Source organism: Onychomys torridus, chromosome 1 (assembly GCF_903995425.1).
Source record: "Onychomys torridus chromosome 1, mOncTor1.1, whole genome shotgun sequence".
Taxonomy (NCBI): domain Eukaryota; kingdom Metazoa; phylum Chordata; class Mammalia; order Rodentia; family Cricetidae; genus Onychomys; species Onychomys torridus.
The window spans coordinates 10236171-10358066 of record NC_050443.1 but is presented as its reverse complement, the minus strand read 5'-3'; the positions used below and the strand labels follow the sequence as shown (position 1 = coordinate 10358066).

Sequence of the window (121896 nt, the reverse complement as noted above, 5' to 3'; positions counted from 1 at the left end):
GTTACCCCAGCTGTGTCCTATGTGAGCAGAAGAATGTTGCCAGGCTGCGAACCCCAGGGGAAAGCCCTCCGTGTGGCCCCGCTCCTTGCTGCACTATTATTCTCTTGGATTCCGGGACACCCACCCTCAAGACCCCTTCCTACCTCCTTTGCAGGCTTCCCTGCTGTTGCCACCTTGTCCTTGAGGGTAAAGACAAGCACTGGGGCAGTGTCTGGCTACTTCCTGTCCTCATTCCTTCCTGTCACTGGTGACAGACTCTGTCATCACCATCTATCCATATTTACCCTTCTAAAGTTATCTAATCTTTCCATCTATTATCTCTCTGTTCTATTATCTGGTCTGTCTGTCCATCGACCATATCTTTTTCTTTTCTTTTTTTTTTTGTCTGTCCATTGATCATATCTTTTTTTCTTTTCTTTTCTTTCTTTCTTTTTCTTTTCTTTTCTTTTTTTTTTTTTTTTTTTTTGAGACAGGGTTTTTCTGTGTAGCCCTGGCTCTCCCAGAGCTCACTATGTAGACCAGGCTGGACTTGAACTCACAGAGATCGCCCATCTCTGCCTCCCAAGTGCTGGGATTAAAGGCGTGTGCCACCACTGCTTGGCTGATTCTATCTTTTGTGTATGTGTTCATGAATGTGTCTTTTCACATTCCTGTATGCTGGGGCCATGTTGGGTGTATTCCTCTATCATAACTCATCTTATATTTTCTTTGAGATTTATTTTTATTCTACATGTATGAGGTGTTCTGCCTTCATGTAAGTATGTGCAACACATGTGTTCAGTGCCCATGCAAGCCAGAAGAGGACAGCAGATCCCATGGAGCTGGAGTTACAGGTGGTTGTGGACTGCCATGTAGGAACTGAGAACTGAACCCAGGTCCTCTGCAAGAGTACCTTGTGCTCTTAAATGTTGAGCAATCTCCACCTGAATTTTTGAAACAAGGTCTCTCACTGACCCTGAGGCTTGCCAATTTGGCTAGACTGGCTGGCTACCAACCTTTGAGGATCCTGTCTCAGCCACTGCATCACTGGAACTTCGTGTGTGTATTGCCATGCCTAGCTTTTATGTGCATGTTGGGGATCCAACTCTGGTCTGTATAGTTGTATAGCCATCATTTTACCTACTGGATTGTCTTGTCTTTCCAGTCACAATTTAGTTGTCTTTGTATCATATATTGACCATCTAATCTGTCCACCCATCCACCCATCCTTCCAATCCTTTTAACCTTCCACCTACCCACCCACGTATCAATCTATCCATGCTAGTCTCTCTATCCATCTTGCCAATCGCTCTCTTCCACACACTCGCTTATTTATTCATCCATCTCTATCTATTATGTATTCTACCACCTATCAATTACATATCTCTTATCTAGCTATTTATTTTACTATCAATCATCTATAACCTATCCCATTGGTCATCTATCTATTCTCCTAGCTATCATCATCTATCATCAGTCTATCTCATCTTTCATATGTTAATATCTTTAAAGTATATTATCTATCTGTCTGTCCATCCATCCGTCCGTCTGTCTATCTTCTATGTAATCTATCCACTACAGCCATCTCATTTCTCTCTCTCTAGGCTGGATCTCACCCCAGAACTTAGATCCTCATTTTTACTCTGTGACCCTACCTGGAAGTCTACTGTGCACCCAAACCCTCCCCCTTCCCCATGTCTCCATAACCTCCATAGTCAGGTCTCTGCCCTGCCCTCCAGGTTCCTCTTATCTCACTAAGTGGAAGTTCCATCTTGACAGCTACTTTCCAGACTTAAACAAACAACCAACCAAAACCAACTTGAGACACATTTTTGACTCTTCTCATTCTTCCTCCCAACATTCAATCCATCAGCAAATCCTGTCACTGCTACCTACCTCCAGGATGCGGATCCTGACCACCTCTTGGCATCTCCACTGCAACCACCCCCGTAAAGGCCACCATCACTTCTCATTGGAATTCTCTCTCTCTCCTTCTGAGACAGGGTTTCTCTGTGTAGCCCTGGCGGTCCTAGAACTCGCTCTGTAGACCAGGCTGGCCTCGAACTCGCAGAGGTACACCTGCTTCTGCCTCCAGACAGAAGCTGAGATTACAGGTGTGTGCCCCACTACCGCCCGGCTTGGAAATATTTCTTAGTCCTTTGCTTAACATTGTTTTATTGAGGTGAAGTTTACGAACATAAAATTCACCATCTTGAAGCATTGGAACACATTTACAATGCTGTTCAGTCACCACTTTCATCGAGTTCTAAGGCATGCCTTCCTGCATGCAGTATCCGGCACCAAGAATCCAATTACTCTCCCTATGGACTTGCCTTCTCTGGATGTTTCACATGGCTTGTAGACCAAGTGACCTTTTGTGTGTCACATCACTCACATAGCATCATGTTTTCAAGGTTCATCCTCTTTTTTTTTTTTTTTTTCCCCCAAGACAGGGTTTCTCTGTGTAGCCTTGAACCTTTCCTGGATCTTGCTCTGTAGACCAGGCTGGCTTCAAACTCACAGAGATCAGCCTGGCTCTGCCTCCCAAGTGCTGGGATTAAAGGCATGCGCCACCGCCACCGCCCGGCTAGGTTCATCCATTTTAAGGCATGGATCAGTCCTCCATTTTTATGAACAACACATTTTGTTCACCTGTTCATCCTTTGATGGACATTCAGGCTCTTTACATATGTGGCTGCAATAAATAATGCTGCTGTGAACATTCATGTATCAATATTTGTCCAGGTGTTTTCAGTTTTCTTGGGTACAGTCCTGGGGGTAGAACTGTCAGGTTATATGATTCTTCTATTTGTAACATTTTTGTGTTTGTGTGTGTATGTGTGTGGTGTAAGCACACAAATGTGTTCACGTACAGAGATGTTGTGTGATAAAACTTTACCTGGAGAAACACAACAGACATGTATACTTACCCTAGATAGGGGACCCATGACAGACCAGAGTCCAACTTGGTGAACCACTGAGTTTTATTGGGGTTACTTACAGGAGCAGAAATGACTCAAAGGCAGTTGCATCATCAAAGCCCACTCCAGCATGGGGGACAGCTCACAGAGCTGGGAACCTGGAGCACACGGCACAGCCTGAAGGAAGCTTGACAGGCTGGAGGTTGTCCTTTCCAAGTGACTCTGGTCTACATTTCTTCCAGGCATCATGGCTGTTTTCTGCTTCTTCCAGGCCTCATAACTATGACATGGTGTATCATAACTACAGTTCGAGAGGATCTGATGCCTCTTATGATCTCCGCAGGCTCCAGGCACACGTATGGTGGTACAGCAGGCATAAAACTCAAAACACATAAAAAAACATCTAAAAATATTAAAAACTAAAAATAATGCTTACTTTGCTGTGTTGAGCTTTAATGAAGCCAGTGCCACGCCGGGCATGATGGTACACTCCTGTAATCCCAGTACTGGGGAGTGGAGGCAGGAGGACCAATCAGTTCAAGGATGCTGGAGACCAGCTTGGGCTACTTTCTGTCTCAAAAACACCAAACACACGCCCTAACAAAGTCAAGTCTAGCAAAGTGATCCGGATAGGCTTAGGCATACACTGAGTGCTGAAAAAAAAATCTAGATTTGTCCTTAGAGTTGAGGATATCCTTGGAGCTTCCGGACTTGGAGGCCATGACCTTCCTCTGCGCATGTACTACACTCTGTTCCGCCTCTCCCTTCCTTGTGGGCGCGGCCTGCCCAGCTTTGGGGAGAGGAAAATGGGGCATGGAGGGCGGAGTCAAGGTGCCACTTCCGGGATCCTCCCTCCGGTGCTCCAGGAACCACCTTTTTCGTATGATTGGCAGCATGTCTTACCAATAATCATCGGAAATGGGACAGACGCCGTAGCGGTCTTGCACTCTGTTAGGAACGCCCCTCCCAGATAGACTAATAGCAAGCTCGGGAAGGCGGGTTCTCCCGTGGGGGCGGGACAGAGTGACGGGCGTCACTTTTGACTTATGGGAACATGGCTGCCCGTAAGGTCAGGCCAATCAGAAGTGAGAAGGCCGGATCTGGGGCGGAGCTGAAACTTCGGCGGTTGAACCGCTCGCGAAGAGGGGAGTCCGTGGAGAAGGTGAGCGGCGGGTTCCCGGGCACCCGTGCGGGCGCCAGGCGCGGGCAGTGGGGACCCGCGGAGCGCCACCTTCACACGGGTGCACGCCAGGCCCCATGCAAGCTGGAGGTTTCACAGGGTCTTTATGCGCCATGTTGTCACTCGCGAGACACGCGGTTAGAACATAGAGGTCCCTTGTCGAATACTGCACCGGAGTTTGTGAGGTAGAGCATTATTATGCATTCATTACACCACGCGATGCCGTGGGTTCTGAACTTGATTCAGGTTGGAGGATGCGGGGGGCGGGGGGAGCCGTGAAGGCCGGGCAGGAGCTCTCCAGGGTTGAGGGGTGTGTCCTGTGTGCACGCTCTGAGCAAGTTATTTTACACGAAGTCACTTTTAACTCTCTCCGCTTTTTTGGGGGTGCTAGATATTAAACCCAGCTTTGTGCGTGCTAGTCAAGAGTTATCCCAATACTGCTGAGCTACCTCCGTGCCCAAGAATAAACTTTTTTGTTTTGTTTTTTGAGACAGGATCTCACTATGTAGCCCAATATAGAGCAGGCAGGCCTCGAACGCAGAGAAATTATTGTGTGTGTACTCACGTGTGTGTTGGGGGTGGGAGATTCATGTCACAGGGTGGGTGTGGAGGTCAGAGGACAACTTTGTGGAGTTGGTTCTGCCCTTCCACCCTAGACCCTGGGTTCTAGGGGTCAAACTCATGTCTCAGGGTTTGCACAGCAGGGAGCTTTACCCATTGAGTCATCTTGACAGCCCCTCTGAGCGAACTCAGACATCTTAAACAGTGGTGCACACTTGTAATCCCAGCACTAGAGAGGTGAGGCCAGCCTGGGCTACAGAGTGAGTTTGAGGCCCGCTTTGGCTGCATAGGAAGACCTTGTCTCAAAACCAAAGCAAAGCAAAACAAAACAAAATGCGAAGAGAGTGTGGGGGTCTGTTATCTGTTTGCCCACGTTGGAGTTCTGGTTCTGTCTCTTGTTCTTACTGCTGAAATCACCATGGCTTTGGGCGAGTTGTTTAATCCTTTTGTGCTCAAACTTCATGTTGTGTAGAATCACTTTTTCTTTTTTTTATAATTTATTTATTTATATTTTATGTGCATTGGTGTTTTGCTTGCATGTATATCTGTGTGAGACTGTCAGTTCTTGAAATTACAGACAGTTGTGAGCTGCCATGTGGGTTCTGGGTATTGAACCTGGGTCCTCTAGAAGAGCAGCCAGTGCTCTTAACCACTGAGCCATCTCTCCAGTCTGGAATCACTTTCTCTACCACTTACCTCACCCTGTTTACCCAGTAGTGACTCCCAGATCTTTCTTTCCAGTATCCGTCTCTGCCCTGAACACCACACTATATTCAGCTCTTCTTTGCTAGAAAGTCCAGCTGACATGCAGTTACCCCCAAACAATCCTTTGGAGTCCCCATTCAGTGTAGCTGATCCTTCCTTTTAGGAGTTAGTTGTCCATCATGCCTTCCTTTCCCCTCTCATTAAACACACACACACACACACACACACACACACACACACACACACACACACACATATGCACGCATGCGCGCGTGGTCTGGAAAGTAAATCTCATCCGGGACTGATGTTAGTGGTACACACCTATTATAATCCTAGCATAGCAGAGTCTAAGATAGGAAGATTGTGAGTTCAAAGCCAGCCTGGGCTACATGGTGAGACCCTATCTCATAAAAATGAGGGCAAGGATGGATGCTTGCCTAGTTTGTATGAGGCCCTGGGTTTGATCCCCAAATAGGCCAGGTGTGGTGATGAGCCCTTGTCATCCCAGAACTTGTCAGTTGGAGGCAGGAGCATCAGGAGCTCATGGAGAACCTGTGTTGTATGAGACCTCATTGCAAACAAGCAAAAAGTCCAATCATGTTCCTCTGTTACCCTCTCCTGCCTTGTACTCACTCCTCCACAGTCCTCACCTGCTCACAGGATCTCCAGGTCGTCCAGAGCTTCGTACCCCACCCCATCACAGCCCCACGCCTTTGGAAGTGCCTTGCTTGTGCTATGGGGGCCATGAAGTCTTGGTGTCCTTTGGACATAGCAAATACACGCTGTCTCCCCTTCCATCTGGATTGGTGCAGACAAATTGCTAAACGGTCTTACTAAATAAAAATCTCGGAGCCAGATATAGGGGTGAAAACCTGAGAGATCAGAGGAATAGGAAAAGCCACAAGCCAACCTCACTTCACCGACACCTCAGTCTCCAAAGAGGCCTACTTCCTATCTACCCACGCCTGTATGCCTTTCTGTTCTGCTATCTCATTTACTCTCTGTCCAGCTACATCACTTCCTCTCCCTGCCCAGCTCTGTCACTTTCTGTCTGTCTGTATAGACCTCCATGGTTAATTTAAGATGTGTGCCACCATGCCTGGCTCTGTTCCCGGTGTGGCTTTGAACTCACAGAGATCCAGACAGATCCCTGCCTCCTGAATGATAGGATTGTGCTACCATTGCCCAATTTCTGTGTTTAATATAGTGGCTGGCTTTTTCCTCTGATCCTCAGATAAACTTTATTGGGTTGCACAAATAAAATATCTCCACAGATTGGCTTCCCTCAGATGCTGAGTGACTTCCCCTCTCTTTCCATCAGGTCTCAGTTCAGATAGGAACTTCAGGAGCCCTTGCGGACTGCCAGTCTAGTCACCTTGTTTTACTTTGTCATAGCAACCAGATCCTCTGTTTACACCCTTTGGCTTCTCAGCTCTGCCCACTAGTGTTGGGCTTCACATGGCTCCATTGTGTGGAAATAGTTACCATGCTAGAATGAATTACCCTTTCTCTAGTCTCTTCATGGTGGACGGTGGGGTGGTGGTGGGAGGGGCTCCTTCCTGGCAGTGGAGTCAGGTGTATTAATAAACTGGACACATTGTATTGCCCCCAGGGGCCTTCAAACTGAGACTGGAGAGTGACAGGATTGACCTTGGATGCCTCTCCAGTACCAAGACATTGTTCCTTGATGTCCCCTGTTAGACTGGCAAGCACGTCTATGCCAGGCCAAGGGACTGAAGGGACGGTAAGAACAAGAATTAGAGAAGTTGTTTTTATTTATTTTTACTGTAGGGAATTGAACGTGGAGTCTTGTACAAGATGGGCAAGTGCTGTATGGCTGAGCCGTGGACCCAGCTTCTTGTGGAGTCTAGGCCAGCTAGCTGTCTTCCGCTGAGCCATCTTGCAGACTTTTGGGATGAAGGTTAGGTGGCCTTTGGGCTGACAGCTGAGTGGTGTAAGGGGAGTGCCAGGCCCTGCAGGGAGCACCTTAGGTGAATGGATTAACTCAGTCCTCAGGACAGTCCCACAAGGTCAGTGTGCTTGTCCACACACACACATTTGCAGTATCTGGGATTGAACCCAGGGCCTTACACATGCTAGGTTAGCCCCTTACCACTAAGCTATATCTCTAACCCTCTTTTTTGAGACTGCGTCTCACTAAATTTCCCCGAGTGGCCTTGACTTAACTGTTGTCTGGGCTGGTCCTAGACTTTTGACTCTCCATCCAGCCTGTTGCTAGCAGGCTTTTGACCCCAGGCCTGGCTTTATCTACACTTACTAAGGCAGAAGAATTTCAAGAGATGACAAGTGCCTTACCCATGGCACACTGGGGAGTGAGGAGCTTTGATCTGAAGCTGTGAGTTCCCAGCCTGCAGCACTGGATTGTAAGGTGTGAACCACAAGAGCGAGTCAAGAGTGAGTCAATGCCCACAGAACCTTGGGAGGGAAGAGGTGTGTTGGGATGCATAGCTAAATAGTGAGTGGGAGATGGCTGCTGTGCCTAGCTGTAGGCGCCTCAGTATCATGGCCTGTAAAATGGGGGGATGATTGTAATATCTACCAGAGAGCAGAATTAGGATGAGACATTGGTAGGTATGTTTTGGGGACACCCTGGGCTTTCTGGGGAACTGCATGGTACACTGTAGTGGTCTAGATTATGGGGTGTCCTATACTTGATTCTAGCAGAAGGCAGAGAAATCATCTTCAATGGCCTAAAGGGCTTTTGTTATTCTATACTCCCAGGACAGTGGGAAGCTTCAGTGTGTGTTGGGGAAGAACAGGGGTGAATGAGGAGGGAGCTCTGGCCAGCTTGTATTCATCCAGGGTTGGGGAGGCCAACTCAGAGTGGAGTGGAAGTCAGGCTGTGTTCAGTGTGTGTCATTCCTGTGAGAGCTCAGTAAGGCTAGAGATGGGTGAAGTGTGCGGTGGTTGGTGGGCCAGCAGCCTAGAGTGGGCTGGGACAGTGATGTGTCCATGGTGATGGGGGTTGTGGGGTGTGGTGGTCTGGATGGTTCTTTGGTAGTGATGTGTCCATGGTGATGGGGTGTGGTGGTCTGGATGGTTCTTTGGTAGTGATGTGTCTATGGTGATGGGGGGTGTGGGGTGTGGTGGTCTGGATGGTTCTTTGGTAGTGATGTGTTCATGGTGATGGGGTGTGGTGGTCTGGATGGTTCTTTGGTAGTGATTTGTTCATGGTGATGGGGGTGTGGGGTGTGGTGGTCTGGATGGTTCTTTGGTAGTGATGTGTTCATGGTGATGGGGGGTGTGGGGTGTGGTGGTCTGGATGGTTCTTTGGTAGTGATGTGTTCATGGTGATGGGGTGTGGTGGTCTGGATGGTTCTTTGGTAGTGATGTGTTCATGGTGATGGGGGTGTGGGGTGTAGTGGTCTGGATGGTTCTTTGGTAGTGATGTGTTCATGGTGATGGGGTGTGGTGGTCTGGATGGTTCTTTGGTAGTGATTTGTTCATGGTGATGAGGGGTGTGGTGGTCTGGATGGTTCTTTGGGGAGCCCAGTGTGGAGGGTTCTCTTTCCTACATTGGAGTGAAGACTGAAATTTTGGAGCACCATTTGGGAGGAGGAGCCAGGGGCAGTGACGTAGCCCTGGGAATGAAATTGGGATTCCCTTCGTGAAAGATGGTGAGAGAGGCCTGGGAGATTGTGAGGGCGACCTCAGTGCCCTGCGGCTGTGGAGGGAGTGGGTCACTGGGGTGGTCCAGGTGTGTGTGTAGGGTTGGGATGTAGAGTCAAGGGCTGGTGAAGGTGGAGCCTGGGTCCTGGGATGCTGGTCGGGGGTGAGGAGAAGAGGAGCCAGGAAAGACTTGGGACAGGCTTGAAGTCAGCGACCGGGATGAACTGTGGGTCCAAGGATGGAGTGAGCAGGTGGAGGGAGGGGGTCTGGAGGGAGCAAGAGAGACTCAGAGCCAGAAGAGAAGTGGGAAATGTGCCTGGAGGTGGGGCAGGGGTGTGGGTGGAATTCAGGTGAAATATGGGGGAGATGGAACACAGGCACCTTGAACATGTGAGCATTTGAAACAGAATAAAGGGGCATGACAATTCAGATAGTAAATGCAGGGGCGGGGGCCTAGGAGAACATGGAGGTGGGGCCGATGTAGGGAGAAGCAGTATCTGGTGCCCGCACCCTCAAGCTGGGCGAGTGGGATGAATAGGGACCTTTGCCGAGAGAGAGACTGGTTTCCGCCCTGTGACAGGCAGCAGGAGGGGCAAGGCAGTGCAGGTCTGCAAAGAGGAGGGAGGGGTCACGAGACAAGGAGAGGACTGAGTGCAGGGTTTATGGGGTTGGTGCCTGGCAATGGCTAAAGGGCAGTTTCTAAACCTCCAAGAGGCGTTAGGAGGGAGGTGTGCATTCTGGGACCGAGGTGGTGGGTGGGCGTGGGCACAGGATGCGGGGCGGGGATGTGGGCCCAGGAGGTACAGGGTGGAAGACTAGGCCGGATTGACAGTGGGGACGAGGGAGGCGGTATGTTGGGCACAGTTTCCCAGACGTTCCTCCACCTCCAGTGCCCTAGTAATGGTGCTGTGGTGGCCGCCCTATGCTGTAGTGGCCCTGACTGGTCTGCGGAGCCGAGGGGCGGGTCTGTGGGTGGGGCCTGGAACACTGGTCCTGGATTGCCAGTTAAGTTAGAAAGGGAGCACCAGAGATTGATAAATGCTCCAGGCTTCAGAACTCCTAGAAAGCAGAAGCATAATTAGTAGGGTCTTCCAGATTTTATGGAGCCCTCCAAAACCTGAATTCCAAGGCAGCATGGGCTGCGTGTGTGCTCCCAAAACCTCTGTCCCCAAACCAAACCACAACCAAAGTGCAAACCACCGCCACCACCACCGGCACCAGCAGAAACCCAAAGTGTGAGCTCTGTGGTGTTGCTGTGTTTTGTTTTGGGGACAGGGTTTCTGTTTTGGGGTCTGTTTATGCAGCCTAGGCTCAAACTGTTGGCTGTATTTCTTACCTCCTGCTGAGTGCCGGGATAACTGGTGTGCACCACCATGCCGAGCGAGTGAGCGAGTGGGGGCTAGTGCCGTTCATCTCAGGAGAGTGACCTCATCGTTCTGCGCCTCATTCCTGGTTTGAAAGATGAGTTTCAGACTGACACCTTCCTCACAGAGCTGTTACGAGGATTCAACTGGTAACAGCACAAAAAGCACAAAGAACCGTGCTGGGCATGGCAACCCCAGCACTTGGGAGGCTGAGCGGGGAGAATCCTAAGTTCTGTGCCAGACTGGGCTACAGAGTGAGACAGTCTCAAAAAGACCAAAGTTGAGGGGCTAGAGAGATGGCTCAGTGGTTAAGGGCACTGGCTGATTTTCCAAAGGACGTGGGTTCAGTTCTCAGCACCCACGTGGCAGCTCACAGCTGCCTACAACTCTGGTCCTTTGGCCTCTGAAGACACCAGGCATGCCTCTCTAGGTCTCTGTTTTGTCCCCCCTCTGCAGGGGCCCTGGCCATGGACCAGCCAGCTGGCCTGCAGGTGGACTACATCTTCCGGGGTGTGGAGCATGCTGTGCGGGTGGTGGTTTCTGGGCAGGTGCTGGAGCTGGAGGTGGAGGACCGGATGACAGCTGACCAGTGGCGTGGAGAGTTTGATGCCAGCTGTGAGTGTGCCTGCTGGGGTGGGCTCTCCTCCCCTCCCCCTGAGGTCAGCTTTTTTTTTCCCCCAAAGCTGAGGCTGAGCTCAGTTTTGTGCTCCCGCCTCTTCTGAAGCTCTCCAAGGTGGGGCAGGGGTGTGGGCCTCATTGATCTGCCAGAGGCAATGCGGGGTGGTGGGTAGAGCTGGAGAATTTGAGCGTACTGTCTCTGGGCTGGGTAAGTGGTCAGATCTCAACAGGACCTTTTCTCCCCACCCAGTCATTGAAGATTTGACTCACAAGACGGGGAACTTCAAACAGTTCAGCATTTTCTGTAATATGCTGGAGTCGGCCCTTACCCAGGTAGGCACCAACTTCGGGGACTGGGAGGTTTCTGCTGCCCAGCGTTTGGGGTGTGGGGCTGTGGATGGGCTATCTCATGTATGCAGGGTGCTCGGCCTTCAGAACTTCGTTTGCACATGCCAGTGGTCAGTTATGGTTCTGGTGACAGTTATTCTGAGAGAGAATTCAGATTGTAGGGCTGGGGGTGTGGTCCCATGATGGAGTGCTCCCTTAGCATGCTCAAAGCCCCCAGCTGGGTCACTAGCACCTCATGATCTTGGCAAGGTGGTGTATGCCTGGGATCTCGGGACTTCAGTGGTGGAGGCTGGAGGAGGAGAGGTTCAAGGTCATCCTTGGCTACTGTCTTAGTTAAGGTTTCTATTGCCTGACTACGTCAACTCTTACAAAGAAAACATTTAATTGAGGGGGCTTGCTTACAGTATAGAGATTCAGTCCATTATCATCATGCAGGGAGCATGGTGGCGGGCAGGCAGACGTGGTGCTGGAGCAGGAGCTGAGAGTGCTGCTTCTCACAGGCAGCAGGAAGTGGTCTGACACACTGGGCAGCATCCTGAGCATAGGAAACCCAAGGCCCACCCCACAGGGACACACCCACTCCACCAAAGCCACGCCCACTCCACCAAAGCCACGCCTCCTACTCGTGCCCCTCCCTGTGAGACTGTGGCAGTCACATTCAGACAAAACAAAACAAGTAGAGTTGAGGGTGCTGGAGAGATGGTTGGTGGTTAAGAACACTTGCTTCAGGAGGACCTGGGTTTGGTTCCCAGCACCCCTTCAGACAACTCACAACTGCCTGTCACTTCAGTGGTTCCCATGACCTCTTCTGGCCTCTGAGGGCACCTGCACTCACTAGACGCACCCCCACACAGACACGGAATTAAAAGTAAAATCAATCTTAAAACCAAACAAGAAAAGTAGATTTGGGTCACAGAGAAATGGAGAGAGGAAGACCCACTCCACTCTGTTCTTGTTGAGGATTGGTGAAGGCTGGGGAGCTGGCCTAGCAGGTAAGAAGGTGCTTGAGTGGCCAGCCTGGGACCTGGGTTCCTTCTCCAGGTCCAACCTGGTGGGAGGACAGAACAGAATACTGAAAGTTGTCCTCTGACCTCCACACGTAACACAAGAATGCAAGTGCACACACGTATGCATGGACGAGAAACACATACACACACACACACACACACACACACACACACACACACACGATGAAATAAAACACATGATACATTTTATATTAAAAGTACTGATGAGGTTGGGGATTTAGCTCAGTGGTAGAGCGCTTGCCTAGCAAGCACAAGGCCCTGGGTTCGATCCTCAGCTCAAAAAAAAAGTACTGAAGAAATTAGTCCAGCTTTTCTTTATTTCTCTCTCTTCACGTGAATACAGCTGTCTGTTTTTGCAGATGTATGCTTACATGTAGTTCATACATTTTCCTAAAGAATTCTTTCATGTAGCCCAGGCTGCCCTGGCTCCATTGAGCTCACTGTGTAGCCAGAGATGACCCTGAACTCCTCGTCCTCTTGCTTCTGTCTTGTAGTACTGGGACTATAGGCTGAGGCAGCATTTGGTGGCCTGGCTTATGTGGTGCTGGGGTGGGACCCAGGGCTCCGTGCTGGGCAAGCATGCTACCAACTGAGCCCCAGCACCAGGATTTCGTAAGAATTTAGCCACATGGGCTGGAGAGATGCTCAGTGCTTCAGAGAGCTTGCTGCTCATGTAAAGGACATAGGTTGGGTCCCAGCGCCCACACTGGGTGCCTTACAATAGTCTGTAACACGCAGTGGGCCGCCTGACGAGGGTTCTGGGATCAAACTCAGGTCCTCCAGAAGAATAGCGCACATTTAGCTGCTGAGCCGTCGTCCTCCAGCCCTCTGCAGAGCGTTTTCAGAGAGTGGCGTGCCCTTCTGTGCTAGCTCAGCCTGGACGGTGCAGGTGCCAGGTGAGGCGGCTCCTCTTTGTCTGCCATCCCAGCGCTGGGGGCAGAGGCAGGAGGCTCACAAGGTCGTCCTTGGCTACATAGTGAATTTGAAGCCAGCTTGGGTTACACATGACCCTATCCCCCCAAAAAACTAGAAAAAATACCCCTCCTCCAAACACACAAGAACCCACTGATGCACTTTCTTTGGACGGTCATCCGCACGGCTCCATGGTGTGTCTTGTTCTCTCCATGGACGGGTCATCTGCATGGCTCCATAATGCTGTGCTTTGCTCTCGGGGGAAGTGCCTGTACGTGAGTTACTCAGAAAACTCAAATGTTGGCCCATTTCATCTTCTGCTGCCACTGGCTGGACTCCTTCCTTCCTCACACTTCCCTCCACTTCCCCTTCTTCTTTTCTTTCTTTCCATCTTTCCGTCTTGTCTTTTCTTTCATCTCATGCAGTCCAGGCTGGCTTGGAACTTGCTGTGTGGCTGAGGATGACCTTGAACTCCTGATCCTTGTACCACCACTTCCCCCGTGCTGGGAAGATGTGTGCCACCATGCTAAGCCACTGGCTGAATTTCTCCTAAGGGGTCGTCTGTCACTCCCCAGTCCTTTGGCCTCATTAGTGTGACTGTCTGCCCAGTGTAAAGGGCATGGTGCTGTTGCTCTCGAGAAGATCATTGTGGCCTCATGGCCCTGCAGGTCTCTGCCTTCCCCAGAAGCCATCGGTGTTCGGTGCTTGAGCACTTAGGTTCTGTCCAGGGTATCCCTCTGATCGTGGGTCAGTGTTGTGACCACCAGCCTCCTTGTTGGGAAGCTCAGGGTCCTGAGACCTGGCATGGTGACTGAGAGGGTGGCTGTGAGCGTCCTTGGCACCTCCTACCCTCTTCTCCTACAGAGCAGTGAGTCTGTCACTCTGGACCTGCTCACCTACACAGACCTGGAGTCCCTGCGGAGCCGCAAGCTGGGGGGTCGCCCAGGTACCTTGGCCCCCAGGTCAGCACAGCTCAACTCCAAGCGTTACCTCATCCTCATCTATTCCGTGGAGTTTGACAGGTGGGCATAGGGCTGGCAGAGGGCCCAGGCTGGTGGGCAAGGGTGGGAGGAGCCCCCAGTGCCAGGTGGCTGAAATGTATTTACTTCACCTGCAGTCGGTGGACTTTGTAGAATTTTACTATTGTGGCAGAATGACGACCATAGGTAGTACCTATTTATTTGCTTTATGCAGTTGAACCCAGGGCTTTGCACATGGTAGGCAAGCACTGAGCCACATCTCAGGTGCTGTAAACATAATGCTCTACCACATAGCTGGACGTCCAAACTGCAGTTCAGCTTACTATTAGCGACATGAGATCTTTCTCTTTTGTTCTTTATGTATTTGCTTGTCTTTTTTTTTTTTTTGGAGACAGGATCTATGTAGTCCTGGCTGTCCTGGAACTCCACCTGTCTCTGCCTCCCGAGTGCTGAGATTAAAGGCGTGACTTTGTAGCCCAGGCTGGTCTCTGTGGGAGTCCTCCTGCCTCAGCCCCCCAAGTTCTGGGATTACCAGCCTGTACCAGTGCACTTGGCTAACAGATGCTCTTTCTTTTTGGGTACATGCGTTTTGTTTTTTTTTTTTAATTTTAAAATCTTTATATGTTTAATATGTTGTCTCCTGCCCCTTCTTTTTAAAATGCTATCCTTATCTCTTCATGGCCACAGAATAGCTGCTGGACCTCTCTAGGCATTGCATCTTCATCAAAGCAGGAAGAAAAGGAACAGGGCTCAACAGATTTCCCATATAATTGGCTTATAAGTGCTCATATTGCTGAGAACTGAACTCCAGTCCTCTGGAAGAGCAGCCAGTGTTCTTAACTACAGAGCCATCTCTCAAGCTCCTTCCCTTTAAAAAAAGTGTTTTTTTCAGTTTGTTTTATGTGTATGGGTGTTTTGCCTGCATGCATCCACCATCTGCTTGTAGTGCCTGCAGAGGCCAGAAGAGGGCTTCTGGGATCCTCTGATTCTGGAACTATAGTTGTGGGTGCTGGGAATTGAACCTGGGTCCTCTGCAAGAACAGCAAGTGGTTTAAATGTTAAACCATCTCCAGTCATTCTCTGTCCTTCTCTATTTTATTTTATTTGGTTTTTCAAGACAGTTTTTCTGTGTAGCCCTGTCTTGGAACTCACTCTATAAACCAGGCTGTCCTTGATTTCAGAGACCCACCTGCCTCTGCTTCCTGGGTGCTGGGATTAAAGGCATGTGCCACCACTGCCTGGCTCCTTTATTATTCTTTTTTTTTTTTTTAATTTTTAAAATTTTTTTTATTTTTTTGGTTTTTCGAGACAGGGTTTCTCTGTGTAGCTTTGCACCTTTTCTGGAGCTCACGTGGTAGCCCAGGTTGGCCTCGAACTCACGGAGATCCGCCTGGCTCTGCCTCCCGAGTGCTGGGATTAAATGCGTGTGCCACCACCGCCCGGCTCCCTTTATTATTCTTAAGAGAGAGTCTTGCTAAGCATGTAGCCCAGCCTGGCCTTGAACTCATAGCAGGCAGTCTTCCTGCCTCAGCCTCCTGAGAGCTGGGATTACAGGCTAGAGCCACCACACCTGGCTAGGAATGGCTCTTGAGTAGCTGGTCTGTCTGTCTGCCCGCCCTGGTGTCTGGGATAGCGAGTGGGAAGTTAACGATCCTGTGTGTGGTGAGGTAGCACCTGAAGGCATCCTGTAATGTCCCCAGCTCAGGGCTGACTCAGCTCAGGCCATTGCGTGAAGATGGCGCTTCCTACAGAGCTCATACGACAGTGCCTCTCCTGCAAGCATGATAGGATAGTCAGTTGACACTGCACAGGTAATGTCAGGCCTGGAGTCCTGAGAATCCTGGAGGCAGGTACTCAGAGGCACCTGGGCACAACTCACCAGCATGGCAGAACCTGGAACCAAGTGCTTTCCCAGCACTTGGGAGGCAGAGGCAGGTGCATCTCTGAGTTCTAGATCAGCCTGGCCTGTGTAGAGAGGTCCAGGACAGCCAGGGCCACACAGTGAGATCCTGTCTCAAAAACCAAACAAGCAAAACCCTCAAAACAAAAAGCCCTGAATACAAGCTTTTGGGGACTGCTTGTGCTTATGCTCTTTGGCTCGCAGACCTGTGCCCTCAGGTGGATCTTGGCCTCTGAGATGCCGCGGTTCTGATCCCCTCTCTCAGGATTCACTACCCGCTGCCCCTCCCGTACCAGGGCAAGCCGGACCCCGTGGTTCTGCAGGGCATCATCCGCTCACTGAAGGAGGAGCTGGGCCGCCTTCGAGGGCTGGATGGTGGCCAGGACACTCGTGATACCCGGGAGACAGAGATCTGGCACCTGAGGGAGCAGTGAGTCTGGGGACGTGTGTGGTGGGTGTGGGTGTGTGGGTGTGGTGGGTGTGGGTGCCCGTCATGCATTTCCTTGGGAACATTGCCTTCTTTTTCCTTCTGAGCCCTGCCTCTCAGCCTTTTGTTGGGTGCTGAGGATTCAGCAGAGATTGACAGCCCTGGCGCTGCCTTCCTGGGCCCCTGGGACAGTGAGGGGTCCCAGAAAGAGGTGCGGAAGCAGGAGCACTATTGGCCAAGGCGATGTGAGACAGGCTCGAAGGCTGGGCTGCATAGCCATCACCCCACCTCGTGGTGCTGCCTGGCTCTCTGCCTGGGGTGCCGAGCCCAGTGGGGATGGACGCTAATCAACAAGAGCATGTTATTGGATATGGGTGAGGTGAGGCAGGAGGGAGCTGGGACCAGGACCTGATAGGCCAGGTGAAGGAGTTAGGGAAGAGTGTTCTAGGTAGCGGGAACAGCATATGCAAAGTCCTCAGCTGTGGTTGAGAGCAGAAGGAGTGAAGGCTTCTGGCATACTCCTGACTCCTCTGTTCTGTCATCTGTTGGCAAGGTCTCTGCCTGTAGGTGGTCTTTGAGGAAGACCAGTGGCATTAAAAAAATGAATATTATTGTATATCATATGCATGGTGTGTGTGTGTGTGTGTGTGTGTATGCACATGTGTACACACCATGACATGTGATTAGAGGTCAGATGACAACTCTGTGGAGTTGGTTCTCTCCTTCTACATTTACATGGCTTCCAGGGATCAAACTCAGGCATGTATCAGTGAATGGCAAGCATCCTTACCCATCTTGCTGGCCCATTTCTTTTTTTTTTCACCTCGCTTTTGAGACAAGGACTCATCTATCTAAGACTAGCCTCAAACTTGCTATACAGTCAAGGAAGACCATGAACTTTCTGGTCCTCCTTCCTCCAGATCCTGGGTGTCCTTGGGCTTATAGGCACAGGCCACCAGACCTGGTTTATGTTGTGCTGGGATTGAATCATGTATACTAGCCAAGTAAGCCACATTCCAGTTCCATATTATTCTTTTTAAGATTTATTATGTATTTGTGTCTGTGTGAGGTATGTGCCCTGTGTACTCACGGAAGGCAGAAATTGTTATCCTCACAGCAGCCCTATGAGACAGACATTGCTATCACTAACACGTTCCAGAAGCCCAGAGGTGCTAGGGGACTTTCCCAGGGCACACAGCCAATCCTATGGCCAGGCTAGACCTTGGATGCAGTCAGCACTTCTGCATTGTTGGAGGTGCCAACCCAGACTGAGTACCAAATGCTGCCAGAGAGGAATGGCCTTCTCCCACTCAGGGAGTACACTGGGTAGCAGGGCCCTTGGGTACTGCTGAGCAGTGGTGGATGAAGGACACCGTGGGGGGCTGAGGAACTTACCCTCCATCCAAGCCATACGTGCGTGCATCTCCAAGATTGGCCACAAGGTGGCGACCTCTACCTATCCACAGAACTGGTAAGGGCGCCTTGAGCTAGTGGTTTGTCCTGCGTACTAACTGCCTCCCTCCGTCTCTTGGAGACAGGGCCTTGCTACATAGACCAGGCCTACTCCCTCCACTCTGGGTGCATGTTTCACCACCTCCCCACGAGGAAGCTGCCCCATAGGGTGGTGGTCCGCAGAAGGCGGGGGGTCACTCGTACAAGTGCTAGCTCTACAGAGGCTGGTGCTGCACAGGGTGTGACGGAGGGTAGGCATTACAGGCATGCTTTGCTCAATGCTTGTGTGTGTGTGTGTGTGTGTGTGTGTGTGTGTGAGAGAGAGAGAGAGAGAGAGAGAGAGAGAGAGAGAGCCTGTTTAAAAACAATTTTTATGTGTTTACCAGGTAGACCAGGCTATCGCTGAACTTTCATCCTCCTGCCTCTGCCTCCCACGAGCTGAGATTACAGGTGTGCACCACCAGGCTTTGCTCTTGTTTTGTTCCTCCTTCCCTTCTCCCTCTGTCCTGTCTGAGACAGGGTTTCTCTGTGTAGCCCAGGCTGGCCTCGAACTCAGATCCACCTGCTTCTGCCTCCCGAGTGCTGGGATCAAAGGTGTGCGCCACCATGCTTTGCCAGCTCTTGAGACTGTTGGGTAGACTGGCGTCTTCTGAGGGATGGTCTCCCCCATAGTTCTCTGCCTTTGTCGGCTGAGGTAAAGCAGCACATTGTCCCAGGAGAGGCGTGATCAGTGCCGAGTCTTTCTTTTACACACCTCTGCCTGGACGATGAGCTGGCTCTGGTTGTCATGGTCATCACGAACTCCTGAATTTTTGGTTGATTGAGCTTGTGTTGGTTTCCTTTGACTGCTGTGAGAAGATGACAGATTCGGTGGTCGCCGGGCAGTGGTGGCGCACGCCTTTAGTCCCCGCACTCAGGATGCAGAGGCAGGCGGATCTCTGAGTTTGAGGCCAGCCTGGGCTACAAGTCCAGTGCCAGGACAGCTTGAAAAAGCAAAAACCATTGGAGTTCATCAGTGAGATGGCTTCCATGGTAAAGGCGCTTGCCACCGAGCCTGCTGACTGAAGTTCAACCCCTGGGACCCACATGGTGGAAGGGGAGAGCCAGTTCCCACTAGTTGCCCTCTGACCTCCACATGAATGTTATGGCGTAAACACAAATAAATAAATGCAATAAGAATTAAAACAAAAGCAAAAGGAGAACCATTGGAAATGTACTCTGTCTCCCTCTGGAGGACGGTGTCTGAGACGGCGGTGTCCCTGGGCTATAGTGCAGGCATCAGTGGGGCCATCCTCCCACAGGCCCTTGGGAGAATCCTTTTCTCCCCCGTCCAGACCTGGGAGCTGCAGCTGTTGGTGCGCTGCGTCCTTGTCCTCTGGGCTCTGCCGACGCAGTTCCCTCCCCTCTTCCGTGTCTGTCATCTCAGACCTGTACAAGTCCTCTTTTGCTAAATAGTGCAGTGTTCACAGGTTCCAGGAGAAGGCCTTGGGTGTCTTTGGGGATGTGGTGGGGGGCAGTATTCAGCTCACAACAGATGTGATCTAATCCATTCATTGCAATAGGTTTTTGTTCACATGTTATGTGTGTTTTTGGCCAGGTAAATTGTTCATGTTGGGTTCTATATCCTTTTGGAAGGGCCTCAGTAATCTTTTCTGTTTTGTTTTTTAAGTGCCAGACATAGAACCCAGAACTTATACATGCTAGGCAAGTGTTCTATCACTGAGCTCTACCCTCACTGGGGGAGTCTAGGCAGGGATTCTACCACTGAGCCACACCCCAGCCCCTCACTGGGGGATTCTAGGCAGGTGTTCTGCCACTATTTTTCCAAGATGTTTCATTTCTTTTTTTGTTTTTGTTTTTTTGAGACAGGGTTTCTCTGTGTAGCTTTGGAGCCTTTCCTGGAACTCACTCTGTAGCCCAGGCCGGCCTCGAACTCACAGAGATCTGCCTGGCTCTGCCTCCCAAGTGCTGGGATTAAAGGCGTGCGCCACCACTGCCCGATGATGTTTCATTTCTTTATCAGGAGCTAATGTTAGCATGAGCTGCTTATTACAAGCTGTCATTGGGTTGATGTTGCACTTAGAGGATTTTTTTTTTTTTAGTAGAAAGAGCCAGAAGATAGGTACATTTTTAGGAAGAGACTATACTGTCTGTTCTTACTTTCTCCTTGATATTATACCCTGTTTTCCCTGATGTTGAAAAATCGTAGTTTCTAAGGTTAGTGATATATTTTTTAATCTCAAACAACACCAATGCATTCACTGAGACTGAGTAAAGGCTAGATTTCTTTGCAGCCTCTTTTGCACTGAAGCTGTGTATCCCACTTGTAAACTCTGTTTTTGTCTCATCATATAATTCTGCACTGTTATTCTACCTTTGATATACATTTATGTCTCCTGGAGCCTGCTGACTGTCCCCGTGGGCACCCCCCCCCCATAGTTCCTGAGGCAGGAGGATCACTTGAACTCAGAAATTCAAGATCCATATGGGTGGTATATCCAGAGCCTGTCTCCACATAAAGTTTTTTCATAGATCCAGAGTCAAAGCTCGAAAGGGTGCATCCGGAGTGGTCCAGTTTCTTCATCTGTTCCCTCTTCCCTTCCTCCACTCCTCCTAGGCAACCCCTCCTCCATTTGAAAGTTTTTCATGTATCCTATGTTTTTAAAAATATGAGCATACATAGAAAATTTACAGCCCCTCCCATTTCTTTTTACAAAAAAGGACTTGGCAAATATATTCTTCACTGTTTAAATTAGCAAAAATGAGGCCTCGTTCCTTTTCAAAGCAGCACTGCACTGTGTGAGCCAGGGAAACTGTTAGTTCTGTCCATGGGCACTTGGTTACCTTTTTCTTGCTATTTACAAACAGCAAGAAGGAAAAGCCTTGGTCTGTGGTGTTTTCTTAAGGGTCGCTGAGCAGGGTAGCAACCTAGTCAGTTGTTGTTGGCTGGTGAACAGTGTGTTTTGGCCGGGAAAGCCTCGGGGTGGGAGCTGGGACTGCAGAGCTAGGCTTGCAGCAGGCATCTCGAGCCTTGTCTCCAGACTGACCTCTTCATTAGGGCAGGTGTGCCTGTGTGTGAGGTGGGTGAAGGTGAAGCGGCCTCAGCATCCTTCCTGCCTCGGGGGAGTTGACAGGACCAGAGTCCTCCCCGGAGACTGCATCCCTCCTTCCTGGGGGGCCTCGGGGACTGCCTCCAGTGGAGCAGTGGGGAGGGGCTCACGGTGCCCGGGTCCTCTCCCCCCTCTCTCAGGGTGACCCGCCTGGCATCGGAGAAGCGCGAGCTGGAGGTGCAGCTGGGTCGCTCCCGAGAGGAGGCGCTGGCCGGGCGGGCGGCGCGCCAGGAGGCCGAGGCGCTGCGCGGGCTGGTGCGGGGACTGGAGCTGGAGCTGCGTCAGGAGCGCGGCCTCGGGGGCAGGGCTGCAGGCCGTCGCAGCCAGGACTGCCGCCGCCTGGCCAAGGAGGTGACGGGGCGGAGCGGGGCAGGGGGCGCCGCCGGGGACCTTGGACTGGTCTGGACTGCCGCGCTCTCGCTTCCCTTGGCAGCTCGAGGAGGTGAAGGCGTCGGAGCGCAGCCTGCGAGCGCGGCTGAAGACGCTCAACAACGAGCTGGCCATGTACCGAAGGGGGTGAGAGGCGGGGCTCGGGCGGGGCTTATGGGGAGGAGCTCAGAAATGGGGTGGAGTCAGGCAGGTGACTTGGGAGGTGGGCGGGGCCTGTGGAGAATTAGGCCGGGCCTGGAGGTAGGTGTGGGGTGGAGCCCGAGGGCCTATTGCTCCCAGCGGGAGGCATCAGGGAGGTTTCTGCCTTTGATTGGCCTGGAAGGGGCTTCCAGGGCGCTGTAGAAGGAAGACCTGGGAAAGAAGGATCTGGGGAAGGTATGAGAATGTAGGGAAGTGGCGGCAGGTCCTGGAAAAAGACTCGGAGGGGGTGGGGTATAGGAACGTCTGGTGAGCCCGGGTGGGAGTGTTTGGGGAGATAGGAGACAAAGTGGGCCTCAGGGTGCAGAGGAAGTGCGTGTGGCCCCAGAGTGGCGGTGGGTTAGCGGGTGGGAAGCTGACAGAGGACCCGGTGCTCCCAGGAGACGCACCCTGCCGGCGCCGGCCCCAGCCCGGGAGGATCGAGTTTCGTCGTCCCGGGAGCGCTCCACGTCTCGCGGCCGCGCGGCCACTCGCTCCTCGTCGCGGGAGAGTGGCCGTGGGGCCAGGGGTCGTGGCCGGCCGGCACGCCCCTCGCCCTCGCCCACAGGTCGGTGGCTGCCCCGCCCGGCTCGCGCGGGGAGGCGGAATGGGCTAGCGCCCATAGGCACGGGTATGCCAGCCAGCCTCCTCCCCACACTGTCTAGGTGGTCGTGCGCCCCGATTTGACCCCACAGCCTTTGTGAAAGCCAAGGAGAAGAAGCAGAGAGAGATCAGGATGAAGTAAGTCGGTGCCTGTTTCCTACCCTGCTCTGCTTGGTCCTTACCTCGTCTCCTCCTCCCACCTTTCACCAACCGGCAGCTAAGCCTGGTCTCCCCTGAACTCCCCTGTGCTCCCACTTGTGTCCCCGCTCCACCCCCGCCCCCTGTCCTCCAGTCCCGGTACTGTTCTAACCTCTAGGGTCTCTTAGCGCCGGTTTCCTTGGCTCCCCTCTCCTCTCTGGGCCCCGCCTCCCCTCCTTGTCCCTGCTCCTCCCTGCACACTCAGCCCGGCTCCCTCCTGACCTGTTCTGCTCTCCAGACCTCAGGTGCACTGCTTGCTTCTCCCACCCTGCTGTCAGTGTCCCCACGTGACCTTGGCGGCCCCCGGCCCTGGCTGTGGCTGGGTCCCTTCCCGGCTTTGGTTGGTGCACACCTCTGGTCTGGTTTTCTAGGCAGCAGCAGCAGCGGAACCGACTGGGCAGTGGAGGAAGCGGGGACGGGCCGTCCGTCTCATGGTCTCACCAGACTCGGCCCGCTACTGCGGTGACAGGCCGAGGGGACGCCGCCAGCCGCTCCCGGAACCGCAGCTCCTCGGGTAACGGGCTGGGGGAGGCGGTGTGGCTGCGGCCGCTAGGCGGGCCAGATGGCCCTCGGGCCTGACGCCCTCCGTCCCCCCCTAGTGGACAGTTTCCGCAGCCGCTGCTCGTCGCTCAGCTCCTGCAGCGAGTTGGAGGATTTCTCCGCGACGGTTTCCAGGAGGTAAAGCTTGTGCTCTGGGGAAGGACCCTCTGGAAAGGGCGCCTGGGGAGAGTCTTTTACACGGGAGGCTGGAGGTCTTAAACCACGAAGGTGGGTCAGGAGGGAGGTACCAAAGATGCTCTATCATTGCCCTCTTTTCTCAGTCGTCGCTGCCGTGGCCGTGGGAAACCACCCAGCCCCACGCCCTGGAGCGGGCCCAAGACGGTGAGGATCATTCCCAGGCTGGGAGAAGGGAAGGGTGTATTAAGCCATCATCTGTATGGCTCTGTTCTGGTGGCACCAGGCATAGAGCGAACTCTAGAATGACTCCAGAAGCAGGGTGTTTCGGGCCTTGGGACTGGTGGGCAAAATCTTAGTGGCCACAGTATGTTGTTTTAAGATTTGGACCTAGGAAGTGGCTCACTTGGTAGAATGCCCATGAGCACGAAGTCCTGGGTTCCATATAAACTGTGTGTGGTGGCTGGCACTGGCAGGCCTGTGAACCCAGCACTCAGGAGGAGTGCAGGAGGATTCCAAAGTATAAAGCCAGCCTCAGCTACTGAGTGAGTTTGAGGCCAGCCTGGGCTATATGAGATCTTGTGTCCAAATGAAAAAAGGAAAAAGATCCTTTCCTCAGATTGTGACAGCTTCTCCTGGTGTGTGACTGAGGGTGCCTGGTTAGCCTCTCTCTGCCTCAGGCTTGGCCAGTTCATCCCTTGGAGGCTCTTGGGTCCGAAAGAGGCTCTTGACACCTGTAGGTCCTCGGATTCCGAATCCTCATGGGACTTGGGGGGTAGGAATAGAGAGGTTGTCTGACCCCTTCCTGCCTCTCGTCACCAGAAGTCTACCACTCGGGAACGCAACAATCACCAGAGACACCTGGCTGGTTCCGGGGGCTGGGTCCCCGTCAAAGGTGAGCCCGGGGTCCCATATTTGAACCTCCTTTCCCCTCCCTCCATCATCCCAGAACCCTCTGGGGTGACACCAAGGGCAGTCCATTGGCTCCTTGCTGCTTTAGACCCCTCCTGGTCCGCCACCCCAACACATGACCTCTGCTTTCACAGAGTACAGCTCTGACTTCCAGGGAGCTGACATGGCTGAAATAGATGCCCGCCTGAAGGCTTTGCAAGAATACATGAACAGGCTGGACACTCGGTCATGACCCTGGAGAGGTGGTACCCTGATTTCCCATTCCACCATCAGTGGCTCTGGTATGGAGGCAGCGCCCCTCCCATGCCCCATACCTCTAGATGCTCCTGGAGTCTCAGGTGTGTGAGACCCTAACTCCCCCCTCTCTCCCAGTAATGCATTCTAGGAGAAGAGGGTATGTGTATTTTGTAAATAAATATGGTTGTTCTTGGCCTCTTAGCTTATGATTCAAGGGTAGACATGGAGTAGAAATGAGGATGGGCTGATAATGGGGACCTGAAAGTGTGTCTGGCCTGTCTTGACCTGGAGGCAGGTGTGTCTCCAGAGGAGTTCAAGCAAAGTTGATCTGTCTGGCTCTATGGCAGGGGAGTGGTGTCTTGCAGCATGGCCCACATTGTCTGGTCCTTTTGAGCTGCTGTGGGTGATATTTGGCATGCTTGGTATTGATTCCTCGGCTCTCACCTGCGATCTCTAGGTTCTAAGCTGTGGTGTCATTCTGAGCCAGGGTCCCTGGGGTCTTGGTTCAGCTTTGGGCCTTTGGGTTCTGCTTACCAGTGAGGGTGGATTGGCAGAGCAGGAGGAATGGCAGAGTCGTGTGGGAGAGGCACTGAAGGGGCAATGTGGCCGCAACTGAACAGGAGCATGCTGGGTGCTACATCTTTATTGGGGGGGGGGTCACTGGGAGGACGGATGGGGCGGGGAGGGAGCACGTGGCAGGAGGGATTTAGGGAGGTGCCACACGGTCATGCTCTCACTCTCGATAGTGTGCCCAGTGTTGGATGACTTCATAGAGCTGGTCACCTGGAGACAGTGTGTTCTGCACGTCCCGGTGTCCTTTGACTTCATAGTTGGATCTCAGGAAGCCCCGAGCCACACCACATTCCAGAAGATTCAAGGCAGCACGGATGGCCCGCTTTGGGGGTACCCGATCTGCAAGGGGAGGGGCAAGTTCCAGAAGGTTAGACTGGGCCTCATATGAAGAGCAGGGAGGTGAGGGCTTGGTTAACTGCCCTCGGCCTCAGTTTCCTCCTTCATGGAAAGAAAATCAGGCACCTACCTATAGGGCTGTGGGAAAGAAAATAGTTAACTTTCAATACACCAGGAAAGGGACCCTTAGCAAGCATTGCCTGTTAGCATTATTGCTTGGCCATGACCCTCCGCTGCTCCCAGGCCCCAGGGTCTGGCCCACACAAATAGCTGTCATCTATGAAACATGTTTTAGGTGCTTTAGGAATTAACTGGTTGATTGGAGACAGTCCCTTTCCCAGGCTGGCCTGGAACTCCCTGTGTAGCTGAGAAGGATCAGCTTGAACTGATTTTGGCATTGTTCCCTAGTGCTGGGATTAAGGTGTGCACCACCCCATGCGGTCTGTGTGGTGCTTGAGGTTTGATCCAGGGCCTTGTGCATGGTAGGCAGGCACTTTACCTATCGAGCTGCAGCTGCAGCCCTGTTTTTTATTTTTTTTTGAGACAGGATCTCACTATATGGTCCAGGCTGACGTCAAACTCACAACCCTTTTGTTTCCACCTGAGGAATGCTGGGATTGCACTTGCCCCTTCCCGCCCTTAATTTAGTACTGATCAACTACTCCCAGCATTGGGTCAAAATGGCCCCCTTATCCAAAGAGAAAGACGAGGTCATGAGCATATGGGCGGCGGAGCCTGTGATCCCTCCTCCCAACACCATCCCCAGCCCAGGACACCGGGTGCTTACTCATGTAGTTGCCCATGAAGGTGATGCCGATAGATATGGGGTTCCAGGTGGGCCCTGTGTGGTCACCCTTGATGTTCCAGCCTCGGCCTTCATACACGTGACCATCCTCTCCAATGAGAAAGCTGTGAAGGAGGGGTGGAGCTTAATAAGGGTAGGAGGAACTTCTTTTCAATATCCTTTATTATTTTCTACAGTATTAAGGCCACTGCACCCATTTATTGCACCCCTCTTCCTTGCCAAGCACAGCTATGCAAATCCTTTTCCCCTCATCTTTGTAGCAACTGGTAAGTTGCCGCCCCCATTTTATGTAGAATCAGGGAGGTAGAGTTAGCATCCACAGTAACACAGAAATCCCACTGTTACCTTCACTGTAAACCCAGTTGTGTGGATAAGGTGGGAATTCACTGTTTCCCCCAAGCCTGTGAACTACCCTCCTCCCCTCTCAAGCTTCAGGTTGGTACTGCTGCCTTTCCACAGCCTCAGCTGACAACCAGAGACCCAGAAAGCCACTTACTGGTACAAAGTCACAGGCTCAGAGGTCCTGCCTCTCAGAAGTCTGCCCCTGGCCAGTGAGATGGCTCATCCAGGACAGGCCCTTTGCCAAGCTTAGCCACTGAGTTCTGCAGGTTCCCCTCTGACCTCGACACCGACTCATACCATGTGCTCACCCCAGCCAAATAAAAAGTATAGAAGAGTTTCCAAAGAAGTTTGTTCTTGGTCCAGCCTGCCTTGGCTGTCGGGGTCCTCAGGCATCAGGATCGTGGACTCAAGGGTGCAGGCTGCATCTGCCTCTTTGGAGGTGTCCAATTTGTGAATTACACTCACTGACCAAGTCTCAGTGGAGACCCCACCCACTCCAGGGCACCTTGGAGTTAGGTCAGCAGCCTGGAGTTGGATGGTGGAGGACTCGGCCTCTGAGGAGCTGATGAAGCACAGGGTGCTGGAGTCCCAGCCCCTGCCTGCCATCTAGGAGGCCAGCTCACAGCCTGCCTTAGAGGAGATGGGATGAAGATGGGGATATTGGGACCCAGGGAGCCCCGACAAGGTGCCAGCCTTTATCAGAGATTCTCTTATAGAAGAGTAGGAGACACTTGAGTGTGTGTGAGGCAGAGCCTGTCTTCTGCACAGGGACAAATGCCCTGTCACTTTTGCGAGACTCAGATCCACCAGCAGCAGGGGTAGAAGTGAGCCATTGGCTGACTCCTGCATCCCCTCTGCATTGTGACGCCCTAACCATATCCGAAGCACCGGCCTTGGGTGGAGGCACTGATTGTACAGGGATGCCTGTAACCCTCAGCCACCATCGTGGCATGGGCTCTGTGGCTATGGTGCTTGCAGAAGGCCCGGGTTTGGTTCCCAGGACCCACATGGTGGCTTACAACCTGTACCCTAACTTCTAGGGGATCCAGTGCCCTTTCCTGACCTCTGAGGGCTCTTGCACACACGGTACACAGACTTATACTCAGGTAAGTCTTACACACATACCCACGGCCCTCAGAACAAAACAACCCAACCCTCCATTTACAGGCAAGGAAACTGATTTTGCGTCTCCCCAAGGCTGTGGCCCCGGTTCAGTCTTCCCTAGTTTCCACTTCAAACCTGGGAATGGGATTTCTGTGTTACCGTGGATGCTAACTCTACCTCTCTGATTCTACGTAAAATGGGGGCGGCAACTCACCAGTTGCTACAAAGATGAGGGAAAAAGGATTTGCATAGCTGTGCTTGGCAAGGAAGAGGGGTGCAATAAATGGGTGCAGCGGCCTTAATATTGTAGAAAATAACAAAGATGTTGGAGCCTTAGAATGGTTAAAATCTCTGGTGGAGAGGCCTGGGGACCCCCGCCAGGCCTCGGACCCTCTGCTGTTTGGCAGAGCAGTTGGGTGGGCTGGGAGCCAGCATTTCCAGTAAATTCTGCAGGTGATTTAACTCTTAGCTTACTTAGCCTTGGAGTCACAGGGTTCAGATGCTCCTTTTGGAAACAGGCCCAGGTATGGCAGCCTATAACACCATAAAGAAGCAGGTGCAGCATATGGGTGTGTCCCCCAGGGGCCCATCCAAGCAGACCCAAGCTCTCTCCTGATGAGCCCGAGGGAACCGGTCTTTTCGGGAATCTCCTAGTACTTGTCTCTGTGCCGCTCCCCCACCCCAGCTTCCCTCTGTCTCCTCTCCACATCAAAGCCACAGGAAGCCAGCCCTGCCTACCCTGCCCTCCCCGCTTCTGGAGATAGGATCTTATCCTGCAGCCCAGGCTGGCCTTGAACTCACAGAAATCCTCTTAGCCTCCCAACTGCTGGGACTACAGGCATCTCTAGCATGCCTAGCACAGCTAGCCTGTTTTTCTCTCTGTTAAAATGTGTGTGAGAGTGTGTGTGTGTGAGTGTGTGTGTGAGAGAGAGAGAGGGAGAGAGAGAGAGAGAGAGAGAGAGAGAGAGAGAGAGAGAGAGAGAGAGAGAGAGAGAGAGAGCGCGACATAGTCCATCAGTGGATCAGTGGTGGCCGAGTCAGTTCTCGCCTCCCCAGGTTAGAACTCAGGCTGTTGGGCTTGCTGGCAAGTGCCTTTACTTGCTGAGCCATCTAGAAGTCCTTTTTCTGTGGATTCTGTTTCCACCCTGAACTCATCTTTTTCTGTCATTATGCACACAGTGATACGTTCCTAGCAAAGTCCCCATCTGGGACTCTGGCACACGGAAGACATTTGCCCATAGATCTGGGGCCATGTGCTAGCTGGTTTGCCGGGTGTTTGGTGTTAGGAGCCACAACCCCTTCCTTTGGCCTTTGCACAAGTGGAAGCTGAGCCCAGGGCAACTGTTTCCCTGTGGAGCCCCTTGGGTCTCAGGCACCAACTATGCCCACTGATGCCATGGCTTGGTGCAAGGCTCAGTCAGCCTGGCGTTGTCCTGCAAGGTCTGGGCCGTTAGGAAAGGATTTCCTTATGAGAGTATGGGGGGCGGGGGGGGGGGGGCTTGGTGTGTGTGAAGCAAAGCCTGTCTCCTCCCACAGGGAGGACAGTCCTGGCACTCAAGGGAGACACCAGACCCAGCACCGGAAGGGTTGGAACAGTGAGGTTGGCTTCCTCCCGCCCACTCTGTACTCACTTGTAGGCCACGTCGCACCAGCCCAGTGTGCTCATGTGGTAATGCTGCACATTGCGTGCCTGCTGTTCACAGGAGGCGGGGCTGGTGCAGATGCTGCCTGCTGTGTGTGAGATCACCACGTAGCGAACTGGGTGCTTCAGGCTCTGGGAGCACTCGGATGGCCGGGCCTTCCACTCGCTGCGGGGCACGTTGGAAGTGCAGGAGGTTCCAAGGCCCACAAGAGCGAGGAGAGTCCAGGCAAACAGCGTGGAGGACATGGTGGACGTGGTGGACATGGCTTCCAGGGCTGTGTGCAGTCAGGCCCTGGGCGGGAGTTTTATACTCTGGGGCAGGGTGGTGAGGTGAAGGGCTTGCCTCATATCTGGGCGGGACTTACCATAGAGGACCCCAGATTTAGCTTCCTCCTTTGACAAGGGTAGCGCAGCGATGTGGCCTTTGCTCAGAGTGTGGAATAGGTGGTGGTGGTGGGCGTGGGGGACAGAAGCTTCCTTATCAGGAAGTCACAAAGGACCGGGGCATCTGTCTTTGGAGTTTTCCGGAATTTCCAAGGCTTGGCTCTCAGCCCAGCCTTGTGTAGCCCTCAGGAGGGCTTTGTGTAACTTTCCAGGAAGTTGCACAGGCAAGAGGCCCAGGGCTTTGGCAAGGACTTCCTTCCTGCAGGTGGGGCATAACAAAAGCACCTTTAAAAATGTACGTACACACGCATGTATACATTTACCTTTGACCGAGTCTCATGTAGCTTGAAGTCACCATTTAGCCAAAGATGACCTTGAACTGAAATTACAGGTGTTCATGGCCACCGCGCCTGGCTGCAGATCCCCTTGGGTCCGAGTCTGAAGATGCCCAGCCCTACAGGGTAAGAGGCTAAGTAGTGGGGGCCCCTTCACAGCTGAGGAGGATGGGCTGGGGATGGGAAGTTGCTTCCTGAGGCTTGGCGTCCAATCAGTCAGAGCCACGCTCCCTGCACCCGAACCCCAGCTGCTTCCTACCGTGTGAGCCCATACCAATGACTTAACCTCTCTGGGCCTGTTTGTCCAACTCCAATATGGAGGTCACAGCAAACTTCTGACCCCCAGAGTTGGTCAGGAATTGTGTGAATGGACCAGGTTTGGACCTTGGATGTCAGGCACATAGTGTCGAGAGTGTCCCTACCACTCACTCAGGTCAGCTCCTGTCTGTGGTGTGGTTACATGGGTGACCACAGCAGTTCTGTTCTGGAGAGAAGGGACTCTGAATACAGTCACAGTGGCTTCTTTCTGGTGTCACGGAGAGCTTTCCTGGGGCTTCTGTCCTGCCTGGGCTCCTGCTCCCATGCCTCTCCACAGCACACAGGGGAATCAGGGCAGACCGATGGCCTTCCTGTCCTCTTTGCTTCCACTTCAAATGATTTTGGGTAGTCATCCCATGGAGCCTCTCATTCTCCAGGGATCTTTCTTTTCTTCAATAAATCTATGTTTGCTTTGGAAATAGTAAATAAATAATAAATACTTCTTGTCATGCTGCAGATGGAACTCAGGGCCTGAACATGGAAGGTAAGCACTCCACCACTGAGCCACCCAGCCCCTCACTGGGGGATTCTAGGCAGGGGCTCTACCACTGAGCCACACTCTAGCCCCTCACTGGGGGATTCTAGGCAGGGACTCCACCACTGAGCCACACCCCAGCCCCTCACTGGGGGATTCTAGGCAGGGGCTCTACCACTGAGCCACACCCCAGCCCCTCACTGGGGGACTCTAGGCAGGGGCTCTACCACTGAGCCACACCCCAGCCCCTCACTGGGGGATTCTAGGCAGGGGCTCTACCACTGAGCCACACCCCAGCCCCTCACTGGGGGAGTCTAGACAGGGGCTCTACCACTGAGTCACACCCCAGCCCCTCACTAGGGGATTCTAGGCAGGGGCTCTACCACTGAGCCACACCCCCAGCCCCTCACTGGGGGATTCTAGGCAGGGGCTCCACCACTGAGCCACACCCCAGCCCCTCACTGGGGGATTCTAGGCAGGGGCTCTACCACTGAGCCACACCCCCAGCCCCTCACTGGGGGATTCTAGGCAGGGGCTCCACCACTGAGCCACACCCCAGCCCCTCACTGGGGGATTCTAGGCAGGGGCTCTACCACTGAGCCACACCCCAGCCCCTCACTGGGGGATTCTAGGCAGGGGCTCCACCACTGAGCCACACCCCAGCCCTCACTGGGGGACTCTAGGCAGGGGCTCTACTGTTGAGTCAGAACCCTAAGTTCTGCTTTGTAATCTTAAAGCTAAGGTTCCAAGCTCTTGATTTCTCAAAGGTTCTTCTCTTTGGCACGTCTACATGGTCCTTATGGGAACAGAGTAGGTCATGTATGTTCAGCATGTTCATGTGTAGCAAGAAGGTAAGGGTCTTGCGGGTGATGGGACACAGCTGGAAAAAGGGAAGCACATGCTGTCAGGAATGGTGAGGAATTTGGGTCTGCATAAGGGATGACTGTCAGAAAAGGCCTGATCAGATCTGAGATTTTGTCTGATAGGCCGGGTACGTGCTGGAGACTCCTGGAGAGAGAACACAGTCCAGGTGGAGGGAGGAAGTACAGGGTGGAGGGAAGAGCAGCAATAATGACAGAAGTGGTTCAGTGAGTGAGGTGATGTCAAGAGGGGCTGCCGGGATGCCTCAGTGGTTAAGAGCACACACTGCTCTGCAGAGGGCCCGGGTCTGCTCTCAGCACCCAAGTCGGGGGCTCACACTGCCCGTAACTCTAGCTCCAGGGGATCTGGTCTTAATCATTTGCACTCGTCTGTCTGTCTGTCTGTCTGTCTGTCTGTCTCTCTCACACACACACAGAGCTAACAGGAAAGAGCCACATGACTTGGTGGTGGACTGTACATCATTTCAACCCTCCAGTAACTGCTGAGTACCTCTTATGTGCTGAGCATCATCTGGGGTGCTGGGTATAAGTGGAGAGGCAACAAGAGTGATAGGCAGGTGGTACTTCCATCCTCTGGTGTGGCGGAGAAAATCTGCTTTTGTTGGACTGGCTGGTGGGCCATGCATGGGGGAGTGTCCAGGAGGCAGGAGGATGCACAGAGGCTGGACTCAGGTGAGCGGGGAAGGAAGAGAAGCGGAGGGAGCTGGTGTCCTGGGTCTCTGGGGACCTGCTTGGTGGAGCTGTGCGTTGGCACACGTGCTGAGCACTGGTGGGCTGTGCCTGGGCCTGGGGCTGGCAGAAAGGAGCCTAAATGGCACCTGAAAGGCCCTTGGGTTAGCCAGGACCCCCGCCATCTTTGAGGATCCCCTTGAGCCCAGAAGCAGAGAATCTGAACGGAGCCTCCTGTGACTTGAAGGCAGTGTGGTGCCGGGCCCACCGCAGGTGCTTCAAGGGAGCTTGCTCCTCGTGCTCGGGACCGAGGACTCGGTCCGAGGAGGTGGATAGTTGCTCTTTGTTTGAGGCAGAGTATTAATTACTGTGTAGCCCTGGATGGCCTGGACCTCACCGTGCTTAAACTATAGTGGCCTTGAACTCACAGAGATCCGCCTGCCTCTGCCTCCCAAGTGCTGGCATGAAGGGACTGTGCCTTGGTGTTCTGTTGCTTGTTTTTTGAGGCAGAATCTCAGGCAGCCCAACCTGACTGTACGTTTGCTGACTGGTTGAGGCTAACCCTGAACTCCTGATCTTTATGCCTTTGGGAGAGGAAGAGAGGGAGGGAGGGAGGGAGGGAGGGAGAGAGAGACAGAGAGACAGAGAGACAGAGACAGACAGAGACAGAGACAGAGACAGAGAGAGACAGAGAGAGAACAAAGCAGAAGGAGATCCAGGACAGTGTCCAGTGACAGAAGCTAAGGGAAGTAAACATTTCAAGAAGGAAGTAGTCATCTATGCCATAAAAGGTCCAGTCCCAAGGTCACCCTGATAACGAGTGAAGGGCAGAAAGTTAAAACCAGTTCAAACTATATTATAAATGATGCCTAGGCCAAGGGCCATATGCAACTGATAATGACTGATGAGGTCTAAATGTCAAACACAAAATAATGAGCCACCTCACACAGTTAACAGTAGACATTTGAAAAAATTTAATTAACTGTTGTGGGTTTTTTTTGGGGGTGGGGTGGGGGAGACAGAGTCTCATTATGTAGCCTTGACAAGCCTGGGTCTGGTTATGAAGATCAGGCTTGTTTCAAAGTAACTGATTAATCAATGAATTAAAACTTTTTTTTTGAAACAGGATGTCTCTATATAGCCATGGCTTTCCTGGATCTCCCTTCGTAGACAAGTTGACCTTGAACTCACAGAGATCTGCCTGCCTCTGCCTCCCAAGCGTTGGGATTAAAGGCCTGTGCACCATCACACCTGGCAATTAAACTTTTCTTTTGGTTATGTGTATGTGCCTGTTTGTGTGTATTTCTGTTTGTGGGTATGTGCGTGTGAGTGTGGATGTCGGCCAAGGTTAGAGCATTGGTCACCTGGAGCTGGAGTTACAGAAGGTTGTGAGCCACCAACTGTAGATGCTGGGACTCAAACTCAGGTCCTCTCCAAGAGAAGTCCAGACTCTTGAAATCTCTTCAGGACACAAGAATAGAAAAATTTTAATTTTTGTTTTGTTTTTATGGTTCTAGGTATTGAACCCAGAGTCTCAATTGTAATAGCCTTAACTCCAGCACTCGGGAGGCAGAGGCAGGCGGATCTCTGTGTTCAAGGCCAGCCTGGTCTCCAGAGCAAGTTCCAGGACAGTCAGGGCTACATAGAGAAACCCTGTCTCAGAAACAAAACAAAACACAAACAACCCAAACAACAACTAAACAAACAACTCACCCAAACAAACAAAGAAAAGCCAACTTAGCCCAAAGAAATGGTATATGTCTATCTATATAATCCTAGTACGTGGGAGGTGGAGATAGGATCATGGATTTAAGGACATCCACATTGACAGTTTTGAGGCCGGCCTGGACTACATGAGACCTCCCCTCTTCCTCTTTCTTAAAAAAAAAAAAAAGTACAAAAAGATACTGTTTACCTCTTTATATCCATACATTTAAGAATTGGTGACACCCTCATCTGGGGTGGGAGGAGGCTCTAACACATTCCCAGTGGAGAGAAAAACTGTCAGCAGCCTCTTGGGGAAAGCAGTGCAACGATACGTATCCAATACTCTCTTACCAAACAAGCCTCTATTCCTTAGTGTCTCTATAAATGCTCCAGTGGCGGGCATGGCAGTGTACACCTGTAACCCCAGGATGGTGAGGCTGAGTGTGGAGGACCTTGAGTTCAAAGATAACCTGGGAAAAACAGGAAGCTCTGCCTCAATAGGAAAGGAGAGAGGATTGGAGCTTGGTCCTCATGCTTACACAGCAGCATTCTTGCTAGCTCTGCTGTTTCTCCGGGCCTCATCTTTTCCTTTTTCTCTTCTTTCCTTCCCATATCCCTCTACATTTCTTCCTTTTGGACCCCCCAGTGAGGTCCTGGGGGTGTGGCTCAGTGGTGGAGCCCCTGCCTAGAATCCCCCAGTGAGGGGCTGGGGTGTGGCTCAGTGGTAGAGCCCCTGCCTAGAATTCCCCAGTGAGGGGCTGGGGTGTGGCTCAGTGGTGGAGCCCCTGCCTAGAATCCCCCAGTGAGGGGCTGGGGTGTGGCTCAGTGGTGGAGCCCCTGCCTAGAATCCCCCAGTGAGGGGCTGGGGTGTGGCTCAGTGGTGGAGCCCCTGCCTAGAATCCCCCAATGAGGGGCTGGGGTGTGGCTCAGTGGTGGAGCCCCTGCCTAGAATCCCTCAGTGAGGGGCTGGGGTGTGGCTCAGTGGGAGAGGCCCTGTTGATCATGTCCAAGGCTCTGGGTTTCATGCCTGCAGTACTAGCCTTTTGTAAATAGCACTAGAACATTTTCACATCAGATCTAGAACCACAGAAACCAGGCAATGTAGCACATGCTTGCAATCACAAACCCACAGAAGGCTCACAAGTTCAAAGTCGTCTCTGGCTGTGTAGGGAGTCTGAGGCTAGTCTGGGCTGTAAGAGACCCTGTCTCCAACAAAAACACAATGGATTTCTTCTGCTATAAACCCCAGCTCTCTCAGGAGTTGGCACAGGAGGAGGGGAGGGGAGAGCTCCTTTGGCATCAGGCACCTTTCCCAACACCTGGGAAACTGTCATGATAAGCAGTAGGTTTTCCTTCCTCTTTATTGAGAGAAGGAATTCTCTCCCTGCCCCACCCACACCATGCAGGTTCCCATGGTGTTTCTACCTGTCACCCTCAGTAACTCAGGCAACTTGACAACTTCTGTTTAAAAGGTGGTTTTTTGTTGTTTGTTTGTTTATTTATTTATTTATTTTTTTATGATGCCCTATTCCTGGTGGAGGTGAAGAATTCCTGGACACGCTAAAAATTCTGCCCGTTGGGAGATGGCTCAGTAGTTAAGAGCACTTGTTGCTCTTGCAGAGGACCCAGGTTTGGTTCCCAGCCACCCACATGGCAGCTCATAGCCATCTGCAACCCCAGTTCCAGGGGATCCAATGTCCTCAACTTCGTGGGCACCAGGCATACACCTATGTGGTGCATCTACACTCTTGCAGGCAAAACACTCATACACACTAAAACAAACAAACAAACAAACAAAAAACCCTAAGCATTTTCAGTCCAGGAATGTGGAGTCTTTGGATGAATCTGCCAGTGGTTCCTAATTCACAGCTCACAGGCTTCCTCCTGTTCAGATCCCCATTCCTCCTGTCCCACCACGGGCGCTCCGGGGGCTCCTGGGTACTCCGCTAGTCGCTCCCCTGCTCTCTTCAGACCCAGAGACCAGGGAGCTTTGGGGTTTCACCTGACCCTCTTGCTCATCCTTCAGGAAGGCGGCTTGTGCAGGTTCTGGAAAGAGGCTAACTGCTGCCTGAACAGGAACTTCTCCATGTTGGGTCTTAGGGTCCTGAGGCTGATCCAGAAGTTGGAGCAGACGTATTTCCTGGTTCTCAAGAGAATCCTTACTTTGTTAGGGAGATTCGGGTTTGAGCTGGAGGCAATGTTGATTTAAATAACATCCTGTATTATTTGCTGAGCACCTACCGTGTGTTCCACCCTCCTGTTAGAGGAACAAGGGCTCTGAACAAGAGATGTTCAGATGTTCACAGATCCTAGTGGGTGAGACAAGAAGTAAATTAAAAAACAGTAACTATTTCAAGAAGAAATATATTTCACACAATTACTCTGGTTGTCTGGAAGTTTCAGGGTTCGGGGGAGCACATTAGCTTTGACTTCTATTTGGGATTTCATGGGAGGTAGGGGTGTGGTGGGCGGGCGTTTGATGGGCTGGGTTCCCACAGTTCCCTCTTTTCTCCACCAGATGGCGGCTTTCCCTCATTCTCCGGGCTTTCTAGCCAGCTTTTGCAAAAGCCGCCGCTGAACCCGGAAGGGTTTCTGCTGTGATCCATCCCCAACCCCTCCTACACACAGAGCCGTTCGCTCCTGCTAACCACGGCGACGATCATAATAGGAACTACCAGCTGTATAAATTTCCTGGGTTTTATGCTGGTGTCCCAAAGTGACACATTTCAGTCTCTCCTGCTTGACTTAATCAGCTCAAGAATCCAGGAAGAGAGAGGTCCAGAGGAGGGCCCGCGGGGAGCGAAGGGCGGGGAGGAGAAGAGACCCCTAGGCACGGAACTTTAAAAAGGCTGGAGGAGTTGTTGGTGTGGAAAGAACTGGGGTGTGTATGGCGTGGGGCCTGCATTTCATTCCTGGGGCACAGAGTCATGTGAGTGATTTTGCAACTTTGAGCTACCGATGTTCTCGGAGGGAGCTCATAACCCTAGGAAGTTCTGGAAACCAGCTTGCATTCACAAGGAAAGCCAAAATTAGTGTGGCCAGCGCGCGAGAAGACAGAGAAGATGCAGAAAGTGGTCAAGTTTGTGACGGTCCTGCTGGACCCCTGGCGCTAGCCTCACCTCAGTGCCCCTCCCCTCCTTACCAAAGCGATCCAGGCCAGAGGAAGGCGCCTTTGCAGAGCTCTGCACGCCTGGGTGAAGGCCGACTGGGGGAACTTCGCTGCTCCTCCCGGGCATTGAGGGCCCTGGAAACATACAAGCAGAGGCAGGTAACTGTGATATGAGAACCAGATTATCAGTGTACGATTTCTGAGGCTGCTTAAAACGAGACGGAAGGCAGAAAGAGGCATCTGACCCTGCATAGACCGGACCCGGTTTGTTCATGGAAACCGGACACAGCCCCATCCAAGTGCGTGGGGGAGAGAACGCCTGCAGGAAAAAGATGTCTGTGACCCGGTAGAGGAGCGGAAATGACTGCAAGGAGTGTGCACGCGGCTCCTGGAGTTGCCTGTTTGCAACCGAAGCTTCAAGTGCAGTCTTTTTTTTTTTTTTCCCTCCTCCGAGACAGGGTTTCTCTGTAGCTTTGGGGGCTGTCCTGGAACTCGCTTTGTAGACCAGGCTGGCTTTGAACTCACAGAGATCCTCCTGCCTCTGCCTCCCTAGTGCTGGGATTACAGGCGTGCGCCACCACCGCCCGGCTGAAGTGTAGTCTTTAGTATTATTATTTTTTTTTGCAGGAAACCTATTAGGACATGGACCCTCAGCGTCAGAACTTCAAGTGGAAAAAAAAAAAAAAGAATAACAACATATTTGCTCAATCCTGACCCGCCATCCGGCCTAAAACTGAGGTCAGCCTGACCCTCAGGTGTGTTAGTATTTACAGGAACCACAACTCACCCGCCATCGTCCTGCACGGCCACACAGCTGTGCCCTAGTCTTATTGAAGTTCATATCCTGTCATGCTAGCTAACAGCCATCACAGCCACGTCAACGGGATGCACCAAACTTGTGGTTTTACCTCTATAACCCCTCTGCTCTCTGAGCTCTGGGTCTCTTTAGACACGTGATCACCGGGGTGGGGGTGAGGGTGGGGAGGGGGGCCCGTGTGTGTGGGCCTGGCCGGGCCTGGGTGGCTCAATAAAACCTTCAAATCCATGAAGAGTTCGTCCTGCTCTTGGTGAGAAAAATGACTACCACGGATGACATTAGGGAGGAGCCAGCCTCTGCTACGCAGTGTGTTTGAGACTAGCCTGGGCTGTGTGAGAGTTTGTCTCAAAAATAAGCAAATGAAATAAAGCGTTAAACACTTCTCAAAAATAAAAACATACTCTGTGTGTGTGTGTGTGTGTGTGTGTGTGTGTGTGTGTGTGCGCGCGCGCGCGCCAAAACAGCTTGACCACACAGCTGCCATGACAGGCTTAGAGGCCCAGACACAGCTTCTGTGAGAGGATTACTGGCAGACAACAGCCAGACCCAGGAGAAGCCATGAGCGGACCCCACCCACACAGGGCCTGCATCTAAGGGGAAATACCTGATATTCTAAATATTCCCAGCACCCCTAGACAAATGTCAGCCAATCAGGGTCCTGAACCCTGGAAATCCCCACACCCCAACCTCTGCTATGATAAAAACTGTACCCCGCCTGAGCTCAGGGCTCTCTATTCTCACTGCTGCATTGGACAGACAGAGAGACCAAGCCCGGGAGCTTGAAAATAAAGGCTCTTTGCTTTTACATATGGGATTCAGTCTCCGTGGCAGTCTTTTGGGGGTCCCAGTGATCTGGGCATAACAATACAATTATTACAGGTCAGTTAAAATATCAAAATGCATTGTAATAAATTTCCCAGTTCCTTAATAAGTGAGCTAGTCGGCAGGGAGAGCTCCTCCAGATCAGTTCTGACTTGAGTTCTCTATGTCCTGCAACCAGGGCCACGAGTTATCCTCAGCAATGGGGTCTTACCTTCTGGCTTTTTCCTCTTTCTCTCTAAGCAGAAGAAATTTTTTTTTTTTTTAATCAAAGGAAACGGTTGTTATAGAAAGATAGATAGGAGACCTCAAATACAGTAGATTTTTTTTTTTTTTTTTGAGGGGTTGGGGAGGGAGTGGAATCTCATTGTGTAGCTCTGGCTGGCCTGGGGCTCACAGAGATTCCCGTCTCTGCCTCCTGAGTGCTGGGATTAAAGGCTTGGACCAGCGTGCCAGGCTTGAGTTTCCATTTGGAATATAGTTACTTTTATTATAAGCAATGCTTTCTACATTTTGTGATAAGACAGAAGCCATCAAGCAAGGACAAGACATACAAATTGAAAATACAAAATTTAAAATACAAATTTAGAAAGGGAAAGGAAATAATTCTCAGAGGTCACATGAGTTTGTCCGAGGGTGAAGGATTTTTCTAGAATGGAAATAGATTGATGGGGCAATAATGGTAGCTTAAGCTGGAACTAAGTGGTTTTAATTAAAAGTTACTAAACATTCCCAGGGTCAAATTTCAATGCCCCAAGGTTAAACTGGTGATGGAGAGACATTTACAAACACCTGCCACACAGAACAGGATTTTGTCCTTTGTCTTTGTGTTGAGTGAGCCGTTAAAGAGTTGAAGTTTGGGGTCTGGCAAGGTGGCTCAGTGGTTAGGGGCATGTATTGCTCATGCCTAGGACCTGAGTTTGAAAGATTTCACTCACATCTGGTGTCTCATAACCACTCATAACTCAAGCTTCAGGGAGATATAGCACCCTCTGCTGGCCTCCATGGGGACTGCACTCATGTTCACATTCCTCTCCCCCACATAGACTATTAAAAGTAATAAAAATTTATCTTTAAAAACAAACAAACAAACTTGAACTTTGTGTTTTATCCAGATGTTAAGTTTCTATGTTTTCCTACAAGGTACCGCTCTGACTTGCTGAATAACCACAATGGGAAAAATTCTGTTAATGGGTATTACTCCTGTTGGGGGCATTTCTGTTAAAAATGACATAATAATTACAAAGCAATACTTTTTGTGTATGCGTGAGTGTGTGCTGTGTGTGTGTGTACATGCATGAGCTGGTGCTCATGAAAGTATGAGTACATGAGTATAGAGAACACAGAGGCCAACCTTGGGCCTCCAAGGCCTCAGTCCAAAGTGTATGGTGTCTTCAGCAATAATTCTTACAAAATTCTTGAACAGCTAATTTAAAAAAAGGAGGGGGGACAAAAAATAAAATTTCTATGAAGGGAAAAAGAAAAAAAGAATTAAGCAGGTGTTAATCCCACTGAATGAAAGTAAAGGCCATCACCTAATTCTTTGGCCAAATTAAGCGAGCTGTATTTTCTGTTAGACAAGGCTATCTCTCTAAAGTGGGGGTTTGAAAACAAACCAACAACAAACAGGAGAAGAGAGTTTAGTCCAAAAATACTAGGGGGGGGGGGTTCTAAGGTTGGGGGATTTCCAGAGGAATTTTGGTTACTTGGGAACTTGAACATTTTAAAATGATTTGGCATAAATCTTTTCAGGTTACATTCAAGCTGTGAGTCAAATTCCATGCGGGGGGGGGGGGTCATGTTAAATTCCAGAAACAGGTTAAAGTGCGGTCAACTTGAATTTTGCGGCATACAGAAAAATGGACTTGTTCTGGCCTTATAACAAAATGATTTCCATCCTTAAGCAGGAGTCAGGCTGGTCCACCATTCCCCCTTGTCTTATGTTCCCTTTCAAATCCTTGATAGTGAATAGTCATTTATATCTGTTTACAGGCTGACAATGCCGTGATCACAGGCATCTTAGCATTTTCTGTTTGGTGAGAGACAGAACTTCTATCATGGCTAGGGTCTTTCTAATTATGTCTGATTGGTTATCATAGAAAGAATAAATTTTTCTTTAAGCCATCCTCTTCATTCTGTATAGAGCAGGTCAAGTGCCTTATGATATTAGAGAACAATTTTAGTTAATGAGTCTACCAGTTGATAGATCTTGGTCTATTTGTTTTTTTTTTTTTTTTGTTTGTTTGTTTTTGTTTTTGTTTTTTTGGGTTGGTTTTTCAAGACTGGGTTTCTCTGTGTAGCCGTCTGTCCTGAAACTCACTCCCTCTGTAGACCAGGCTGGCCTTGAACTCACAGATCTGCCTGGCTCTGCCTCCCAAGTGCTGGGATTAAAGGTGTGCACCACCACTGCCAGGCAGTCTGTTTGGTTTTAACAGGTACCTTTTTTGACAATGAAGGAGCCTGGTATGCCAATAGGCATTATATCTATATGGTTATATATGTATTTGTGGCTATATAGATGTGTGGATATATATGTGTGTAACTATATATGTATGTGTGTGTGGCTATATATGTGCAGTATATGTTTATGGATACACACACACACACACACACACACACACACACACACACACACACGACACACACGGAGTTCCCTTTGGATTTAACATTCTAGCCTTCATTGAGGACAGCAGGTGATGTATTCTCCTCACTACTTCCTGCTAAAATTAGGATGCTGTTGTCAGGGCGCAGGAAGGCTGGAATGTCAGTCAAGAGTTGAGAGGGGATTGGGGCAATGGAGCATTCATTCATCAGCTGCATCTGGTTTGCTGACCCAGCTGGAGAGATAGGGACAGTCACACTGGCTGGAGTGGTTTAGATCAGTTTTCAAGTCCAGGGCTTCCGGTTTGGGGACTGGCGTGGTGTAGTTCACCTTTGGAGCAGTTTGTAGCCCACAGCTGATGCCGCCCGCCAGCCGAGTAGGACTTTGCCGAGACAAATACAGACTGGGACAGTAGTTAAAGAGTGCAAAGGATACTTTTATATTTGGAGCTTACTGGGCCATAGTCCTGGGGGGGAGGAGTCCCAAGACCAGGGGGGGGGAGAGAGAGAGAGAGAGAGAGAGAGAGAGAGAGAGAGAGAGAGAGAGACGCCACCCCCAGTACAGGCTGCTGATTGACAGGAGTACTTATCTGGGGTTCTTTTGATCTGTGAGAGGCAGAGCCAAGTCTTATGACTTCCTCCACTTCCTGAGCTTACAGGAATTATTTTTAGACAAGATAAAAGTTTGAGACCTTAGCATCACCACTGTTTGGGATCTGTACTGAAATCCTCATTACAGATGAAGCAGCTAATGGTGTCTGCCAAGCAGCTGGAGTAGACTCATGGTTTTGAGTCATAGCCAAAGCTGCAGCTTTGGGTTGAGAAGCATGAACACTCTTTTTTGTCCAGAGGGCTGGATATAGATGGGACAGAGATACTTTCAGCCTGATGAGAAGCCTCCTCAAGCCTATATTTAGAAGAAGACAACCAAAGGAAAATTAAAAATTTGAGCTTCTGACTCATAATGGTAGTCAGTGCTTTCCCAGCTTCTTAGAAATCCATTGCTCAACGTTAAAACTCTGAGCCCTTGAAATCTTTGTATAATAGCGGTGTAGAGTAATTTGTATGTATTTCTGTTTTTCTTTTTAGTGTTCTGGTGGAAGCTCCACCTCAACTTCCTTCCCCATCTCTCTCTCCCCAAACCTGCTCTCTCAAAGCCCACCAAAGCCAGCCCCTCCCTGGGGCTGTTCAAGACCATGCCTACAGGTTACTTAAGGCCTGGTGGCCATATTTGCCATGTGACTCTTCCCCAGCCTTTCCAAGGGTCACCCAGGATAGCTTTGCTCTGTTCATTAAATCCGGATTTATTAATTCAGTTTGATTTGGCTTATTACGTCAGTGGTGGTGGCAGATACCCAGCAACTGAGGATTCAAAACTTATCACTTAGCTCTTTATAATTTATTTATGTTTTCGTAGTCTCAGACCTTTATAATTTGCATTTATCTTAAAATGTTTTCTTAGTTTCTCAGAATGTACATAAGTTTAAAACCTTTTTTGATTCAGTCATTTATTATGAGTGGTTGATTACTGAGGGCTGCCATTACAAAGCAAGTTCCTTTAAGTAGTAAAAGTTGCACCTGAAGGCTGTTTACCGCTTATTATGAAGCCTGTTAGTAAGGATAAGCTGTCCGTGAGTTTACCTTTCTCATCAGGAGAATTAACAGCTCTAGACAGGCAAAGCCAGATTATCACATATGAAATGCATTAGCCAGGCAGCTGTTGTTAAACTGATATAGCTACAGTTAGCCATCAACACCATCAGAGATCTGAGGGTAAATTACAGCAGGAAGGGTAATCCAAGCGATCTTTACACTGACTAAAACAACAAAGACTTACAGTTACCTGGATGGTTGCCCTAGGCTCCGGTGGTAGCTTTTTGGGGACAGAGGTCAGTCTTCAGCTGTCACAAGGGACAGTATTGAGCATAGACCTTCAGCTGCCAGGTCCAGAAAATCTGATTTTCCTGTGGGGAAGGCAGCTGGGAAAACTGACCTTGCTTTGACGAGGCAGAATGTGACAGTCAGCTCCACAGTATCCATAGTTTGGTTAGAGCCTTGGCAGCAGGCGAGTCATGGGCAGCTCTTCCTGGTGGTTAAACATTACCACAAAGTGCCCCATTGTCTTCTGGGGAGTCCATGGGGCCATCTCTATCATAGGAAGTGTTTTCATTAAACATTTTAAATGCCATATCCAGCAGATCTTTGAACAGTGTTGAGGGCTGTCTATTAAGTATACCCAATTTTAAATAAACTTTTTGTTTTTAGTTATTTGTTTAAAGCTTAATCCTGAATACATACGTAGGAGGTTAAACGTAATTTGTTCCCAGAAATAAATTACCTTTGTAGCCAGCATGACTACAAGCATGGTTCTGAACACATTAGTCGTTTATAAGGTGACTATCAACCCTCATACCATAATTCATTTATTCTACTCATACAGTGTATCCTGACTTCAGCTTCCCTTCCCCCACCCCTCCCAGTTCCCCCTTAATTACTTTTTTAAACTGTCTAGAACAAGTTAGTAGCTTCTATAAGATTAAGATTCAAACTCAGCTTTAATTCGATTAGCATTATCAGTTTAACATCAGCCCTTAGAATCACGGACCTTGCAGTGGGGGTTTTAGACTAGGTGTGCTGTTGGCCTAGTAGAATTGAACAAGAAACGCAGTGGCCATTGATGCCCTGTCTACTCTCAGCGGTAAAAAGCAAGTCCTCAGCTATGGCAAAGTTTGCTATGAGTAACCAGCACCTGCGTATCATCCAGGTATCTGGGCTTTCATTCTGTCATGTAGTCCTTGTCTTAGGAGTTCTAGCATTGTGAAGAGACACCACAACCAGGGCAACTCTTACAAAGGAGCACATTTGAGGTGGCTGCTTACAGGTGGAGAGACGGCAGTGTGCAGGAAGACATGGTGTTGACTTCATCTTGAGGAGGAGAGCACAACAGCAAATGGACTGTGACTCTGGGCGGTATCTTGAGCATATATTAGACCTCCACAGTGACACACTTCCTCCAACAAGACCACACCTCCGAATGGTTTCACTCCCTTTGGGGGCTATTTTCTTTCAAACTACCACATTTTACTTCCTGGTCTCCAAGGCTTGTAGCCATATCAATGCGAAAATGCATTCAGTCTAACTTCAAAAGTCCCCATAGTCTATCACTGTTCCAAATTTGTTTCAAAGTCCAAAGTCTCTTCTGAGACTCATGCAATTTCTTAATGGTAATCCCCTGTAAAATTTCCAACATATAATGGAACAAAATATACATTCCTGTTTCTAAATGTAGGGGAGGGAGCATAGTGAGGAAATACTGGACCAAAAACCAGCTGGGCAAACTTCAGACTCTGCATCTCCAACATCTTGGGATCTCCAAAGCACTCCAGGCTTCAACTTCACAGCATCACACACAATGGCCTCTCTGGGTCTCCATTCAGGGACACCCCTGACACATGTCTGGCCTCAGCAGCTTTCCTTAGTCTTAAGGGTAAATTCCACAGCCCCTTTCTTCTGTCCTTAACTCCAGAATCACATGGCCGAAGCTGCCAAGTCCTGCTGCTCACTGGGGCTGGAACATGGCCCCCTTGTTCAATTACATCTTCACCAACTTTCTGTTTTCAACGGTTAAACCAGGCTGGCCTCAGAGATCCATGCACCTCTACCTTCCCAGTGCTGGGATTAAAATTGTGAGCCATCACACCTGGCTTTAAACTTTTCTAATTCCTATTCACAAGTTGGAAATTTAGCGGGGTAGGATCTTGCACCTTTATTCCATTTCTTTTTTAAAATTTTTAAACTTTACTTTTATTTTATAATCATTGGTGTTTTGCCTGCATGTATGTCTGTGTGAGGGCATCAGAAGCCCTAGAACTGGAGTTACAGACAGATGTGAGCTGCCATAGGTGCTGGGAATTGAACCTGGGTCCTCTGGAAAAGCAGTCAGTGCTCTAAACCACTGAGCAATCTCTCCAGTCCCTTATTATTCCATTTCTTCCTTCCTTCGTTCCTTTTCTTTCCTTTTTTTTTTTTTTTTAAAGATTTATTATACATACAGTGTTCTGTCTGCATGTGTCCTTGTAGGCCAGCAGAGGGCACCAGATCTCATTACAGGTGGCTGTGACCCACCATGTTGTTGCTGCGAATTGAACTCAGGACCTCTGGAAGAGCAGTCAGTGTTGGAAGAGCAGTCAGTGTTCTTTGACCATCTCTTCAGCCCTATTATTCTATTTCTTAATCTGTTTATCGCCTTGAACACAAGACATAGCTCCATTCCACTTTTTGGTGTTTCTTTTCTCCTTAAATTTTACATTTTTACCCTGCTCAGCTTGCTTCTTTTCATTATAAATCTTCATTAGAGTTAACACTAATAACCATACAATACTAGGCTGCTTTGAGATTTCCTCTGCCAATGGAATGAATTTAAAATTCTTCACTTTAGCCTCAGGCAGAATCTTTGGACAAGGGCAAAAGGCAGCCACATTCTTCACCAAAATATCACAAGAACTATCTCTGGATCACATACTAAAACTCTTCTCTGAAGCCTTTTGAGCCAGGCCCCCACAGTTCATCAAATCACACTCAGCACCACTGTCTTCCATGCCTTGTGCACATTACCAAAGTCAATGTTTTAAGGCAAGATAAACTTTAAGATTCTGTCTTTTCTCTAGAGTTCCTTGTGGGATAGCATTTTTGAAATCCTCATTTTCCTCTGAGTTTCTTTTGATTTTGTTCTTTTTAAAAATCCCCCTAGACAGGACTCCTCTGTGTAGATCTGTCTGTCTCTTCTGTGGATCAGGCTGGCCTTGAACTCAGAGATCCACCTGCCTCTGCCTCCTGAGTGCTGGGATTGAGGGTGTAAGCCCCTACTGCCTGGCTTTTTTCTTTTTCTTTTTCTTTTTTTTTTGGACTGTTTTTGTTCTCTCTCTCTCTTTTTTTTTTGTCACAAAATCTGGTGTCTCATATGTCATAGGACAGACAGGAAACTTTTAAATAAGCCTGCTTGGGTTTAAAGAAGCAGGATCAATAACCCAATTCCATAGCCAGCTTTTCGATAAAGCAGAACTGCTGTGGATATTTCTCTGTATAAATAAAATGCTGATTGGCCAGTAGCCAGGCAGGGAGTATAGGCGGGACAAGCAAAAAAGAGAATTCTGGGAACAGGAAGGCTGAGTCAGGAGACACCAGCCTGCCATCCAGAGAGCAGCATGTAAAGGCAACAGCTAAAGTCACGGAACATGTGGTGACATATAGATTAACAGAAATGGCTGAGTTTAAGTGTAAGAGCTAGTTAATGATAGGTCTGAGTTAATGGCCAAGCAGTTTAATTAATATAAGCTTCTGAGTGATTATTTTATAAGCAGTTGTGGGGTCCATGGGGCAGGGTAGGACTGGAGAAATCTCCAGCTACACAGAACAGAATAAAACAATATTTCAAAATTGTCTAGAAAACATCTGAATCCCTGAAAAACTGCATTCAGGGACCAGAGCAAGCTGAGAACAGAGAAAGCAGCTATGGCAAGTAACCGAAGTGGCCACTGCTCCATCTTCCCCTGCTGGGTCCCTCCCCACTCTGTAGGCCATGGTTTTCCTAGGACAAGGAGGCAGGAAGGAGGGCAGCAGACAATCCACTAGGATCCACCCTTGTGGAGTCTGTGGGGAGCCACTAGTGCTGGAGAAGATCCCAGATCCTGGCCTCCACTGCCTGCTCATCTGGCTTCCCACCTTGCCCTTCTGGTCCTTGCTGTCTGTTTGCCAGCCCTGGACGGGCATGTGGGCCCAAAGCAACACCCAGCAGCAGACTCAGGAAGGGAAAACAAAGTTTTCTCTGACTGGGCTTCAGTGGCTGCTGCTGTGGCAGGTGGAGGAGAGCATGGCAGGAACAGCAGAGTTAAAGAGAGCGAAAAACGAAACCATAGAACACACAATGTTCAAGGGACATTGTCAGTAAAAATCAAGACCATCAGACATAGTACAGAGAGTACTACTTTCATGTAGCTGAAAGAAATTGGTCAAAAACAAAACATGGCGCCTATCTTCATTCATGCATTTTACCAGGCTTGACCAATTTCCTTCTTGGTCTCCAGCATCCAAGAACTAGGTGGGCAGAGTGACTTTTACTCCACGAGCAGGAGACAAACAAATGGAACAAAGCACAGGGTACCAAGAATAAGGCACCAAAAGCCAGATGGTCAGATGCCATGCTGTTGCCCTGGACAGGAGTTTGTGTACCTCATCAGGTACCTCTCTGTCCCCTAGACAAGATCCCATCAGAAACAGCACCAGATGCCATAGAACAGAGGTTTTCAACCTGTGGGTCATGACCATTGGAAAGGATATATTTCTGATGGTCTTAGGAACCCCCAACCATAAATTTATTTTTGTAACTACTTCATAAGTGTACCTTTGCTACTCAGTGAGGTCTCAGCTCCTAAGATCACCGAAATATGTGTTTTCTGATGGTGGAGACCATTGGTTGAGAAATGCTGTCATAGAAGGAGAGGCCCTCTATGACTTACCAGTGGGGCACTCCTCAGACAGGTGCTTCCTGGTTCCTTTTTCCTACACTACAACAATTTGCCAAACTGAAAGCATGCATTGGATGGAGTCTTGGAACGTCTTCATGGTGTGCACCTTCCAAGGCAGGATTTGGGTCCTGGAGTCCTGGGAGTGAAGGTCTGGCTTCAGAATATGGGTTGGGAGTCTTGATCTCACGGGGGCCTCCAATTGTTAGTCCCTCTGAACAAGAGTAAAGACGATTAGCAAAATTCTTTGATCAAATTAAGCAAGCTTTGTTTTCTGTCAGACAGTGCTAAAGCAGGGGTTTGAAAAAATAGCATCAGACACAGGAGGAAGTGGGGTTTATGGTCCCCAGAACTATAAGAGTAAGGGTTTTTAAGGGTTGGGGGATTTCCAGATAAATTTTGGTTATTTAGGAACTTGGCTGAACATTTGAAAATTATTTGGCAGAGCACCTTATTCATTCAAGGTGTGAGTCAGACTCCATAGGGTGAGGGGCATGTCTAATTCAAGGACAGTTTAAAGCACCATCAAGTTTCATTTTGCAGCACACAGAAATGAACTTGTTCTGACCTTATAACAAAATGGCTTCCATCCTTAAGATGGAGTCAGGCTGATCCTTCATAGGTCCAACCAATTGTTACTGATATCAAAATGTTAAGCTGCAGCAAATTCAAACCCTATGGTCCGCTCAGGCATGTGTTTTTCTTATTGTAACGGTAACACTGTTGGCTCTCAGAGATACCCAGAGACTAGGTTAATCTCCTCATCCAAGTCATACACCAAGCCCACACCCCCAACACCCCTATACATTTTAAAATTATCTTGATTTCAAAATTTAAGTCAAAAGATGTTGCTTTGGGAAAGAGGTTATGCTTTTGTTTCCATAGGAAATGAGAGGCTGTGGATTTATTCTGGGTTATGAAGAATCAGGTTTGATCGAGGAAGGCCCCCTGAGAAAAATCTCTTATGGGAATGGATGGCCCAGATGATCCAACATTTCAGAGCACCTCTGTTGGAGTATTCTGTGAGGCTGGATCATCTCAGCCAGCAGCGTTGACGCTGTTCTGGATATAGAACTCAGAGGAAACTGCAACAGAGATGCATCACTTGGGGGGGGGGGGTTCTTTACAAATTGTTATTGGTAATGGTCAGGAAAAAAGCTGAACAAAGGAGATTAGGTTCAGGGATCTTGTTCTTAAAAGAAAAAGGAAGGATATAGAAATGATAGGTTAAAAGGGCAGATTATTAAATCTACTTTAATCCAAAACACAACTATTAACCTTACATATTTTACATTGGTATGAATTTTAGTTTATTGATATAAATTTAAAGTTAATTTTGTTATAGTATATTTATATTTCTATTCTTGTTCAAGCTATTGTACTTATCTTTTTTTTTTTTTTTTGAGCTGGGGATCGAACCCAGGGCCTTGCGCTTGCTAGGCGAGCACTCTACCACTGAGCTAAATCCCTAACCCCTTGTTCAAGATATTGTACTTATAAAGCTCATTTAAAAAGTAGTGTGTAATTAAGAAACATTTTAATAGTCATATTTTTTAAGGTCATACAGAGATATATTTCAGATAGATAGGCAATCTTCAAATGCTTCAAAGACCTACAGAATATGACATTTAAAGTGTTTTAAGAGGGCCTGGAGAGATGGCTCAGAGGTTAAGAGCACTGGCTGCTCTTCAAGAGGTCCTGAGTTCAATTCCCAGCAACCACATGGTGGCTCACAACCATCTATAATAAGACCTGGTGCCCTTTTCTGGAGTGCAGGGACACATGCAGGCAGAACACTATATACATAGTAAATAAATAAATCTTAAAAAAATGTTTTAAGAACTTAAACATTTCATGACAGTGACACATGTCTGCTCCTGGGAGCACCAATCTACTTCAGAAAAGATATTGGGCATCCAAAAAACTCCATATGGAGTTTGCTTTCTTTATGACCTATCTAGCCATGTGGGCAAAGAAACTGCCCTTGCCTCAACTGCTGACAATTACTGACCAGCAGGATGCAAGAAAGGTGACTACTGAACTTTGCCAAGACAAGGTAGGACAGTCCTTCAAAAATCCTGCTTCACAGGAAAGTCTGTCAGATATGCTAGGCCTGTGGGCCAAAGGTGGATGACCCAGCGTTACAGAGGAACTTGGGGTGACTGTCCAGGCAGCCTGATGTCCTTGTCATTAGGTAACATTTCACCCTTCTGGGGTCTTTGATGGAGTTGAAGAATAGATAGTAATAGTTTTAGTTTTCTTCAGTTATGATAAAAGATAAATTAGGTACAAAACTTTGTACTCACAAAGATAAGATAGATAATAGAGGATTTTCTCTAATTTTGCCAAATACAAATAGACTGGATATTGTAACTGTAATTCTTACTTGATAACTGTTTTTGTTGTGTATAATCTTACTATTTTAGTTAAAAAATCTTCCTTTTAATTAGACAAAAAGGGGGGAATGCTGTGGAATAATCCTCTTGTACACTGTAAAGATTTGTCACCCAAATTTGTTTAATAAAATGCTGATTGGCCAGTAGCCATGCATGAAGTATAGGCAGGGAGACCAAACTAAGGATGATGGGAAGCAGAAGGGTGGAGTCAGGAGTCACCAGCAGAGGAGCAGGAGATGGACATGCTGTACTGAGAAAAGGTACCAAGTTACTTGGCAAAGCAGAGATAAAAAATACGAGTTAATTTAAAGTGTAAGCGCTAGGTAGTAATAAGCATGAGCTATTGGCTGAGCATTTACAATTAATATAAGCCTCAGAGTGGTTATTTGGGAACAGGTGTCAGGACAGAAAAACTCCACCTCTGTTTACACACCACATACACAGACACAACACACAGAGACACACATACACACATACTGTGTACACATACACCACACACACACTACACACACATATACCACACACACCACACATACACTGCATATACATACACACACACACACACACACACGCCCCACATGCATATACACCATATACAGACACACATATGTGCACACACAGCATACAATACACACACACTACACACACATACACATACCACACAGACACACCACACACAAAAAAACCACATACACCACACACAATACTACACACACACACACACACACACACACACACACACACACACACACACACACAATATTAATGCCCAATGGACTGATGAGAACTCCCTGACAGTGGAGATTTAGAACATTGCTGATTTTATCCTGGGGCTAGCTTTAGACTCCCTAATGGCCATTCTTGTGGACCTCTGACTCTGACCTGCTGTCCTTTTGATAAGCAGTGAAACCTTTGAAATGTATCAAGGGATCAGCAGCTTCCACCAACCAGAGTGTCATGAGGTCCATGCCCCTCTTTGCTGGAACCCATCTACCTGATGTTTCCATTAATGAATTTGAAAAATATCTCGATTGAAGGGTCTGTTTGTTCTACTAGAATAGACATTTCATCAGATAGTAACTGCATTGGAACATGGCACTTAGGGAGACTTGTTCCCAGGCCTTAGTCAGGCATATTTGGCTGCAGAATAACCACATTCTGTTTCCTTTGTTGTGAGAGCTGGGTTCTTTGGTTTTGATTGGCATTGCCTTTCTTCTGCTTGGCCTGGCTCCTCAGCAGCCTCTGGGATGTACCTGATGCAGGAAAAGGCTTTCCCTGCTAATTCAGCAGCAAAGAGAGAAAAAGACAAAAACCAACCAACCAACCAACCAACCAACCAACCAACCAACCAACCAACCAGTTCTGTCTCTAGTCACAAGCAAGAGAAAAAAGCAGACCCCCTCCAACATGGGCCCCTTACCGGATAGTTTTCTGTTCTTTGTGTTCTGGCTTCAGTTGGCTCTGGCCAGCACCACCACCAACACAATGGAGAGTGCAGAAACAGCTGAGGCAGCTTGGACACTGGCAGCATCATGAATGTACTCAGTAGCACGCCCTGGACCTGCCATGAAGTGAGTGGTGATTGTGTACTATGGGTCCTTCCTGCCCCTGCCTCCTACCCCCTGAGTTGCCCCATTTTCTCACCAGGAGCAGCAGGGATCTTGATGTCATGTGTTTGGTGCCTCAGGTGGCAGGTAAACTGTGGTTCCTGTCCAGGAAGAACCCAAATGGACACCCAGGTCTGGTAGGTCCCGTCCCCACTGGGCAGGATGGTCCTAGGCCCAAAGGTATGCTGCTGTGCTGGCTTTCCATCCTGAAGCCAGGCCAGGGTGGCCACATGAGAACACAGATTAAAAGCCCAGCATGTCAGGGTGATCCTGCCCACTGGGTATGTCCTGTTGGTTACCTTCACCTCCGGGAGGCCTGGGAGAAGATGAGGAAGAGCTGGTGAGGTGAGGAGGGCAGAAAGTAGACAGCCACACTGTGCACTTTCGCCTACCCCCTCTACTGTGGGCCAAGCGCCCAGTGATAAGAAGACTGAGGAGGTCAGCAGGCAGCTCCAGTGATGCCCGGCAGCTCCCAGGCATCAGGCCCTTATCTGCCAGAAGGCTTTGTCAGAAGCCAGAAGATCAACCTTCCAGCACATGTGTAGATGATTTTGTAGGGAGAGTGGGCTTCTCTAGTCAACCAGTGGCTGGCGATCTGACTGACTTTCTACCACAAAGCAGCTATCACACACTCCAGAAGACAGGGAGGGACCACCAGACTGTGGCTCTAATTCTTTGGCTCATGAGGACTTTGACTGGTCACCAGGGTCTTTTCTCCCCACCCTACCTCCATTTGTAGGGCATTTTTCATATATATTTTTTTCGTTTTGTCATGAGACTTAGCCAAGGAGAAAGCTTCAACTATCACCTTTCAGGGGCCTTGCAGAGCTGTGCATACCTGTGATACCAGCATTCAAGAGGCAGATGCAGGGTCTTGAGTTCAAAGCCAGCCTTGGTTAGGTAGCGAAGCCTTATCTCAAGAAACAGAAAACTTAACCCTTTCAGACAAAAGCAGAACATCAGGCATAGGATCCCAGTCATGGACATGGATTGGGTAGCTTGCACTTGAATCTGTAGTCCAGCTCTGTGGCTGGATCCTTCTGTCCTGTCTTAACTTTGATCAGACAAGCATGACTCCATCTTACCACCTAAGCCCAGTTGTTCATACCTAGCTTTCTCTCCTTCTGGACCCAGAACATCCCAGAGAAAGAGGCTGATGGAGAGATGGTGATAGGAAATCACAACATGTCCACACGGTTGGGCTTGCCCGGCAGACCGCCCAATTATTTCCGGTTCAAAATAGCCATTTCCAGGTAAGAACATCTCGAGTGGCTAGGACTCTGTGGCTTTATATGGTTGCGTAGTGCGCGTGCACGGCCATGTAATCTATGCACATGCGTGGAGTAGCCACATGCTGTCCTGTACGCATGCGTGGCTCACTCTTTAAAAAGCCGGTGCCACTTTGCACAGGTCTCTCCTCTCTTCTTTCTCTCCTCTCTCTCTTGTCTCCTCACCCACGTATGTGCTTCACACAGGCCTGTCATGTCTTTTCTATCCTATATTAATAAACAGCTCTTCTGTAGATTTGTCATGTTCGAGACGTGTTCCTCGCAGGGTAAGAGCGCCGCTAAATAACTAACTTTGGTGCTGTGCAGGAACGGGCGCTTCCCGGCGCCCTGCGCCTGGAAACCCGGGAACCGGGGACAGAAACTCTGTGTCGCACAAACCGGGAACTCTGCTCTGTTCGCGACAGATCACTCTCCATTTGCCTGGTCGCACAAATCCGCATGCAACACCGCTGCTGATTGGTGAGTTTTCCCCTTTTCGGCTAGCGTAAACGGTTTCCTGAATCCGTGAGAACGACCGTTGAGCCTTGCTGGTTATTCTTGAAACCGGGGGAAACCCCTGGCCATGGTCTTCACTGGCTACGGTTGGCCCCTATCGCAGCCCCAAATTTCCAGCCACCTCCCACGTCTGCAGCTTGAGATATTTTTTGAGACAGAACCACTACCATCAGGTGCGTCCTGGGGCTGTGTGAAGCCAGCACATTCTTCGCGCCCGACGGGGTGGCTGGGGGCATTAAGGGCTCCTGGGGAGACCTTGTTTCACACAGGCCCCCCCCCCTGCTTATCAGCTGATGAGCTGATAAGGCGGCTTGTGCCTGAGATCTGTCCGGCCTCTGGGAGGTCTTGGATCCAGATCACATTTTTTTTTTCTTTTTATTTTCTGCCTCTCTGCTGCAAACATGGCAAATAAGGCTTCTAACCCGATCAGTACTTCCTCTCCCTTAGGCTGTCTTCTTGAAGCTTTACTTAAAGATTCCTAAGCTTATCCGTCTCTGTACTGAGAGATGGCCCAAATATGCTTTAGAAAATAACAAAAAATCCCAATCTTTTCCGGGAGTTACCTAATTCGGGCCAGCGAACAGGCAAATGGAAAGAATTGCTTTTTATCTTAGCTTTCTTTCTCTCTATGTTCAACTGTCTCTTCATTCTCTCCTGCTCATGTGCTCCTAGCTATGCCTAAACCAAAAGATTCTCTGTCCCTATCTCTCTCTCAATAAAGCTCTAGAAAGGTAACCATGGCTTGTGATTCTTTCGCCAACCAGTACGCACCCCCAGCTGGCTGCCTTGGGTGGTGGCCAGCCATGAGAAGCGGCTTTCCACTACTGATACCACCACAATTTTTCCACAGTGAGTCTGCTGTTCTAATGGCTGAAATCTGAGCTATATGTTTGCGATGGACAATCCTGGGGGTTGTCCTCAGGCTGTGCTGGCAATGGCAGGCACATTTTTGCTCCCGACAAGAAAGAGCAAAAATGTCGTCTGGGGTCTACTGGGTAGACCACTGCAGCACAGTTGCAGCCCTTCCCATCCCTTGATGAAGAGGATGGCGAACTTGAGCTGATTCTTAGATCTCTGTCCATTCTTTGGGGACGCCCAAGATTGGAGTCTGATCCCAGTTTGTTATTTTAATTTTTTGTTTTTCTCTCGGCTACAGCCATGGGACAAAGGGGCAGATACATTTACCACCTACATTGGCGGATAGGGGTGGGTACTGGTAAACCTGGCCACATAACAGCATAAACCTGACCACATAACAGTGTGGCAGGTACTTCAGCCAGCGAACAGGAAAATGAGAGTTGCTTCATCTCCAAGCTTTCTGCTAAAGCTCTAAACCCTTTCTTTTCTTTCCCACTTCTGTGTTGGCCACGTGCAACCTTTTCTGTCTGACTTCTGCCCGGCAGTGGGCGGGCTCAAATGTGCGGGCTCGGGAGGTTTCTAAGACTTGTCCTAACTCACCTTAACTCCACCCACTCATTCTCAAACTGCCTTGAGAAGCACAGACAGGTCTAAAAGTAGCAGAGATCTAAACAATTAAGTTTACAATAATCAGGATGGCTCCTAAGCCCCCCCCTTCCCCCCAAAAAATCAGCTTATAGCCTCAGGCAAGTCTTCCAAAGGATCAGTTTACAGTCTGCCTACTGGCAGATCTTCCAAAAGCTGTCCTTAAGCCACCAATTATCAGGAAAAATTCAGGACACGGAGTAAAATCTGACTCTTGTTTCCGGCTAAAGTTAAGTATCTGGAGAGCAAGGCTCCTGACCCCATGGGCAAAAGAGTCATCTGTGGCATTTAAGGTGTGCCAGGGAAGAGATAAAAGCCCCAAAACAAAATTGCCAAGTGCTGGCACTTGCTGACTCCCCGAAATCTGTTGGGTCCCTGTTTTAAGTGAAAAAGGCCATGGGCTAGTGAATGCCCTGCCAGGCCATCAACAGCCTTGCTAAAGGTGCTGCCTAGAGAGACAACCAGTCAGCTGACTGCCCCCAGGTGCCAAGACGCATGGGTACAGCAAGCTAAGACCTCCAGCAAACTTAGGCTTGGCTACAGACACAGCAGGGAATCCAGAACTCAGCAGGGAAGCGATCAGTTTCTTTCCTTCTGGACACCAGAGCCATTGACTCAGTCCTGGGAGTTTTAGGATGTCACTCCTCCTTTCTATTGTTGGGAACAGAGGACAGCCTTACCCACCTCACCAGATTTAATTGTACTTTCAGAGTTACTTAATGAGAAAGATTTCCAACTAAGATAAGAGCTCATTGTCTCACTTTAAAGTTACCGCCTGTGTTTCTCATGTGCATACAGACAGGGCCATGAACTTTGCCTTGTCCCTAATTCAAAAAATAAGTTCTCTTCCAGTCTCAAGCTCCAGAGGACACCAGGATCCACTGCCTTGTCACCAATTCCAGAGGAATAAGGTACCACCCCTTCCTTTCCCAACTAGGGCCACACAGGGCAGAGGCAAAAGGACCATCAAAATATCCAGGCAGTAAGGATATAACAATCTATCACTGTTCAATACTCAGCAACTGATCACTTGTGTTTCCTAAATGCTAAATTAACAAAACAAACAGGTGCCTTAAATAAACCACCTTGAATAAGGCTTATCTCAGGTAAAAATCAAGCAGAGTACTAAAACATCACAGCCACCTTTTTAACATGTCTCCATCTAGACAGGCCAGATCTACCTCAGATAAGTGTCCTGTCTCCATCCGGACAGGCCAGATCTACCTCAGATAAGTGTCCTGTCTCCATCCGGACAGGCCAGATCCACCTCAGATAAGTGTCAACTCCAAAAATAAAATAAGAATGAGTCTTTTCTCTAAGCTTTTTATGTCACCAGTATCTTGTCAGATGGAAGGTTCCCAGCCACATCATGAAGGACGGACAGCTGCAGGACAAGGCATGACAGAACTTCATCCCAGGACCAGCCACACTATGAAGGATGGACACAGCTGCAGGACTCCATCCCAGGATTTCAGGAGCCAGCTTCCCCATCTCCCCCACAAGAACCAATCGATGTCCACCATTCAGCCTGAAGCAGTCTTTGAGAGAAACGGTGCCCCATACCCACTCATCCACATTTTTTTTTTCTTTTTTAAGAGAAAATAAGTCAGGAATGATAGGAAATCACATGTCCACACGGTTGGGCTTGCCCAGCGGACCGCCTAATTATTTCTGGTTCAAAATAGCCATTTCCAGGTAAGAACATCTTGCGTGGCTAGGACTCTGTGGCTTTACATGGTTGCGTAAAGCGCGGCCATGTAATCTACACACATGCGTGGAGTAGCCACATGTGGTCCTGTACGCATGCACGGCCCACTCTTTAAAAAGCTGGCGCCATTTTGCACAGGTCTCTCCTCTCTTCTCTCTCTCCTCTCTCTCTTGTCTCCTCACCCACGTGTGTGCACATAGGCCTGTCACGTCTCTTCCTATCCTATATTAATAAACAGCTCTTCTGTGGATTTGTTGTGTTTGGGATGTGTTCCTTGCGGGTAAGAGTGCCACCTAAATAACTAACAGATGGAGCCCTTGTTCCTGTCTGCTAGGGCCTGGTGTGGGAAATCCTCCTTTCCCATCTGAGGGACCCAGCAGTGGCTCTGGAGGAAACCCTACATCCCAACTTCCAGGCTCTGCCACCCTCATACACACCAGTGAGAACCAGACACCCACAAATCCCATGGAAGGAGCCTCTTGGCCACAGGAATGTTCCCCTGGGTGCTGGGAACCAACCCTGGTGAGTCAGTACCTGTATCCGGTGGAAAGTTCTTCAAGGAAGCCAGATATCCCTGGAGCTGAGCAGGACATATGTCCTCCAAGAAAGCCTTAACTCCATCAGCTCTGGGTGCGTGTGTCTCCCAGAACACCTTGGTCTGCTGGGTGGAGGGCACAGCCATTGTCCATCTGAGAGTCTTCTGGTCAAAGGTCAGGGAGTCCAGCCCATCGTAGCCCAGGCGCCAGAAGCCTCCAATGTTCTGGTTTCCCTGAAGCTCACAGCCGAAGGTTTCCTGGAGGGTGTGAAGGCCTGGCCCGCCCAGGCAGGGACCTGTCATCCAGCTGTCCCTTGATCTTAGCTCCCCTGAGACTTCGGTCTAAAAGAGACTATCCAGCACTCTGCCCCATGGAAGCATTATTGCATTATTCCATTAAGTCTGGCTATGCCTTGCCCAGAATCAGGGCTTAGGAATCATAAATGGGACCTCTGTAATTCTTGTGAGGGGCACCAAAACAGCTTGACCACACAGCTGCCATGACAGGCTTAGAGGCCCAGACACAGCTTCTGGCAGGCAACACCTGGACCCAGGGAAAGCTATAAGCTGACCCCACCCAGTAGGGCCTGCATCTAAGAAGAAATGCCTGACATTCCAAACATTCCCTATATCCCACCCTCTTCTATGATAAAAACCCTGCCTGGGCTCTGGGCTCTCACTGCTGTGTCAGACAGAGTCCAAGCTCTGAGCTTGAAAATAAAGGCTCTTTGCTTTTACGTATGGGATTTGGTCTTTGTGGTGGTGGTCTTTTGGAGGTCCCCACAATCTGGGCATAACACCTCTAGGTCTGCACACTCACCCTTCTTCTGGCCCTGCTGGTTTGTGACCACAGCCAGCATTCTCCTGAGCTGTTCCTTCTTTTTCTGCAGGTCCTCAGTCTCTCTTGTCCAGTTCTTAGCTCCTGCATGTTCCTTGATCTTGGGCCCCACAGCCTCTGCTCTCCTGCTGTCTCCCTTGTACCTCAGGAAGAGCTCATCATCCACGAATATCAGGATTGGGAATGGGTGCTCCCAAGAGTCCTCCGGAAACCAGACTGTGAGCTCATAGCGCAGTGTGTGGGTTTCTGAGGGAGGAGAGACAGGTGACATAATTGACAAGTTGGTTTTCACAGTCAGCTCTGCCTTGACGGATTGAACTCGGACTGTGCTGTGCTGCTGTGTGAGTGTGAGAAGCCAGTGGAATGCTTTGTTAGAGCATGAAAGAGGAAAGGAGGGAGGTGCTGGGGGTCGGGGATTAGGGAATGCTGGCCCTTCACCACAGGGTTTGAGACAGTGGAGAGTGGAACCATTAACATGGGTTCTAATCAGGTCCTTTGAGACAAAGGGTTTCATACAATTTTTGGGCTGTTTATTAGGTCCATATGATATGAATTCACAACATGCCCCCACAGTTGGGCATGCCTGACAAACCTAGACACGTCTGCCTAGCTATTTCTGGTTCAAAATGGCCATTTCTGGGTCAATACTTGTGTGACCAGAACCCTGTGGCTTTGCAGAACCATGTGATCTACACACATGCATGGAGTAGCTACGTAAGTCCAAGTACGTAAGCACAGCCCAGCCTTTATAAGCTGGCGCCATATTTCCCGGCTCTTCTTTCTCACTTTCTCTCTTGACCACGTGTGTTTTCCACAGGCCTGTTCACATCTGTCTCTTTCTTTCCTATCCTAATAAAACTCTTGTTAGTGGATTTGTCGTGTTTTGTGACATTTCCTTGCAGGGTAAGAGCGCCCCCAAATAACTAACATTTTGGTGCCGTGACAAAAACGGGTGCTTCCGGGCTGCCCTGCACCTGGAAACCCCGGAACCAGGGACTCTGCTCTGCACAAACCAGGGACTCTGCTCATACACGACAGACCACTGTCCATTTGCCTGGCCGCACAAATTCATATCCAACACCGCTACTGATTGGTGAGTCCCCAGCCTTTTGGCCAGTGTGAATGGTTTCCTGAATCTGTGAGAATGACCACTGAGTGTCCAGCGTCTCACTGAGTATTCTTGAAACCTGGGGAACCCCCAGCCATGGTCTTTATTGGCTACAGTCGGCCCTATTGCAGGCCTAAATTTCTAGCCATCTCCCACGTCTGCAGCTTGATATAGGATCATCACTGTTGGGTGCGTCCGGGCTGTGTGAAGGTGACATGTTTTTTCTGGCTTGACAAAGTGGTAGATGCTGTTCTGGATTCCCAGGGAATCCTTGCTTCACACAGTGGGTGTTGGCTGACGAGCAGTGAAGTGGCCTGTGCCTGGTATCCATCCTTGGCCTCGGGGATGCCTGGGATCTTGGCTCTGGATCACGTTTGTTTTTTAATTTTTTAAATTTTTCTGCCTCTCTGCTGCAGACATGGGAAATAAGGCTTCCAACCCCATCAGTCCTTCCTCTCCCTTAGGCTGTCTTCTTGAAGCTTTGAAACCTCTCAGCTTAATGCCTCACTTACAGATTCCTAAGCTTATCCGTCTCTGTACTAAGAAATGGCCCAAATATGCATTAGAAAATAACCAAAAATGGCCGCCAAGCGGCTCCTTAGATCCCGATATTTTACGGGAGTTATCTAATTTCTGCCAGCAAACAGGCAAATGCAAAGAGTTGCTCTATATCATCCGTTTCCTCTTTCTCAGTGCTAAACCGTCCCTTCTGGATTCCTTCTCTCCTGCTCATACGCTCCTAGCTATGCCTAAACCTGATGATTCTCTGACTCCGGAATCTCTGACTCTACATCCTGCTAATGAACCTCCACCTCTCCAACCTCCAGCTCCCACCCCTACTCCTAGGGTGTCTGCTCCTTCAGCTCCTCTTCTGGATTCTTCTTCCTTGGCAGCGGCTGTTTCCAGAGGCCCTGCTCTGGCTCCAACTTTCACTCTGCCTACTACACGCTCTTGAACTGCTAAAATGCCTGATTCCAGCCATCCGAATCCATCCACTGTTCTCCGTTTGCGAGAGGTGGCTGGTGTGGATGGACTGATTAAGGTTCATGTTCCATTCTCTCTCGCAGAACTCTCTCAGATAGAAACTAAGCTGGGTTCTTATACTTCTAATTCTGCGTCCTTTATTTTATATATATATATATATATAAATAATATATATAATTAAGATATATATATATATATTATATAAGATATATATAGTACTATCTAATAATTTACTTCCTGAGGAGTGCAGGCAAGGATGGGAACAGGCTAGAACTCATGCAGATTAAGTTCACCAGACTAACCCCTCACATCCTCCAGGAGCTGAGGTGGTTCCTGACCAAGAACCACACCGGCACTATAACACCCAGTGTGGATCTCTAGCCAGAGACAGGTTTATTGCCTGTCTCCTGACAGGCCTCCGTAAGGCTGCCCTAAAACCAGTAAACTATGAAAAACTGAAAATGGTAATTTAGGATAAGGATAAAAATCTGTCCCACTTCTTAGAGCGGCTCACCAAGGCTCTACTTCAGTTCACTAGCTTAGACCTGGAGAGCCCTGAGGGCAGGCAGCGCCTAAAGACCCACTTTGTCTCACAGAGCTTCCCCTGACATTAGGGATAAACTTAAAGTTTAGAGAATGACCCTATGACCCCACAGGCAGATGTGCTGGCAATAGCATTTAAGGTGTACCATGGGAGAAATGAGAAGGCCCAAAAAAAGAACTACCAGATGTTGACAAACACTGTCAGACCTGCTCCCTGAAAGCCATTTGGCCTGTTTCAAGTGTGAGAAAGAAGGCCACAGGGCCTGGGCCTGCACCACCGCCCCACGAAGGACACCAATAAGGCCTTGTCCAAAATGTTGCCAAAAGGGTCACTGGTCAGCTGACTGTCCTAATGTCCCAAGCGACATAGGAACGCCAGACGAAGACCACCCTCCAGCTGACTTTCCAGGCTTAGCCTACAGCGATGACTGATGCTGCCTGGTTTCCGCCCCGGCCACTCCCATCTCACACAGGGAACCAACGGTAGTTATAAAAGCAAATGGGCGCCCCATCTCGTTCCTCTTGGATGCCGGAGCTACCTACTCTGTCCTGAGAGAGTTTTGGGGGCCTACCTCTCTTTCTCGTCTCCCTATTGTCGGGGTTGGGGGAAACCTTATCTACCTCACCAGACACCACCACTCAACTGCATTTCAGAGTCATCCCTCTCACACACACATTCTTAGTGGTGCCAAGCTGCCCGGTACCTTTAATGGGAAGGGATCTTCTAGCTAAGGTAGGAGCGTCCATTTCTTTTGCTCCCCACATTTGCCTCGTCCCAGACATGCCAGCAGCTCCTCTTCTCCTAGCCACTCACTCTACTGACTCTAACAATTCTTTTCCCTTGCCAGCCTCTCAGGTAGACCAAAAGCCTCTTTCAATTTCTCCATTTGAACTAATGTATGGAAGGCCAGTTCTAGCACCAGGTCTTTTATCCAACCCTCCAACTGTTCCAGATAGCCTGTTAACTCCTCTCTTATGTCACCTAAGGTCCATCCTATGGAGCTACGCAGACTGGTCATTACCTCAGCTGTGTGACAATCATTGTCCACCTCCAGTCCACATCGGGGATCAGGTTCTTCTCTTTCCTCCAGGCCAGCACCCTTCACCCCTTTCCCCTAAGTGGCAGGGACCCTTCAAGGTAATATTGTGACTCCAACAACCACTAAACTTGAGGGCTTTCCTCACTGGGTCCACCTGGCTCATCTAAAACCTTTTATCTCACCTCCATCCCAGAAAAATCTCTCCTCAGTAAAACAAACAGGGCCTTGCACTCTCAAGCTCCAGAGGACACCAGGATCCACTGCCTTGTCACCAATTCCAGAGGAATAAGGTATCACCCCTTCCTTTCCCAACTAGGGCCACACAGAGCTGGAGGCAAAAGGACCATCAGAAATATCCAGGAGGTAAGGATATAACAATCTATCACTGTTCAGTACTCAGCAACTGATCACCTGTGTTTCCTAAATGCTAAACTAACAAAACAAACAGGTGCCTTAAATAAACTACCTCTAATATGGCTTGTCTCAGGTAAAAATTAAGCAGAATACTAAAACACCATAATAATCATTAATTTTATCATAGCCACCTTTTTAACATGTCTCCATCTGGACAGGCCAGATCTACCTCAGATAAATGCCAATTCCAAAAATAAAATAATAATGATTCTTTTTCTCTAAGCTTTTTATGTCACCAGTGTCTTGTCAGACGGAAGGTTCCCAGCCACACCATGAAGGATGGACAGCTGCAGGACAAGGGATGACGGATCTTTATCCCAGGACTTCAGGAGCCAGCCTCCCCATTTCCCCCAAGAGCCAACCGACGTCCACCATTCAGCCTGAAGCAGTCTTTGAGAGAAATGGCGTCCCATACCCACTCATCCACATTTTTTCTTTTTAGAAAAAACAAGTCAGGGATGATATGAATTCACAACATGCCCCCATGGTTGGGCATGCCTGGTGGACCTAGACACTTCCGCCTAGCTATTTCTGGTTCAAAATGGCCATTTCCAGGTCAATACTTGTGTGACCAGAACCCTGTGGCTTTGCAGAACCATGTGATCTACACGCATGCGTGGAGCAGCCACATAAGTCCAAGTACTTTATAAGCCGGCGCCATATTTCCCGGCTCTTCTTTCTCACTTTCTCTCTTGACCACGTGTGTTTTTCACAGGCCTGTTCACATCTGTCTCTTTCTTTCCTATCCTAATAAAACTCATGTTAGTGGATTTGTTGTGTTTTGGAACATTTCCTTGCAGGGTAAGAGCGCCCCCAAATAACTAACACCACAGATTCAAAATATTCTGAGAAACAGTTCTGCAACTTATTCCTAAACAATGAACCGTAGATATTGGTAATTTTAAACTCATAGGAAGTAATGGAAACAGAGTTGGTACAAAAGGGGATAATAACATCCTGTCAATTATTTTGAAAGCTGGAAAACAATAATGTATTGCTTGGGTTGGGGTAGGGAGGGTGGTACATGCCTTTAATCTCAGCACTCATGAGACAGAGGCAGGCAGATCTCTGTGAGTTCGATGCCAGCCTGGTTTATAGGGTTAGTTCTGGAACAGCCAGAGCTGTTACACAGAGAGACCCTGTCTCAAAACCCCCTCCACAAAAAAGGAAAAAAGGAGTCAGAGAGAGAGAGAGAGAGAGAGAGAGAGAGAGAAAGAGAGAGAGAGAGGGAATTTTCTGTTGAACACAATTTGGCAGGTCTTGGCAGGGTGGGCAGGATAGACTCCAGAGCGCTCTGGCTGCAAATGGCCCCATGGACGTTTCAGCTGCCTGGGGTCAGTTGAATACAGAGAGCAGTGTCTGATGCTACACCTGAGTTCCAAGGACTGGTGGCCAGGGCTAAGCTGCTGGAGCATAAGCTAGGGCTTGGCTGCCCTACAGCTTAGCTTTTTCCTGCTCATGTGTTTTCCTCCAAAGCAAGAAGAATAAATCAATATAGATTGATCAGTGATTCCTTTACATGGGTAAAATTTAAAATGGGCCAAACTTCTAGTACAGGAACAATCACAACTAGGACATAAAGCACCTGAGTCGATGCTGATTAAATTTCCTGAGGTATTTCAGTTTGTAGATGACGTTCCCTCTCTTGCTCATTCATTTAATCAGTACTTAAATCCATGCTTAGCTCTCATGCTAAGTTAACTAAAAGAGCAAACTTTGAAATTTTGGCCCGTATTGATTGGGTACCAGTCCCCCCCACCCCCAAGACAGGGTTTCTCTGTGTGGCCCTGGCTGTCCTGGAACTCACTCTGTAGACCAGGCTGACCTCCGAATTCAGAGATCTGCCTGCCTCTGCCTCCTGAGTGCTGGGGTTAAAGGTGTGTGGCACCACAGCTGACTGGGTATAGTCTTATCTACCTATCGCTATTGAGGATGTGACTCTGCTCTTTCAGTTGCTTTCTGAAGACTCTCCCTTAAATTTTATATATATATATATATATATATATATATATATATATATATATATATATGTAAAATGTTATTAGCTTATTCAATAATGCAGCTGCTGAAGCTGTAGCTCATAGAATGAATCCCTTACTCCCTTGTCAATCACTTATCCTTCCTTCCTCCTTATCACCTGCTGGAGCTATAGATCAACAAGGAAATGGTATAATAGAACTTTATGCATGTCATAATTCTCCATAACACTGTGCAACTCCTTATCTACAAGAAATTATAGACAGTAATAATGGGAAGGACATGTCTTAACTTATTGACAAAGAGCCTATAGAAATTATTGTGCCATTGAATAAAATGCAGGTTGATTGTTGCATGAATTGGAAATGAAAAGGGAGGGCATGACTGCTCCTAGGTATGGTGGAGGAGAAGGTTTATTGTAGATATGAGGGAGAGCATAACCGGAGGCAGGGACATCTGGGAGAGTCCTGAGTGAGCATGACCCTGAAACAGGTCATGTGAGCAGAGGGTGGAGGGGAGAACCAGGAGACCAAGAGGCCAAAAGGGTAAAAAGGCTAAAAAAAAAAAAAAAAAAGGACCATAGCCCAAATGGCTGGATTATATAGGGAAGGGAAGCTGGGGAAAGGCAGCCCAGCCCTTGGGCTGGAGAAATTTAGGGTAGAGGGCGGGTATGCTAGCCATACTCTGTAATAGGTAGGGACTGAGAGCTGCTGGGAGACCTCACAGCCAGGTCTGCTTTGATATGTTAAATATGCACCTCAGCCATTTGTCCTGAGTTTGAGCTTTACCTGAGGAACCTGCAGGACTCCATTTGGAAGGCCTTGGCCATTAATTCTGACACCCTGCTGCCAGATGTTGACCCTAAGGAGCCCATCCTTGACTGCCGAGATGCTGGATGTTATCTGAGGCATGATCTGACAGATGTTCTTGTCAACTACCAGAGGTGCAGCTCTCTATACAGATGGCAGCAGCTTCATTCAAGAAAGATCCAGGTATGTGGGGCAGTGGTAGTTACTGTCCAGAAGGAGTTCATTTGGGCACAAGCTTTGCCTAGGGGTACGTCTACCCAGGGAGCAGAAATAATTGTTCTGGCACAGGCTTTAAGATGGACTGAAGGAAAAAAGGTGAGCATCCACACAGACATGCTTTTGCCATGGCTCATGTTCATGGACAGATGTATAAACAGAGGGGCTTACTCACCTCAGAGGGAAAGACTATCAAAAATAAATATGAAATTGTCCAGTTGCTAGAGGCCATCTGGATACCAACTGAACTGGCCATTATTCATTGGCCAGGACACCAAAAAGACAAAAGCCCTCAAACTCAAGGTAACAACCATGCAGATCAAGTTTCCAAAGAGGCTGCTCTTGGGGAACCCAAACCCCAGACTGTTCTGGAACTATCTGCTGTTCCTGAACCCCTACTCTGCCTTGATGATATTCCTGAGTATGATCCAGCAGAGATCAAATCATATTCTGACTTGGGGGCTCAGGTGAGCTGCAATGGATGGTGGATCTTGCCTGCTGGAGAAGAATCTGCATGCCAAGTGTACTGAGCCAAAACTGGCTAACTGCCTTACACCATGCCATGCACTCGTTACCTGAGAATATCTCAGAACTCATCTCTCCTCAAGTCTAGCCACCTGTCCAAAGAGAAAAACTTCAGAGCATTCACACTGCTGCCTGACCTGTGCCCAGGTAAATGCAAAGAACATGGAGTCAGGTACAGAACCAGGTGAATTTTGGGAAATGAACTTCACTGAAGTCAATTCAGGATTGTATGGCTACAAATACCTGCTGGTTTTTGTCAATACCATCACAGGCTGGGTAAAGTCCTTTCTACCCTGAATGGGAACAGCCCAAGTAGTAGCTAAGAAATTAACAATGGAAATTATTACCAGATTTGGCCTCCCCATATCTCTGGGGTCTGACAATGACTCAGCTTTCATGGCCACGTTATCTTAATTGCCACGTTACCTTAATTGCTCTCTAAGTCTTTTAACGTAAATTGGAAACTTTGTTGTATATATCATCCTCAGAGCTTGGGAAACGTAGAGAGGATGAATAGAACTTTAAAGGAGATTTTAACTAAATACACTTTTTTTTTAAAGTATTTATTTATTATGTATACAATGTTCTGCCTACATATATGGCTGCAGGCCAGAAGAGGCCACCAGATCTCATTACAGATGGTTGTGAGCCACCATGTGGTTGCTGGGAATTGAACTCAGGACCTTTGGAAGAACAGTCAGTGCTCTTAACCACTGAACCATCTCTCCAGCCCACTAAATACACTCTTGATACTGGTGGTAACTGGGTTGACTTCTTGCCTTATGCTCTTCTCAGAGTCCAATGTGCCCCCTGAAAGAGATACAGCGCTGGTTTGTTCATTGGCAGAAGAGTCACGAGCCATGGTTACCAGAGTTAGGATGAGATTTATTAGAGAGAAGAGGGGATAGGACGGAGAAGCCAGGCCTGGCAGAGGGAGGGAAGCGGGGCAGAGCAGACAGCAGAGAGCAAACAGGAAAAGGGAGGGTGGGGGTCTGTGTGCGGCTTTTTAAGGTGGAGAGTGCGTGATCATGTGGTGTATGCAGCTGCCCGCGACACCCTGATGACACAGGACATCTCAACCTGAAGAGTGAGAGGAGAATATAAACACCCCCCTGCCAAGAAAAGTTCACACCATGTGAAATAATCTTCGGGCGACCACGTCCCATGATCCCGCAGGTACATGCTGGATTGTTACCAGATTGCCTCACTCCAATCTCTGAATCCTTAAAAGGATTTCGATTAACTTTGGATATGATTCTCCCTCAGGTTCAGGTGCTCAACCTGTTGGGTACTGCCAACCTGGTCACCTATTCCTGCCTGGAGATGCTGTATTCGTCAGCCACTTCAAAACTGATCGGCTTGAACCTAGATGGAAAGCACCTTATATCGTGATTTTTCTGGACTGCTACTGCTGTTAAAGTCATTGGTATTTCTGCCTATTCATCCCTCACGCCTCAAGAAGGCAACAGGGAACCCATGGAAGAGGAGCCCAACCCCCAAAGGTGGAAAATGACTGAAAGAGCATTGTTAAAACATCTAACTTTCTAAGGCTTGACTGTCTAATATAACTTTATGTTCTTGCTGTTGAAATTTGTATCATGATTGTCCTATGGATAACAGTTTTGTTGTTTTATTTTCAACCTATACAAAATGCATCTTGACATGGGAAATGAGAGGTATCTCTATCACAGAAAACACCCGGATATTGTCACCATGCAAAAGATTGCCTTTATCCACCAGAGTCCATGGTTCAGACAAAAGAAGGGGAACAGCCTTTAGCTAGATGGATGGAGGATACTTGGGATGGACTAATCTAGCTGACCAAGCCCAGCATAATAACACAGACTTCAGCATTATCACATATTCTTTAAAGGGTTCTGATAATTGAAATTACAGGTGTGCTAAAATAAGAAGGGAAGGGAGGATCCATTAATCTCTTCAATAGAATTTAACACACCCAGAGTCACCCTGTTTGTAACTAATAATATGGAATATAATCTCTGGGTCCATTTAGCACTGAAAAGCCAATGAGAAAGCTCCTTCTGTATCAGAGGAGATCCTTCTATCCCTGGGCTCTTAAAAATAAACTTATATGGAATAGGGTTTTTTAAATAAAAATTGTATAAGGATAATGGGGGACAAGATGTAACATGCCCCTACTAACGTTTTAAAGGCTGTGGCCAATGTTCCCATTGATAATCCTTTATCCTCCACTGTCTATGTTTTGATTGAACAAATGTCCCTTATCCACTTTTTATCACAGCCTCCCCTTTGGTAAACAATTGCCCTTAGGATGGGCTTTGTTTTCTGTGAAAAGAATACTCCTCCTTTCTGAGGAGTGGATGGGGTCAGAGTGTGTGTGGGGGAGCAGAAGGAGGGGAGGGAAGGTGGTGGTTATGTAAAACGAAAAGAAACTTTTAAATAAAAAAAAGTTAGACTGACCAATATGGCTAAAATTGTTCTCCCCCTTCAATGGCCCTCTAATATTATTTCTACTAATTATCATGATTGGGCCCTGTGCCCTCCAATGTCTCACTAACTTGATCACCCAGCAGCTGTTGCACAGAGCAGCATCAGCTTTCAGCTGCCAGACCCAGGTCTGAGAGATTTTCTTGTAGAGGAGGAACCTAAAGACTGTCCTTACTTTGATAACACATAGTAGAACGGCCAACCCAACGGTGTCCACAGTTGTACGGGGCCCTGGCAGCAGGTGGGGCATGGCGCAGTTTTCCCCATTGGGTATCATCACCACAATCTAGGTGACATTGTGCCCCATTTGTCTTCTTTGGAGACCTTAGGATTGCCACTAGGAGCTGGTAATCTTGTTTATCACGGGAAAATTTTTATTAAACATTTTTAAATGCCATATTCAGCAGATCTCTGAAAAGTTTGAGGACCATTATCTATTAAGTATACAAGAGCCAGGCGGTGGTGGCACACGCCTTTAATCCCAGCACTCGGGAGGCAGAGGCAGGTGGATCTCTGTGAGTTCGAGGCCAGCCTGGGCTACAGAGCGAGTTCCAGGAAAGGTGCACAGAGAAACCCTGTCTCGAAAAACAAAAACAAACAAACAAACAAACAAAAATTTACTTTAAACCCACCCCCACCCCCAACCCCCCACCCCCACACCACCACAAAAAAAAGGAAAAAAAAAGTATACATGAACTAAACAAACTTTGTTTTTAGTTACTTGTTTTAGGCTTAACCTTGGAAATACATGCTAACATGTATTTAGGGGGCTAAACAAAGCTTGTCACTAAATGAATTACATACCAGTTTATAAGTTAGTAGCTTTTTTTTTTTTTTGGAGCTGAGGATTGAACCCAGGGCCTTGTGCTTGCTAGGCGAGCACTCTACCACTGAGCTAAATCCCCAACCCCAAGTTAGTAGCTTTTAAGGATTAGAATTTTAGCCTTAACTTTGAGTTGAAGATTTAATTGAAGACCCTTTAGCATTAATAGAAAATTTTCAACCATAAATGCAGTTTGTAAGTGACTGGAGAGTTTCCTGATCCTTTCATAGTGCACCATTACAGAATATTACAGTTTCTTGTATGACTCAATTTATCCAAATAGCTAAAGCTTAACAAAGTTGGCAAAGACAAAGAGACTAGACAAATATTACTGTGAACCTGAGTAGGTAGACCTTAGGAATTTATCACTATACAAAAATTCATTGTAATCCAAAATATTTTAGAGACTTGTTCTTCCTCAGTCTAGAAGTATACACAATGATAAACCAGGGGCTCAGTAGGACTGAGACATTTTAGACGTGCTCCCTTAGCTGGTTTATACCACATGGTTATCTTATGATGGTGGTGAAGTCACATAGCATGTACTCATTAGCCTTAGTGAAAATGGCTGCCAACCATGTGGTTGCTATTTAAAATATCCATTTTTTGGTAGATCTATTTTTTTTTTTTCTTTTTGAGCTGAGGATCGAACCCAGAGCCTTGCGCTTGCTAGGCAAACGCTCTACCACTGAGCTAAATCCTCAACCCCTATTTTTAAACAAGAGTTGAATGCAAGTTACATATACAGTATATTCCAAACAAGAGTTGAATCCCATATATAGTAAGTTGTATCAAGTTAAGATTACCAATGTACAGATTTTTTTTAAGTCTAAGCCTTTCGCTAAAAGTTTTAAGCCAAATTTTTGTTACAGATTTTATAATTTTTTAAACCATACCTAATGAACTTACAAATCTTGAGATGGAGTTTATGTAGGAAAACGGGATGGCTAAAGAAACCCACCCTGACCCTGGAGTTCAGAACTAGGGAAAGATGGCTCAGATAAGGCCAGTGAAAGAAACACAGTTTGGCTCAAATCAGAGGCCTCTCTGCCCCTGGCCAAGGGACTTGTAAAACCAACCAATCACAGAGCAGGACAGTAGAACCCTGGGTCCTGGTTGACTCCACCCCCAAGACGTCCTGTGTAAACTGCCCTGCCTGGTCAGTTAAGAAAAGCTGTTCTCTCCTCCTTGGTAGAGGCAGCTACTCTCCTGGACTCCTCCTTTCCAAATACATCTCTTTCTCAAAAGAGTTTTGGGTGTTAAGATCTTCATTCACTGGCATGGAGAAGATCCTTGCTGGGCTGTCCCTCAGTGGACAGAGCAAGGAGGAGCTGAAAGAGATGAAAAAGTAAGGGGATTGCTACATTTTTGCAGTTTCTTAGGCCAGAGAAGCAAAGCTCTGCTAGGAAGCCCCCTAAAGTGGGGGCTGAGCAAAGCTCAGCTATAGTGGCTCCCCAGGAGAGGAGCAGAATTGCTATATCCTGTGGGGAGACCATCCCCCATTGTAGCAGGAATCTTAACAGGTCTTACTCATAAGAACAAACCTGAGGCCAGTTATTGGGGTGAATGCTGGAAGATCAGAGAGACAGAACAAGCCACAGCTACCTCACCTTGCCAGTTCCTCAGCTGGTCTTATTTCCCCAGACTGGAAGCTTCTGAGTTCTTATCCACATGAATCTCAGCTGAACTGTGCTGCTCCAAAGCCTGAATGCTTAACTAGCCAAATGCTTCTAGTTTCTGGTCCTCACACCTTATATATCTTTCTACTTTCTGCCGTCCCTGCCGATTTCTAATTGGGATTAAAGGCATGTGTCACCATGCCTGGCTTTTTCTAATGTGGCCTTGAACTCAGAGATCCAGAGGAACTTCTGTCTCTGGAATGCTAGTATTAAAGTGCTTCCACTGCCTAGCCTCATGTTTAATATTGTGGCCGTCCTGTTCTCTGACCCCAGATAAGTTTATTAGCCTGCACAATATTTTGGGGAACACAATACCACCACACCCCATTACACCAGGTATAGCCTGACTCCTGAACAGTCAGGATACCCTTCCCTGCTGAAGCCATTCCAGACCTGACTCTCCTGAGCAGTCAGAAAATTTCCCTTCCAGGGTTGGGCTGCTTCCTGGAACTCTAGCCATCAGAGCTATGCTAAACAGCTCGAGGTATCCAGGACACCTTCAGGGCAGAGCTGTCCTGAGCAGCTCGAGGTGTCCAGGATACCTCGTCCTCCAGGGTTGGGCTGCCTCTTTTGTAGCCCCAGCCACCAGAGATGTCCTAAGCAGCTCAAGGTGTTGCCTGACTCCCAGGTAGTCAGGACACCTCTCCCCAGAGTTGCAAAACTCACATTTTGGTGCCAAAACCTGGGACCACACCCACAGAGTGGCAACAAATTTACTCAGAGTTTATAGCATAGTCTTAAGAGAATTTTGAAAGTTGTGTGCAGAGAAATCGTAGAGAGGAAAGATTTTCCAGAGTGGGAACTAGAGAAACCTTAGAGAGAAGAGATGTGTGGAAGCGGAGAGCAGAATAAGTTTAGATAGAAGAGATTTTGGGATCATTTGTTTGTGCGGTGGCAGAAGTTGTTACCATAGGAGAGAATTTGAAAATAAAGCATGTCAATCTTTGGCCGTTGAGCTGTACTAAGGTTTTGTATAATATTTTAGGGACCAGCCTTAATATTATACTTCCCAGGGGCTCAGGAGAGAGAACTACGAACAGCGAGGACTATTTTTGGGAAATAGAATCTCAGCACACCGAGCTCTATAGTCCACTTGCTTTAATTCCTCTGAGATAACATCCTATCTACACAGCTTCAGTTCTGTTCTCGTGCCTAACTCCTTTCTTGCCTGATTTCTCTCTACATTTATCTACTGCTCCCTCTAAGTTCTATCTTAATTCTCTCGTCTTAATTCTGCCTCATCTGGGTTCTTCTCATCTCGTTCTTACCCAGCTAGTACTTCCCCATCTGACTCTTCCTCATCTTCCATCTCATCTACACATTCTCTCTGGTCCATAAGCTCCTTATCCCTTTCCATTCTCTGTCTCTAAGTTCCCCCCAGGTCTCTCAGGAGTCCAGTTATAAACCTGTAACCCCAGCTTTGAGGAGCAGAGACAGGCAGTCCTGAAAACTCATTGGCCAGCCTGCTCAAACCATGATTTTTAGGATCAGTGAGAGCCCCTGCCTCAGGACAATAGAGGACAACTGCTCTTCTGTCCTGTGCAATACCCTGCACACTCACATGCTGAAACACACACACACACACACACACACACACACACACACACACAGAGAAATTGTTTCCCATTAAGAAGATAAATTTTTCTAGCCAGGCATAGTGGCTCCTGCCTTTAATGCCAGCACTGGGAGGCAGAGGCAGGTAGATCTCTAGGAGTTCAAGGGTCAGCCCGGTCTACATAGCAAGTGCCAGGACAGCCAGAGATGATACATAGTGGGACTCTGTCTCAAACAACAAACATCAACATCAACAAAACAAAACAAAACAACAACAACAGCAGCAATTCTTCCAAATATTAAAAGAGCAATCTTCTACAACAATCTAGGGATTCAGGGAATGGAGAGGAGATTCTCAGCTGGGTGACTTGAAGCTGCCCTTTAACTCCAGCCCCCGGCTCCTCCCTCCAAACAGGCCAGATCCTGCACACCCTCCCCCACACCACCCTCCATTTCGTTCCCCACAGCTGCTGAGGCCCTTTTCACCTTCTTGGCAAGTCATTCCCTTCCCGCTCCAGCTACTGATTTCACCACAAGGCCCGCCCCCTTCCCGCTCCCTCCTCCCCCAGGGCTTAAGCCCTTGTCTCTGTGCAGTCACTCATGTCTTGAGGGGAGGGCAGGGGACACTAAAATCCTTCACCCATCTCTGGTCACTGTGCCAGAGACTCCCTTCACCCTTCCCCAGCTGCAGACACCCCATTTCCTCCCTGAAAGGCCACCGGCCCAGATGTAGGACAAAGAGCAGACAGTTCCTTCCTGCAGAGGCTTCCTGATTTCAGTGTAGTAAGTAGTCAGCGCACACCTATACTCAAGTACCCTCAAGCTCCCCAATCTGTGAACACACCACTTAGGCCAACCCACCCTCATGTTTTACAAAAGGGCTGAGTTATTCTTCAGTTAGTAAAGCCTCCCTCCTCATCCTGCCCCTTCTCCTTCCTCTACTCTTCCCTCGTTTCAAGCTCTCAGACTCAATCCGTACCCCGCCCCGACCCAGGGACGATCCCCCACCCTGATCCCCACCCTGCCCAAAGCTCACCCCGGGGGCAGCATAGTCCTGAATCCACCGGGAACAGCAGTGAGACAGACAGGAAGACTGTAAGTCCGTATTCTCTGGGGTTTACAGAACTGGCTTTCATTTTTTTGCTCTCTATGGCTTCGTGATAAACAAAGCCAGTCACGTCAGCTCCATGGTTTAGCTCCACCCATCAGCCTGCGGCAAAGCCGGTCCATAAAAGGTCCAGAGAGAGTCAGGTTCTAGGTTGCTCCATTTCCCCACATAGTGCCCCTTTTCTTTTTTAAGGTGAGATGAGCAATTCATGTCTGTATGTCTAAGAGACCCCCCATATCCCTTCCACCAACAAATGCCCCCTAATTTTGTCAAATGAATCATCAACATAAATAGCTTGAGCATAATGCTGAAGGACATTGAAGGATGTTAAAAGGGGTCAGATCCTTGTACCTCCTGTAATAAATCTTTAACCAGGGCTGAAGGGGAATTGAATGTGTGATGACACAGCCCAGGTCAGTAACTAATTACCTGAGTGTTAATAAAGCTAAACTAACATTCTTGTGACACCATATTCCCCATAAGTGATTTAATTCTATCCCATTTCCATTCTGATTCATTATAGTTTCAAGGAGTAACACAGACATGTGTAGAGCCATGGAATTAACGGATATTGTGTTGCTTGTACTGTATCTCCTAGGTGCAATACCACAGCTTCTAAAGGGTGTAATGAAGAAATGCTTGTGTCTGTACATTCTTTTTTTTTTTTTCTTCCCCGAGACAGAGTTTCTTTGTGTAGCTTTGTGCCTTTCTTGGAACTCACCCTGTAGCCCAGGCTGGCCATGAACTCACAGAGATCCCCGTGGCTCTGCTGGGATTAAAGGCGTGTGCCACCGCCGGCCGGCATTTGTGTCTATACATTCTTGTGTTGCCGAAGCCACAGAAGTATTATAAGCAAACCGATCAACAAAATGGGCAGTGTGCATTTGTTGGGTCAGGGACTCCCAGGCAGTGACATATATGGACATATGTTGTGAAAGGATGACCGTGTCATAACTGTTCATCTTCTCCAAAAATCCCATAGACACTGTCCAGGGCTGTCTAACAGCCAAAGGTTTGGCTGAGCATTTCCCTCTGGAGACACTACAACACAGTGATTCTCAGCATGTGGGGTGCAACCCTTTGGGGGTCAAATGACCCTTTCCCAGGGTCCCCTAAGACCACCGGGAATATTAGATATTTACATTACAATTTATAACAGGAACAAACTTCCAGTTATGAAATAGCAATGAAAATGATTTTGTGGTTGGGGGTTACCACAACATGAGGAACTGTATAAAAGCATCAGGAAGGTTGAAGACTACTTCTAAAACAGGATCAGGCTTATGAAGGTTTCCTAGGAAGTCATCTTCATGCAGACCAGGTGGGCACCTCCAGGAGAAGTTGATCAGCACCTCAGGCTATCCATTTGGAGGCACAGAGTTCTTTAGAGCTGTGGAGCACACTATTCAAGGGGGAATTCCATTCTGAAACCCCAGCAGCAGATTGTCACTGTACACTGGGAAATGTCCATCCAGTGGGGTAACCTGTGGGTAATTAGAGACTGGAAAACCCAAGTGATGAATGAATTGATAATATTTGAAAATCTGTACAGTGAATCCCTCCCAGACTCCAAAGCCATAGTCCTCATGGGTTATTCAGATCAGAGGTACATATTGGTACTGAGTCACCAATGACAGCTAGGAATGGTGGATGATATCCCAGTATAGTTAGAGGGCAGTGCAGGTACTACAAAAGAAACGCATAACTATTACATAATGTTTAAAAAGCCAGATATTTTAAAATAAATTTGGCATACATTATTTTTTTTAGTAATGGTTAATCTTAGACCTTAGAAACTTTATTATCATATATTATTATGTCTTTTCATAATTTTATGTACTTTAAGTAACTTACTCAGACTTTCATAACTTATAAAAAAGTTATGAAGGTTTTTAAGTTATTCATTTTGTAAACATGTCTACTTTAATCTTATATATAAATTCTTATTTATAATTTGTATCTTTTATATATAATTTTTATTTATTAAATATTTTTTATCTCATATCCATATTTTATTATTTAATGCCATATCTTTTTATAGCCATATAGGTAGACCTCCCCTTTTTTATTTTCAGGTAGAGACAGCAGTTATTAACTTAGAAAATAGGAGAGAAGCCCTGTATTGGATCTTAAAAAAAACCCATTTGGTTACTAGCTTGTATTTAAAGAGATAGTAGAGGTAAAAATGTCTTTACAAACCTTCACATGTTTGTATTTTTTATAAACATTTATATATAATGACATATTCAAATGCAGAGACATCAGTTATTCTTACCCAAAGCAGCCGTCCAATGGGAAATGTGTGCCCAGGATGGAGTGGGAACGATCACCTCCAAAGACGTTAAGACCCAGCAGAGCGACCTCAGCATCTCTTCAGGGTCCGCAGCGGTCATCGTCTTGTGATTTCCTGTTGAAGTCTGTCAATCTCAAAGACTTAGCGCTCTTTGTTGGTATCACGTAAAAACTGTATCGAAACTAAAATAAAATGTTAAGATGACAACAGAAACATATTCTAGCTCAGGGAAACAGCTCGTGGGTAGTTGAGGGAGACAAGAGGATGGGAGGAAAAAGATTTAGCTTTCCAAGTTTCTCTAAGGTTTTAACTTTAATCCTGCGAGTATACTATCTTGGGCATTTTTGGTTTCCTTTATCCTATCACAGAGCCCGAGGGTCTGCGTGTCTGGCGCAGGAAAGCGCAGACCAAGAAAAAGCATGCTTGTATCTGAAACGGGAGAGCCAAACACCACACTCCGGAGTCAGCATCTCAGCCCGGAACCCGAGACAGAACGATCCTAAAACAGCAGCCGCTCTGTTTCCACACAGGCGGCTCATTAGCGCAATTAGTGTCTGAGTTGAGCCGGTAAAACCTGATGTGTAGAAATTAATAAGTTATCCGAGTTAGCAGGAGAGTTAGGGCAGGGCGGGGCGGCTGCGCCGGGAGCCTGGAGTCCGCGCAGCTACAGCCGCCACGTTTCCACCGCGCCCCTCTTTGTCCTCGGCGTCAAACCCCCTGCTGTCGTAGAGGACAATCCGGGAAAAAACAGGAGCTCCCCCGCCCCCACAAACACTTTAGCTGGGGCTCAGTCCCTCCGGCTTCCACAAATGAAATGCAGAAAGCTTTAACAGGGCTTCGTTCATAATCCTGTGTGTGATGAAAGAGGAGGGACGCTTCGCTCAGCCACAAGAGTAGAAGCCATTTTCTGGCATCTTAAAACTATCATCATCCAAAAAAAAAAAAAAAGATAGAGGAAGCTTCCTCCTCGATCCTTTGGGTCGCGACCATCGGAAAACACATATTTCCGATGGTCTTAGGAACCCCGAACCATAAATTTATTTTCGTTGCTACTTCATAACTGTAATTTTGCTGCTGAACGGGGGTCTTGAAAGACCCCCGGAGGGATCTCCCCTCAGGTGAGACCCCCGTCTCAAGGAGCACGCAGCGACCACAAATCAGATGCAACAGCACGAGGTTTATTCAAACACAGGTACCTGGGCGACAAAGCCTCTCGGAAGACTTGCGCGCCTCTGGGTTGGTGAGATGGGTTTTTATAGCAAAAAGCGCGGGTATAGAAGCAGAAAGCATTGGTCAAAGGGCTCTGATTGGATAATTCAAACAAGGCGCGAATGGTTACAGAGCTCTAATTGGACAAAGCGAGGCGCGAGTATACAAGTATAAATCCAATAGGGCGTGAACTCAGGCTCAGGGCGGTTTGTGGGTCTCCTTGGTAACCAGATATGTGTGTTGACTCAACCCCTATCTAGAATTCCTCCCGTACTGACGCCAGGTGGTCTGTCCCTGACATCCTGCTTATCTCTACACCTTTGCCTTCTAGCTGAATTCCTTCGTGCCTCATCTCACAAGCTGGGGAATTTCCAATGGCTCTTAGGGGGTTTGCACAACAGGGCATTGACGAAGGTTTGGCTGAGAACAATCAGTGTCCATCAAAGGGTTGAGCAACATTTCTTAATAGCTATCTGGGCTGTGGTGGGGCCATTCTGTTTCCTGGAACTGTCTTTTGTTCCTTACAAACATAGCATTACTATAGGGGTGTCGGGGGGGTCTTTCATTCCCCCATTTTCTTTTTAACTAAATGGAATCTTTCATTTATTGGGATGCATAAAGGCGAGGGGCCGGGGGTGGTGGTTCAGTCTCTGACTGATGGAGTCGTTGATATTGTTGAGTTAGTACCAGAGTTTGAACCACCGAAATTCTCTCCTTAATAAATTGAGTAAGTCTGTTTAAAATGCAAGGGCCGAACATCAAAATAAGCACAAGAATCAGCAGGGGGCCCATGATGGTCGATATGAGGGTGGTGAGCCATGGGGACCTGCGGAACCATCCCTCGAACCATCCTTGTTGTTCAAAATATCTCTGTCTCTGCTTCAACCGCTCTCTGAGTTTCGCCATGCTATCTCTGACCAAACCTGTATGATCAGCATAGAAACAGCATTCTTCCTTCAGAGCGGCGCATAGTCCCTGTCCAGATACTTCTGACAGAGTCATCTTATGTTGGGTCTCTCCCAGGCATCGCGCGGGGGGGGGGGGGTGTCCAGCTGGGAATGCGGGCCCTGTATTGCTACCCCTTCATAATAGGGAGGGAGGGAGAGTAAACATAGCCAACATTCCTGAGTTTGGTTAGGCTGGGTGGCATTTAGGGTGGAATAGGCTCCTTGCAGTAGACCAAAGAGTCGATCCCCTGTCCCTAGGCGGGTCCTGGTGGGGGCCGCAGTTGTTGGGGCTGCAGTTATGTTGGGAACATTCATATTGGGTGACATAGTGGGAGTGAGGAGTTGCTTACCCTGTCCCGTCTGGGATGGGGGTTTCTGATCTGAGAGGACCGAGTTGGGGCCAACTGACAGGGGGGTGGTTTCTGCCTTGAGCTGAATTTTGAAGGTCAGGCCTTTGTTAAACCCTGTCATATAAAACCTGAGTCCCCAAGTATGCCCGGACTGCCATCCTCTATCCTCCTTGCCCTTTTCAGTGAAAGAGATAACAATTGGTAAGGGGACAGTTCCCTCAGTGCTGACTGTACATTTGTTGGGGCTGGAATAATTTTTAGACACCGTTATCAAGTCCCAACTAGAGCTGGGCTTCCAATAGGCCCCGCCGGTGGTCTCACATCCCCATTGTTTGCAGAAGAATTCCTCATATCCCCCACATCTACGGGCCTCCTTCCGGTTGCGGCCATCACGGGGGCAGACATAAAAGTCATAAGTGGACAAGGAACAACGGGTGTTTGCATTGATACATCCCGGTCCCCTCTGTGGGAAATGGCCTCATCCTCCCCCAGGCCTGATTGACAGGGCTGTGCGAACCGGGAAGTCAGAATGACTCAAATGAGCAATGTCCCAAGCGTCCAGGCCCGCTATCAGCTGACAAATATCGGGAGTTAGGGGTGGCCACCAGGTGTGGGGGGCATGGTTGGCTGTGGTTGACCATATGGTCTCCCCGGTTGGGATATAACTTGCCAAGTGAGCCTTTTAACCTGGTGAGGGGATCCTGACCCCAGGGTTGGGAGAGGGGTGAGAGTAAGGAGGAGTATCAGGCACGAGAGAGTCTTATCTTTAGTGGATTTTGAGTGCGCTGTACCTTCCATGTGGACTCCTTGGCACTGGTCGGGTCAATCTCCTAAGCAGCCTTCACGTGGGAGGCGTGGACCCAGGCAGCAATCCCGTCGACCTTGAGAGCAGTTGGTGTGGTCAGCAGGACGGTGTATGGTCCCTTCCACCGTGGTTCCAAATTTTTGGTCTGATGTCGCCGAACCCAGACGGAGTCCCCGATCTGGAAGGGATGAGGGACTATTGGGTGGTCCAGTTGCTCTCGGTAGGCCGCTGCCAGAGGTTTCCAAACTTCCTTCTGTACTAGCTGGAGGGCCTGGAGGTGTGCCTCTAAGGTAGGGCTGGTGGCGAAGGACGAAATGTCAGGATGAAGGAAATTCACAATAGGTGGGGGGGGCCCCATATATAATTTCAAAGGGAGTCAAACCATAGGGTCCGGGAGTATTCCGGGCCCGGTAAAGGGCTAAAGGGAGTAGGAGCACCCAGTCTCTAGAGCCAGTTGCAAGCGTTAATTTGGTCAGTCTCCTTAATGGTTCTATTAGCTCATTCTACCTGTCCTGAGCTCTGGGGCCGGTATGCACAATGAAGCTTCCAATCAATCCCCAGCAATCTGGCCACCCTCTGACTTACCTGGGAGACGAAGGCAGGCCCATTATCGGACCCCATTACCTGGGGCATCCCATATCTGGGAAAAATGTCCTCCAACAGCTTTTTGGCCACGACGTTGGCTGTTTCCTTCTTGGTGGGGAATGCTTCCATCCATCCAGAAAAGGTGTCCACAAAAACCAGGAGGTAACGGTAGCCATAGAGTCCGGGCGTTACCTCTGTGAAATCTATTTCCCAATGAGTCCCAGGGCGATGGCCCCTTAGGCAGGTTCCCTTGCCTAAGTGGGCCTTTCCGGGGTTCACTTGGGCGCATGCTGGACAGCTAGAGGTCACTTGCTGGAGTATTTGGTCCTGGTTCAGTAGTATAGCCCCAGAAGCCTCGTCGGCCAGTAGGGCCTTCATTTTGCCCTTGCTTAGATGGGTCAGTGCATGAAGGAACTTGAGCATGTATTGAGTATGGGAAGTAGGCATGACTAGTTTGTCTTCTTTTGTATAAGCCTGCTTCTCAGAGTCCCACTCCGCCCCCATTTTCTTTGCTAGCTCATGGTCCTCAGAGCTGTAGGGCATAGGGCCTCTGCTAGGCGGCGGGTGACCCTGCAGGAGCATCAACAGCTGCCCTTCCTTGGGTGGTTGGGAGGCTGCGGCTCGGGCGGTTAGGTCAGCCAGCCTGTTTCCCCGAGCCACCGCTGTGTTCCCCTTCTGGTGCCCTGGACAGTGCATTATACTGAGCTGCCGTGGGAGGAATAGTGCTTGTAGGAGATCCAGAATCTCTTTTTTATTTTTGACTTCTTTACCTTCTGAAGTCAGGAGGCCCCTCCGTCTGTAGATTTCTCCATGCACATGGGCAGTGGCGAAGGCATATCTGCTGTCAGTATAGACTGTGAGTCTCTTACCTTCCGCCATCCGGAGGGCCTGGGCGAGTGCAATCAGCTCCGCTTTCTGGGCCGATGTTCCAGCCGGCAACGGCGAGGCCCAGACCACCTCAGACTCAGTGGTGACAGCTGCTCCTGCTCTTCTCATCCCTTCCTCGAGGAAGCTGCTCCCGTCCGTGAACCAGACATAGTCTGAGTCCTTCAATGGTTGATCGGTCAGGTCTGGACGGGTGCCGTGCGCTTCTGCCAGGATCTGGAGGCAATCATGCTCCCCCGAGGAGGTAGGCAGGGGTAGTAGGGTGGCCGGATTGAGGGAAACTGTGGGGCCGAAGGTCACTCGGTCGGTGTCCAGCAGTAAGGCCTGATAATGAGTCATTCTGGAATTGGAGAGCCATCTGTCTGGGGGCTGCCGGACTAAGGCTTCCACCGCATGGGAGGATAGCACAGTCATTGGCTGACCCAGAGTCAGTTTACCCGCATCCTTGAGCAGGACTGCAACAGCGGCTACCATGCGTAAGCAAGGGGGCCATCCAGTGGCTACCGGGTCCAATTTCTTGGATAGATAGGCCACCGGCCTCCTCCAGGGCCCCAGTTTTTGCACTAATACCCCTTTAGCAAAGCCTGAGTTCTCATCCACAAATAGTTCAAAGGGCTTGGTTAGATCTGGTAGGCACAGGGCTGGTGACTCGAGCAATGCTCTTTTAATTTGTTGGAAGGCCTGTTGATGTTCTTCCTCCCATCGGAACATGATTCCCGGCTTAGTGAGAGGATATAGGGGGGCAGCCAGTTCAGCAAACCCTGGAATCCAGAGGCGGCAGTAGCCGGCCGTGCCCAAAAATTCTCTGACCTGCCGAGGGCCCTTGGGAGGGGGGATTGAAACTATTGCCTCTCCAAGGGGGGGGGTCGCCTTCGTTCTCCCATCCTAACTCCCTCTCTGTCTTGGCCCTGCAACACTACGGCGGCCAGTGTCTTGATCTCCTTGTGTCGTCTCTTGTCCCTCTCATCCTGTTTCTGCCACATCCTCTCCTCCCTCAACAGATCCGAAAGATTCAATGTCGACAGTCTTTCTAACCTCTGTAACTTAGTCCTGATATCTGGGCTCGACTGGTAGATAAATGACAGGATAACTCCTGGTGCCTGCCCTGGGTCCTCTGGATCATAGGGGGTGTACATTCTATAAGCCTCTTTTAGCCTTTCTAAGAATGCGGCTGGAGTCTCCTCCTTTCCCTGGATGGTGCTTCTTACCTGGGCCTAATTAGTGGGCCGCCTGGCAGCGGCACGGAGACCCGCTAAGAGCAACTGGCGATAGAGACGTAGGTGTCCCCTACCTTCATCGGTGGTATAATCCCAATTTGGGCGCGTGAGGGGAAAAGCTATGTCAATGAGATTGGGGAGCTGGGTAGGTCTCCCATCTTCGCGGGGGACCAGCTTCCGTGCTTCCAGGAACACCCGCTGCTTCTCCTCCACAGTCAGGAGGGTCTGCAAAAGCTGTTGGCAGTCATCCCAGGTTGGCCGATGGGTCACTAGGATAGACTCAATCAAGTTGGTTAACGCCACGGGATCTTTGGAAAACGGGGGGTTAAATTGTTTCCAGTTATAGAGATCAGAGGCCGAGAATGGCCAGTACTGGAGGTGGCGGCCAGGCCCTTCTCTGAGGGGAAAGGCCTTGGATTCCAGGGGGGTGTCATCCCGGCGGGCCCGAAGGCGACCGGCGATGGGTGAGGGAGCCGGGGTCCCCCCTGTGTTCCTGCTAGTTGCCATCCTCTCAGGGGCTGCTGCCCCTCCGATGGCCGGCGTCCCTGTTTCCGGTCCCGCGGCTGGCGTGGCTGGTGCTGCGCGATAAGGCGGTGGCTCAGCTGTTAGGAGGTCAATGAGGGGAGAGTCGGGGTCGGGGGGAGGACGGAAGGCTTGAGACCCTCTTTGCGGGGAAGTATAGGGTATAAAGAGGAGGAAGAAATCGCAGGAGGTGCAGAGGGCGGGGGAGAAGCCAAAGGGGTTGTAGAGGGACCTAGGAGGAAGGGCTTGACCCATGGAAATGGGTTTTCCACCAGGGATCTCCAGATGGCTATGTAGGGGCCCTGGTCTGGGTGCCCGTGGGGTTTGGGGGCAAAAATCTTCCCTTCAACCTGTGAAATCAAAGAGAGGTTAAAGGAGCCCTCTCGGGGCCAGCCGACATCCATCCTAACCCATTCGGCCTCGCAGAGGGTGGTCCATTTCGACGGTTTGTCCCATTCTGGTGTCTAGATAAAGAAGAATTAGGCAACAAACAAGAAACAGACAAACAACAGACGTGACAACAAATCGCGCTGCGCGGCTTCGGCGCAAAACCGAAAGCAAGAACTCAGTCGGGGGTTGGGAGGGTTTGCGCCCTCCGTCCCCTGCCAACACCACGTATCCCTCGGATACCTGGGAGGCCCCGAAAAACCGTGCCCCAAAGGGGACTTCAGACTCCCGTGGAACGTCTTCCAGGGTTGGTGAGCGAAGTCCGGGCTCGTCAGCCCCTTCAGCCTCACCCCGATACAGAACACTAGGGGAGATACCCTAGTGCGGGACTCAGGCGGCCCGGCCTCACGACAAGTCTGCCTGCCTCCTCTCCCGGCACTACAATCAGGCGGCCCGGCCTCACGGCAGACCTTGCCCGCCTCCTTTCCTGGTCCCTCCGGACGCTGCGCAGGAACAGAACTCGAACACAGAACAGACAGCACAGAGACAAAACAGACACAGGACGGCTCGAGCTTAAACACAAATACCGAGGCCGGCCGGCTTACCTCCTGATGGTGGGTTGGTGGTCCGTGAGTAGAGGGTCTCTGCCTCCTGGCTGGCTCGCCAAATGAAAGACCCCCGGAGGGATCTCCCCTCAGGTGAGACCCCCGTCTCAAGGAGCACGCAGCGACCACAAATCAGATGCAACAGCACGAGGTTTATTCAAACACAGGTACCTGGGCGACAAAGCCTCTCGGAAGACTTGCGCGCCTCTGGGTTGGTGAGATGGGTTTTTATAGCAAAAAGCGCGGGTATAGAAGCAGAAAGCATTGGTCAAAGGGCTCTGATTGGATAATTCAAACAAGGCGCGAATGGTTACAGAGCTCTAATTGGACAAAGCGAGGCGCGAGTATACAAGTATAAATCCAATAGGGCGTGAACTCAGGCTCAGGGCGGTTTGTGGGTCTCCTTGGTAACCAGATATGTGTGTTGACTCAACCCCTATCTAGAATTCCTCCCGTACTGACGCCAGGTGGTCTGTCCCTGACATCCTGCTTATCTCTACACCTTTGCCTTCTAGCTGAATTCCTTCGTGCCTCATCTCACAAGCTGGGGAATTTCCAATGGCTCTTAGGGGGTTTGCACAACAGGGCATTGACGAAGGTTTGGCTGAGAACAATCAGTGTCCATCAAAGGGTTGAGCAACATTTCTTAATAGCTATCTGGGCTGTGGTGGGGCCATTCTGTTTCCTGGAACTGTCTTTTGTTCCTTACAAACATAGCATTACTATAGGGGTGTCGGGGGGGTCTTTCAGTCTCAGAGCCTGAGGCAACTTGAAGCGAAGTAATTCAAGAATTAACACCGCTTCTTCTTTCTCAGGACTTTTATCTATTAAAAAAAATTAAACGAGAACAACAACAACAACAACAACAGAACCCCTTTCATCCCGGTGTCTGTTTTGGAGTAGACCCACCCGATTTACAGGGGTGTTGATTTACAGTTAATCATTTTCATGCTGTAGGTCTGAGCAGTCTCCTTTTAGATTCCACAGTGCAAACCCATTAATATAAAACTTAAAAAAAAAGATTTATTTATTCCTTTTTAAATGTAAGATTATTGTATTTCCTTACAAAAGGAACATTTCAATAAACTTTTCAAATTGGGCACACATCAAAACTAACATCATGGAAGTTTTATTTAGATGCAGATTTTGAACTAGCAATACAGAAGTCAAGCTACTACACACACACACACACACACACACACACACACACAAAATCCACAGGAACTTTTTCCATTAAAACATTTTTTTCTGAGTCATTCAGAAAACATTTCCTACATAATTCAACACACAACGGAGAAATGGTACATCTTTTTTTTTTTTTTTTTCATTGTGCATACAATAGAAACACAACTATATACATATTTTTAATATATTTCAACTATAGCAAGACACTAACAGGCTAACAGTTTAGGTCTATAGGTGAGAATTTATCTAATAAAAATAACCAGGATTTACTCAGCATCAGCCACTTCCATAACCAAGTGTTATTCTGATCAATAAAGCTCACTGTTCATCAGGCTTCTGGAAAACACTTAAATATATATATTTGGCATAATGGTTAACTCTTTAGTATTGCTCCTCACCTTAGTTCTCCACGACTGACACGGAAAACTGTCGAAACGTAGTGGCAAACATTTGCAAAACCAAACAAAATCCCAACCTTATTATAAGCATCGATATCAGATGGGAATTTATCTCAAGCCACGTCTTTCCAATCATTAAGAAATCACCCAGACTGAATTTGCCAGTATCCAAGAGGGGCACTTATATCCAACAGAGGAGCTGAAAATCAAACTTGTTGTTTAGTGTAGGTGCGTGCTAGAAAATGCAACTATTGTTTGAAAGTTGTCTTAGAAAAAAAGACCACCCAGAACAGATTCACTGAATTTATTTTAAAAATTGTAAAACATTTCTTGGCCGGGCAGTAGTGGCTCACGCCTTTAATCCCAGCACTCGGGAGGCAGAGGCAGGAGGATCTCTGTGAGTTCGAGGCCAGCCTGGGCTACCAAGTGAGTTCCAGGAAGGGTGCAAAGCTACACAGAGAAACCCTGTCTCGAAAAACCAAAAAAAAAAAAAAAAAACCAAAAAAAAAACCAAAAAAAAACAAACAAAAAATCTTACAAAAGAATGATTACATTCTGCACAGAGCTCTGAACATACGAGGGGCATGGGGACTATTACTTTCCTCCCTGCCCCCCCTCTTCCCTAAGTTATGGTGATCATAAAGCAAGGTGTTTGCAATAATTACACGGGGGGATTTTTTTTTAAACCACCAACAATGAACAAAAAAATAAAATTCACTCACTCTGTTGCTGTTTCAAAATTTCATTGTTAATTTTCTCATGTCCTCCCTCTAACCCTGTTTGTAAGGAACAAAAACATTACATCTAGTGAACAGCAAAAATTTCAATACACCTCAAATGCAGAATGTCTATGCAGCAGGGGAAGGTTAGCTTTTTAAACAGATGCAGATTAAAAAACAAACAAACAAACAAACAAACAAACAATGCAGGACTCCTTCAGTTCTTCACTAGTCTTAGAAAAACTTTCCAGAATGCTGCTTCCCACTGTTCTGCAGCAAACATTGTGCATTCTGTATCTGGCGCTGTGTTCCTGTAACAGTAATGATCCAATCTTCAGATCTTTTTAAAGGCTCATGAATTTTGAGCGATGCTTCTGACTCATGACAATTTGTTAAATCCACTCACCACCTTTCCCAATAACAGACCCAGCCAAATCTTTGGGACTAGTTACACGTGTAGTAATCATAGGTCCGCTGAGATCACCATATGAGCCACGACTCCCTGTGTAGGAATAATTATATCCAGAACTATCCTGTGGTTCATAAGCCATTTGCTGTTCTGATGGGTTTCATATGTCAATTGCAGAGTCCCAAACTTCATCGGCATTGAACCCAACCTTTCCATCACAGCGGTCTCCAGGCCTTCTTCTTCTGCTGTAAACCATTAGCTGTCCCCCTCTGGGTGGCGGTGCCCCGTATCTGTAACAAACTTTATCAAGGAAGACGCAACACCAAGCTCTTCTTTCAGCAGTTTACTCAGGAACCTTGAACAATCTTCTGACCCCAGGGAAAGCCGGCCCATGACCTAAATAGTCCCTGGGTGGCCAACCCCAGCCTGCCACGTGGGCACTGCAGATAGGTCCAGGTTCACGGAAGCAAGCCAGATCCTAGGACTAAGCCAAATATGGAGTTGTTTACTCCTGTGAGCACTCACCATCAGGAAGGTGGGGGCGGAAGCCAGCGCCATCTTATGGGTGTGGCTGTGCACAGCTCTCTACAGTTCCCCCTTTTTTATTATAAACAAGCAGGCAAGAGTAGAGGTCCGATCTCTGCGGAAAAAATTTAGGACAATGTACTGGTGTTTGTCCAGATGTCATCCACCCAGAGAACACTTGACCTGTCCGATACTCTTTTTTTCAGAGGTGGGAACTGGGGTATCATCCCACATGCAATCAGACATGCTCTTCTCGGGACTTGATCATGGCATGTGCCCCAAGTGCAGTGCACCAGCCTCGCATCCTGCACTTCAATAATCTTTAAGGGTGGCCAGCCAGGCCTGAGGGGATTGTTCTGCCTCTATGGCAGTAAAGGCTTGTATGATCATGGCTGTATTACGCTGTTGAGAAACCCTGACTCTGCAGATGCACCACAGGCAAGCCAGGGAGACCAGCACCAAAAGGCCTGCTAAGGCTCCCAAGCCCACCCACTCCTTGAGATGATTCATGGCATTAGAGATCCATGTAGATAATCCTTTTGCCAGTCCAGCAGCCACCCGGGTCGAGTTCACCGTGACAATAGCCACCCTCAGCTGTTCCATCAGGTTGTCAAACTCTCCGGTCCAATTACAATGCCAAATAACCGTGGAAACAACTTGGCATCATGGGGAACTGGCATCCGTCTCGGGAACACGGACAATATCCCCCATCTTTTCTCCAGCATTCCTGGCTGCATTGTCATGAGGAAGAGCAGGAGGATCGTCATTTCGACCATCGTGGATTTCCCCATACTGGACTCTTCTAGTGAGGCATTCGGGCACCCACACCGGATCTTGTTGATCCTGAGGGAAAACACAAACAGAACCTCGTGCCCATGTCAGAACAGGATCAGGCCCACACCAGAGCCCTGTCAACACATCTTTCCATTTTACCATTCCTGTAGCTGTACCATGAGACTCATGATGCCTATCTGCTGTGGAATGGCCCTGAGCATCCAAATTTAAAAAATTGATGGTAAATAAAGCAAGAGAAAGTCTTTCCTTTGGGGTATGGCCGCGGCCTATTCCCCCTTTTTGTTTTTGCAGGCATTCTTTTAATGTGCGGTGAGCACGTTCCACAATGCCTTGACCTTGGGGATTGTAGGGCAAGCCATGTACAAGTTGCACCTCCATCTGATGACAAAAGGAGGCAAACTGTTGTCCTGTGTAAGCAGGTCTATTGTCAGTCTTAAGTTGATGAGGTTTTCCCCAGGCCGCCCAGGCCTCCAAACAATGGGCAATAACATTGCGTGCCTTTTCCCCAGTCAAAGGTGTGGCGTGCATGACACCCTGCAGGTGTCCACAGACACGTGCACATATTTTATGTGTCCAAATTCAGAGATGTGTGTCACATCCATTTGCCAGACCTTTAGCGGGAGTAGACCCCAGGGATTTACCCCAATACTGGGCGGATGTTGATAAACTACACATTGAGGGCAATCTAGAATCACTTGTCGAGCATCAGCTCGAGAAAGTTGAAACTTTTGTTGTAACGTTTTTGCATTGATGTGAAATGTTTCATGAAAGGTTCTCGCTCTGTCTAAGGCAGAGCTAATGAATATCCATTCCTTTTGAGTCCATTGATCTACTATATCATTACTTTTGCTCAGGGGCCCTGCCAGGCCTGTATGAGCTCTAATATGTTGGGGATAAAAGCAGGACTTCCTATGCCAAATCAATTGTTGCAGTTGTTGAAACAAAATGCAGACCGGACTGGAGCTTTTAACAGGTCCAGCTACTTCCAAAATTTTGAGGGCATTAATAACGTAGGCAGAGTCTGATATCAAATTAAAAGGAAAAGGACAAGCCTTAAAGGCTTCAATCACTATCTTCAATTCTACAATCTGAGGGGAGCCAGGTTGAAATTGGTGTTGTACAGGCTCTTGTGTATCTATCATGTATACGCCACATCCAGTCTTAGATCCATCTGTAAACACATTTAGGGCATTAGGGATGGGCTGCAATGACGTTATCCTAAGGAATATCACCAGGTGTTCCTTAGAGAACCCTAATAACTATTGTAGCACACAATGTTTGAACTTGATGACTGGTATAAGGCACTATAATGGTAACCGGAGCGACCCCAAAATACTGTAGGCATATTTGGATTCCAATCATGGCAAGGTTTGCCATGGCAGTAGGGTAATGTTCAATGGATTTAGTTGGCGAAATCTTGGAATAGATCCAGAATAATGGCCCATCCTGCCATAACAACCTGGTGGGCTGGTAATAGGTAGGAAGGATGCACAGGATAATGTCTTTACCTTCTTGTAACCTCTGTAAGAAGGCACCCTGTAACCTCTCTTTTACCTTTTGTAAAGCCTTCTGTGCCTCCTCAGTTAATTGTCTTGGAGAATCTAATGCAGAATCCCCATTTAAGATGTTGTAAAGAGGCTTTAAGTCATAATTTGGTAACTTTAAATAACATCTAATCCAATTTATATCTCCTAACAATTTTTGAAAATCATTTAGGGTTCGTAAATTATCTTTTCTCAATTCCACTTTCTGTGGGATGATACATCTCTCATTAACCTTTAGTCCTAAATAATTAATAATTTTGTCCTTTTGTACCTTTTCAGGGGCTATAAACAGCCCCCTCCCTTCAAGCATTTTGACCAGATCTACATCGGCTTGTTCCAGCATTTGTGTTTTTTCATAACCTTTAGGTCTTTAGATCTAAGCAGCTCCTTAAGAGCCAAAAAAATTGGGTGCGAAGTAGAAGCGCCCATGTCTAAAACTTTTCAACCTTTTAGACAAACAATGTTTCACTTTCACTCTCTCTTTGCCTACAGAGAAGAGCAAAAACCTCCCAGCTTTGACTTTCACTTTTGGCTCGTCCCGCTCCCTCTTTGTCTACAGAGAAGAGCAAAAACCTCCCCGCTTTTGTCACGGTTCCCAATTCACCTGGGAATTCCTTTAACCCCGCTTTTGTCCCAGGTTCCCAATTTACCTGGGATTTCCTTTACCCCGCTTTTGTCGCGGATTCCCACCTTACCTGGGAACTTACCAGTGCACTGCCCTGACTGCAGAAAGTTCAGAGCCCTCCTTGAAAGTAGTGAAGTTCCCGGTACGGGCCACCACTTGTCACCACCGCCTTGACCAGCAAGGAAGACGCAACACCAAGCTCTTCTTTCAGCAGTTTACTCAGGAACCTTGAACAATCTTCTGACCCCGGGGAAAGCCCGCCCACAACCTAAATAGTCCCTGGGTGGCCAACCCCAGCCTGCTACGTGGGCACTGCAGATAGGTCCAGGTTCACGGAAGCAAGCCAGATCCTAGGACTAAGCCAAATATGGAGTTGTTTACTCCAGAGAGCACTCACCATCAGGAAGGTGGGGGCGGAAGCCAGCGCCATCTTATGGGTGTGGCTGTGCACAGCTCTCTACAGGACTGTCTTTTGTGGGACTGCCAGCTCTACAGTAGGGACATGGAGACCTAATATTAATTATGAAAGCCTGGCCTTAGCTTAGGCTTTTTTCCAACTAGCTCTTATAACTGAAATTAACCTGTCTCTACATTCTGCTACATGGCTCATTTACCTCTGTTCTGTACTGTATGTCCAACTTCTTCAGAGTCTCTGGTTAAATCAGCCTCTCTTCTTCCCAGAGTTCTCTCTGTCCCCAGAAACCCCACCTATTCTCTCCTGCCTAGCTACTGACCATTCAGCTTCTTATTAAACCAGTCACTGTGACACATCTTCACACAGTGTAAACAAATATTCTGCAGCATTCCCCCTTTTTGTCTTAATAAAAAAGAGAGGGGTTAACTCTAACACAGTAAAACTATATATAATAAGAACAATTATCAGGTAAGAATTACATTCACAATGTCCAGTCCATTTGCACTTGGCAATTTTGGAGAAAATACTCTATTATCTATCCTATCTTGAAGAGTCCAAAATTTTATACCTAAACCATTTTCTGTCATAACTTGTGTTACCACCCTAAACATATCCTTTTAGACCTTAAAACATCTTAAAAAAATAAACAACTTAAACTTTTATGTCTCTCAACCTTATAAACTTTACACCTCTTTTGTACGTTTCTTTTTGAATTTGGTAACAAAGCAAATGGTATAACTATCCATCAGAGACCGGAGAAGGCTATAATACTACCTAGTAAACAGTAAGTGCAGAGCAAACAACTTCCAAAACTATAGAAATTACAAAGACATCTGGCTGTCTGGACAGTCATCCTAAAGTTCCTCTGCAACACTGGTACATCCATCTTTGGCCTAGAGGCCTAGAATATCTGACAGACTTTTCTGTGAAGCAGGATTTTTGAAGGACTGTCCTACCTTGTTTTGGCAAAGTTCAGCAGTCACCTTCTTTTGTGTCCTGCTTGTCCAATTTGGACAGCATACTGTCATCAGTCAAGGCAAAGGCAATTTTTCCCCCAGTGACTAACTTGGCCACAATGAAAGCAAACTCCATATGGAGGTTCTTAAAGGCACATTATCTTTTTTTGAAGTAAATTGGTGCTGCCAGGAGCAGACATGTCTCAATGTCATAACAAACTTTATGCTATTAGAACATCTTAAATGCCATATTCTGTAGATCTCTGAAGTGTTTGATGACCATTTGCCTATCTAAAATATATCTGTTTGACCTTAAAAACATACCTAACATGGCCACAAATTTGATTATTAGATGATTAACTACTAACCCACATTTCTTAATTATCCTAAATAGTTTGTAATAATAACTTTCAAAGACTAGAAATTTACATTACATTGTCAAATGAGCTGCATAGGTACAATACTTAAACAAGAGAAGAAACATATATACAGTATAACAAAAATAACCTTAAATAAATATATATATATATATATATATATATATATATTAAATATATTTATTTATTAATTTTTTTCATTTTACATACCAACTCCAGTTCCCCCTCCCTCCCCTTCTCCCGCCTCTTCACCTCCTTCTCACTCTACCCCCATCCACTCCTCCCATGGTAGTCAACAAAGTCTGGCATACCAAGTTGAAGGAGTGCGTAGCCACTCCCCATTGTATCAAGGCTGAGCAAGGTATCCCACCACAGGGAATGGGCTCCAAAAAGCCAGTTCATGCACCTGGGATAAGTCCTGGTCCTGCTGCCAGGGACCCCACAAACAGATCAAGCCACACCACTGTCACCCACATACAGCGGGTCTAGTTCAGTCCGATGCAGGTTCCCAAGCTGTCAGTCCAGAGTCAGTGAGCTCCAACTAGCACCGGTCAGCTGACTCTGTGGGTTTTCCCATCATGATCTTGACCCCCTCTTCTTCTTCTTCTTTTTTTTTTTTGAATGCCGAATAATGTTTATTGAAGGAGGGAGGAGGTCTTAAATACAGGCTTACAGCACATTACATTTATATTAATATATAAAAACACTTTAAACAAGAGTAAAAACATATATAAAGTATAACAAAAATAATCTTAAATTTGTATCAATATAAAAAAATTCATACCAATGTAAAATATTTAAGACTAGTAATTACTTCTTAGTTTAAAAGTAGATTCAATAATCTACCCTTTTTCCTATCATTTCTATACTATACCTTTCCTTTTTCCTTCAGAAAGAGATTCCTGAATCTAATTTCCTTTGCTCAGCTTTTTTCTGATCACCAACAACTTGTAACCTACTCCCCTTAATGGTGATAAACATTCATAATCCACTGAATGACCAAAAAAAAAAACAAAAAAAAAAACAAAAAAAAAAAAAACAAAAAAAACCCACCCACCTCACCTCTTGGAAATGTCGGCTTCATGTTCTCTAGATTGCTTCCTGCTTTCTAGGGGCAATGGCATCTCTAGGGGACCCTGAGAAAATTGGGATAATGGTCAAATCCTGGGAAAGAGCTGTATTATTTTTGTTTAATCTCTGTGTGATGGGAAACTGTAAAGCTTATCTGAAGTCCTGGCTGGGCAGTCTGTGAGGCTGGACCATCTCAGCTAGCAGCTTTGAAGTTGTTCTGAATGTAGAGTTTTGAGGAAATGGCAACAGAGGCATTCTGAGAAGCTGGATTGTGTTTATGTATACAGCATGTATGCCTGCAGGCCAAAAGAGGGCACCAGATCTCACTACAGATGGTTGTGAGCCACCATGTGGTTGATGGGAATTGAACTCAGGACCTCTGGAAGAGCAGACAGTGCTCTTAACCTCTGAGCCATCTCTCCAGCCTGAAAACACACAAAATTTTAAAGGTAACACATATATCTGCATTAACACAAGTATGGAATGTGCGGTGTGCACAAATCAGCTAAGATAAATTTTTGTTCTATGTTTGAGCCTTAAAAGTCATCTGTTAACTTTAAAAGTCTGTTTAGACTGTATAACCAAACCGTAATATAAATCTCTATCCATCCATATGAAAGGATGGCATGTAATAATAAGTCATGAGAACCTTGTAGTCAACAAGATTTATCATGTCTCATGCAGTCTCAGAGAGGTTCCCATGTAGAGGGATCAGTATATACATTACCTGTCTTGTAGTTTTTCTTGTTTTTTTTCTTTATATTTGTAGCCAAGATCTTCAGGAGGTCTCCCCCAGTCAAATCTGATCTTTATTAATTTTGAATGAATCCATAAATTTTTGTTTCCTGTGGAAACAAAAGCATAATCTCTTCCCCAACACAACACATTTCTCGACTTTCATTCTGAAGCCAAGACATCTCTAAAGTATACAGGCTGGTTTAATTCAGCAGTCCCTTTCATAATCCAATGTCTGTCAGCAGTGGTGGTTCTTTGTTCATTAGCATTCAAAAAATTCAAAATTAACAAGTACCATATACGGTCCAAACTCCCTGTGTTATAATATTTCCCCTCCTTACATGGCTTATTTTTTATATTACTTTACCCTCTCTTTAAATATTTTACTTTATTATTTTTAAACTATTATTTTTTCTATGACTATCTGTATCCATTTTCTTTTCTTTCTTCGCACCTAAACACCTTTTAAGCATACTATACCTTTTTAGAGTTTTTTTTTTTTTGCGTGTATGTGTGTGTGTGCGTGTGCGTGTGCGTGTGTGTGTGTGTGTGTGTCTGGACCTAGCTTTCTGTGTGTCTGTTCTCTGACCCCATGAGCCAAGCCTTGAAGGGCCAGTCTGTCCATCCCGTGGTTCTGCTTAGCTCATGGGACTGACGGCTCACAGGTAGTGGCTGGAGCAGTGCCTCTGGAAGCAGTGAGCATCAGCCTGCCTGAGAGACTGCGGGACTAGGATGCCATGTCTGGCTCCTAACTTTTCTTATTTTTCTCAGGCCCTATGTTTAGATATTCAAGCCCCATATTGGGTGCCAAAAGTAACAAGCTTTCTCAAATGTAGTCAGATTTTCTTTTGTGGGACTGCCAGCTCCCCAATAGTGGCAAAGACTTAATATTAATTATGAAAGCTTGGCCTTGGCTTAGGCTTTTTTTTTCAACTAGCTCTTATAACTTAAATTAACCCATTTCTATTAATCTACATTCTACCACATGGTTCAGTTACCTCTGTTCTGTACCATATGCCCAACTTCTTCAGAGTCTCTGCCTAATCAGCCTCTCTTCTTCCTAAAGCTCTCTCTGTTCCTAGAAATTCCACTTATTTTCTCCTGTCTAGCTATTGACCATTCAGCTCTTTATTAAACCAATCACAGTAACACATCTTCACACAGTGTAAACAAATATTCTGCAACATATCTGGGCACCACTTGAACTGACCTGCCCACAGGTATAAGAGTCCTGAATGGCAAGATGTTGAGTGTGAGGACTGGGGATGAGAAATAGAGAAAATGAGATCTAAGGAAGGCAGCAATAGCTGGGACCAGGTGGTCTTACATAAACTGATGCCTTATGCCAATCAAGTTGATTAAGAAGTATGACATCTTATATACTGTTTGCAGGGAGGGAAAAAAACCAAGGTCAGCAGAGAGCTAAGCCAAGCAATGTTGGCAAAGAGAATGGGGGACACCTCAGACACTGCTGTCTTAGTACTGAGAACCACAGCCCAGAGGGAAGAGTTGGGTCCCCAGAAAGTGCAACTTTGACTCCTGTGAGGCACCAGCTACAGCCTCAGACCAGCCTTGCCAAGACCACTCCTCTAAGGAAGTCTTGGGTCCATCTGGATCCTCACAGTATGATTGTGGCCATGTCTTTCTTCCACCATGTAGCTGAGGGCAACTTATGGCAAGTAAGGGGTCCAAGTGAAGGAGCAATATGTGCGCAGGAGAAGGATCTAGATAGATGTACATAGGGAGGCAGGTAGACGCTAAGGGAGCAACTTAATCATTAAAAAGAGTCTCCTATGGTCCATGTTCTGCTGGAGCAGTGTTTCTCAACTTGTGGGTCATGATCCCCTTGAGGGTCCAAATGATCCTTTCACAGGGGTTGCATATCAGATATCCTGCATAATAGATCTCTACATTATGATTCATAACAGTTGCAAAATTATAGTTATGAAGTAACAATTAAAATAATTTTTTGGTTGGGGGGGTCACCACAACATGAGAAACTTTATTAAAGGGTCGTAGCATTAGGAAGGCTGAGAACCACTGTGCTAGAGTTTAGATAAGATTGTTTAGCTATTTGGAAGATTAAATCAATTGATCCCAGAAACCAGTGAAGCCCAGTTTTGTTTTCTCAGTGGCAAATTTTTGAGGTTTTACTTGATTGTCTCTGTCAATGTGGGAATCCTAGTGCCTGTCATCCTCCTGCTTCAGCCACTCAAGTGCACGTGCTACCACAGCCACCCACAGGACAATTTTTTAAAATTTAAAACTCTTTTTTTATTTTATGAATCAACCATAGTTCCTCCTCACCCCTTCTTCCACTCTCCCTCCCTCATGCCCCCCCATCCACTCCTCAGAGAAAGTAAGGCCTCCCATGGGGAGTCAACAAAGTCTGGCATACCAAGATGAGGCAGGACCAACCCCCTCCCCCCTGTATCAAGGCTGACCAAGGTATCCCACCATAGGGAATGGGCTCCAAAAAGCCAGTTAATGCACCAAGGATAGATCCTGGTTTCACTGTCAGAGGCCCTATAAAGAGACCAAGTCACACAACTGTCACCCACATTCAGAGGGCCTAGTTTGGTCCCATGCAGGTTCCCCATCTGTCAGTCCAGAGTCAGTGAGCTCCCACTAGCTCAAGTCAGCTGTGTCTGTGGTTTTCCTCATCATGATTTTGCCCCCCCCCCATATAATCCCTCCTTCTCTTCGACTGGACTCCAGGAGCTTGGTCCAGTGCTTAGCTGTGGATCTCTGCATCTGTTTCCATCAGTTGCTGAATAAAAGTTCTATGATGACAATTAAGGCAGTCACCAACCTGATTACAGGGGAAGGCGAATTCAGGCATCCTCTCCACTATTGCTAGGAGTCTTAGCTGGGGTCATCCTTGTGGTTTCTGGGAACCTTGTACCAGGTTTCTTCCTCACCCCATAATGGCTCCTTCTATCAAGATATCTCTTTCATAGCTCTTCTTCTCTGTCCCTCACACAACTCAGCCATCTTGATCCCTCATGTTCTTACCCTCCATCCCCTCCATTCTACTCCCTTCCCAGTCTACCCAGGAGATCTTAACTATTTCCCCTTCCTGGGGTACTCCATGCATATCCCTCTTAGGGTCTTCCTTTTTACCTAGCTTTTATGGGGTATTGGATTGTAACCTGGTTATCATTTGCTTTGCTTCTAATATCTACTTACAAATGAGTACATATAGTATTTGTCTTTCTGGGTCTGGGTTACCTCACTCAGGTTGTTTCCAGGTTCTGGCTATTACAAATAATGCTGCTATGAACATAGTTGAGTAACTATCCTTGTGGTATTATTGAGCATCCTTTGGGTATATGCCCAAGAGTTGGATTGCTGGGTCTTGAGGTAGATTGATTGCCAATTTTCTGAGATACTGCCAAACTGATTCCCAAAGGGGCTGTATAAGTTTGAATTCCCATCAGCAGTGGAGGAATATTACTCCACATCCTCTCCAACATAAACTATCCTCAGTATTTTTGATCTTAGCCATTCTGACAGGTTTACACCTGTCAGATGGTACCTCAGAGTTGTTTTGATTTGTATTTCCCTAATGACTAAGGATGTTGAGCAATTTCTTAAATGTCTTTTGGCCATTTGAAATTCTTCTGTTGAGAATTCTCTGTTTAGATATGTGGCCCATTTTTTAATTGGATTGTTTGGTGTTTTGATGTCTAGTTTCTTTAGTTCTTTATATATTTTGGAGATCAACCCTCTGTCAGATGTGGGGATGGTGAAGATCTTTTCTCATTCTGTAGACTGCCGTTTTGTCTTGTTGACCATGTCCTTTGCCTTACAGAAGCTTTTCAGTTTCAGGAGGTCCCATTTATTAATTGTTTTTCTCAGTGTCTGTGCTGCTGGTGTTATGTTTAGGAAATGGTCTCCTGTGTCATTGCATTCAAGGCTCTTTCCAACTAACAAGTAGCTGGATTTCTGTTGAAGTCTTTGATATACTTGGACTTGGGTTTTGTGCATGGTAATAGATATGGATCTACTTTCATTTTTCTACATGTTGACATCCAGTTATGCCACCACCATTTGTTGAAGATGCTTTCTTTTTTTTCCGTTGTACAGTTTTGGTTTGGCTTCTTTGTCAAAAATCAGTTGTTCATAGGTGTGTGGATTCATGTCATGGTCTTCAATTCGGTTCCATTGATCCATGTGTCTGTTTTTATGCCAACACCAAACTGTTTTTATTACTATAGCTCTATAGTAGAGCTTGAAGTCTGGGGTGGTGATGCCTCCAGAAGTTCCTTTATTGTACATGATTGTTTTTGACTATCCTAGGTTGTTTTTCCATATGAAGTTGAGTATTATTTTTTTCAAGGTATGTGAAGAATTGTGTTGGGATTTTGATGGGGATTCTCTGTAGATTGCCTTTGGTAAGATCGACATTTTTACTGTGTTGATCCTACCTATCCAAGAGCATGGGAGATCTTTCCATTTTCTGATATCTTCTTCAGTTTCTTTCTTCAAAGACTTAAAGTTTTTGTCATACAGATCTTTCACTTGTTTGATTAGAATTACCTCAAGATATTTTATGTTACTTGTAGCTATTGTAAAGGGTGATGTTTCTCTGATTTCTTTCTTAGTCTGTTTATCATTTGTATATAGTAGAGCTACTATTTTTTTTTTTTTTTAGTTAATCTTGTATCCTACCACATCAGTGAAGGTGTTTATCAACTGTAGGAGTTCCCTGGTAGAATTTTGGGGGTCACTAATGTATGCTATGTATCATATCATCTGTAAATAGTGACAGTTTGAATTCTTTCTTTCCAATTTGTATCCCCTTGAGCTCTCTCTCTCTCTCTCTCTCTCTCTCTCTCTCTCTCTCTCTTTCACACACACACACACACACACACACACACACACACACACACACACACACTAATCTTATTGCTCTAGCTAGAACTTTGAGTATTACATTGAATAGATATGTAGAGAGTGGACAGCCTTGTCTTGTTCCTTTAGTGGAATCACTTTGCGTTTTTCTTCATTTAGTTTTATGTTGGCTGTTAGTTTGCTGTATATTGCCTTTATTATGTTTAGGAATGTTCCTTATATCCCTGATCTCTCCAAGAACTTTATCATGAAGGGGTGTTAGATTTTTTCAAAGGCTTTTTCAGCATCTAATGAAATGATCATGTGTTTTTTTTTCCAGTTTGTTTTTATGGTGAATTACATTGAGAGATTTTCATATGTTGAACCATCCCTTGCATCCCTGGGATGAAGCCTACTTGATCATAGTGTATATATTTTTTTAATGTGTTCTTGGACTTGGTTTGCCAGTATTTTATTGAGTGTTTTTACATCAATGTTCATGAGGGAGATTGTTCTGTAATTCTTTTTCTTAAATGAATCTTTGTATGGTGTGAGTATCAGGATAATTGTAGCCTCATAAAAAGAGTTTGGCATTGTTCTTTCTGTTTTTATTGTGTGGAACAATTTGAGAAGTATTGGTATTAGCTCTTCTTTGAAATTCATGTAGAATTCTGCACTGAAACAATATGGCATTGGGCTTTTTTTTTTTTGAGACTTTTAATGACTGCTTCCTTAGGGGTTATAGGTTTATTTAAATTGTTAACCTTGTCTTGATTTATTTTTGGTGTGTGGTACCTATCCAGGAAAGTGTCCATTTCTTTTAGATTTTCCAATTTTGTGGAGTACAGGTTTTTGAAGTATGACCTGATGATTCTCTGGATTTCCTCAGTGTCTGTTGTTATGCCCCCTTTTTGTTTCTGATTTTGTTAATTTGGATATTCTTCACCTGCCTTTTGGTTAGTCTGGATAAGATTTGTCTGTCTTACTGATTTTCTAGAAGAACCAAGTCTTTGTTTCATTGATTCTTTGTATTTCTCTTAGTTTCTAACTTACTGATTTCAGCTCAGAGTTCGATTATTTCCTGGTTCGATCTACTCCTTCTGGGTGAGTTTGCTTCTTTTTGTTCTAGAACTTTCAGGTGTGTTGTTAAGTTGCTAGTGTGAAATTTCTCCAACTTCTTTATTTAGGCACCTAGTACTATGAACTTTCCATTTAGCACTGCTTTCATAGTGTCCCATGAATATGCTGTACTTTCATGTTCTTTGCATGCTAGGAAGTCCTTAATTTATTTCTTTACTTCTTCCTTGACCCAGTGGTGACTCAGTTGAGCATTGTTTAGTTTCCATGAGTTTGTAGGCTTTCTGCATTTTGTGTTGTTGAATTCTAACTTTAAGCCACGGTGATCTTATAAGATCCAATTTTTTTTTTTTTTTTTTTTTTTTTTTTTTATCTATTGAGGTTTGCTTTGTTACTGAGGATGTGGTCAACTTTCTTCCAAGGTTTCCACGAGGCATTGAGAAGAAGGTATATTCTTTTGCATTTGGGTGAAATGTTCTATAGATGTCTTTTAAGTCCATTGAGTCATAACATTTGTTAGTTCCTTTATTTCACTGTTACGTTTGTATCTGGCAGACCTGCCCAGTGATGAGTGGCCTGTTGAAATTTCCCACTATTAATGTGTGGGGTTTGACATGTGACTTAACCTTCAGTAATGTTTCTTTGACAAATGTGGATGGCCTTGTATTTGGGGCATAGATGTTCAGATTTGAGACTTCATCTTGAATGATTTTTCCTTTGATGAATGTGAAATGTCCTTCTCCATCTCTTTTGATTAATTTCAGTGTGAAGTCTTTTTTTGTTAGATATTAGGATGGCTACACCAGCTTGTTTCTTAGGTCCATTTGATTGGAAAATCTTTTCTCAACCTTTTACTCTGAGGTAATGTCTGTCTTTAAGGTTGAGGTGTGTTTCTTGTATGCTGCAGAAGGATGGATCCTGTTTTTGTGCCCAATTTGTTAGCCTGTGTCTTTTTATAGGTGAATTGAGCCCATTGATATTAAAAGATTTTAATGACCAGTGTTTGTTAATTCCTGTTATTTTTGGTTTCGCTGTTAGTGGTGGCAGTATATGTGTGTGTGTGTGTGTGTGTGTGTGTGTGTTTCCTTTCTTTGGATTTGCTAGTGTGATGTTATCTATTGCCTATGTGTTCATGGGTGCAGGTAACTTCCTTGGGTTGGAGTTTTTCTTCTAGTACTTTCTGTAAGACTAGATTTGTTGGATTGGTATTTTTTAAGCCTGGTTTTGTTATGGAATATCTTGTTTTCTCTGTCTATGGTGATTGAAAGCTTTGCTGGGTGTAGTAGTCTGGGCTGGCATCTCTGGTCTCTTAGTGTCTGCAAAATGTCTGTTCAGGACCTTCTGGCCTTCAGAGTCTCCACTGAGAAGTTGGGTGTAATTCTCATGGGTCTGCCTTTACTTTTACTTGGCCTTTTTTCTTTGTAGCTCTTAATAGTCTTTCTTTATTCTGTATGTTTATTTTTAGTAGTTTGATTATTATGTGTTAAGGTTTTTTTTTTTTTTTCTTTTTGGTCCAGTCTATTTGGTGTTCTGTAAGCTTCTTGTACCTTCATAGGCATTTCCTTTTTTAGGTTGGGAAAATTTTCTTCTATGATTTTGTTGAATATATTTTCTGTGCCTTTGAGGTGAAATTCTTCTCCTTCGCCCATCCTTATTGTTCTGAGGTTTGGACTTTTCATGGTGTCCCAGATTTCTTGGATGTCTTGTGTTAAGAATTTGTTGGATTAACATTTTCTTTGATCAATCTATTTTCTCTATCATATCTTCAATGTCTGAGATTCTCTCTTCCATCACTTGTATTCTGTTGATTATACTTGCATCTTTAGTTCTTATTTGTTTATCCAGTTCATTTATTCATTTCCAGAATTTCCTCAGTTTGTGTTTTCTTTATTGCCTCTATTTCGGTTTTCAAGTCTTGAACTGTTTCCTTCACTTGTTTGTGTTTTCTTGGCTTTCTTTAAGAGATTTATTAATTTCTTACATTTTTTGTCATTTCCTCTGTTTCTTTAAGGGAATTTTTCATTTCCAGTTTAAGGGCCTCTATTGTCTTCATAAAGGTTTTTTTTTCTTTCTTTTTTTTTTTTTTTTTTTTGAGACTGGGTTTCTCTGTGTAGTTTTGGTGCTTGTCCTGGATCTCACTCTGTAGACCAGGCTGGCTTCAAACTCACAGAGATCTGCCTGCCTCTGTCTCCCGAGTGCTGGGATTAAAGGCGTGTGCAACCACTGCCCAGCCATAAAGTTGTTTTTAAGGTTGTTTTCTTCTGCTTCAATTGTGTTCGGATGTTCAGGTCTTGTTTTTGTAGACCTACTATGTTCTGGCGGTGCCAGAACATATTGTTCATTATGTTGTTGAATGTATTCTTATACTGCCATCTACCCATCTCTTCCTCCAATCAGTGCAGGTGGAGCCTGTGCCTCTGGCGGCCACTCATTACCAATTTCTTTTTAAAAAAAAGTTTAAATGTGTTTTTATGTGTATGGATGCTTATGTGATTATGTATCATCAGCATGCAGTGCCCTCAGAAGCCAGATTCCCTGGACCTGGAATTAGAGATTGTTCTGAGCCACCCTGTGAATGCTGGGAACAAAATACTATTTCTTTTTAGAAGCAGCAATGCTATTAACTGCTGAGCTATCTATCATCTCTCCAACCCTCCCGCCCTTCCTTTCTTGCTTCCTTCCTTCCTCCTTCCTTCCCTCCCTCCCTCCCTCCCTCTCTCTCTCTTTCTCTCTTCCTTCCTTCCTTCCTTTTTTTAAAATTTTCCAAGATGGGGTTTCTATGCATAACAGCCCTGGCTGTCCTAAAAAATCTAAAACAAATGTCCTCTGATATTTAAAACAAAAACTATTTTAAGGAAGAGCTTGGTCAAGGGCATGCCTATTCATACATTGATATGTGGCAGTAGTTTGGTCTGTCTATGTTCTTCTCATGTCTGTCTCATCACCCTTTTCTACCAGGAAAGATGTCTATTAATCACCTAACATTATTTAGCTGGCCACTCACAGGTTACCCCCCAGCAACCACCAACTGGCATCCAAAAGGGAAACTTTAAAAAACACTTATTTATTAAAATCATCTTTTTTCCCCCATGTGTATGGGTATTTTGCTTGCATGTGTTCAAATATTAAGTCATGAGGACTGGTTGTGGAAGTACAATGAGATGTGTTACCATGTCTCATCTCTAAGACAGCTTTGAACAGCAAATCCTTGGAGGACGCAGACCCAATATGAGCCCCAGAGGTCAGTGCAGCTGGAGGGACACAGCACTCTCAGGTGGCAGACAGGCATGGCTTAGTGAGGACCAGGAGTGAAAATGGGCATCTACTGAATTCAGGTCTTAGGTCGATACCATCAAGCTCTGCAGCTCAGCTCATACATGACAAAGACTCTTTTTCCCACATAGCAGAGGAGGTCCACCATCTCTGAGCACTCAGACCCTCCTGCATCTGCCTGAGAGTCATCTTCTAGGTGGTTCCCAAAGACATGGATTGGTGGTGGAGGTTACAGAGACCAACACTGGATGAAGGAGGCCTTTGCAAGGACCAGAGTTCCCACAGAAGGCATTGTCTCCCTGTTGTCTGCACAGCACTGCTACCCAAGGCCAACATCACAAGGAACAATTCTAATCTCATGCAGGGTGAGGATGGTAGCCTTAAAGCATGAGCCCGAGAGTCAGAATACAACCTACCTGTGGAGCACAAATGATCAAAGCCTCTCAGAAGGTGACAGGCTGAAGCTGTCCCAGGGCAACAGGACTCTAAGTGACACAGGACCCTATGAGGATGAAATCTGAAACTTAGTGAGTGCCATCTGAAGTGACCCATTCAACCTGAACATCACCAGTGAGTATTTTCTGTTTCATCATGGCTACAACTACATAAATACAGAGGGATGGAGCCAGGACACTCCATCCCTCTTGGGTTGGTGACACAGACTCACCACACAGATACCTAAGCTGGCCTAGGCCAAGCACATGCAGCCAGGTCCAGCATTGAGCCAGAATGGGCTGGAGGGACTTCCACCTAGAGAGGCTCAAGGCAATGGAGACACAGGGGACATGTCAGACTCAGGCTCAGTGCACATGAGTGTACAGTTTTTTTTTTTTTTTTATGTTGGGCTGGAGATGAATCAAGGCTTATACATGCTACATGAATTCTCTTCTACTAATCTTTACCCCAGCTCTTGGTGGGACCTGGTTAACTAAGGTTAAAGCACAGATCAAAGAGATACTATGTCCTTCTACAGACTAGGATTTCCCCCTCCCTCTGCTGACATCATATGTAGCTTTCTTCTGTTTTCTACAGCTGGTCCAGATTTCCTGATCATATCCCTCTTAGATATTCATTTCCATCCAGGGTCAAACTTCAACATCTCCTTCCATGCAACCTCTTACCCCCTTGCACAGTACTCTTGGCTCATCAATGGGAAGCCACAATCATCCTCCAAAGAGCTTTTTATCCCCAACATCACTACTAATACCAGCAGATTTATATCTCCCTTGTCCAGAACTCTGACATTGGCCTCCATAGGACCACAGTGAAGTAAAATACAAGTCTTGGGAAGTGAATACCTGAAATATCAGCAGCAAGCTTTGGGGTGAAGCCTTGGTTTTATGGATAGATACAGAAATTAATTCCCAGGCACAAATGACTCCCAATCCTCTTGCGAGATTCCAGCTATGATTCTTTCTCCTCTCCTTGCATCTCTGATTTATGCTGGGTGACCCTGGATTGGTCTTGAAATGTGAGGGAGGCTTTCTCCTAGATGGGAGGGACTTCTCAAGGGGAGGGGTTGTACTTAAGGTCAAATAGATTTTTCTTTGTGTCACTAACTCCTGCCTTCCGGTTCCCTCTATTGGCTATCATGATCTCCATGACCCAGAAGGCACACTCAGAGCTTTGAACCATGCTCATGTTCTTTTACCCCACATGATTCCAGATCCCATCTTTTCTCACCTGGCAATTGGTTTCTGCTCTGATGCCAGAAGAGGCAGGTGATGAATGTGCCTGGGAGGCCTGTCCTGAGTCAGGATGAAACTTATGTTTTGATGATGCTCTTTCATTAACCCTTTACAATGTCTGTTGTGGACATCACAGTGTCCCTGGGCTCAGGATCTGGGAAGTGGAAAAAGTGAAACCCAGGGTAGATGTCCTTGAGCTGTGTCCTGGCTCTGAGTGGACACCAGCACTTGTGATGACCACATCAAACATCGAGGGACACTACCTTGGAGAATGGGGAATTTCCTTTGAAATCTCCCTGTGGAGGAGGAGGGCTGAGCAGTTTGAAACAGTGTCCTAGTTAGCATTAACTGTCAGCTTGACACAGTCCAACATCACCTGGGGCAGGGAGGAAAGAGTCTCAATGACTAACTATCTTTATGATTTTGGGCTGTGGGCACATCTGTGACAGGTTGTCTTAATTGATGCAGGAGGTCTCACATCATTGTGGGCAGCAGCATCCCTAGGCAGATAGTCCTAGGTTGTATTAGAAAGCTAGCGAGGTGTAAGACAGAGAGTGACCCAGGGGATTCCCCTTCAAGCAGCACATTTCCTGCCTTGACTTCCTTCATTCCTTCAATGTGACCCAAACCAGGAAGGGAAATGCAACCTTTGGTCTCCTAAGCTGCTTTTGCTCAAGGTGTTTTTCATCACAGCTGGAGAAAGAAATCTAGAACAATATATGGGGAAGAACAGATGAATCATCTGTCTGAACCAATGTTCTCTATACTCCAGAGCAGAGCCCCTCAGCACTCCGTGGGCAAACAGAAGGAAGGATTTAGACACCAGAGATGGGTCTCAGTGAGTGCAGGTGAAGCCCCAACTTTAGTGTCTTTTCCTTTAAGTCTGAAGAAGAATGTCCTAAGACTTTCCTTTGAAAGTTTGGGGGCATAAGGCCCCTGCCAAAGATTTCTATCCTCTGGATGTACACTGCTTCTAATTTCAGTGTGGGGCTTCTCAGGACAGACATGGAACCCTGTCTAGACCCACCCTGCACTCAATGAGGAGTTCTGGAGAGCACAGTGAACAGGATGACAGACCCTGCATCCCCGCTGTGCTCAGGGTATTAGGAAAGGTCACAGTTGACTCGTTGACCCTGCCTACTGTAGCCCTAGACATGAGATTGCAGTTCTCTTGTGGTCTCCAGGGGGCGATATCAGGACACACACTCAGGCCTCATAAAATGGCCTGAGCCATGACCTTGCCTAGCAGACTGGTTTCCATTTCTGTCCCTACTAATGGGGAGCTCCCTCCCTAGACCCTGCTCTGTTTCTTGCCTGGGGAACAAGGGAGTCACCGCCCTCCTGGTATCTCCCAGAGAGAAAGAATGGATTACCACCAGGGAATCACCTAGGCAAAGGGCAAAGGTGACTCAGGGAGATCGGGGAGGACATGGGCTCACACAAAACATAGCTCAGCCAACACATAATGCTGAAGGTTCCATTGAAACCCTCCATAGAAAGAAGGAGCCTTTCCAGTCCTTTCAAGGACACACACGTCACTCTTTCCCAATACTGAGGACATGAAAATCCTCACACAATGGCTCTTGGGCTTCTCTCCTGGATCAGAACTTTGGTGACATTAGTGATAAGGGACTGATTTTCATCCCTATTGATCCTTCAGCTGGTTCATTTCCAGCTTTCACAGGCTTCTCTGCTTGGGGTAAATCCCGCCTTCCTAAAGCACTGAGGACACAGGGCACACCAGATGCTCAGCTGGCTCTCTGTGTCACAAGAACACATAAGCAGGATGCAGACTCCCTCTTTGGTGCTGACAGACCCAAGGCCAGGACATAGCAGATGTCAGCCCTGGAATGAGCCATTGTTCTCTGAGGGCATGGGGATGCTTATCAGCCTTGTTGCTCAATGTGTTGCTTGGAGGAGAAACATAAAAGGAAGCTGAGAGGGATGTGGGATAGCACTTGATGTGGAAGGGACAGAGCAGTGCTTTAGACTCAAACCCCACCACCCAGAGCCCACTGGATTCTGGGAAGTGCTCCTGCCTGGGAGGACACTCAGCTCAAAGGGCAGAAGGACAGCAGAGACTGAGCACCTTGCCAGAGCTGAATCCCTTCTCCTCAGAGGGAGGACACCACAGTGAGAAGAGAGATGGAGGTATCCTCTATGATTCCCTACAAAGGCTGGACCTCCTGGCAGGGGCTACTGTTTACAGGTAAGGCTACTGTTCACATTCTCTGACTTGTGAGGAGGAGAACCCAGAAGCAGGCTAGATTATCCTAAAGGGGACAGGATCTTGAGAGAAGATTTGGGGTTTCTGTTTGCAGTCATGGGGCAGAAGGTACAGTGAGGGACAGAGGCTCAGCATCCCAAAGCTGTCAGTGGACAGGAGGTGATGAGGGGAAGAGAAAAGCCCCAACCACTCCCTATTCAAAGTGAGTCACATTGGCAGCCATGATCTGAAGCCTGATTTCCTCAACCATGCCAGGGTCACTCCAAATATAAATCAACAGGGGTGGGCCAGGGAGATGGTTCAGTGTGTGGAGACATGACAACGTGCATTCAGGCCTCAGCTCCCATGGGGTAGATGGGGAGAACAGACTCCTGTAGGCTCTTCTCTGCCCTCAACACAGGTGATGTAGCATGCACCTGCACATGAGCAAACTGAGACACTTTTGTCCCCACAGGTGCTGTGACATACACCCACGCTTGAACACACGGAGACATTTTCCTCCACACAGATTTGTGGCACACACCTTCACATGCACACATTGAGATACCTGTCTTCAGAAATACACACATACATGAGTAAATCTAAAATAACTCAAATCAAGTTGATTTATTGATTATTTTCATTAACTACAAACTTGGGAACTATGTAGATAATCCCATGGGGACACATTTCTCTTCTTCCTTCCTTCCTTCCTTCCTTCCTTCCTTCCTTCCTTCCTTCCTTCCTTCCTTCCTTCTTCTTTTCCTTTATTCACTTGTGTCTGAATCTTTTTCAGGAACTTACCTTTCCAAAAAGGTCAAACTAATACTTGTCCTCACAATGTCCTTGTTCTAGTGGACCTGATGTCAGCTCATCTGCAAGATGAAGTCATGGGTTGACTGGAATCACAAAGGGAAGAGAGAAAAACAACAGAAAGTGAGGACTCTCCAGGGGAGGAGTCCAGAGAGGCATTGCTCCTCACGCCACTGAGGGGGGATCCAGTTAGACACCTGAGCAGAGGATTCCTAGGAGAGTTAATGACACAGTCAGAGGCTCTGAGGGAATGGAAGTCATGTAGCTCATGTCTACCAAGTGTGGTCACACCACTAACCCCACACCTCAGCAGAGTGATGATCATATCTGCTCAATATTGATGCTTTCTCTCTGTTCCCTTCTAGCCTCCATTTTAACCTGCTGGCACCTTTCCACCACTGACCATATCACCATTAAATCTGTCCCATCCCAAGTGGCCAATGGAGACAACGTCCTTCTTCTTGTCAACAATCTGCCAGAAGGTCTTCTAACCTTTGCCTGGTTTAAAGGGGAGACAGGCATGAACCTTGGAATTGCAATATATGCACTGGACAGAGATTTAAGCATACAAGGGCCTGGATATAGTGGTAGAGAGACAGTGTACCGCAATGGATCCCTACTGATCCAAAATGTCAATGAGAAGGACACAGGACTCTACACCCTACAAACCTTAAATGAACATGGAGATGTTCTGTCAATAACAACTATGCGCCTGCATGTGTACCGTAAGTGATTCTTTGTGAATTCTGGGCTCTGGGAGGGCTTCATTCCATTGGACACACACAGTAGAGTGGTCTATATTTTCCTCCCCTCTGCACTGTATCCCCATGTTGGGGTTCTAGTATTCAGTGCAGGACACACATAGTGTAGAATAATGGCAATAGATCATAGTCCTTCATTTGACTTCACCCTGAGGCAGGTGGATGCATGGTGGGTCACTCAGCCCAGGATAACAGTCTATGTCTAGACTCTTGGGGTTCTTACCAGGAATATATTCTTGAGAAAGACTGAGAAGGAATCAACGTTGGGCCCAATGTAGGAAAACTTGGGATCCTCACAAGAGATGTGAGACCCAAGATGCCTTGGTTCCTGACCTCTGTTCCAGACTCAACTCCAGCTAGCTCTGAGAAACATTTCACAAAGGTTGGATTTCAACCTACCAATGGCAGGGAACAATGCTTTTTAGTAGTCCAAGTCCTGCACCTTTGGAACCAGCCAGTGCATTGCCATGAGAGATATGGTTAGTCTAGGTCCCCTGGGCATCTTCTCCACAGACTGAACAGGGAGAGCTTAGCCAGATAGGAGCCCAGGCCATTACCTGTATGTTCTGATGGGCTTATGAGACTTCACAGGATGGTCAGGGCAACCAAGGACAGGGAGAGAGGACACAGGTCCTCCTGACAAGTGTCCTCTGGGGTCCAGCTCAGGGAATTGTCTCCTGCTGGGAAATGGCTTAGGCTGTGCTGATCTGACAGCTCCCCAGACATGAACTGCAGTTGCTCTAGTGATCACCAGGGGTGGCATCAGGACACACAAGAAACTAGTGAAAAGAATTTGCCTGAATCAGGACATTATCTGGTAACATGGTTCCACCCTCCTTTTATCAGACCTGGCAATTATGGACACAGCATTCTCAGACCTACTGGCTTCTTAATGTGTCTGCTACACTGCCATGTGATCATGTCCATTTCCCCCTCTATGTGTTTCCTTTGAGAAATAGAAAATATCCAAGGGGAATCAGTTAAACAGAGGTCCAAGTTATCTCAGAAAGACCATGATGCACATGGGCAGACCCATCATTACTCAGCTCAGCAAGCAGGAAGTGGGAGCATGGTCTTGAAATCTTGCATGGGACAAAGGCGATCATAGCCTTTGTCCAGGAATCAGATCGCCTCCTCCCACATACCCAAGATGTGAGATTCCTGACACATGTTGGGTCAGAACTTTGACTGTGGCTCCATTGAGAATAGATTTGTTCTCTTCCCCACACATCACTCATCTGGTCCCTTTGGGGCCTCACAGGTATACCTGTCAGTTTCCAGCTGAGAGCAAACTCCATGTTTGCTGAGCATTGAGAACACAGGGCAGACTGGGTGCCCAGCTGGGTTTCTGTGTCACACAGGTGTGCAGATTTTCCCTTTTGGTGCCTAGAGACCAAGGTCAGGACACAGCAGGGTACAGCCCCAGGGTCAGCTGTCATTCTCTCTTGTCACAGGGAAGGTCATTACCCTTGCCTCTCAGTGTGTGTTCTAGTGGACAGAAACTAAGGAGAGAAAGGGAGAGGACACCAGGCAGTACTGAGAGTGGAGAGGGGCAGAGCAGTGTTTGGAACACAGCCCTCTATAGAGCCCCTGGGACCCTGGGAGGTGCTCCTTCCTGGGAAGAGGCTCAGCTCAGATGGGGGAAGGACAGCAGAGCTTGGGAGCTGTGCTGGGGCAGATGAGCCACAGGGGGAAGACAGATCAGGCTACAGACACCATAGAAGCGCTCTCTGTTTCCTTCTGCAAAGGATGTATCTCCTTCCATGGACTCCTGTTCACAGGTGAGGACCAAGAGTTGACTGTGTGTGAGAGGAGAGGACTGGAGTCACCTAAGAGGGACGAGGACATGAGAAGAGTTTCAGTGTTTGTAGGGGAAAAGACAGGGCAGTCCAGAGGCTCAGCAACATTAACATTAAACAGAAAGGGAGAACAGTAAAAGGCAAGGGCAGGAGAGACATTGTTCTTACACAGAATTAACAGGCATGGTCCCAATATTCTGAAGATGAATATTCTCAGCTTGATGTCACAAATAAAAAAAATTAAATTGGTGTGGACCAGTGACATGGGCTAATGGATATAGACATTTGCTTCTTTTTCTGACAAGCTGATGCTCGTGAACCAAGTTGTCCTCTGACCTCCACTCAAGTACTGTGTCCTGCACCCACTCACCCACACTGAGACTAGTCCTGATACAAACTTACATGTAGATATAATATGTGAACTAGTGTAAAAAAATAAAAGGAAATGGATTGATTTAATACTGTATCCCCTAGCCTATGAATTATGAAATAAATCCATGGGCATACAGGGTTCTGGGACATCATTTATTCATTTACTCTGTACAGGTATCCAAGTTTTTTATGGGCGGTATTTTTTTTTTTTAATTAAGACAAATCATTTTTTTTTGATGCCTCAGTCTTCATGGACTTTAAAAACCAAGCTAGAAGGAGAATTCAGGTGTTGATTGGACCCCCAAGAGGAACAGAACAACAGTGACAATGAAGTCAGAGAGTGAAGATGTGGGGTCTGCAGGGGAAGAGGTGTGGCAGGCGTCACCCCAGCACCGACACTGTAAATGTGAGCAGGGGTCTGATGGCAGTAAGACAGGGCCACGTTGACATCTGAGGGGAGAGCACAACAGAGTGGAAATGACAAGTGTGGGGACACTGAACATGGGGGTCATGCGATGAGGGAGACCCTCACACACCTAGGATGGGCACTGGGCAGAGCTGCTCAGGACACGGGGCCTCACGTCAGTCAAATACAAACGTTTCAATTTGATGGCTCTCTCTCTTCTACTCTAGCCTTCCTTTGGACCTGTGGGCGGCTTGCTAGCTCTGCCCAGCTCACTGCTCAATCAGTGCCTCCCAGCGTCAATGAAGGTGGAAGTGTTCTTCTCCTCGTTCACAATCCACCAGAGAATATTATAGGCTTTGGCTGGTTCAAATGGATGAATTCGTTCAGGAAAGTTGAGATTGGCCAATATATAATAGACAGGAAGTCAACTGTGTGGGGTCCTGCATACACTGGCAGAGAGACCTTGTACAGTGATGGATCTCTGCTGCTCCGTGGTGTCACTCTGAAAGACCGTGGACTGTACACTGTACGAGTTCTGAGAACAGACATGAGAAGTGAAGAAGTAGGAGTGCAACTCCAGGTGGATAGTAAGTGATTCTCTGTGACTGTTCAGTGCTGGGTGGGGCTTAGACACACAGGGCTGTCATGCCTGGCCTCCCTCCTCTCTGCACTGTGTCCCTGTCCCCATAGGGAGGGTTGAGCACTTAGTCCAGGACACACTGGTAGAGACAAATGGCCATAGATCATCTTCCATCTTCTGACTCCACCTGCATCAAGAAAGACCTTGATGGAAAAGTAACTCAGCCTAAGATGCCATAGTCAGCTCAGGCTCTTGGGGCTCTAGACCAGGGAGCCCTGAATCCTGTCATCTTTCCAAGGCTGGACTAAAGTGATGCAGGGGGGCATTTTCTAGTGCTCTACTCTTACAAAACTGATAAAAAACAATGGTTTTAGAAAATCCATGTCAAACTGGAATATTTAATAGCTCCAAATTGAGAGTGTCATAAGCGAAATCCAGGAACTGGTATAGAGCCCATGAAGGAGTGCTTCCTATTGGTTTGCTTTTCATGCTTGCTCAACCAGCTCTCTTACATCACCCAGGACTCCTAGCCCTGGGCTTGAACTGCCTGCATTGGTCTGAATCCTTTTGCATCAAACCACACTTCAAAATATTGCAGTTTTGCCCATGGGCCAATCTGGTGGCATTTTCAACTAAGGCTTTGTTTTGCAAAATGACTGTAGCTTGTGTCAAGTTGTCATAAAACCAGCCAGCCTAGTGCCCAAGTCTTTTAAAGACCTGAGCTTGCCTTGAAGATGAGACTGCTCCCAGCCCTCACACTGCTCCAAGTCTTTTAAAGACCTGAGCTTGCCTTGAAGATGAGACTGCTCCCAGCCCTCACACTGCTCCAGACCTAAGGGTTACTTGACAGAGCAGCAAGTGCATCTATTAGGTGTTGTCAGGAGTTTAGTGTTGTCTCAAAAGAAACTGAAGAATAAACCAAAACATGAGAGTTCCAGGCCTGTTGAGTTCAGGGGAGGCATCATTTCAAACCCCAGTGTACATGAGTGTGTGCAGTGTCTGACCTAGGGCAGTGAGGGAGCAGCCATGTAGACACCCAAGGGAACAGTTCCATGTAGAGGACATGACACTTTCAGGGGCACTGTTGGGAAGGAGGAGGTCATGTTTTTGCTCTTCATTAAGTTGGGGACACACACACACATACACACACACACACACACACACACACACACTCTCTCTCTCTCTCTCTCTCTCTCTCTCTCTCTCACACACACACACACACACACACACACACACACACACACACACACACCTGCACCTCTAGGGTGAGTGATGAGTCCATCTACTCAGGATGGTGGTCACAATCTTTTCATGAGCACAATGATCCTCATGTGATGGCTTTTTTCTCTTTTCTCTCCCAGCCTCCCTTTCTCTGTGTTATAACCCTCTCACTTCTTCCCAAATCATGATCAAACCTGTGCCTCAGTATCCTGCTGAAGGGGAAGACATACTTCTCCAAGTTCACAATCTTCCAGAAGATCTGCTAAACTTTGTCTGGTACAAATCAAAGTATGGGACCCTGGTCCTTAAAATTGTAGAATACAGCAGAGATACAAATTCCGTCTTCTGGTGGCCTGCACACAGAGGAAGAGGGATGGTGTATTATAATGGATCCCTGATGCTCCAGAATGTCACTGAGAAGGATGCAGGAATGTACACACTGGAAGTTTTAAAGAAGGATTTCAAAATTGAAAAAGCATCCTTGGAATTTAATGTAAAGAGTAAGTGACTCTATGGTCTCCAGGGCTGGGTGTGGCTTATCCTACTTCATATACCGAATTCTCAGGACTGGGCTGTGCCTCCTCTCTCCCCCACTGCATTGTGTCCCCCCTTGTGGGGTTTGGGCGCTCACTGCAGAAAACACAAGGGTAGATAAACAGTAGTAGTTCAGAACCCCTCACTTGTCTTTACCTGCAGAGTGGAAGACCTGTGCTGGGTATTCTCAGCCTCAGGATGTGAGCCTGAGTGCAAACACTTGGAGCTCACACCACGCACATGTCCCCAGAAAGAGACTCTGTGGGAGTTAGGCAGTCCATGGCTGTGGGGTCCTCACAGAGAGCACAGGAAGTCCTGACTCCAAAACTTTGTCCCTGGCTGGACTCAAGGTGACTTTATGGAGATTTTTTTTTTTTGGTCACTGTTGGTTTAGATTTCATGTCAGAGTGACAGGGAAGAAGGCTCCACTGACTGTCCAAGTCATGGGACTGACTATCCCATAGAGTGTAGAACCAGCTGCAGTTAGGTAGGTCACCTGTGCATCTCCTTCCTATGAGGCTCAGTGGACAAGTATCGGGGCATTAGCCTATTGTTCTGATGGGCTTGAGACTTTACAGGAAGGTCAAGGCACCAATGGAACATACAGAGGAGGCAGATACTCCAGATTCCTCCTTCACCTCAGGGGTCCTGCCTAGGGAATTCTCTTCTGCAGGTGAATAGTAACAGATGCTGCTGATGTGAGCAGCTCCCCATCCCAGGTTCAGACCATTGTTCATAACTAAGCTCAACTCATGGACACAGAATGATCATGCACTGTGTGTCCCATTACATGGAAATGGAGACACAGGAAACAGTGCCTGAATCAGGGTAACACAGTTCCTGGGTGGCAGATCCAAAGTACAAGGTATTTCTGTAGTCATAAAGTATGAACTAAAGGTGGCCTGGTTGAACTCTGTGGACTCCTGTCATTTCATACCCTCTTCTGTTTCTTCACAGAATATGTGACACAGCCCTTTGTGCGAGTCTTTGACACCACGGTTGAAGGACGTAGATCTGTGACCTTCACCTGCATCTCACCCGACACTGATATCTCTATCCGTTGGATCTTCAATAACCGGAGTCTGCATCACTTAGAAAGGATGACTCTGTCCCCTACAAAGTGTGGACTCAGGATAGATTCTGTTGGGCGGTTGGATGCTGGAGAGTATAAGTGTGAGGTCTCCAATGGAGTCAGTGTGAAGACCAGTCTCCCAGTCTGGTGGCCATGATGAGTGAATGACCTCTCCTCTCATCCTATAGTAGAATGCTGGCATTTCTTTATCAATGGGGTAGAAAATGGAGGAAAGTCATGCGGTGAAAATGATCAGTTACTACTCAGGTACAGCCAGCATAGTGACTCACTCTTGTAATCCTGGGATGCACATATGTATAAGGGAAGACCAGGATTTAAAGAGAGCTTGTCTTGAAAGGAAACTAAAGACATCAATGTGGTAAACAAAAATTCAAAGGCTTTAAGAACTTATGTTGTGGTTAAAATATATAATGATATTTCAGAGTTCATGGAAACTAATTTTAGGAGCCCTCAAACTTTTGGATGCTCTGAGTCTGCTGTGAAAATGGTGCACTGTTTGCATAGGGAAAAACACCCTCTCATATGCTCAAATACATTCCCTGTTTAACTAATTCACCTAGGCCCAATGCTGCCTGCACACCAGTCACCCATGTGAAGTGAGGAAGAGTGACAGGAGAAGGGTCTGCCCATGATTCACTGTAGACATAGCTGGTTTCTAAACAGCTTTGATCCACAGTTTAAAGGACAGATGTAAAATCCTTCACGTAAGCACAGATCATACTATTTTTATCCTGAGAGTGGCATTCACAGTGGGACTTGCACATGAGTGTTTGCCTGTTAACATGTATATCTTTCCTTTTTTAGTCTCCTCTCATATATTACATCCCAACCACAGTTTCCTTTCACTCCACCCCTTCCTAAACTTCCATTTCCCCTCTATTCCAGATCCCCCCTCTTCTGTTTTCCTTCAAAAAGTGAGCAGGCCTTTCAGGCTCAGTATGTATATATATAGCACATGGCATGGCAAATTTATATATTAGACTTGCCACAACCCTTCATATCAGAGCTGGGAAAGGTAATCCAATAGGAAGGAAAGGGTCCTAGGGCAGGCAAACGAGTCAGATATATCCCCACTTCCACTGTAAGGAGTTCCATAAGAATGCCCATCTACATCATCATAACATACTCAAAGGCCCTAGATCATATCCATACAGGGTGTGTTATTATCACTGCGGTCTCTGTGATCCTCTCTAAGCCATGATTAATTGTTTCTGTGTTCCATGTTTTCATGGTGTCCTCCATCCCTCTTGTTCCTACAATCCATCCTCCCCCTATTCTGTGGGTTTTCCTTTCCACTCCCAAGTGTTTGGCTGTGTGTCTCTGCATCTGCTCCCATCAGTTGTGGGATGATGCCTCTCTGACGACTATTAGGCTAGGCACTTACCTTTGAGTAGAAGAGAGCATCATTGGTGATCCTTTCATTGAAATGTTTTTCCAGTCATGTTTGGTTCTACCCTGAATCTCTGGGCTGTTCATGCTCTGGTTGGACATCCAGGCAGTGTCAGGTCTGGGATCCCTCTCATGGCATGGGCTTCAAGTTGGACCAGTCATTGGTTGGCCACTCCCACAAGTTCAGCTTCACCATTACCACAGTAGACCCTACAGGAAGGACAGATTGTAGGTTGAAGGTTTTGTGGCTGAATTGGCATCCTGGTCCCACATCTGGAAGTCTTCAGTGGTTGTAGAAGATGGCTGGTTCAGGCTATCTGTCACTCAATACTAGGAGTCTTCACTAGGGTCATTCTTACAGATTCCAGGGAGTTTCCACTGTGGTAGGTTTCCACATTGCTCCCCAAATGCCCCCACCATTCCAGTCACTTCTCCAAGTCCTCTCTCTTCCATCCCACCTTCCCCCAACTGTTTTCCCCTGTTCCCATCCCCGCTGCCCCAAGCCCATCCACAAAATCTATTCTATTTCTTCTTCCCAGGGAGATACATGGGTCCCACTTGAGTCTTCCTTGTTACTTAGCTTCTCTATGCCTGTGACAAAACAGGACATTTAATTTTTGGTGGCAATATTAGTTTACAGAAGTAGAGCTCAGATGGGTGTGTTTGTTCACCAGTTCCAGGAACTTCTGTAGAATCTTTCAGATTTTCCAAAAATAAGTTTATAACATCTGAAGATTTATTAACTGGCCACATTTTATTTATTTGTGTTGCCACAAACAAAGGACATCTAAGAGAACACTGTCAAAAAGAGGCCACTGTAGCATCCTTGTGTTGATTCTGGTCTTACAGGGAAAGCTGTCAGTGTCCCCACTGAGTACTGAGTTGGCTGTGGTTTTTCACATGTGCCCTGCTGCACTGGCCTCTTTCTACACCTAGTTTGTCTGTTGTCATCATTAAAAATTGTTCACTTTTGTCAAATTTCAGTCTTATGAGTTATAAATGTAATAAATTTTGTGTTTCTTTGTGGTTCCACCTCTGTAGGTTCTGGGACTCCAGATATTTGTCTGTTTCCTATAAGTCACTCTATAATTACCCACATCATTATTGAGTAGTCATGGAAATTTTAGCAATCTGACAAATGGACAGCAAGTTCTCAAAATTCACTTCTAGTGTGAAGAATGTTACTCTTAAAAACCAAGTTAATCTAATTAAAATTTGTCAATGCCATTACGCACTTTGAAGAATGAACTTAGATTCTTGTCTCATACAATATATATACTGTTTATAGTTTTCCCTCTCTCAACCCTTCCCAGTTTCCCCCCACACTCCCTACCATCAGATCCACTCCCTTTCTTTCTCTCATTAGAGAAAGCTAGGCCTCCAAGAGACAACAGCAAAACATGCAGAATCATTTTTTCTTTTGTTTTTCAAGACAATTTCTCTGTGTAGCTTTGGAGCCTGTCCTAGAACTCACTCTGTAGACCAGGCTCGCCTTGAACTCACAGAGATCCACCTGACTCTGTCTTCCAAGGGCTGGGATTAAAGGCATGTGCCACCAATTGCCCGGCTCCAGAATAAAATATAAGAAGATGAAACACAACTGTCATATTGATGTTGGACCCTTTAACCCGACAGGAGCAAAAGAGTCCCAAGAGCAGACACAAGATTCAGAGACCCACTTGTTCTCAGAGTCAGGATTCTCATAGAAATACTAAGGTAATAGCTATAATATATGTACAGAAGACCTGGTGCCAACTCATGTAGGTCCTGTGCATGCTGATTCAGTCTGTGAGTTCATATGTGCCTTGCTTAGTTGATTCACAGGGCCTTGTTCTCCTGGTGTGCTCCCTTCCCTCTGGCTCTTACACTCTTTCTGCCTCCTCTTCTGAGGATTCCTGGAGCTCTTAAGGGATAGATTTGATGGGCATTGTGAGTGTTACAGCTCTGGAGGGAAAGGTATCCTGGCTCTCAGAAGCCATGCAATATCTACCTGTAGGTGTTACAGATCTCAAGGGAAAGTTATCATGGCCACTAGAAGCCAGGCAATACCTCTAAGTGTTATAGCTCTGAAGGGAAAGGTATTTTGGTCATTGGAAGCCAGGCAATACCTACAGCTTAGAAGGGAAAGGTATCCTGATAAGAAGCCAGGAGATAGCTACAGTTCTGTTCCAATGGGGCATGGAGTGCCACAGTTCTGATCCTCTGTTGAAGAGCTTCTGCAGCCCTGCTCTGCTCTGCTAAGGAAGTTTCTCACAGAGATGTAGTACTTCTTCTCCTGATCTGGCAAGAGCCTTTCTGCTCTTCTCTGCTCTGCTATGGGAGCCTCCCTGCAGAAATGTAGCTGTCCTGCTCCTGCTCTAGCCAAAGCTGTTACTTCTCTGTCCTGTTTCACTCAGTAGAAAGAAGGTTGTTACCTTAACCTCATTCAAGACACTTATTGGTAGGGAAGAATTCAGGAGAGTGGCTGCCTCTGCCAGCATGAAAAAAGGCAGCAGCAAACTGAACAGGTACAGGGCTTATATAGGGTTTCTTAGGGGCAGAGTTTTTCCAGGGTGAAGATTTTCAGAGTAGGAATTGATTGGATTTCATTCCTTGAGCTTGGACAAGTTCAGAAATTGGCTGGATTTTGTGCTCATGGATTGGTTGTTTTTCACACTCTGGAATTGGTTGGTTTTCATGCTGAGTTAGTCAGGGGTAGACTGTTTCTTTGACTCTGGTTTCAGGAACAGGTTATATGTTTCTTTCACTGGCCCCTTTGAACTGTTTGGCTCTGGTTTCAGGGCTGGGGTGTGTTTCTTGGGCCCTTTTACTCTACACACATGGTATCTGTTGTGGGTGTCCACATCTGTTCTCTTCCCATCTGCTGCCAGAGGAAGCCTCTCTGATGATGACTGGATAAGGAACTGAGCCATGAATATAGCAGAATCTAGCTGGATCTGATGCAGGACCCTCTTCTCTGAGGACTAGACCTTACAGTACTTGAAGATTCCGTGCAAGCTGACAATAGAGGAAAACAATCTATTGTCCTACCCAGTTGTGATTCCTACAAATGACAACAGTGACCATCACAGAAAGATATCCCTAAATGTGCAAGAGTGGCAGGTATACCTTAGAGGTAACCAAAACTGTCTAACTGGACTCCAGGCTGCTCAAAAGGAGGTCAATCCTGGCTGGTACTGGAACGCAATCAACTGTACATGGATAGTGATCTTATGGATCCTAGAAGACAGTTTATAATGGCCACTTTCATAAACTAGTTTAATTTCTAGGTTCATTCTAAATACACATTCTTTATTTTATTTTACTTTTTTTTAAAAATTATATTTGTGTTTTAATTTTACATATCAGCCATGGGTTCCCGTGTCCTCCCCCATCCTGGCCCTGCCTTTCCCCAGCCCCTCTCCTCCATTCCCATCTCCTCCAGGGCAAAGACTCCCCTGGGGATTCAGCTCAACCTGGTAGATTCAGTACAGGAAGGTCCAGTCCCCTCCTTCCAGGCTAAGCAAAGTGTCCCTGCATAAGCCCAAGGTTCCAAACAGCCAGCTCATGCACTAAGGACAGGTCTGGTTCCCACTGCCTGGGTGCCTCCCAGATAGTTCAAGCTATTCAATTGTCTCACTTATCCAGAGGGCCTGATCCAGTTGGGGGCTCCACAGCCTCATAATTCATGTGTTTCCATTAATTTGGCTATTTGTCCCTGTGCTTTTTCCAATCTTGGTCTCATCAATTCACACTCTTACAGACCCTCCTCTTTCTTGACAGTTGGAGTCCTGGAGCTCCAGATGGGGCCTGGCCGAGGATCTCTGCATCTACTTCCATCAGTTATTGGATGAGAGTTCCAGCATGACAGTTAGGGTGTTTGGCCATCAGATCACCAGACTAGGTCAGTTCAGGCTTTCTCTCGATCATTGCAAGTAGTCTACAGTGGAGTTATCATTGTGGATTTCTGGGGACCTCCCTAGCACCTTGCTTCTTCCTATTCTCATGTGGTCTTCATTTATCATGGTCTATTATTCCTTGTTCTCCTTTTCTGTTCTTCATCCAGCTGGGATCTCCTGCTCCCCTAAGCTTTCTTTCCCTCAAATCTTGTCCTTCATTACTACCACTGTCATCCAGGTTGTTCATGTAGATCTCATCCATTTCTCTGTCATTGGGTGATCCCTGTTTCTTTCTTAGGGTCCTGTTTTTTAGGTAGCCTCCCTGGAGTTGTGAGTAGCAGTCTAGTCATCTTTGTTTTACATCTAGTATCCTCCTATGAGTGAGTACATACCATATTTGTCTTCCTGAGTCTGGGTTACCTCACTCAGGATGATTTTTTCTAGATCCATCCATTTGCCTGCAAACCTCATGATGTCATTGTTTTTCTCTGCTGAGTAGTACTCCACTGTGTATATGTTCCATATTTTCTTTATCCATTCTTCCATTGAAGGGCATCTAGGTTGTTTCCAGATTCTGGCTATTACAAACAATGTTGATATGAACATAGCTGAGCAAACGCTCTTGTGGTATGATTGAGCATTCCTTGGGTATATGCCCAAGAGTGCTATAGCTGGGTCTTGGGGGAGATGGATTCCCAATTTTCTAAGTAAGCACCATATTGATTTCCAAAGTGGCTGTACAAACTTGCATTCCCACCAGTAGTGGAGGAGAGTTCCCCTTTCTCCACATTCTCTCCAGCATATGCTGTCTTCTGTGTTTTTGATCTTAGCCATTCTGACAGGTATATTGGTGAAATTATTAAGGCCACTCCACATAGTTAAAAGGGAGGTTTATTTTGTGGGGTAACTTACAAATGCAGGGTCTGGGAAAGGTATGGCGCAGTCCGGCAGTGTTCTCTGGAGAACTCTGCTTTGGTCTTCCTCCAGTCTCCAGGGTCCTGGAACCAAGAGAAGGCTCTCCTCTCAATCCTGGGTCTTCAGCTTCCTCCCTCAGCCCCGCCTTCCGGGTGTGACCATTACCAAAGCCTCAATGGGGGTTGGAACTTCCAGGCCAAGGCTGGGATGGCTACCCACTACATCTCCCCCTTTTGTCTAAATAAGAAGGTTCTAACTTAATACAAGACTATATACAAAGAAATGGTTATCAAATATTGTCCAGGAGTAATGAGGGATAATGACCTAGATAAGTTGGAATTACAATAAATGCAAACAGTATCAAGCAAAAAACACATACTAAAATCCAGGGAAGTCTAGAGTGTGGGTAGGTGGCATGTTACAAAGATCATTCCAAAAGGTGTCCTATCCTAAAGAACCTGAGTTCTATCTAAGATTATATATATTAAGTTGTAACTATAACTGCTAGTCTTCAACCTCATCAAAGACCTGAGAAGGAATATAATAAGGTGGTATCTCAGAATCGTTTTGATTTGCATTTCCCAATAATTAGGGATGTTGAGCAATTCTTTAAATGTCTTTCAGTGATTTGAACTTCCTCTGTTGAGAATTCTCTGTTTAGCTCTACAGCCCATTTCTTAATTGGACTGTGGGGCATTTTGATGTCTAATTTCTTGAGTTCTTTATATATTCTGGATATCAGCCCTCTGTCAGATGTGGGGTTGGTGAAGACATTTTCCCATTCTGTAGGCTGTCGCTTTGTCTTGTTGACCATGTCCTTTGCTCTACAAAAGCTTCTCAGTTTCTACAGGTCCCATTGATTGATTGTTTCTCTCAGTGTCTGTGCTGACTGGTGTTATATTTAGAAAGTGATTTCCGGTGCCAAGGTGTTCAAGAGTACTTCCTACTTTCTCTTCTATTAGGTTCAGAGTAACTGGATTTATGTTGAGGTCTTAAGTTTTGTGCACAGATCTATTTGCAGCCTTCTACACATTGACATCCAGTTATGTCAGCACCATTTGTTGAAGATGCTTCCTTTTTTCTATTGTAGAGTTTTGGCTTCTTTGTCAAAAATTATATGTTCATAGGTGTGCGGGTCACCTATGTCAGGGTCTTCAATTAGATTCCATTTGTCCATATGTCAATTTTTATGCCAGTACCAAGCTGTTTTTATTACAGTAGCTCTATAGTAGAGCTTGAGGTCGGGGGTCATGATGCCTCCAGAGGTTGTTTTATTATATAGGATTCTTTTGGCTATCCTGGGTTTTTTGTTTTTCCATATGAAGTTGAGTATTATTCTTTCCAGATCTGTGAAGAATTGTGTTGGTAATTTGATGAGCATTGCGTTGAATCTGTAGATTGCTTTTGGTAAGATCTCCATTTTTACTATGTTAATCCTGCCTATCCATGAGCATGGGAGATCTTTCCATTTCTGACATCTTCTTCAATTTCTTTTTTCAGGGACTTATAGTTCTTGTCATATAGGTCCTTCACATGCTTAGTTAGAGTAACCCCAAGGTATTTTATATCATTTGTGGCTATTGTAAAGGGTGATGTATCTCTGATTTCCTTCTCAGCTTGTTTGTCTATTGTATATAGGAGGGCTACTGTTTTTTTTTTTTTTTTTTTTTTTTTTTAGTTGATCTTGTACCTGCTATGTTGCTGAAGGCGTTTATAAGCTGTATCAGCTCCTTGGTTGAATTTTTGGGATCACTCATGTATACTATCATGTCATCTGCAAATAGGGAAAGCTTGACTTCTTCCTTTTCAATTTGTATCCTCTTAATCTCCTTATGTTGTCTTATTGCTCTGGCTAGAACTTCAAGTACTATATTGAATAAGTATGGGGAGAGGGGACAGCCTTGCCTTGTTTCTGATTTTAGTGATATTGCTTTGAGTTTCTTTCCATTTAATTTGATGTTGGCTGTTGGTTTGCTGTAAATTGCCTTTATTATGTTTAGGTATGTTCCCTGTATTCTTGATCGCTCTAAGACCTTTATCATGAAGGGATGTTGGATTTTGTCAAATGCTTTTTCTGCATTTAGTGAGATGATCATGTGGTTTTTTTTTTCTTTGAGTTTGTTTATATGGT

The 121896-nt window shown here is 47.2% G+C and overlaps 3 protein-coding genes across 11 annotated transcripts; 1 reads left to right on the top strand and 2 right to left on the bottom strand.

Moving 5' to 3' along the window:
* The first annotated feature begins 4017 nt into the window (after positions 1-4017).
* On the top strand, positions 4018-24508 carry Ccdc61 (coiled-coil domain containing 61). 2 transcript variants are annotated; one of them, XM_036182962.1, is made up of 14 exons: positions 4018-4062; positions 10797-10955; positions 11209-11291; positions 14111-14268; positions 16392-16556; positions 21256-21466; positions 21549-21631; positions 22084-22250; positions 22348-22423; positions 22855-22997; positions 23083-23161; positions 23305-23365; positions 23981-24053; positions 24205-24508. In XM_036182962.1, the coding sequence occupies exons 2-14, from the start codon at positions 10808-10810 to the stop codon at positions 24300-24302; spliced, it is 1545 nt and encodes a 514-aa protein (XP_036038855.1). In that variant the 5' UTR covers positions 4018-4062; positions 10797-10807; the 3' UTR covers positions 24303-24508. The 2 variants fall into 2 exon arrangements, with proteins under 2 accessions (XP_036038855.1, XP_036038856.1); XM_036182963.1 differs by having other exon boundaries at positions 4047-4265.
* Positions 24509-24950: 442 nt separating this feature from the next.
* Pglyrp1 (peptidoglycan recognition protein 1) lies at positions 24951-36176 on the bottom strand. Its single transcript, XM_036183479.1, has 4 exons — positions 36120-36176; positions 29099-29752; positions 26004-26125; positions 24951-25219 (listed from the first exon to the last, which is right to left on the bottom strand). Exons 2-4 carry the CDS (start codon positions 29371-29373, stop codon positions 25041-25043), a joined length of 576 nt encoding a protein of 191 aa, XP_036039372.1. The 5' UTR covers positions 29374-29752; positions 36120-36176; the 3' UTR covers positions 24951-25040.
* Positions 35555-73654, bottom strand: LOC118581271 (zinc-alpha-2-glycoprotein-like). 8 transcript variants are annotated; one of them, XR_004944678.1, is made up of 7 exons: positions 73294-73647; positions 58099-58362; positions 57278-57553; positions 51786-52064; positions 51562-51702; positions 47740-47959; positions 36199-37122 (listed from the first exon to the last, which is right to left on the bottom strand). XR_004944678.1 is itself a non-coding variant. In XM_036183295.1 (6 exons), exons 1-5 carry the CDS (start codon positions 73391-73393, stop codon positions 51593-51595), a joined length of 1029 nt encoding a protein of 342 aa, XP_036039188.1. In that variant the 5' UTR covers positions 73394-73648; the 3' UTR covers positions 37076-37122; positions 51562-51592. The 8 variants fall into 8 exon arrangements, 7 of the variants coding, with proteins under 7 accessions (XP_036039222.1, XP_036039215.1, XP_036039202.1 ...); XM_036183295.1 differs by lacking the exon at positions 47740-47959 and having other exon boundaries at positions 37076-37122; positions 73294-73648; XM_036183303.1 differs by lacking the exon at positions 36199-37122 and having other exon boundaries at positions 47194-47959; positions 51562-51696; positions 73294-73650.
* Positions 73655-121896: the final 48242 nt, after the last annotated feature.

Coding starts and splice junctions, on each gene's coding strand:
- Ccdc61 (XM_036182962.1), top strand. CDS start 10,808: ATGGACCAGCCAGCTGGCCTGCAGGTGGACTACATCTTCCGGGGTGTG. Junction 21,632..22,083: donor CTGGCCATGTACCGAAGGGG/GTGAGAGGCGGG, acceptor CGGTGCTCCCAG/GAGACGCACCCTGCCGGCGC. Junction 23,162..23,304: donor TCCGCGACGGTTTCCAGGAG/GTAAAGCTTGTG, acceptor CTCTTTTCTCAG/TCGTCGCTGCCGTGGCCGTG.
- LOC118581271 (XM_036183295.1), bottom strand. CDS start 73,393: ATGAAAGCCAGTTCTGTAAACCCCAGAGAATACGGACTTACAGTCTTC. Junction 52,065..57,277: donor GAACTTTCCACCGGATACAG/GTACTGACTCAC, acceptor ATCTTCTCCCAG/GCCTCCCGGAGGTGAAGGTA. Junction 51,703..51,785: donor CAAGATCCCTGCTGCTCCTG/GTGAGAAAATGG, acceptor ACTTCATGGCAG/GTCCAGGGCGTGCTACTGAG.
- Pglyrp1 (XM_036183479.1), bottom strand. CDS start 29,373: ATGTCCACCACGTCCACCATGTCCTCCACGCTGTTTGCCTGGACTCTC. Junction 26,126..29,098: donor TGGTGCGACGTGGCCTACAA/GTGAGTACAGAG, acceptor CCTCCTTCACAG/CTTTCTCATTGGAGAGGATG. Junction 25,220..26,003: donor CTTCATGGGCAACTACATGA/GTAAGCACCCGG, acceptor CTCCCCTTGCAG/ATCGGGTACCCCCAAAGCGG.